General features: G+C 39.8%; 2 protein-coding genes across 3 annotated transcripts in view; one reads left to right on the top strand and one right to left on the bottom strand.

Moving 5' to 3' along the window:
• The window catches only part of arhgdig (Rho GDP dissociation inhibitor (GDI) gamma), a 98,361-nt gene extending 58,721 nt beyond the window's left edge, over positions 1 to 39,640 (bottom strand). Inside the window, exon 1 of one of the 2 annotated variants that reach the window (XM_028814375.2) lies at positions 39,485 to 39,640. The gene's annotated coding sequence lies outside the window, so the exon portion shown is untranslated. Of the gene's footprint in view, positions 1 to 39,286; positions 39,450 to 39,484 lie in introns of those variants that run through there. The other variant, XM_028814373.2, reaches the window with a different exon arrangement.
• Positions 39,641 to 54,088: 14,448 nt separating this feature from the next.
• On the top strand, positions 54,089 to 140,438 carry rgs11 (regulator of G protein signaling 11). Its single transcript, XM_028812598.2, has 19 exons — positions 54,089 to 54,193; positions 67,015 to 67,111; positions 68,081 to 68,131; positions 70,771 to 70,877; positions 76,964 to 77,015; positions 79,260 to 79,318; positions 81,494 to 81,570; positions 84,620 to 84,701; positions 100,918 to 100,986; positions 104,363 to 104,386; positions 108,392 to 108,453; positions 109,523 to 109,636; positions 110,041 to 110,156; positions 112,669 to 112,756; positions 117,112 to 117,250; positions 118,941 to 119,023; positions 119,144 to 119,276; positions 125,524 to 125,684; positions 139,852 to 140,438. Exons 1-19 carry the CDS (start codon positions 54,131 to 54,133, stop codon positions 139,943 to 139,945), a joined length of 1,671 nt encoding a protein of 556 aa, XP_028668431.2. The 5' UTR covers positions 54,089 to 54,130; the 3' UTR covers positions 139,946 to 140,438.
• The last annotated feature ends 3,741 nt before the right edge of the window (positions 140,439 to 144,179 follow it).

Here is a 144,179-nt window from a genome sequence, read left to right as displayed (position 1 = left end):
ACTGGTCTCTATAGCAACTACAGCACTGTACTGGCAGCCCTGCTTACATTTTAATTCTACATATTTACGCGGACTACAGGCAGTGGGGGCTTTACCGGCAGTTCTCATTAGAATTTGGCATCTTTACTGGGACGGCTACTGTCAGTAAATGTTATATAGCACCTTTACACTGCAGGCCTTTCATATAGCTCTGTGGTTGTGTAATAGGATGACAATGCCAAATAAAAAGACGAGAACTGAGTCAGGTCCATGTGCATTGAAAACTAAGCACTAAACTAAGGCACTATACTGCTAGTAATGACTGGAATGAAAAGTAAGTATTAAATGTAGCCAGATATATCTGCATAAAAATATTAACTGTCTTGTTAAGATGATATTTATCGATTTTGCTGTGGCTTTTAATAACATCATTCCATGTAAGCTGATCCCAAAGCACTCTGACCGGAGTATCAGCATCTCCCTCTGAAAATGGATTCTGGACTTTCTTAGGCTATGTCCACACTACTACGTTTTTGTTTAAAAATTACTCTCCATTTTCATCTTTCATCCACAATGGTCAAAAATGGACATTCAGGTAAATGCTGTCCAGAGCTGTATAGTTCTGAAAATGGCAGCTCAGTGTTGCATTGTGGGTGGGTGAAAACGGAGAGCTTTTTAAATGCAGACTCTAATCGCCTTCTGATTGGTTTGTGCTTATTGCGTGTTCTTTTCCCTGCTCATTACATTTTCTCTGCCTCTTTGCTCATCTTATATTTGTGTGTTATTCTCAATAGTGACTTCAATTCATTGTCAGTCCAAACAAAATGTTTTATTTTTGTTTTTCTACATGTGTCAATGAAAGCTGCAAATGGTCAACTAGCATGGAGGACACTTCCACTTCCTGTTTCCGTTGATACGCACATGCCCAGTGTAGGCAAACATATACAGTATAGAGTCCTTGGACCCGTTGTCATATCCTATGCTGGTGCAGTGGGTCCTGGGTTCCTCCTGGTGCACGACAATGCCCGGCCTCATGTGGCGAGAGTATGCAGGCAGTTCCTGGAGGATGAAGGAATGGATACCATTGACTGGCCCCCCACGCTCACTTGCCTGACCTCAATCCAATAGAACACCTCAGGGACATTATGTTTCAGCCCATTCAACGCCTCCAGGTTGCACCTCAGACTCTCCAGGTGCTCCGTGATGCCCTGGTCCACATCTAAGGAGGAGATCCCGGAGGACACCATCCATCGTCTCATTAGGAGCAGGGCCCCCTCGATGTTGTCAGGCATGTATATAAGCACGTGGGGGCCATATAAACTACTGAGTACAATTTGGAGTTGCTGCAAAGAAATTTTGGCAAAATGGACTCGCCTGCCGCATCATTTTTTCACTTTGATTTTCGGGGCGTCTATGAATTCAGCCCTCTATAGGGTGATAATTGTCACTTCCAGCAAACGATGTGGCATCCTTTCATTCCTAACACATTACCCAGTCCATATCAGTAGAGATAGCCGGCAGGATTTTTTTCCCCCCGCCTTTGAGATCTCGTCTTAAGATTTTCTTTCAAATATACATATATAATACAGTGGAACCTCGGTTTGTGAGCATAATTCGTTCCGGAAATGTGCTCGCAGTCCAAAGCACTCGTATATCAAAGTGAATTTCCCCATAAGAAATAATGGAAACTCAGATGATTTGTTCCACAACCCAAAACTATCCATATAAAAATGATTAATACAAAATATAAAGTAAAAATACATAAAACAAATTAACCTGCACTTTACCTTTGAAAAGAATCATGGCTGGTGTGAGTGAGTTTCTAAACTCTTGTGGGATTGCACCCAACGGGACGACACGCGGACGAGCAATCGCAGTCTCCCAGCGCTGTAGCAGTTCGCCGTAAAAGCGAATCCGAAAAGATCGCAGACATGCTATAAGCGCCTGCCGTCGATGGGTGATACAAGGAACATTATAAATGTGCAGGGCCCTGCCTGACTGCTGTGTCTGTGTATAGGAGAGCGGCAGATCCTGCTACAATAACTAACCGTGCTGTTGCTGTTTCAAGCTGAATAAAGCTGGTGTTGCTAAAGTACTGAGACTCAGCTTCGTGTTTTAGGGTGCAAGACAAGGACTCGCATGTCACAGCACACACGCGTACGTGAGCACACAAACATACACACGCGTGCGCACACACAGTCACAATGCTAATGCTGCAGTAAACAGTATACGCTCGTACGGATGTTGACTATATGAGTGAGGCATGCCGACTCAGACGGAGAATAGGAGACGATTGCCCACAATCCAACAGCGAGAGGAGAGAAGACCCATCGGCTCAGTTGTGATCACATGACGCTCAGCAGACAAAGCGTATACATACTACTCGTACTGCAAGACCTCGCTCGTTTATCAAGTCAAAATTTATTAAAATTTTTTGCTCGTCTTGCAAAACACTTGTAAACCAAGTTACTTGCAAACCGAGGTTCCACTGTATATGTATATATACATACATACACACACACACAGTACTAATAAGCACTGATACACACTCCAAATGGGAGTTAAGCCCAACAATGAGCACGATTCTTTTAAACAAAAAATTCTTCACAGCAGTTCTCCTAGCAAAATCACGTTTTGCTCATAAAGCTGTGGAAAAATGCCCTGTAAAAATGACATTCACTCAACTGAACAGGCTATTCCACTCTCGCAATGTTCCTGATCATTGTCCAGTGTCACATGTGGTGTCCCTTTCCGTCCTTCAGTTATCTGCGAGGCTGTACATACAATGCCCTGGGAGACCCCACCAGCCTTCTCAAGCTTGTAAGGAGTAAAGAGAAAGTTCCAGGGATTCCTGGAATGAAGAGCTCAGCACACTTGTGACCATCCTACGGTCAATCACCTGTCCAGCCCCGCTCATCTATAGTGCGAAAATGCTGGCTACTACAATATGTATGTACTGTCCTGCTAATGTTCATTTTGAAACTCTTGATTCATATCTAAATATGCTTCGCGTGAAATGGAAGTTTTATAATCGAAAATACAAATAAAGAAAGGAAAACTCCACTACCTTCAACTCCTTGGCAATGACTAACTGAAATAAAACATCATTAACAAACAGGGCCAAGTTACTCAGAACGTTAAGTCTGAATGAATGCACTCCATTATGCAAAGGCACATGAAAAATGACATTTCTGGATTCTCGCCACCATTAAAGGTTCATGCTGAACTGACGTTTTCTCTTTTCAGTAAACAAAGCTTCAGGTTTGTGTCAAAGATCGAGAGGAGTAAGAGCAACAAAATGCAAGTAAGCCATTTGCCTTCTCCTGCTTTGTTACCACTCAATCATCTCAGACAAGGACAATGAAATAAAAAGGGGAAGCATGAAGTCAGAGTTTGATTGAAAGAAGCACTCCTTCATTTGCACATTTCTATACAGCATCTTTGAAAGGACATGTCATCACCTGCCAAATCTTACAAAGAGATCACAGCTCTAAATAAAATGATAAATAAACCTTTAGGCTACAGATCAAGACACTGCGCTAAAAAGGTGGAAAGCATGGATATAAAATGCACTAAAATAAGCACATAAAAAATACACAACAAGAGCAAAAAGGTAAAAACCAATACTCACATGATAAGAGCAAGGACAGAAGTTATAAATTTATCAAAGAGCCACCAGAAATTTCTGTTTTTATGACAGAGTGTAGTGTGGACCAGCGCTACCATTAAGGCGAATTAGGCATTTGCTTAGGGCGCAGATCACAAGGTGGGGAAAGACCCAGCCACACGGGTTAGCTACCAAACAGTTGGTTGGCACACCAATAAGATTGCCCTAGGGCACAAAATAACCTAGCACCGGCACGGAGTGTAGTATGAAACACCTAAAGCAAGAATTGCAAGCTACATATGGCAGGCCGGGGGCTTTGTGTCTGCAAGGACAGGAAACATCACCAAGAGCAAAAGGCAGAGAAGTCAATAGGCGTGGAAAATATAAAAACATTTTAGTGTTGCTTATGTAGAGCGACGGGTTACATACATTTAGTCAGAATGAGAAACAAAAAGATGAAAGCATTGTGAAGGTCCGCTCCCACCCCTCCCACGGTCTCTTCTTCTTACTTCTATCTAGCAGAAGGTACTGTAGCTTCTGAAACAGTTTTGCCAGGTTCTACGACAACTTCTGCCTCTTGGCTGTCTGGACTAGAGTCGTCAGGTCCTGAAAAATGTATAGCCCAAGGACAGCTTAACAATAGCGAATATGACCCCCCCCCCCCAAAAAACAAAAAATACCCCAATACCTGAGGTAGACAAAAGAAAACACCAGAAGGCAGAGAGAGGGTTAGGTACATGCAATCAAAGCTTGGGAGTTGTCCCTTCAGTTTTATTTGAGAATGACAGAATCAATACATACCATCGCATAACAGGGGATTTGGGGGTACTCTTGTTGAACAATGGAGAGAGAGGTTAGGAGTACACACTAAAACAGCACATTGCTGCACCCACCACATGACGAACCACCTCAGGATCCCAGATTAGGACCCGAGTGCAGCCATGCAATGGGTGACACCTCAGCACCACACACGTTCACATGGGATGGAGGTGTGAGGTTTTTTTATGGTGGCTGGAGTGCCAATTCTGCCACCAACCCCCAGGTTTTTCCTTGCAGGTTGGAGGGCCTACATGCAGGGCTGGATGCAGATTAACATCATAGCCAGGACGGAGCAATTGCAAGTTAAGGGCCTTGCTCAAGGGCCCAACAAAGTAGTGTCACTTTTGGCATTTACGAGATTAGAACCAGCAACCTTCCAATTACCAGTGCAAATCCCTAGCCTCAGAGCCACCACTCCACCCGCTTCACGTTGTTTTTAATAAAAACAAGTCCAAAGAACTGCCACCTACAAAAGCCTTTTTTTTCATGTACAACAATTAAAAATATCCTAATTAGGTGAGAAAACCTCTGACCTGGCAACACTGGTCTGGACTCTCAACTCTGTGCTACCCACCTGTCCCCGGATGTGCTTCTAGTAGCTTACTTACAGTTAGGTCCATAAATATTTGGACAGAGACAACTTTTTTCTAATTTTGGTTCTGTACATTGCCACAATTAATTTTAAATGAAACAACTCAGATGCAGTTGAAGTTCAGACTTTCAGCTTTAATTCAGTGGGGTGAACAAAATAATTGCATAAAAATGTGAGGCAACTAAAGCATTTTGTTTAAACACAATCCCTTCATTTCAGGGGCTCAAAAGTAATTTGACAATTGACTCAAAGGCTATTTCATGGGCAGGTGTGGGCAAGTCTGTCGTTATGTCATTATCAATTAAGCAGATAAAAGGCCTGGAGTTGATTTGAGGTGTGGTGCTTGCATGTGGAAGATTTTGCTGTGAACAGACAACATGCGGTCAAAGGAGCTCTCCATGCAGGTGAAAGAAGCCATCCTTAAGCTGCGAAAACAGAAAAAAAACCATCGGAGAAATTGCTGCAATACAGTAATCCCTCCTCCATCACGGGGGTTGCGTTCCAGAGCCACCCGCGAAATAAGAAAATCCGCGAAGTAGAAACCATATGTTTATATGGTTATTTTTATATTGTCATGCTTGGGTCACAGATTTGCGTAGAAACACAGGAGGTTGTAGAGACCAGGAACGTTATTCAAACACTGCAAACAAACATTTGTCTTTTTTTCAAAAGTTTAAACTGTGCTCCATGACAAGACAGAGATCACAGTTCCGTCTCACAATTAAAAGAATGCAAACATATCTTCCTTTTCAAAGGAGTGCGTGTCAGGAGCAGATCATGTCATAGAGATAGAGAAAAGCAAACAAATCAATAGGGCTGTTTGGCTTTTAAGTATGCGAAGCACCCGTGGCACAAAGCTGTTGAAGGCGGCAGCTCACACCCCCTCCGTCAGGAGCAGACAAAGAGAGAGAGAGAGAGAGAGAGAGACAGAGTTTGTTTTTCAAGCAAAAATCAATACGTGCCCTTCGAGCTTTTAAAGTATGCGAAGCACCGTGCAGCATGTCGTTTCAGGAAGCAGCTGCACAAAAGATAGCAACGTGAAGATAATCTTTCAGCATTTTTAGACAAGCGTCCGTATCGTCTAGGTGTGCGAACAGCCCCCCTGCTCAATCCCCCTACGTCAGGATCAGAGAAAGTCAGCGCAAGAGAAAGAGAAAAGTAAGCTGGGTAGCTTCTCAGCCATCTGCCAATAGCGTCCCTTGTATGAAATCAAATGGGCAAACCAACTGAGGAAGCATGTACCAGAAACTAAAAGACCCATTGTCCGCAGAAACCCGCGAAGCAGCGAAAAATCCGCGATATATATTTAAATATGCTTACATATAAAATTCGCGATGGAGTGAAGCCGCGAAAGGCGAAGCGCGATATAGCGAGGGATTACTGTATTACGAGTGGCAAAATCTACAGTTTGGTACATCCTGAGAAAGAAAGCAAGCACTGGTGAACTCAGCAACGCAAAAAGACCTGGACGTCCATGGAAGACAACAGTGGTGGATGATCGCAGAATCATTTCCGTGGTGAAGAGAAACCCCTTCACAACAGCCAACCAAGTGAACAACACTCTCCAGGGGGTAGGCATATCAATATCCAAGTCTACCATAAAGAGAAGACTACATGAAAGTAAATACAGAGGGTGCACTGCAAGGTGCAAGCCACTCATAAGCCTCAAGAATAGAAAGGCTAGATTGGACTTTGCTAAAGAACATCTAAAAAAGGCAGCACAGTTCTGGAAAAACATTATTTGGACAGATGAAACCAAGATCAACCTCTACCAGAATGATGGCAAGAAAAAAGTATGGAGAAGGCGTGGAACAGCTCATTATCCAAAGCATACCACATCATCTGTAAAACATGGTGGAGGGAGGCAGTGTGATGGCTTGGGTGTGCATGGCTGCCAGTGGCACTGGGACACTCGTGTTTATTGATGATGTGACACAGGACAGAAGCAACCGAATGAATTCTGAGGTGTTCAGAGACATACTGTCTGCTCAGATCCAGCTAAATGCAGTCAAATTGATTGGGCGACGTTTCATGATACAGATGGACAATGACCCAAAACATACAGCCAAAGCAAACCAGGAGTTTATTAAAGCAAAGAAGTGGAAAATTCTTGAATGTCCAAGTCAGTCACCTGATCTTAACCCAACTGAGCAGGCATTTCACTTGTTGAAGACTAAACTTCAGACAGAAAGGCCCACAAACAAACAGCAACTGAAAGCCGCTGCAGTAAAGGCCTGGCAGAGCATTAAAAAGGAGGAAACCCAGCATCTGGTGATGTCCAGGAGTTCAGGACTTCAGGCTGTCATTGCCAACAAAGAGTTTTTAACCAAGTATTAGAAATTAACATTTCCAGTTATTTAATTTGTCCAATTACTTTTGAGCCCCTGAAATGAAGGGATTGTGTTTAAACAAAAGGCTTTAGTTGCCTCACATTTTTATGCAATCGTTTTGTTCACCCCACTGAATTAAAGCTGAAAGTTTGCACTTCAACTGCATCGGAGTTGTTTTATTTAAAATTCATTGTGGTAATGTACAGAACCAAAATTAGAAAAAAGTTGTCTCTGTCCAAATATTTATGGACCTAACTGTATATGCAGTACATTTGTTACTACTGTTGTTAATTCAGTTGTAGTAGATGTTAATATGTATGTATTACTATCCATTTCAAATTATTTCTATCTACTGTTCAATATTTATTAGTCTGTTAATAGTATAGTACAGTTCTTTACCTCTCTTGCTCTTGTCCTGCGTTTCTGTATATGTTGTACCGCGGTCCTGGGGAACTTTATTACCTGCCACTGTATATTGCAATATGGTGTATGGGTGGTTCGGCAATAAAGCCACTTCATTTGACTTGAATTGGCCTATGCTGCCCTTATTCAGGGTGCCAATAAGAAATTTAAATGATTGACTTCATGAGGCAGAAGAACGAAATAAGCAAGAACTGCTTCCTCAAATATTTGAAATATTAAAACGTGGGTTTCAATTTAAAAGTTTCAAGTCCAAATATTCTCATTTGTAGTAGACATTTGTCATTTTAACCTTCTGGGAGTGGTTGTTAGTGGGCTGGGACCACTGGTAAAGAATCAAATGTCAAAAAAACATATATATTCATGATCAGCAACCTCAAAACAGCATAAAATGACACACCACATGCCTAAACGTGTGTAACTTTGATCCTTCCTGTGCGTCTGTTGATGTGGCATGCACAACTTCAAATCCTTCTAAGCATTTTTGCTGAAGACACCTTCTGGTTTACTCTATCATACGAGTGTAATTTCCTGCACAAAATATGGTCCAAAAATGGACACAAAATGAGCTTTTCTGGGGGTCAAGGACAAACACAGAAATCTGAAAAAGCTCAATATCTTGCATAACTACATTGAATGGCATATCATTATGGGGGGGGGGGGGGGTGCTCTCTTAGAGGTGAATCAGGAGGGGAGAGAGAGAGGCTGGGAGCATGCACTGATAGCATGTTGTTGCTGCACTCACCACACGACAAACCACCTGGATGGGGTAGACAGATAAATATCTGGAGTGATTTCAAAGTAATTCTTACAAAACAATATGAAAGGCACAGTCAGCTTGTCTTAGATAATATGTTTCATACCTTAAAAGCATTAAATAAAAAGCACTACAAGACATACAGTTTAAGAAAGGCATATGCTTGTCATATTGTATAGTGCCTTTCATATCCTAGATAAAAAGATAGATGTGAAAGGCAAAAATCAACCTGATTTATGTAGGGCGTTTCATATATTAAACAGATATGAAAGCCAGGGTATGAGGGGAATTAAAACATATATAGATTGATAGGAAATTTAGTTATTTGGCACCACTTATATCTTGCGTAGATAGTGTTTTGTCATTAAATCACCATGTTGCGCATTTTGCACCATAGCAACTTCCGATGGTCAGCTGTAAAAATGTGACATCTGGATAGCAAAGACCCTCAGAAATAGTTCCTTTTGAGCAGGAGCGGACTGGATCTCAAAACCGGCCTGGGCATCCATCAACAAGTGATATGACAAGGTCGACCCACTCTGCCCATTATTCATTCAAGATTCTTTAAATAAGATTCTTTATTTTATTTGTCACATGCATAGTTATACAGGACAACATGCAGTGAAATGCATCCTGATCCGCTTATCAAAACTGTTCAAAGTTAGAAGAATCAGTGAGATTAACAAAAAAGTCCTAGATTGAAAGATAACAGTACAATAGAACATAATTAATAAGTAAAATTAAGTGAATAAAGTAGAATTAAGTGTTAAGGTGCAATAGTGCAGTGATTATTGTGCAAAACCAAAGTCAGACAGGCACATAGTTAAATGACAGGCCAATTCCAAAACAAGGTAAGGGTAGACGGCATAGTACAACTTACAGTCCAGTCTAAGTATGTGGAGGGTCATGGATGAGATGGCATGTTCTGATTAAACAGTCTTATGACTTGAGGGTAGAAACTCCTTCTGAGTCTCTCTGTCCTGGCCAGGATGCTACAAAACCTTTTGGCCGATTTTAACAGATGAAACAGGCTATTGCTGGGATGAGAGGAGTCTTTGATAATCCTGAGAGCTCTGGTCCTGCATCTTCTGGTGTAAATGTCCTGCAGAGATGGTAGAGCTGACCTGCAGCAGCGTTCTGCGGCACGGATCACTCTCTGTAGGGCTTTACGGTCCTGAACACAGCAGTTTCCAAACCAGGATGTAATGTTCCGTGTCAGGATACTTTCCATAGCGCCAGAGTAGAAAGTCTTTAGAATCCCAGAAGAGACCCCAAACTTCCTAAACTGTCTGAGATGGTAGACTCTCCACTTTGCCCTTTTGGTCTGAACTTGGATGTATTCAGACCATGTCAGGTCCTCAGAGATGTAATTGTAATTACATAGATCATTGTAATTTTCTTTACATTTGTGATGAGTACACGGCTCGCTACTTGCTATGAGCCTAGTATTCAAGGTTAGAATAAAAACCTCACATGATTGAAATGTTTCATTAACTTAACAATAAACTATAAATGTTCTGTCCTAATATGAAAAATTCCTATCCTGTGCTTTGTAACTTTATTTCATCATACTAATAATCACAGCTGAAAACCATTAATTATCGCTCACGCCGACGACCAGAGAACAGTAAAATGCATAATACATAATCTAAACTAATTATTAGTACAGAGGAACTTAAATACTAGATATGAGATAATATAAATTGCAATAATGTATATGCTAACCGAAATGTAGCGGTATCAAAACAGAAATCGGCAATAGGCAGTTTTGACCAAATTTTCCGCTGCAACGTTGTGTACGGACAACTAAAACAACTTGATGACGTAATACGGTATATTATATAGAACTATATAAATCGCAGTACCAGACAGATAATGTTTAGTAGTTCAGAAAATTAATTTTAATCTCAAACAGTAACCAGTACATACAATTTATTTCATGAAGCGGCCGGCCCATTACCAGACCAGAGTCTGCAGCCCACCAGGCATTGCCCAAATGCCCTAATGGCCAGTCCGGCCCTGCTTTACAGGAAATCTTATGTTCAGGCACACAGGGACATCCCGTAAGCACTGCCAGTGGGGTGCTTCCTGGCTATGTCAGCAGAGCACGCTCTCTCTCATTCTGCCCCGACCTTCTGTGCAGCACCACCACTACACTCAGTATGGCATAGTTGGCAGGATTTGCACTGTGGATGGTTGGGATTGTAGTGGGAGTACTGAACAGTAGAAGGTGACCGAACAAGAGAGAAAAACAGCTCGGCTGTTTGCAGTGTTTACACGTCCCTGTGCTCACATACATAAATGGTCTTTTATTACTCTTGCAGTGAAGAAACTGCTTCAGAGGGCCCCCTGTAATGAAGACATCACAAGCTAACCACTGGCAGTTACTGCAGTACTAAAATGTGTGACCTTGAATGGATTGCAGTGTGATTCCACAACAAAAAAGATGGATACATAGAATATGCTTTTCACGTACACCTAGGATATAAAAGACACGCTAGAACGTAAAACTGACCATCTTAGGTTGGTTGTACCTTTCATATCCCCTAAGACAGTGATTCCCAAACTCGATCCTGGGGACCCACAGTGGCTGCAGGTTTTTGTTCCAACCAACTTCCGTTTTTCGTTGGACTCTTGGCCCAATTAAGGGAGTCATTATTTCCCAGGTTCTGTGTTTTGGAGTCAATGTAGAAATTACAAATGAAGTTTGGTAGATTTTTATTTAAATGTAATAAGCAGTTATATGAGGAATATGTCATTTTTTTAAAACAGCATTTTCAACCTAATTTTCATTCTGCTTTTCCAGGTGTTCTGGTTATTTAATTGATTATTTACTAATTAGCGAGTCTGACACTGAAGTCGTTGCTGCTTTCATCGTCCCGGGTGTCTGCTGTGCTGCTTGTTAATTGTCACTGTTAGGGTTAAGGGAGTAAACTACATAGGAAAACAACAAAAGAGAGTTAGGTATTTATATATCTTTAGAAAAAAAATATAAATATTTCTAAATATATTAAAAATGTAAAAACCATACTGTTGTGTTTTTCTGAATGCGGAATAAGAGAAGCGTAAAAAAGACCAGCTAATTAAATGAGATCAGTTGTTATCGATTATTATCATCGATTATGAATCTGGTTGGAACAAAAACTTGCAGCCACAGCAAGTCCCCAGGATCGAGTTTGGGAATCACTGCCCTAAGATATGTAAAAGTGCTATGAGATATGCATTATGTAAAACAGACAGAAGGAGGATTGGTTGCCAGACAGACATGCAGATATATATGAAAGGTGCATATCTTTCAATCACAGAGTCTTCAGCATCACCAACATATCTGTCTATCTGAATACAAAATAGAAAACCCACAATGCTAAGCACTGGATTCCTGGTGTGGTTGACATTACAGGTAAGTGACTTTGGCTTCTTACTGTAAGTGTGTTCAGGAGACAGATGGTTAGAAGAATGAGTAATAAATAACCCACATGAAGATGGAAAAGACTACTCACAGGACTTCACAATTCTAAAATGTCACCATATAGCTTGGGTTCCAAAGCAGAATGAACTATGGTTCAATTAACTGCAAATCACTTGGGCCAAGTCTTCTTATCAGAATTTGAAAGAAAAAAAAAATTATTAAAATAGCTGTTAGCTCCCATAGAAACAAACTTAATTTTATTATATGAACTGAAGCTCTTTAATAGCTTGAATCCCCTCTTGCAATTTATTTTGTAATAAAACACAGTAGAAGAGGAACACAATCGTGCGCTTTCTCATCTGAGGGCCCAATTCCCTTTATGAGGATCAGCCGACCACAAAGCAGCGTTCTTCTCCTATTTTCTTGCTGTTAAATATTCTGTTTTTTTTTCCCCCTTTTTCTCTTGCCTAGGAGTTGTCAAAAGGATGACTTCATGTTTTTTCAAGGTGCAGAGATTCCCACATCCTATTCAGTTGATCCTGGTATTTAAAATAACACAACAGACTCTCATGCATATTAACTTGATGTTTTATTTCTTAAGACTTTTTTGCATAATTGTACAAAATGTTTGGATAATAATTAAAAAAAAATAAAGTTTTATCCTTAAGTTTAGCAACGCTGACGGCTAGATGTTATCAGAGGTGTCAGAGATTTGGCATTGCTTATATTTTTGCAAATCTATAAAAGACTGATTTGTGTTTAATGTTTTAGGATCCGTTACCAGGGAAGAAAATGCTTTAATGAAAAATGACTTCAAAAGGCCACTGAAGGCAAATACAGATATGCATGCAAGCGAGTTTTATATAACTGTACTTATATAGATCATGTATTAAGTGCAATAATATTACAGAAAAATAAAAAATACATCCAGAAGTAGTCACTTGCTGGAGTTATTCAAAGCTCAGAAATATCCATCCATCCATCCATTTTCCAACCCGCTAAATCCGAACACAGGGTCACGGGGGTCTGCTGGAGCCAATCCCAGCCAACACAGGGCACAAGGCAGGGAACCAATCCTGGGCAGGGTGCCAACCCACCACAAGCTCAGAAATATTCGGAATAAAATGTAAAATAATAATGTCAGGTCTCAGAGGATAAATAAACTGAAAAAAAATGGATATTTTTCAGAAATTCTGAACCAAGTTTGAACAGATCACCATAACCCCAAGGATGTTGGGATCACAGATTGTTCTGGTGGTGGGCCTCACCCACCCAGATACCTTGTGCCGGTGTCCAGAGGGAAGACCTAAATGAGATTGATCCTCTCAATTCAGAAACTGTTGCCTTCACACATTCTGACATTCAAAGTATCCACATCAAACCTTTCAACAATGGAGAACTTGACTGGATTACATTTAAGATATCATGCACAATTAGACAGAACAAAATATGAAAGTTTCACTAAACCGTTTAAACACAGAGAGGCCGATGCCTGTAGTTGGCTCTGACAAGCCATATATTTGGACGGCAGACAGACTGATTCCCATACCCATCTTCAACTTTGTATTTATCAAAGCTTGAAAGACCAAAAACACAATGGGTTAAGACAATATTCAGACCCCTTTACTTTCTGCACACTTTGTGTTGTAGATTTAATTTTAAGTGGATAAGTTTAACACTTTTGCCCATTAATGTACACTCAAGAACCCATAATGACAACGTAAAAGCTTGTTTTCAGAAAGGTTTTCAAATTTATTAAAAATCAAAAACTGAAATCTCTCATTCATGTAAGTATTCAGACCCTTTGCTCTGGTGCTCCATAATGTGCTTAGGTGCATCCTGTTTGCTTTAATTCTCCTTGAGGTGTGTTGAGAACTTGACCTGGAGACCACCTGTGGCAAACGGAATTGATTGGGCAGTTTAGAAAGGCACAAACGTGTTTGTAAGGTCCCACCATTCACAATGCATGTCAGAACCAGACATGAAGTCCAAGGAACTCCATGATGTCCTCCATGATCAGATTGTGGTGAGGCAGAGATCAGAGTAAAGGGATAAAACTTTTTCTAAAGCTTTGAGTGTTCTCAGGAGCACAGAGGCCACAATAAGTCATAATTCTTTATTAGAACTTCTCATATACAATGAAATTGGATGCAAACCTATCAGTGCAAAGCTAAAAATTATTATAAAAACTAGAAGAACATGCCACATATCATCAAATTGTGCTAATATTCATTCATTCCATAATTTAAGGTTTTACAATATGAGCAGCATTTAGCATAGTTATGGCCTTGGAATAAAAAAACTGCTTTTTAAATCTGTTTGTTCATGTTTTTATTGTCCTAAAATGTCTTCCTGAGGGCAGCAGTTCAAATAGAGAGTGACCAGGATAGAATGGATCCTTAAGTTTGCTCTGGGCCTTTTTAAGGCAATGGGAACAATAAAAATCTTCCAAGGATAGGAGAAGGCATCCAATAATCTTGTGGGCAGTGTTGATGACCCCCTGGAGTGGTTTTCTCTCTGATACTATGAACCTGGCAAACCACACACAGATGCACTAAGTCAACATGCTCTCCACAGAGCAACAACAAAAGGACACATGCAGTTTTTAGGTAAAATTATTCTTCCTGAGGATCCTAAGGAAATGAAGTCTCTGCTGTGCCTTCTTTACCTGCTTTGCGAGGTTAATGCTCCACATCAGGGCTTCCTTTATGTGCACATCCAGGAACCGGAAGTCTGAGACCCTTTCCACACAGTCCCCGCTGATGAGAAGGGGCTGAATATCCATTTTCTTCCACCTAAAGTCAATGTTCAGCTTCTTGGTTTTGGCAAGCATGGAACCATCAGGAGCTGCTTGGCCATTTGGGCAAAGCGAGTCAATGGGAGAGGATAGCTCTGGTCAGAGAGGTGACCACAAACCCAATGGTTACTCTAACAGAGCTTTAGAAGTTCTCTGCTGAGATGGGAGGACCTGTGGGAAGGATGACCATCTCAACAGCACTCCATCTATCACACATTTATGGCATTTTGTGGCTAACTCCAATTTGGAGGGTGCCAAACAGCATTTAAAGGACTTTGAGGAAATAAGATTCTCTGGTCCGATGATACAAAAAAAAAAAACTTGCATAGCATCATTCCTATGGTGAAACATGAATGTGGTTTCACTATCTATTGTGAGCTTTATATAGCTAATTAGATGTTGATGTCATACAAAGTCATAGATAGGTGTATATGATTATCAAGAATTAAACAAGTTATACACAGGCAATAATGTAAGCATAAAAAATTACCAAAAAAAATAATCTTCAACATCATTATGAAGACTGTTTAAGGTAACAGCAAATATCTTTGCATTAGGAAGCATCTCTAGAAAGTTACCATCACATCTGTAATATGGAGTATTCCTAAATCTCTAGTAAGGATGGTTGGGGCCCCTGCTTCTCATGGTTCATCAAAAATTCATTGAACCCTGGACAGCACTTAAAATGGCCACTATTAACTTGTTAACTGCTGACAGACAATATCTCAATAATTTCAGCAGCTAGCTGTAATACCAAACCACTGAGGATAGCCCACTCAAACAGCTAAATAAAATGTAAGCAGATTTCTGACCCAACCTCAGTCTGCCTGCCAGTGACAATGAGTGGTGTTGGCATAACATGGTCGGTGACTTGGGTAAGGAATAGGGACTTGTGGTCAGGGGAGGCAGGTGAGACAGTGCCTCACCTGTCATCATGAAAAGTAAAAAACACTAATAATGGTAATATAAAATAAATATGTCCACCGGTCTGTGCTATAAATTTGTTTTCTGTACGATTCCAATAACTTTGATCATTTTTATAGTCAAAATCACCGAATTGGCGCATTTCCTGTTCAAATACAGGGGAGAAACGTGCTGCAGCGACAAGCCTCACCTCACCTCAGACTGCGCTCTCCTTCACACACCTGGTTGATGCAGGCAATTGGCGCGTGCCTGTTGTAGTCTCTCTGTATGTCACCAATATAATGTTTGCAGACACGTTTATTATACACACCGACTTTCCACAGTCTGTCTAATATCTAATGAATGTGTGCGACATATTTAGTGTTGCTGATCGGACACAAAACCGCAGTAAAAAGGCACAAGGTGTGGCAGACAGTACTGTGCTGCACCAAAGGGGGCACGTGTGAGCCCAACAGGCGCTTGTTGCTGCTGTTTTTCTACACAGAGGCTCTCGGCACCAATAAGTTAGCGATATCAGAAAGTCAAGTGCAATGCAGCGGTCCGTTTGTTTTATATTTTTTGTTCAGATTGACTGCTAAAATGAAAGATTAAGATTTTTAATACTAAAGGAAAATAAAAGAAAGTTACGGAGATTTTCGTGGAGAAGGATAGGGGCATGGACTTCATTTACAAAACAAAGGTAACACCATAAACGGTTTTCAATTTTATAAAAAAAAAAAATGTCTTCAGACTAAGAAAAAAAATCCAATATATAAAAACTAAATTCTGACCTTAAATAAAATATTCTTTTTTCTTGTTATGCTTTAATCAATTTTAATACAGACTGTCCAACAAAAGGATCAGAATTAAAACTAAAATAAACAACTAAATATTTCAATTAAGGTCAAAATTTAAATCTGTTTTTTTTTGTACACCACTCAATACTTTTATTCAGACCCCCATGATCCTGTGTTGGGATATAGCGGACTGGACAATGACTGACTGACTGACTGAGTATGAATTGTGGAATTGCAATGGCAAATTTAGAAAACATGGAGGGTGCAGAGAAAATGCGCTCTCTCTGCTCTTGGTCGCCGCTATAAATGTAACGCTCTTTCTTAGCCAATATGTATCTTATCTATGTGTGTGTAAAGAATGCTGAAGAGATATGAAACATAACTAGTAGGCAATGTGCATACTGCCAACTAGTGAATAAGCTACACTTTTGGGTTCATATATTTGTAATTCTGACTCTGAAGGAGTCCATGCCTCTCCAGCCATGAACCTCACCGAACGTCACTGGTGTGGAAACCCAAAAGCACATGGACAAAACCATGATTCACTTTACATCCCTCGACGGTATCACTTCGGACATTGTGCCTCCAGCTTTCTTCTCCTGTGAACTTCCAGTTGGCAGATAGCTTCGATCGGAGATTAGCACCTTCCTGATAAGAGCCACAGCTCGTTAAGACTTGCAATGCAAAGATATCTGGCGCCAAGCCTAACGGACAAAACTGAACAGCATTGGGACTTTGATACCAGAAAGACAGCCATCCGTAGGTGCCAAGGTGAACACAGGCGCAGCGTTGAGAAAGAGGAACAAAGCTTTCACTCTCACGTATTCCCCTCCATTTATTAACCTGCCAAACACAGTCAATGGTAAATAAATCATACTCTCAAGGACTGCCTATGGAATGGGGGACTTTGGACCGTGGTAATACCAGCCAATGTACATATACATGCCAAGAGAAATGACTCTTATAGCAGACATGTTTCACCGTGAGGTGTGACCAGTATGGTCACCGACTGCTTTTGATAGAGTCCACTGCCAACTCCAAAGAAAAAAGGCAGGTGGGAATAGAAGAGACGATACACTCGAGCACAACATACTATTATGGAGTAATATTTCAAACAAAACTAAATTAAATAAATATGTACATAATTAAAAGTACTGTGAAAAGTGTCAATTAAGAAAAAAGGAAATGAAAGCTGGCGTTCCGGTTTCCTCCCACAGTCCAAAGACATGCAGGGTAGGTGGATTGGCGATTCTAAATTGTCCCTAGTGTGTTTGTGTGTGTCCTGTGGTGGGTTGGCACCCTGCCCAGGATTGGTTCCTGCCTTGCGACCTGTGTTGGCTGGGAATGGCTCCAGCAGACCCCCGTGACCCTGTGTTTGGATTCAGCGGGTTGAAAGATGGATGGTTGGATGGAAATGAAAGCTAAATATGAATAAATAAATGTGTCAGATTTTTTTTTCTGCCTGCAACACAAAGTAGAACTTGAATTTAAAGCTGTCACTTTCACTTGTCAACGATGAGAGGGCGGGTTCTGACGAGTGCTGGTTTTTGATTGGTGAATCGTCCGCAGGGTGGATGTTCGTGTTCTGCTCGGACTTGGGAATCCTGTGGCTCCTGAGCTGGTTTAAAGTTCTGATTGTGCACATCGACTACAAGTGCAAGGAAAACGTTGCCCAACGTTTCCTGTGCAAAGAAGCCACTTTAACTCTATAAACTCTAAATTCATCAGTAGGAGCCTGCGTCTTAAGTGTCGTCTGTAAATGTGACCTTTGATGGCCGAAGGTTTAAGTTCGTATAACAACGATTCACCAATCGACACGCAGCACTTTCTAGAGCCCACCCTCTCAGCGTTGACAAGAGCAAAGGGACAGTTTCAAATGCAAGCGTTTGGAGGAACATTAAGGGCAAAATTAAATAAAAATATAAGCAGAAAAAACATATTCCATTACACATTTATTCATTTACAATCACATTTCCTGCTCTTTTTCTTTGTTTTGTCACATTTCAAAGTACTTGTATTTATTTTGACTGAAACATTCCTCTATATACTATGTTGAAATCCACAACAAAAATAAACAACAAATACATACAATGGATTGCAAAAGTATTTGTTCCCCTTCACTTTCTGCACACTTGATTGTCTTGCTAGTTTAAATTTAAATGGATAAATCTGCCATTTTTGCCCATCAGTCTACACACAACAACCCATAATGACAAAGGTGAAAACGTTTTTAGAAATGTTTACATATTTATTAAAAAATCACAAACTGAAATCTTTCGTTTATCTAAGTATTCAGACTCCTTGTTATGTGTCACTTCAAAAATTGTGCTCGGGTGCCTCCTTGTTTTCTTTAGTTCTCCTTTAGATGCGTCTAAAGAACTTGACTGGTAAGTTCAACTGACTGAATATCATTTACAAAGGAGCACACCTGTGAACACATCCATCCATCCATTTTCCAACCCGCTGAATCCGAACACAGGGTCACGGGGGTCTGCTGGAGCCAATCCCAGCCAACATAGGGCACAAGGCAGGAACCAATCCCGGGCAGGGTGCCAACCCACCGCAGGACACACACAAACACACCCACACACCAAGCACACACTAGGGCCAATTTAGAATCGCCAATCCACCTAACCTGCATGTCTTTGGACTGTGGGAGGAAACCCACGCAGACACGGGGAGAACATGCAAACTCCATGCAGGGAGGACCCGGGAAGCGAACCCGGGTCCCCAGGTCTTCCAACTGCGAGGCAGCAGCGCTACCCACTGCACCACCGTGCCGCCCCTGTGAACACAAGCTCCCACAATTTACAATGCATTTCCATGGGAAAGAAAAAAAGAAAAGCTATGACGTCCAAGGAACTGTAAACCTCCGCGATAAAACTGTGGTGAGGCATAGATCTGGGCAAGAGGATAAAATCAATTTCTAAAGTTTTGAGTTTTGGGTGAGGCAAAGTGGTCTTAATTGTTTTGAAATGGAAAATGTTTAAAACCCCACCAGAAGTTGGTCTGGCCAAATGGAGTAACTGGAGAAGAAAAGTCTTGGTTAGGGAAGTGACAAACAACCCAATGATCACTAACAGAGCTTGAATAAGCTTTCTGCTGTGATAGGAGGCCAGTTGGAAAGAGGACCATCCCAGCAGCAGACTATCAATCAGGTGTTTATGGTAGAGAGACTGGATGGAAGTCACTCTTGAGGAAAAGGCAAATGATAGTTTTAAAGGACTCTGAGAACATGTGGAAAAGGATTTTCTCATCTGATGAGACAAAAAATGAACTCTTTGTGCAAAACTTCAAGCACTACATCTAAAGAAGAGCCTCATCTCATCATCAGCTGAACATAAATCAATACAGTGAAGCATGGTGGTAACCACATCATGCTATCGGGAGGTTCTTCTCAGCAGCAGGAATAGAGAAATGGGTCAGAATTAAGGGAAGGATCATTACAGCCAAACACAAAGAGGTCCTTAACTCTTTCAGGGCTGATGTTGACTTTTGTCAAAAGGAGGAGTTGACGATTGTAATCAACTGTAAACTGTGACAAAACCAATCGTTATGTTTTAGTTGGACTCTCGTTGCTAGAAGGAAAGTTAGCTTTATTGGTTTGACCGAGATTTCCTGTGCTCGTGTGAGTAGCAAGGTGCAAACAACAGCAAAAATGGCACAGACATCCGACGGGAGACCAAAGCGGATGCATAAAGCAAAATACTCAGTGGATGATGTTTTGCCTATTGTCTCTGAACTGGACTATGACTTGTCAAACCACGATTTTGATACAAGTGATCGAAAACGAATGTGAGGTTCCAGCTTCAGCTGAGTAGTCCCCGGCTAATTGTAGTACTGACAGTGTTTGCCATGGAGGACTGCCACTTCACAATGATAAGTGGTAGAAACCAGATTGCAATGCACAGCGACCGTGACTGCTACACGAAGACAGCCTGGCAGAAAGCCTGACGCACATTCTTGGCAAACTGGCTGCCACAGCATGCACTAACAGACGTTTTATGTTGATTTCTGTGTGAAACCATTGCTTTTCAGAAACTATGTTTTTTGGAAAAAATATTCAGCCCTCAAAGAGTTAAAGAAAACCTGCTCCAGAGTGCACACAACCTCAGACTGGGTGACAGTTCCACTATCACCATGAGAATGACCTGAAGCAAACAGCCAAGGAAATGCTGCAGGGGCTTTAGGAAAAGGATGTGACTGTTAGTGAGTGACCCAGCTAAAGCCAAGACTCAAAACCTAAAGAACATCCGTGGAGAGACCTGAAGATGGCAGTTTAGACACTTCCCATCTTATCTAACAGAGTTTTAGAGGAAGAATGGGATAAACTGCCCAAATTCAGGTGTGTAAAGCTTGTAGAGACTTGTCCACGAACACTCAAAGCTGTACTTGCTGCCAAAAGGGCTTCTACAAAGTACTGTATTAGGGGTCTGAATACTTTTATGAATGAGAGAGTATGTGATTTTTTAAAATTCTTTTGCAAACCTTTCCGAATACATGTTTACACTCAATTACCCATAATGACAAAGTAAAAATTGCCTGGTAAACATGGCAAATGTATCCATTTAAAATTAAAACTACAACATTGCATATTGTGCAGAAAGTGAATGGGTCTGAATGCTTTCTGAACCCACTGTATTTTTAACAAATCTCAACATGAATCAGTTACAATATGGTTGCAAGTCACTTCAACATCCTTCTAAAAATTCTTCTGTAAAACCACTGCCTTCTGGACTCTTGAACCAGATATTCCCCTAAGAATTTTCTACTGTGGGAAAACAACAACAAATTGAAAAATGCTAAACTTCAGCTGAAGATGTGATGGGCTGATTCCAAGTGAGTGCTTTTCATGCCATAAACTTGGAAAGAGTGGAAAAGGAGATGGATGCCGAGACCAGCATCCTGCCGTGTGACTTTCTTAGCTTAAGTCCTTAGCTACAAAAAAACAATTCAAATACGGAACCACACACCCAGAATGATCCGATAATCTGTCAAAAGGGAAGCCTTTGAGAATGTTTATTTCCTAGTACAGCTTTAACTTCAAGGAAATCTTGGTTGCCCGGAGATGTGCGCTGTTAACAGCCTGTCACTTCCTAGGTTACTATATCATAGACACCCACTGCCAATACACAAGGCTATACTCCAGATATTTGATACTACTTCTCTGCAGAAGGGCTGAACCCACACAGTCCCCATATGTTATGCTTTCAATTCCAGCATTGCAGGATGGCACTCTCAAAGTCGACTTTATTTACAACAAACATGTTCTGCCATTTTAAAAAGCCATCACACCCAATGTTCCCACACAATACACCCACGCTTCAAGTATTGCTGGCAGGCACTCACTAATGTTTAGGCTGGTACGCCTGCAAGTTCCTCTGCAGTAGGCTAGCACGCCTCTCTTCCAGTACTATAGACCAGCACATCTCAAGGCTTCCCTGCTGCAGACTAGCCTTTTCCCCAAATTCCTATACGGACAGCTCCCAATCCTAATACTTTGGGCTGGCCCTCCATAAGGCTTTTACACAGCAGACTGGTTCTTCCCAGCTTTCTTTTCAATGGGCTTCTTACATACAGTGTGGTTGGCTGAAACCCCTAAAGTTTTCTGTAGGATACTCTTCCATCACCAGAATCATGGACAAGTATTTCAGGGTTTCCTACATGACATTGCCAAAAATACTAGGCTGGCACTATAACATTTATGTATTTTAAAACGGTACTCTCAGCACTTAGAAGACATGTGCATTGTCTGTAAAATAAGCTGATGTTTCCAAGCAGGGATGATCTGCAGCATAGAATTTATAGCCAAATGTCAAGGGTGTACTGTTATGGCACAAGTGCACTGATATGGAACCAACATATGGATACATATTGTGCATAACTCAAAAGGAACCTTCAAGAACAGAAATACAATTAAAATCAGTTTTGATGGTGAAATCTTGAGTGAGGACTTTCTCAACTGACCTAAGAGCTACTGCTCATTCATACTCAACTAAGGTGTTAATGGTTTTATATACATAAAGTGAAAACAAAACTTCCTTTTATTTTTATCTACACCTTAAAACACAAATTCAAAGAATCATTACATTAAATGTATGGTATGTATGAGAGGTATTTTGGATAAATTAGGATAAGAATGAATAGCTTCATAACTATAACAGGGTACTCAGCAAGGCCTACAATGTCCTCTTCTCTTCACTTCACTTGGCATTTGTAGCCAACACCATGGGCATCTCTGGTCACAGTCCAGCAGTGGTCTACAAAATATTGCTGTTCTCAATTTCTCTTGGTATCTATGTGCCATTTCTGAGATTTTTTTGGTTGAAACATTCTCCATCACTTACTGTCCCACAGGTTTCAGGAAGAAGGTCCAAATCGGAATGAGGAAAGAGAATTTTTAAAAATATGTGCTGCAGCCCAACTTGTGATACAATGAAAGCGGCATCACAACAACGTCCTTTTGGTTTTCAGCTATCTTGACTCCCAGGTAAATGGCACAAACTTGTTTAAGAGTCCGAAGCATGCCCTTCTCACTACTTGGAAAATTTCACCAAAGTGATCACCCCTGAGAAGTTCTTGCACCTGTGGTCCAATGAATATCCACTCCTTTATTTTTGTCTCACTCAGCCCCGAAAACTTTACTTGAAGGTAGCAACAGGTCTGTCCTTCTTGATTCAATTCCTTTACAAAATTCTTCATCAACCCTAATTTTATATGCAAAAGGTGAAGCAGGATCTGTTTGGGATCTACAATAGGACCATACTACACACTTTTGACACCTGGTTCAAGAGGCTTTCTTTTAGGCCCTTATGACAAAATCTGAATTGCTTGATTTAGGTGGCACCATACAAAAATAACAGTTTGTTGTGTGATTTAAGGGTTTTTCCCAAATCATTGGCACTACACACGGCATCCTTTTCAATTCAACAATTTGTTATTCAAGTATTACAACAGATATGAGGCACCCGTTGTCTCTGACTCCCAATATATAAAAATTACCTCACCACAAACATTACAAAAACTGTTAACACTATTCACACATCCATGGTATAGTGAACAAATACAGGCAATCCCTGGGTTACATAAAAAAAGATTAAGTCAAATTTGTCTGACAGTCTCAGCAAGTAAATACGGTTCTTCTGTAGCGTCAGCCAGCCAAATGTTTGTCTGAGTATATCTGGCATACAATAAAACAGTAAGTTCTGTGTATCCAATCCCTCAGAGGAATCGGATTGGTCAGTTTGGCTGTGGTGATGTAAAGAAGCAGGAAGCGTGAGGAGGAATAAAGGCACACGCAGAGAGTCAGCTTCAAAGATGGAAAGTAAAAAAAAATTGGACAGGATGCAAGAAAGGTGCCTGAGAAGCAGGCTATATGGGAACACGTTCATACAGAATACAGAGGTAATGCTCTGAAAGTACATGTAGGGCAAAAGATAGCAAATATCATTCAATTATTCTCTTACTGATCTTGAACAGGGGCAGCACGGTGGCTCAGTGGAAGCGCTGCTGCCTCACAGTTAGGAGACCTGGGTTCGCTTCCCGGGTCCTCCCTGCATGGAGTTTGCATGTTCTCTCTGTGTCCGCGTGGGTTTCCTCCCACAGTCCAAAGAGATGCAGGTTAGGTGTATTGGCGATTCCAAATTGTCCCTAGTGGGTGCTTGGTGTGTGTGTGTATGTTTGCGCACCCTGCGGTGGGCTGGCGCCCTGCCCAGGGTTTGTTTCCTGCCTTGCACCCTGTGTTGGCTAAGATTGGCTCCAGCAGACCCCCCCCCCCCGACCCTGTAGTTAGGATATAATGAGTTGGATAATGGCTGGATGGATCGATGATCTTGAACAGGTGCTTTGGTTAATAGTATACATTTTATTTTTCTATCCATATAAAGCACTACCAAAATACATTAAAACATAATACTGTAATACAGCATATAATAACAACAATACACTGAAAGCAACTGCATATGGTACTATACTGTAAAGACAGAGAATCTTTATCCTTTAAAATTGTTCTCATTCCTGACCGACTGTAGCCTAACACTTTTCCAGTGACCGATGGCATTTCACTTCTTTCCGATCAATCGTTGCTCCTTTTCTTTGATGCATCACCAGCTCTTGCATTGGATTTACACTTTGGAGGCACGGTTACAAGGGTAAATAAGAGAAACAACTAAGATAAACATAAAGTTACACACTCAGTTCAGTGTTAATGGCAATGTGATCAGACTGAAGCCGGAATACGGCCAATGTTTTTATGAGCGTCACAAAGTACTGCAATGCATGCATTTGTTTTTTTTTTTTGAACCATTGTATTTAGCTCAAATTAACATAACAGGCTTAATCACAGTATGTTCTGAAGTACAAGTTGTCTGTAAATCGGATGTTCTCTTCTCCCAAGCACTGCAATACATCCTGCGACTTCAGAATCAACTTGCAGTATTAGAGGAGCCGCAGCGCACTGAACCAAGAATGCTCAGACAAGCAGAAGAGTGAGCCATGTCCTCTTGAGTAGCAGTGTTGCCAGTCAAACGAAGAGGGGAAAAATAATATAACTTTCATACTACCAACATTTCCCTCTCAAATGATGTTCTCTGTATCTCAGCTAAAAATCTGTTTTCATGGTCCTATTCATGTTCCTTGACTCGAAATGAGCTATTTTGGACCAGGAATCATTTTGTCTGCTTGAAGGAACCAGAAGTCTCCTAAAGCCTGGCATGGGCCAAGCTTGTACACCATGTAACACAGGTTGGCACTTCCTTTGAGTCCTAATGTAGCCTGATGTTAGGTCAACTAAGACACGTGAAAATTTGCCTGCACCACTGTCTCTTGCTAATATTTGTGGGCACATTTATGATATTATTATTATTATTTTTGGAACATCAGCAATTGGTTTACGTGGTCTGTCATTGTTCAAAGGGAGGACTGAGGAGATCGGCAAGCCGGAAAGGCAAATCAAAGGGGTGAATGATTCATTGGAACAAGTTTCAAAATCTAATTTGGTTACCCTGTTTCTCCATATCTGGGACCTAACAAAACAAAATCAGTTGATCCCTAAAATAAAGAAAGATAAAGAAAGTGTCAGACAGACACCAAGTAAAGAAATGTGAATGGCACATACTAAATTGCCATCTTTCAGGTTTTCTTCCTTTTAACACTTGGGATGCCATCTGCCCTACCAACAGTCTTTGCATTTTGCTTTATGTAGCAGTGCAGCTGGAGCGGAGGAGTGGAACTGCTCACTGCTCATAAAATTACAGACATTTTTTTAAAAAAAAAAATCAAAACATAATCAGCAAAGAATTTGTCTCTGGCTGGCAATGCAGCAAGTAAATGACCCCTTTGAATGAGCAGGCAGCACAACTGACAATAGGAGCCTGCACCACTTCCTCGCTCTCTTCTATTTAAATTTTACATCTGTGATGGGGCTAAAAGAAGGCTGCTGTGTATTCTTATTCATCTTCATATTTATAAGAATCCACCACATTAGGGCCAGCAGACAGATTCTCTCCAGCTGTAACAAACTGTGTGTCTGTAAACTGACATGTCTCATTGGATTTTAGTCTATCTTGCAGTCATTCACAGTGCACAGAATGCTAGGCAGTAGTTTGCAGCAACGTTAATTAAGAATTAGCATGTCACTGTGATTTATGCCTACATTTGTTATGCAAATATGATTTTTTGGCAGTAATTTCAGATTTAACACATGGATTTAGACAGCATACTACACACAGACACATATGTATTCTTGTCTATACTGGGAATATGAAACACAAGAGGAACAAAGTTCATTTGAAAATGGAAAAACATTCACAGAAAAAACAGAAGATCAAAACTGAAGGCCTGAGTGTTGCTCAGACCTCTGATTACAGAAGGAAAGAGCAGGAAAAAGGGACATCATGGTATAATTTATTGGGCAAAGGTCACACATTATACTTCACTAAGGTGATAACCAGACCCGTCTGCGCAGCCCCTGCTCTAGATGCATATAAGTAAGGGGACATCTGAAATACTAGGTGGGCAAGGTGTGGTAAAGTCCAAAAAATCCAACAAGCAATAATGTACCCCACAGCATTCTTAGTCTGGCTAAATGACCCCCCGGTCTACTATTTATCTTCCATGTTTAATGTCCAAGTGCTGCCTTGTTGGAAGTCATTAAGCCATCCACTCTCTGGACTCCACACCCAACCATGACACCTGCACTCTTAAAAATGCTGGTTCTTGAATGGCACTATAACATTCTTTACTGGATTCTGTGGCTCCTCATAGAGCCATTGCCTGATAAAGAACCTTTCCATTCTGGGAAGGGTTCTTTGCATATGCAGCCTGGTCTTTGTGCTTTGAAAAACTTCCTAATGTGCAGAAATAAAAAACAAAATCTTTAAATACACTGTATGGTAGGCTATGTAGCAGGACACTAACAGACTAATAAAACCTGGAGGTAACCTGTGTAAGTATGCAGCAAGAGTCTTTTAAAAATCAGAACACACTGGTATTTCACAACTCTGTTACCATCTACTCATGGTTATTTACTGTATGGAGATCTCAATAAAAAATTACCTTCATGTAGATGGGTCTTGGCGGCACGGTGGCGCAGTGGGTAGCGCTGCTGCCTCGCAGTTGGGAGACCTGGGGACCTGGGTTCGCTTCCCGGGTCCTCCCTGCGTGGAGTTTGCATGTTCTCCCCGTGTCTGCGTGGGTTTCCTCCGGGCACTCCGGTTTCCTCCCACAGTCCAAAGACATGCAGGTTAGGTGGATTGGCGATTCTAAATTGGCCCTAGTGTGTGCTTGGTGTGTGGGTGTGTTTGTGTGTGTCCTGCGGTGGGTTGGCACCCTGCCCGGGATTGGTTCCTGCCTTGTGCCCTGTGTTGGCTGGGATTGGCTCCAGCAGACCCCCGTGACCCTGTGTTCGGATTCAGCGGGTTGGAAAATGGATGGATGGATGGATAGATGGGTCTTTTGGGAACCAAAATTGGTTCCCCTATGGCATTGCTCTGAAGAACCACTCTGGCACCTTAATTTTTAAAAGTGTGTGTATTCTTAAAAATAATGGTTCTTTAATGGCACTTTATGGTTCTTTACTAGGCTTTGAGGTTATTTGTAGAACTATTGCTTGACAAAGCACCATTTCATGATGGGACAGGTTCTTTGCATATGAAACAGATTCTTTCTATTGGAAAACTTTCTAATATGTGGGGGTGACAGTAATCATTAATGTTACTTAGCCTGGACTTGACCAGCTATTCATGGTTATTTACTGTAAAGAGCCTGTTACAGATCTAAATAATTAAAGGTTCTATCTGGAACCTTCATGTGGATGGGCCTTTATGAAACCAAAATCGTTCCCTTATGGCCAGTGCCAGGTTATTTTGTGCCCTAGGCCAAGTTTATTAGTGTGCCAACTGACTGTTTGGTAGCTAACCCATGCAGCTGCCCCACCCCTTACGATCTGCGCCCCTAGGCGAATGACTAATTCACCTTCATGGTGGCAAAAGCCCTGCCTAAGGACACTGAACAACCACTCTGGCACCTTTATTATTAAGAGTATACACTGGCAGATTTAGGTATGTGGCACCCATGGTGGCATCTTATTGTGGGTGACATGGGGCCCCTCTACACCAAAAAAATTCGAAAAGGCGATTACAGCTCGAGTTGGTCAATTCATGACGGTTTATTTTTAAGAATGTGGGCACATCTGGAGAGGCAGAAAGAAAACTCATAGGCAGTGCCAGTCGAAACTCATTTAGAGCCCTAGGCAGGGTGAGGAAACGGCGCCCCTCTGTGTAGTTAGACTTCGATGTCCGGAGCGCAATCTCCCCAAACTGCGTCCACCCGGGCAGTTACCGCGGGATTTACAGGGCGCGCGCACCTTACTTTCCATAAACGTGACGGCGCGCAAACAGTATTGGTAAACTTGATGAGCGAAGGGTCCCCCTTGGTGTCCCGGGCGCGCTCCCTATATGTGTACTTACTTAACACAAATTTTAATGAGCTTTGGGCCACTTGGTGTCGGGAGCGCGCGCCCCTTAACTTTTATAAACTCCGCCCCTAAGGATTGACCTGCTCAGGCTGTAATCAACACAGCGAATCATATGGTGGGGGCGCTACGTGCAGCAGTGTAATGTAGCTGTGGGAGAGCGCCCATGTCACCCACACCTAAATCCGCCTCTGCAGAGGTAGACATGAAACTTGCCCCTGTTATGGAAAGCCACATTAACGAGATGTGAATTAGATATTTAAAGGTATGCAAATCAAGAGATCTCAAAATGACCGCCTGCAAAATTGCTTATGTTTTCAATGGGACCTCTGTCTGCATTAATATATTTTTAAGTGAATCTAAGAAGTCTCGAAAAAATCTGTAAGTGCATTTAAAATGTCCACCGATGTTACATGGTCTGGCTCCCGCATAAGATCGTTCGAAGCATGTCCTAACGAGTAGATCAGATCAAATAGGGCTGGGTGTTGAAATTGATTTAACCAAACGCCCTGCCCCAACCCCACATTTCCCCCGGTTTGATGAACTGAAAAGAAGACGAGAAGATACAAATAATGATCATCATCATCATCTAAGGGTTAATAAATTCGGCTACAAACAAGGGCGGAAATTGCTCGTAAAACAAGAAATGAGAAGAAAAAAAAAAACCACATTTTCTTTTGCAATATAAAAAATCTGACAACGCAGCACAATCTCTCTTCCGATAACAGTAACAGCCGACAGTGAAGTCGCAATTGGCATGCAGTGCAAATTCTAACATGAAAGAACTCAGCCTCGCGCCGCCCACCACAACGAATCCTGAGACTGCCGAGACTTGTGTGCACTTGACTTCAGCCTGAAACACCTGAGAGAAAGAAGAATCTAAGCAGAGGAATGCGCAATCTGCACAGGCGGTACTTCCTTCAGTGCATTTTTAATAAGAGCTCGAGTTTAAAGGCTGACTGCAGAGATGAAAGCGACCCTGCTTTACTGCTCTGCAGTTTACAGCAAAAAGTCTTAACGAGGGTAGACGGGAAGAAATCTGCATGTGTGCGTGTTCGGAATGCAAGAACTGCTAAGCTTTGGAGGGTATCTGTAAGAACAAGCGCCGGTTTAGAGATTACTGAAGTGCATACTTACTAGTCCAGTTACAAATGTAACTATTTTCGGCAGAGGCTTGGGGGAAAATGAACACTGATAGGAGCTCAAGATTGGCTTCTGATCAGTAATCGAGGCAATGCGGCGCCCCATGACCTCAACACCGCCCGCAGATAACACCATTGTGAACCATAATACACAACTGCCAAGAGCGTCTCCGAAGGATTCCCCCCAAAGATGTAGACCGGCCCTGGCGCAGACTGGCACTGCCCACTTTAAACTTCATCGAATGCATATTCGCCGGCACTGAGAACAAAAGCTCTTCAAGTGACACTGGCAGCGGGCACCAATTCTTTCTCTCACACGGCGTTCACAAAACCCATACTATGTTAAATATACCATCACACTAGGTGGGTGTATTTTGATTGCAGCTCAAATTCTGCCCCAGGTAGATTCATATTTTTGTGCTAAATTATAAATGACATATTGACTTAAAGATCATGGCAGGGAGCTGCAAGTACAGTTTGAAACTGTGTATAGTATATACAGTGAATTCATAGAGTACTCTGACCCATTCACGTTCTGAATATAGTGTTATAGAATTTTAAATTGATATCTTATTTTTGCCCATCAATCCACACTCAATAACCCATGACAAAGTGGAAACAGGTTTTCAGAAAGGGTTGCAAATTTATCCATCCATTTCCTAAAATCAGTAGTGCTACAGGGAAGATGGAGGCTATCTCAGCAAGCATAGGGTGTAAGGTAAGAACAATCCCTGGACAGGACACCAGTTAATTGGGGTGAAAACACACACATACTGTACATTTGGGCCAGTTTAACATTGCCAATACACCTAACCAGCATATCATTTGACTATGGGAGAAAACTGGAGCACTCTGAGGAAACCCGCATAGACCTAGGGAGAACATGCAAATGCCACACAGGGAGCATCCAGGAGGTGAACCCTCACCAAACATTTAAGAGTAAGTGAAATCTCTCATTTATATACAGTAAGAATTCAGACTGTTTGTTGTGGTCCCAAACAATGAGGCACATCCTATTTGCTTCAGTTCTCCTTGAGATGTTACCAGAACTTAACTGGAATTTACAAGTGACAAACTGAATTGCTTGGACATCATTTAAAGAAGCACACACCTGAGAACATAAGGTCCAACAGTTCACACTACAAACCAAACCACCGAGCCCAAAGAAATCTCTGTAGCCCTCCATGATCACATTGTGGTGAGGTAAGGCAAAACAACCATTTTTAAAGCTGTGAACATTCCCAAGAGCACACTGGCCTCAATGATTGAGAAATGGAAGAAGTTTGGAACCACCAGAACTCTTCGTAGAGTTGGCCATTTGGCCAAACTGAGTAACAAGGCAAGATGGTGACCAATAGCCCAATAGTTACTCTTACAGAGCTTCTGAAGTCCTCTGCCGAGATGAGAGAATCTGTGAGAAGGAAGACCATCTCAGCAGCACTTCACCAATTAAGTAGTTGCAGCAGAGTGACTAGACAAAGCACTTTTGTAAAATTTCATTTAAAAGACGCAGCGAACATGAGGAGAAAAGATTTTTTTGTCGGATGAGACAAAAATTAACTGAGCAGAAAACCAAGCACTGTGTCTGGTGGAGACCATGTACTGATGATCACCAGCCTAATAAAATCTCTATGATAAAGTATGGTGGTGGTGGCATCATGCTATGCAGGTGCTTCTCAGCAGAAGGGATAAGGAGCCTGGCCAGAACTGAGGGAAGGGCATATTCAGCTCAAATAAAGACAGGTCCTTGAGAGCTGACATGCTCCAGAGTGCACGTCGCCTCAGACTGGGATAATTAGTTCACCTTTTAGCATGGCAATGACCTGAAGCATACTGCCAAGACAGCAATGGAGGGGTCCAGCCAAATCCCAGACTTAAATCCCACAGAACATCTGTGGATAGACCTGAAGATGGCAGTTAACGGACACTTCCCATCCAATTTAATGGATCCTGAGAGGATCTGCCAGGAACAAAAATGGATACACTCCTGAAATCCAGGTGTGCAAAGCTTGTAGAGTCTTTCCCAGAAAGACTCAAAAGATATAATTGTCACCAAAGAAGCTTTTACAACGTGTTGATTTATTGGTTTGAATATTTATATGAAAAAGACAATTCAGTTTTTCATTTTTAATAAACTGGCAAACCTTTTTAAAAACATGTTTTCACTTTGTCATTATGGGTTATTGTGTGTAGATTGATGGGAAAAATGGCAAATTTATCCATCTAAATGAAATCTACAACACAAAGTATGCAGAAAGCGAAGGGGTCTAAATACTGTCTGAATCCACTATATATCCTGACAAATTTAAAACTGTAAACAAATGTAGCAGTAAACAAACATCATAAAATCAACATCTGTTTTTTTTTTTTTTTATTGACCAGCCAAATTGTCTATTTCTGGTCACTTAGCATGTTAGAATTTTTTGTTCCACACAACTACACGCCTATCCATCTATTTCTTAGACTAGTTGGGCTGGTGAAGGTTAAAAAGTGGGCACTCAGACCCAGTAGAAGGAATTTCCCTTTTTCCAGCAACATACATAGTTGTATGTATTTGTGGGAGATACTGAGGCATTCCCAAGCAAGCTGCAAGATATACTCTATTTAGAATTGTCTTGTTTTCCACTCACAGGGCCATGTCCTGTAAACCTCCAGGGGAAAGTGCTTAGGAAACATCCTCACCAGATGTTCACCTCTTCTACTCCGTGATGGCGGAGTTTGAAGATAAGATAAATGGACATAGATTGACCCAAATTTGAATTAGAATACAGTTTCACAAATAAAACGGAGATATCTGCCTGTTACAGGGATACGAATAACAAAGTCTGATGCAGTGTTACTATAAGTAGCAAGACTCATTTTAAAAATCAGGAACCCATTTGCATTTCCCAGATCTGCTAAATTGTGTTCATGGTTATTTATCGTGGCCTGGAACCCCTACAGATTTTATTTTTTTCTCCAGCCTTCTGGAGTTTTTTTTTTTGTTTTTTTCTGTCCACCCTGGCCATCGGACCTTACTCCTTTCTATGTTAACTAATGTTGTCTTATTTTAATTTCTTATTTTGTCTTTTATTTTTATTCTCTTCATTATGTAAAGCACTTTGAGCTACTTTTTGTATGAAAATGTGCCATAGAAATAAATGTTGTTGTTGTTATGGATCTAAACAAATCAAGGATCTTTCTGGAACCTTCATATTGATAATTGTTTTGGAAACCAAAACATGGTTACCCTATGGCACGGATGTCAAACTCCAGGCCTGGAGGGCCGCAGTGGCTGCAGGTTTTCATTCTGACCCTTTTCCTAATCAGTGACCAGGTTTCACTGCTAATTAACTTCTTTTCCCCTTCAGTTTAATAGATCTGTTTTTTTTATGGATTCAGTCCTCTGAATTGATCATTAAATGAAAGCCAAACAGAATCGAGAAATGAAATGAGCTGACAGATAACTAGCAAAGTTGGGGGCTTCAAACTCCAACCAGTTTCACTCCAAGCAGGTTCTTAATTCTTTCAAGGCGGATGTCGACTTTTGTCAACAGAAGGGGTTGAGGCTGGTAATCAGCTGTAAACGGTGACCAAACCTGCCGTTATGTTTTAGTTCGACTCTCTTTGCTAGAAGGAAAGTTAGCTTAGTTGGTTTGACTGAGATTCCCTGCACTTGTGTAAATAACAAAGAGAAAACAACATAAAAAATTGCTTCGACCTCTGGCAAGAGCTCAAAATGAATGCGTAAAGCTAAGTAATGCGTGAACGACGTTTTGCGTATTATCGCTGAATTGGACTCCGACTTGTTAGACTTCGATTTTGATGCAAGTAATCAAAAACGAACATGGAGGGAGCTGGTGGTGGATTTTAGGAGGCCCAGACCCCTCATAGACCCCGTGATCATCAAAGGTGACTGTGTGCAGATGGTGCAGACCTATAAATATCTGGGAGTGCAGCTGGATGATAAATTAGACTGGACTGCCAATACTGATGCGCTGTGCAAGAAAGGACAGAGCCGACTATACTTCCTTAGAAGGCTGGCATCCTTCAACATCTGCAATAAGATGCTGCAGATGTTCTATCAGACAGTTGTGGCGAGCGCCCTCTTCTACGCGGTGGTGTGCTGGGGAGGCAGCATTAAGAGGAAAGACGCCTCACGCCTGGACAAACTGGTGAGGAAGGCAGGCTCTATTATTGGCATGGAGCTGGACAGTTTGACATCTGTGGCAGAGCGAAGGGCACTCAGCAGGCTCCTGTCAATCATGGAGAATCCACTGCATCCACTTAATAGTATCATCTCCAGACAGAAGAGCAGCTTCAGCGACAGACTGCTGTCACTGTCCTGCTCCACTGACAGACTGAGGAGATCGTTCCTCCCCCAAACTATGCGACTCTTCAATTCCACCCGGGGGGGTAAATGTTAACATTTAACATTATACAAAGTTATTGTCTGTTTTTCACCTGCATTATTATCATTCTTTAATTTAAAATTATTTATTGTGTCAGTATGCTGCTGCTGGAGAATGTGAATTTCCCATTGGGATTAATAAAGTATCTATCTATCTATCTATCTAGCATCAGCTGATCAGTCCCAAGCCGATTGTGGTGTTGAACACTTTCCTGTAGCTGATGCGCCTTTGGCAGAGTTCACCTGGGAGGACTGCCACTTACAATGACGAGAGGTACAAAATGAATTGCATTGCACTGTGACTACTGCTGCTGCCCCCACCCCACGAAAACAGCCTGGCAGCCAGCCTGTCATGAATTCCTGCCAGCAGTTATGCCACCCGTGAGCAGCAAGAGACTGTGAACTGGCGGCCACAACATGCAGCAATGGACACTTTTTTTTTGTTGATTTGTGCGTGAAACAATTTGTGCTTTCAGAAAACTGTGTTTTTAGGAAAAAATATTCAGCCCTCAAAGAGTTAATGAGAAGCCGATTCTTACTGTTAATTAAACCCGTTATTTAATTCCACGGCCTGTTGCTGTTCTCATTCTGCTACAGCAGACATTTCCAAAACTATTGATTTTCTGTTTTTTCTAAGAACACCGTCAAAATGTTTTGGTGACCTTGGAAATCAACCTTACTGAGACCTTCACCTTTCTTTATTTCCACATATTGTGTGATGGGCACAGGTTAGCTGGTCATGTGGCAGCTCATTTTATAAATCATTGTTTGGCTGCTAATTAAGCAAAAAGAGACAACAAAAGGAGCCTGAGTCAGTTAATTAAAACTAAAGCAAAAGAAGTTAATTAGCAGCCAAAACTGGTCACTAATTAAGAAGATGGTTAGAATGAAAATTAAAACAGGACCAGAGTTCGACACCACTCTGAAGAACCACTTTGGGACTTTTATTTTGAAGGATGTTATGTGGTGCCATGTGAGGATGCAACTTCTTGTTTTCCACATGCACAAATTATATACACCAATCAGCCAAAAAATTAAAAGCACTGGCAAGTGAAGTAGACAATATTGATTATCTCATTGCAATAGCTCCTGAAATATTAAGCAGCAGGTGAACATCCAGTTTTTGAAGGTGATGTGTGGAAAGTAAGAAAAATGGACAAGCCTAAGTATGTGAGCAACTTTGACGAGGACTGGATTGTGATAGCTAGATGACTGGGTCAAAGCATCTCCAAACCTAGATAAAGTATCTAGGTATCTATCAATCAATCCCAAGGGGAAATTCACATACTCCAGCAGCAGTATGCTGATAAAGAAAATATTAAAGAGTGATAACAAAGCAGGTATACAGACAGACAATAACTTTGAATAATTACTGTTTACCCCCCCGGGTGGAATCGAAGAGTCAAATAGTGTGGGGGAGGATCGATCTCCTCAGTCTGTCAGTGGAGCAGGACAGTGACAGCAGTCTGTCGCTGAAGCTGCTCCTCTGTCTGGAGATAATACTGTTTAGAGGATGCAATGGATTCTCCATGATTGACAGGAGCCTGCTCAGTGCCCGTCGCTCTGCCACAGATGTCAAACTATCCAGTTCCTTGCCTACAATAGAGCCTGCCTTCCTCACCAGTTTGTCCAGGCATGAGCCGTCCCTCTTCTTTATGCTGCCTCCCCAGCACATCACCACGTAGAAGAGGGCGCTCGACCCAACCGTCTGATAGAACATCTGCAGCATCTTATTAGGAACCAGTAGGTCTTATGGGGTGTTCCCAGTATGGAGTGGTCAGTACCTACCAAGACCTGTCCAGAAAAAGATGACCAGTGAACTGGCAACAGGGTCTTGGGTCCCCTAAGGATCATTGATACAAGAGGGGATTGAAGGCTAGCCCATCTGCTCTGATCCCATAGAAGAGCTGCTGTAGCACAAATTGCTGAAAACATTATCTTTGTCATGAGAGGAAGGTGTCAGAACACACAGTGCATCACAGCCTGCTACGTAGCTGTAAACCGGTCAGAGTGCCCATACTGACTCCTGTCCACCACAGAAAGGACCTACAATGGGCATGTCACCATCAGAACATGGAGCAAAGAAGGAAGGTGGCCTGGTCTAATTAATCACGTTGAAGGTCAGGTGCATGTGCATCATTTACCTGGGGAAGTGATGGCAGCAGGATACACTCTGGGAAGAAAGCAAACTGGTGGAGGCAGTCTGATGCTTTGGGCAATGTTCTGCTGGGAAACCTTGGGTCCTGGCATTCATGTGGCATGTACCACATATCAAAATGATTGTTGCATGGCAATGATATTATCTGAGGCAGTGGCCTCTTTCAACCTGATAATGCACCTTGACACACTGAAAAAAAAATGTTTAGCAATGGTTTGAGGAACATAAAGAGTTCAAGGTGTTGATTTGGCTTTCAAATTCCTCAGATCTCAATCCAGTCGAGCATCTGTGCGATATGCTGAACAAAGAACTCTAATCCTTGGAGGTCCCACCTCGTAGCTGTAGATCCTTTAAGTCCTGAAGTTGCATCTTGGTGCCAGCTACTACAGGACAACTTCAGAGGTCTTGTGGAGTCCATGCTTCAACAGGTCAGAGCCGTTTTGCAGGCATGAGGGGGACCAACACAATATTAAGTAAGTGGGTTTAATGTTATGGCTGGTTGGTGTACATGAATACATAACCCCACACACATATTATAAAATACAGATGGACTGGCTTCACATCTGGGTTAGATGGTTCCTTGTCTACCTGAAGGAGCCATATAATTAACTAAAAGACAAAGATGGATGGATATCTTGACCATGATGGATTTGTGTTCCATTACACAGTCCTGTCTGGGAAAGGAAAGAACAGAGGGAAAACTGCTATCAGGTCTGCATACCTCCTCAAGCAGTTAAGTGGCACCATCCTTTGTCTGGATCACCCATGTGCACACTTGCAAGGCGACCTGGGAATTGTAGTCCCATTGGACAGTGTGCCACCAGGGGGAGATGCTTAAAGTGGGTTTCTCTATTCAGAGGGGGTTCCGCTTTGACCCAGAAGCGTTTCCTCAGTATAATGTCATGGCACCTGAAGTACTCCCAGGTCTGTAATAAAAGAAGTCACCTCACTCAGGGAGTTGGAGTCAGGAGAGGAGGAAACAGAATCGTATATTATGTATTGAAAGAAAAGCTACAAAAGGTTTTGGTTCCAAAAATATATCGTTTGAACTCTGATGCGGGCCTTTCCGGTAGTGTCTGGGGTTTGAGAATCTGAGATGCCCCCTGCAGGTTACAAACACACACTTTTGATGCCTGTCGGGCTCACAACTCTGAACAGGACACACCTTTTGTGCAGCACTTCTTCAAAAACAACATATTTTAAAGCCCTATTGATTTTAGCTAAAATAAACTTGAAAGTCATCAACACTCAAAAGCTCCAAAGACCCCTTTGTACAAAGTTTACAAGCTCCTCTCTTTGTTCAGGGTGAAGGTTCCATTAAAGTCTATTCTCATTTTACAAGTTCGGGAAAATTATTTTCCATATTTAAGCTTTAAGACTGGGTGGGTTTGTTGGTTTGCTCAGGGTCCCATCAAACGCCAGTAATGATAAATGGACTTATAAACTTACACATTACTGAAGTCCAGTGAGGGTACTGTGACTGCACAGTCAGGACTGCACACTGCTGCAGGCCATTATTCCACAGCTTCACGGAAAAAAAAAAAAAAAGGTCTTTATTTTATTGAGGCTCATAAAGATAGCGAATGCCACAGTGGGCCATTCATGCAAACCACAGCAAAATGTACTGCTAAAAATATACAACTGGAGTACAAAGAAAGGAAGCAAACGAAATGGAGAAGTGGTGGTTTCATATCCTGCTGCACTGAAACTTGACTGTGAGCGTGAACAGAGTAAAGAGAAATGGTGAAGCAAAGAAACCGAAAGACACCTTTGATTAGCCCCCCAATAGTACTGAAGCATTTAGCAGAGTGAGAGGGTAAATAATTTCATAATCTAATCAATAAATATCAAGCATTGTAGAAGCAAAAACAGAAGACACAGGGTAACCAAACGCTGGAAGTAGAACATTACAGCAAAGGGGGTCAAATCCTTTTAATGCTACACCGCAGTTTGAGAAGGGTAAGCAAGCATTAGAAGGAGTGGCTGCTGGCGCACCAGTCCCAACATTAATTGCTTATATACCTTCCAGTATATGAGTTTAAGGTATGGAGCCTTTTCAACGGACTTAATCAATGCGTTCACACACACATTCCAACACAGCCCCAATAACCTAATGATGGGGTTGTGGCGCCTTAAGACTTAATCAGAGATACCAGAGAAAACGTGCAAACTCCACCCAAATGACACTCTTACAAATAAAGGTTCAATAATGGCACTTTACCAGGGTGTGTGGTTCTTCCTGTATCCACTGCTTGACAAAGAACCATTTCATTCTGAAAAGGGTTCTTTAGGCTTTGAAAGGGTCCCGATATGTGCAGAATACTGAAATCTTTAAAGTGCAGGAGGGTTCCTAATGGGATACTAACAGATCAAAAAGATATGAATTTAACCTGTGTTATTGTATTAAGCCTTTTAAAATTAACCATATATATGACATACATACATACACACACAAAGCTGTTATTACCTAATCATAGTTATTTTTGGAAACTGTTACAGATCTAAATAAAGGGTGGATGGTTATTTCAGGGGCCAATAATGGTTTCCCTTTGGCATCGAAAAAATGAAGAAAAAGGAAAAAAAAAACACTTTAGCACATTAATTTTTCAGATAATGTCAAGGAATCGAAGTAACAGTCGCTGTGAGACAGCGCACACTTGAGGAAGTTTGTCAAAAGAATTTAGTCACTTCCTCAGGCAAAATTATATACTCTGCATACAAGTCTCGCCTATTTGATCCAAGAGGTAAAAGAAATGATTAGTCAGTGTAAAAAAAAAAAAAAACCTAACGAAGCAGCTCATTTCAAAATAACATGAACATCGTTATACAGCTCGACCAGCCACAAACTACAACACAAACGTCCGCACTTTGTGTCACTCACGTACAGTTAAAGACTTTCGCCCAGCCCCTGAAGACCCCGCGATCCAGAGCTGGATTAAACATTTTTAAAATGCTGTTTCCTCAAATTAGAACCAAATTCAACACTGAAGTGATTAACACCACCAAACCTGATTGAATGCACCGCAATCGTCATTCGAGTCCCTGGTAACTTTTTTTTATACTTTTGTTTCTTGTCCCAAATGCCCCGTCAAGTTTAAACCGCGCAAGTTTTGCACTTTGCTGACAAGAACGGGTTCAAAGCTCTCCGCTGTATCGCGTTTTTGTTCCTAGGCGACTCACACGGAGTTGAAAAGATTTTTCTGCAATGTACTCACCGTACAAAGTAGCTCTTGTCCCACCGTAGCCCAATGTCTGCCGATCCCCTCCCCTTTCTCCTTCAGCCTTCAAACTGCGAGGCAATAATGATCAACAGCCTGTTTGTACTTCGTACTAAAATCGCTTCCTGCCTTATTCCTCCCATATAATCAATAAAATAGTTTTCAAAAGGAAATGCGGTGCATATTTTCATTTACCTGTGCTTGTCGTAACTTGCTTCACTTCAGAATTCTTTTCTCTAAAATCAACAGCCGCTTGGGAAGCAAAAATCAGGAACTAGGAAACCAGCCAATCAGAAACGCGGGTAAGGCATTTAAACGTCCCCCGCTTATATATCACAAACAAGGGATGCGCTGTCATTTAAAATTTAGAACCGAGCCTTAGTTTATCTGTCGAGCATTATGACATCAACTAAATCTGTCACTTTAAATAATCCATACTTTCATTTTTCATAAAACAATTTTCATCAGAAGCCGAGCCGTTCGTGTGTACGACGTAAATCACCATGAAAGGCACCTTAACCTTCCCCCCGGGCTCAGTCACGCCCACCTACAAAAGTTCACACTGAATCAATCTAAAACTGGGTGTAAAGCAAAGCCGGATTAACACCCCAAGCGTGCCCCTGGCCCCCTCACCATACTAACCCACTATAGGCAGGGCGAGTCTATAGGGGAACCTTTTTGGGTCCCAAGTGAATCGTGGACAGACATGCAGGTTCCAGAAGTTACCTTTTATTTAAGACTAGCAGTGCCATTCGTTTAAGACGGACTCTACGGCACACCATTTGGTTCAGGTATAGCCGCACCTTCACTATACCAGTATAGGATCCGTTAAAAGCAGTGCCAGCGTTTATGATGCGCCATCTGTTGAATAGCTAAGTCTCTGTTACATACCATTTGGTACAGACATAGGCGGCTCTTCCCAATACCAGAACAAGATCAGTAAAGGTAGTAGTGCTAATGGTTGTGAAGCGCCATCTGTTGGATAGCAGAGACATAACCACCGGACAGGACATAAGTGGGATCAATAACAGCTTCAGAAAATAACCATGAAGAGATAACAACATATTTCTGAAATCCTAACGGGTTCCTGATTTGAACAGGGCTCATTCTACACAATCTAAATTCAGATTTTTATGATCTGTCAGTATTCTGCTAGGTAGCCTTCGGTAAAATATTTGTATTAAAAAAATCACGATGTTAACTTTTTTTAACACTGACTGTACCACATTAGCACCCGAAAGAGTAAAATGATTCTCAGTGCTGATGTTAAAAGTTGAAGTTAAATTGCGTTTAACTTGTGTTTAACAACGTCTGTGACTTTCGAAGCATTGCATATTGTGGGAAATTTTAACATGAGTAATCTGTGTTTGTCGCGATTGATTGTTTGGTTGGAATGTAACAACTTTAACAAGAGAGATTCCTTTTTTATGTCATAATAAATGGTAAACTGTTAGCCGAATCACAAACGTCCAGAGTACTTTACGTAAAATTTAACACCCGGTTGAGCAATATGTACCACTCCGCAATGTATGTGAATTATATGTAAATACTCAGCTGGGTAATGGGTAACACTACAGAATAAAGAAACTGTCAACTTAACACTGTAGTGTAGTACCTGACATATCACATAGTAAGTAAAGTTAAGTTTAACTGTACATGTACCTTGTAGAGTAATACATAACACCCGACATTTGAATCTCGAAGTACATTTGTACTGTGTACGCTTCAGGGAGTTAAAGTAGTGTCAGAGTAATTTAACATTCAAGGGGTTGGATAGTGTCAGTGTGTTATTTTTTTGCACCAATTGATGTAGTGTAGTGTTAGAGTCTAACACAAAGAGGAGTAAAAACAACACTGGAAAATGTAACCTAAGGTTATCTGAGAGACTGTTCCATTTAACATTTAAAGAGTTCATTTCACACTAACAATCAGGGCCGTTTCAGGGCATAGGCGGTCGAGACAAGCGTTTCGAGCGTCTTCTAGTGGTGAAGGTGTGTTACCGCATCCAGATGTAGAGATGCCTAAACTTTATTCTGTTTAGAAAAAAATGACCGGAACACAAAGAAATGTTCATGTCGTGCGCCTCAGCAGCGCCTGCACTGTCTGCACTATGCACAGCGCAATCTGTTGTCCAGAAACGCCCCTGAGTGATGCGACATTTTTTTAAACAATACAGACCTAGGAACACCCGGACTCACAGCGAATGTCCGATTATATTGTTTTACATTATTTTTGCATACTAGCGATGTTCAGTTTTAACGTCTGACGACCTACGCAGCCCAACAATAACGAACAACAACACAAATGATGATTATGCCAATAATAATAATTTTTAAACTGTAGCATAGAAGAGACTGACATGGCGAAACAAAAATAAACAATTAAAACGGCAACAGGACTACAGATCTTGAGTGAATTGCTAAAAGCTAATTTAACCCAAGCTATGATCGTCTCCCAAATGGAAATACATTAAAAATGGTCTGAAAACTTAGCAAATATCGTCTTCTGATGGTCACCACCATTTATGACATTCGCTCCGGGCAAGCTAAAGCAGTTGTGCGTTTTTTTTTTTTTGGATCGGTAGCTTGCATTATTTGCGTAAACGAGCGGTAAATACGAATTGTGGGTAAAGATTCTTATTTAAAGATAATTAGTACGTTCTCAATTTCACTGAATGTTGTAATTATGTTAAATTTTCGGTTTATGTTATTAATCCTAACGGCATGTATACATTATGGTAATATCTTAGTTAGAAATATATATACAGTATATGGTCGTGTGTTCGTGCGTATGTGTAACATCACCTCTATCAAAAGGCATACGTCTAGCTGGTGGTTTAAATACATAACTATAGCACCATGCTGCAGTTTTACCAATACTTTAAGTTTGTTTTCTTTAGAGAAAGTTAAAATCAATAAATAAAGACTACTAATTCAGCCCTATTCCTTCTTGTTTTCTGAAATGGCACACCCATACTTTTTACTTTTTTGAGACAGTCTTGTAAACAGATGTTGCAATAACTCAACATTCTCAAACTGTGAATTCAAGGTCCTAAACAGTTCACTGCCCCAAGTCCTTTCTCCAGGTCTCAATGTACAGGTCTGGCAGTGATGATTCCCCTCAAAGCACAGGGGGATGTCAGGGCACCATTTACAACTTCACCTACTGCAGCAAAAATCCTAGAACCGGCTCTGCTGACAATTTTTAAATCAACTATTTTGGTTTTGTCCACATAATAGGAATCTTCTTTCAGCCAAACATTCCAAAGAGAAAACGGGCATGTTACAGTTTTATTCAGTAAACTATTCTTCATACTGTTCCAGTTACAACAATATAGTAACTGACTATTACAGTAACGTAATACAAGTTTGAAAGACATTTAGGAAGAATTTCACGTAGCACACAGTACACTCTTACGAATCCTGTTTCTGTAATGGGATATTATGGTTCTTTACTGGATTGTGTGGTTCCTTATTGAACTATTGCTTCACAAAGCACCATTCCATTCTGGGATTAATTCTTTGTTCTTTGAAAAAAAAATCCTAATACAGTTTGTAGAAAAAATACTAAAATCTTTAACGTAGGGTGGCACGGTGGCGCAGTGGGTAGCGCTGCTGCCTCGCAGTTGGGAGATCTGGGGACCTGGGTTCGCTTCCCGGGTCCTTCCTGCGTGGAGTTTGCATGTTCTCCCCATGTCTGCGTGGGTTTCCTCCGGGCGCTCCGGTTTCCTCCCACAGTCCAAAGACGTGCAGGTTAGGTGGATTGGCGATTCTACATTGGCCCTAGTGTGTGCTTGGTGTGTGGGTGTGTTTGTGTGTGTCCTGTGGTGGGTTGGCACCCTGCCCGGGATTGGTTCCTGCCTTGTGCCCTGTGTTGGCTGGGATTGGCTCCAGCAGACCCCCGTGACCCTGTGTTCGGATACAGCGGGTTGGAAAATGGATGGATGGATGGATCTTTAACGTATGCAGGACATTAACAGATTAAGAATACCTGAACTTAGCCTGTTATTGCAAGCAAGAGTCTTTTTAAAATCAGGACCCATTGGTATTTCACAAATGTGTTACCATCTGTTCATAGCTATTTACTGTATGGAGCCTGTTACAGAGCAAAATAAATAAGGGATCTTTCTGGAAACTTCATGTGGATGGGCCTTTTGTAAACCCAAAATGGTTACCCTATGACATCACTCTGAAGCACCACTCTGGCACCTTTGTTTTTAAGAGTGTAGAGTAAATACAATTTGTTCAGGGCATGAATTCCAGTGTTTAGGATGAGATGACTACCTCATGCTGGTGGCAGAAGGAAACCTTCTGACACCTCAGCAAGAACAACAAAGCTGCAACATGGTCAGTGGCGGACCTATATTTTTGGCTGTTATGGGGGACCCTTACATTTAGAATACTAGGGGGCTAATTTCCATCTGTTAGCGCTAATGCGATCTTTACTAGCAGTTCTTTGTGACTTTCGAATTTTACTGCTTTCATAATCTCTAACCTGCTCTGCATGAGTATCGCGGTAACATTTTTGAACCTCTTTATGAGGTTCTACTTTGTCTTCTACTCTTTGTCTTTTATTTCCGACCCCGCTTGGACCTGCTAGGTTTTCAGTTCCACTTGCTCTGGGCTGATTATTTCTTTCCTTATTTTCTGAATTTGCACTTAGATAATTATTGTTCTTTTTTGAATTCTTTTCTCTCCAACACTTTTGGACTACTTTTCGATGCGCTGCCCTTTCTTCTTCACTTAGTCATTGTGTCATCTAGAACGTATAAAATGATTGTCCAGAAAAGGACTACATTGAAGGAAATGAATAGATTGTATGTCTAAAAATGGCGTACAGAAAAGCTTCTTTAAAGGCTGAACCTGAGGACTTTTCATAAACGACTTTAAATGAGGAAAACATCAAAATTTATAAGAGCTGAGAGCGCATGAACTGTGGCTGACAAAAGCATTCACACGTATGAGAGCTGCGTGGACCATAGACGTGTTTGAAAATGGTTGCGAGGAGGGCGGGACTTGACAAAATCTCGTGGCAAAAAGTCCTGTCCCAAGATTTCTTTTTATAATAGTGAGATATTGTGACACATAGACACGCGCTTTCGTTAATGTTTTCTTTATTGTACATTCAAGTAATACACACAGTCACTACAAACGGCAATATTCAAATTAAACCTTCAACCTTTAGTCCCGATACTGGGACGCATACACCAGGCAGCATCAGTTGTAGGCAAACTCAAAGTCCCCCACCTCCCCACCCGCTTTAAACTTAATGCTCTCATTTCTCCCATTTCCAAAAGCTACAAATCAACGTTAAACACAACTGTTTGAAACCCAACATGAAAGAAATCATATTAACAGTCTAATTTTAGGTGCAGCGCCACAGAGCCCCCTGGGACGTCAGTGCTGTCCATCATTTAGAATAAAATATCCTTAATTTGAGTGGTTTTTTTAGCTATCCTAAATGATACTTGAATAAGATTATAATTTTCATTTTAAGTATTATTTTGTATTGAACTAAACTATATTATTTTTATTTTTTAAATGCTTCTGGGACCACTCCAGGATTAGGGGCCCTGAAGCTTAAGGTTCATTAGTTTCATAGCAGATCCGCCCTGAACATGTTTATAAAAATAATGTTGTCAGCCTTTAAGGGATCTAAAGTGAAATTTTGGAGGACAAACCCTTCTGCTATTGAAATCAGTGCCCAAATGCCTGAATAATACTCAGTTTAATACACAATGGCTAGAACAATCCACTGTCATACTGACAAAACTTCTAAATATTTTGACTGCCATGCTTCCACGCAATGTGAAAGGAACTTTTCGTTTTTGGTGGCATTGACACAACAATTCAGTTCTGAAGTTAAGAGTTTTGGGTGAAAAATTTGCTTCTGCATGTAGAGCATGGTATTGTACAGTACCCTGTATACTATTTGGACAAATGTATCTGGAGCTATGAGAATCATAACGGTGTTTCAAGAAATTAGCCTAAGCAACTGATAAAAAAAAAACATACTAATATCCAAAAGAGGTGCTCTTACAGTTTTTAAGTAACAGAGTACATAAATCTGTTAAGGTGGAACCACTAATACTTTGTGTGGTATCTGCACTCTTCTCGAGTAAGCATGAAACTGAACCTGAAATTAGCGATTCCGGCTTAAAAGTCGAGAAAAAGATGTTGGATTCGAGATTGTATTAGACACAATAAATTCATGTTTATCATTTTAGCGTTTATTACTCCAGTGCCGTCATTTAAAACGTTTTGTCTTTTGTGTCCATCACCATTAGTGTCCGAGTTTGTTCGTTTCATCCTGAGCTCGCACACGTTTTCAGACTCAAATATCACCCAAAAGTCGATATTGCGGCTCTCATCTTACAATTCAAGCGCACCCGTGAGATCCATTAAGCGAATTTCAAACAGTCTATGACAAATGCGGTGCTGCCATCTATTGGTCTGGAAATTAAGTTATGGAATGTCGCAATTAGCCTGTCGGTCGAAGCGCCAGTTCTCAATTGTGAATATGAATGTATGTGTCGTAGGCGGAAAAGGCTTTGGACTTTAACGCTTTGGGCTTCAAACGTTGAGATTATGGGCTCAAATTCTGCTACTGACACTGCGTGACCATGACCAAGTCACTTCATTTGTCTGTGCTCCGATTGGAAAATAAAAGAAATGTAACCATTTTTTTCTTAGCTGTTGCAGGCAGGGCCGGATTTATATGAAAAGAGGCCCTAGGCTATTCCACTTATGAGGCCCTTTCACCTTCCATTTTTAAGTTTGTAAATTACATGAGAGATAATAAAATACGTAATACGCGTTGATCTTAACCAATACATTTTTATGTTTGTTTATTAGTCATATGCATAGAATTTCTCCTTATTTTCAGTTCAGTGTTTTAGTGTTCCCTGTTTTTAGAATAGTGTAATTTTAATTTTGCTAACAATTTGAATGTAGGCCCCTCTTGATCTTGAGGCCCTAGGCTGAAGCCTAGTTAGCCTATAGGAAAATCCGGCCCTGGTTGCAGGGCACCAATCAAGTCATAGTAATGATGGGTGCAGGGGCTCTATGATGGGCTAGAGACTCGTCCATACCTACTACCAACCTAGTTCTCTGGGCCCTTGTAATTCTGAATTGAATAAAATTGGATGGAAAATATTATAAAAATAATACATTTTATTTATATAGCGCCTTTCCCATAGCTCAAGGTGTTTGCCTTCTTAAACTGCCCAGTTTATGTGAGTGGACCTGAATGAACTCGCACCTTCACCTATGGCTATATGAGGGTGCTAGCTGAGTGCAATGATGGGTTCACCAATGTGCTCAAGGATGCCAGGACAGACAATGCCGCTCCAAGACCCTGGTAAGGATTAAATGGGTTTAATAATAGATTGGCGGACAGCTCCCGAAATGGTTTATAATCAATATACCACACTGATTACCGATCCATGAAACCTGGGTGGCTGTTGAAAAATAAATTGTACTAAGTGGTATTTGTGAACTTTCTATTGTTACACAAGCTCAAGAAATAAATCCACTTGATATTTATGATGTAGTTGATTTTTTTTTTCTTGTTTGATTTTCTCATCTAAAATGTGTCGGTGTGAGTGTGAGTAGGCATTTGGATGAGTGTGCCCTGAGTTGGACTGCCCTAACACTCTAAAAGATAATAGCTCTAAAATGGAACTTTAATGGGTTGTGTGGTTCCTCGCAATTGCTTGACAAAGAACCATGTCATTCTTGAAAGAGTTCTCTGCATATGAAACTGGTTCTTTCGGCTTTGAAAAGGTTCCTAGTACTTGGAAAACACGGAAATCTTTAATGCATAGAAGGCTACCTAGAAGGATAAAAACATATCAAGTAATCCTGAACATAGCATGTATCATTGTACATAGTTGCTCTTAAACTCAAGAATCCACTGGTATTTCCCAAATATTTTATCTCTTTGTGGATTGTTATGAAACCTGTTTTGGATACAAAGAGATAAAAGGTTCTTTCTCAAGTCTTCATTTGGATAGTTTTATTGAGAACCAAAAATTGATCCCCCCCCCCCCCCCCCCCCCCCGCCCATGGCCGGGACTGGAGTGGCTGCAAGTTTTCATTCTAACCATTTTCTTAATTAATTAACCTGTTTTGCTGCTGAGTAACTTATTTTAAATTAATTTTAATTGACTTGCTTTTTAAAGATTTGTTCCCCTGAATTTCTTCATCGTTTCTCTGAATCGCTTCATTTCTTTCCTTAAGTGGCACCCAAACAGAAATGAAATGTGAAGTGAGTGAGCCAACAGCAGACCAACTACGTCAGGGCCTCAAACTCCAACCAATTTCACTCCAACCAGTTGCTCAATTAGGAGAATATTCATATTGTTAAGTAAACCCATTCTTTAATTCCATGGCTTGTTGTTGCTCTCAATGTGCAATCGCAGACATTTCTGAAATTGTTGATTTTCTCTTTTCTGTGTTTTGGGGGCCTGAGCAGATCAACATTCCTGAGACCTTCATCTTTCTTTATTTTCAGATATTGTATGATTGACACAGTTTGCTTGTTGTGTTTTGTTTCTCATTATTGTTTGGCTGCTAAATAAGTCAAAAATAATAATAATTAAGGGGTCTGAGTCTTCAAGAGTGAGTCAATTAAGAAAAAGATTAGAATGAAAACCTGCAGCCAGTGCGACCCTCCAGGACTGGAATAAGGACCCCTGTCCTATGGAAATGCTCTGAAGATCCACTTTGGAACATTTATTTTAGGAGTGCATGTGTAGGGCAGAGTAGTTCTTCAGAGCGATGCCACAGGGAAACCAACTATCCAAATAAAGGGTTCAGAAAGACCCTTTATTTAATTTGATCGGTAACAAACTCCATACAGTAAATAACCACGAGCAGATGGTAACAGATTTCTGAAATCAGAATGGGATCTTGATTTTAAAAGGACTCTTGCCATATACAAGAACACAGGCTAACCTCAGGTTTTCTTAATCTGTTAGTGTCCTGCTAGGTAGCCTGCCATACATGAAAGATAACACATACTGTATTAGGGCATTTTCCAAAGCACAAAGAACCAACTTCATATGCAAAGAACCCTTCCCAGAAGAAAATGGTGCTTTGTGAAGCAGTATTTGTATGAGAAACCACAGAAGCCTACAGTATAGAACTATAAAGTGCCATTAAAGAACCATTATTATAACAGTGTAAGGCAGTGGTTCTCAAACTGTGGGGGGGGGGGGGGTCCCCCTAGGGGGGCGTGAAGTAACAAAAAGGGGGAGCGAAGATGTGAATAAAAGAAAACAAGAATCAAAAATATGAAAAATACATCTATTGAAACTAAAACAAATTAACTTAAACTACATTGTGATACTAGAAAAATAAATATAGAGTTAGATAAATGTCGATAAAAGTTAAGTAGGTATAATAAAACTTTGAATGTGAATTTCCCCTTGGGATTAATAAAGTATCTATCTATCTATCTATCTATCTATCTATCTATCTATCTATCTATCTATCTATCTATCTATCTATCTATCTAAAATATGCATCTATGATATATCATTAATTAAAAAGAACAAATTGGTATTAGTGGGCTCCTTCCAAAAAAACGTTAGGGGGGCCGCAATTAAAACTGTTATGAAAACTCGGGTCAGAAATACTTAAAGGTTGAGAAACGCTGGTGTAAGGTACGGTCTAGTTTTGCACCACACCAAGATGATAAGCAGGAGGAAAGACAACTCAGAAAATGAGAGTAAGGTGGCAGTACCCGTTACATGGAAATTATTTTAGGCAGTGAGCCAGTTGTCCTTTCGAATTTCTTGCAATAATTAATTTTACACTTCAATTAATAAAGATGCTAAAGCAGTAAAATGGCCACTGTGCAAGTGGGCTGTTTATTATGTGAAACAACCACAATAACCTCCTCTTATTTAAAAAAGTACAACCAAATACTATAAAGGAGATGCAAAAGAGAGAAGATAAGTGAGAGAATTTAAGCTTAATATTAATAATTAAAGCAAAAAAAAAATGCAGAGCAACAAATTATATTAACAATTTCATAAACCAACAAATTAACAGACGCTCATATTAGAGAACAGATCAATAGAGTTAAATTACAAACAGTTCCATGTCTTTGTTTTAATTTCTAGGACAATAATCAGAAATAAATAGAAGTCCAGCTCATTATAGCAATCAATCCAGAGATGTTTGATCCTGACCATGAAAGGAACAGCCACTCAGAAAGCCAAGAAAAACTGAGGTGTTTCAAACTTTGGAGCATGTGAAGACGACAGCCACAAAGTGTATGTTTTGGGACCACCATCCCTTCTTCAGAGCCAAGCAGTGTGGTTCTTTCTTGTGGAGAATAGATTATGGATTGATGGGAAATGTCATAAACGAGCAGTGACCAGCTCCGATCCTGGAGAGCCACAGTGGCTGCAGGTTGTTGTTCAAACCCAGTTTCTTAATTAGAAGCCAATTATCACCAGTAACAAATCTTGTTTAATTTCATGGCTTGTTAATGTTTTAACTCTATCATATCAATTCATTTTTAAATCATAGTTTTTTTTTCCTTTGTAATGATACATGCATTATCCACGTGATATGAAGCACACCCAGAATTATTATTTTTTCTCCTATTAAGTTGTTAACTGGAGTTTTCAGTTTTTTTCCTCTGGTTTCATCTTGTAAGGTTTTTCTGCTATGATGACTTCTGTTACATTTTAACATTTAAAATGTATGAATATTTCTGTACCTTCTCCTGGCAGGAGATAAACATGTAAGTGGAGAAACTCAGTAAAGGTGGGATACAATTTAGACTGTTGCAAAAGTGAGACTGAACCTGGACCCAGAAGTGTTACTTGGGACACAGGTTCAGTGATTCTAGAGACTGGGGAGAATAACAGGAATAGAAGTTCAGTAGGTCACATGAAGAGAGGAGCGATTACAGGGAAAGAGAGAGAAACAGGAAGGCAAGGGAGGCAACACTGGACGTCAATGGATATGCAACCTCATCTGACAAATGGGAACGACAGCAAAGAAATTAGAGCTTGTGTTGTTTCATCTTTGCTGCTTTGGTGTTTCCCTGTATACATCCCTTCCTTGAGTTTCATCCTATAACTCCCTTTTGTGTACAATATATCATAACTTATCATTAACCTGAGTAAACGGATTTTAAAGATACTGCTGCCTTTATTACCGGGTCCTCCCTGCGTGGAGTTTGCATGTTCTCCCCGTGTCTGTGTGGGTTTCCTCCGGGTGCTCCAGTTTCCTCCCACAGTCCAAAGACATGCAGGTTAGGTGGATTTGTGATTTTTAATTGGCCCTAGTGTGTGCTTGGCTTGTGGGTGTTTGTGTCCTGCGGTTGGTTGGCGCTCTGCCCGGGATTGGTTCCTGCCTTGTGCCCTGTCTTGGCTGGGATTGGCTCCAGCAGACCCTTGTGACCCTGTGTTCGGATTCAGCAGGTTGGAAAATGGATGGGTGGATGCTGCCTCTATTATATGATTTCCTCACAATGAAGGATTATCATAGGAACCAATTTAAAGTGATCACTATCCTCTCGTGGTGAAACATTTCTGTACTGGAGGGGAATCTTTCAGAATAACATTGCCCCATCCAATAGGGTAAGGAAATTCAGTTAATGTTTTCAAGTACATGGCAATGTAAGCCAAGTCCTGTGGCCTGTCCAGCCACCAAACAGCTCATCTGAGCAATGTGTCCTCAACCATCATCAAAATGTCCACTGGAAAAGTGGTGTCACATCCTTCCTATCCAGATTCAGACACTTGTGGATTATATGGTAAAGTACACTGAAACTCCTCCTTGTGGCTTTTGGTGACATGTCAGTTTATAAAGATTTGCCTGTAGTTGAATGTTTATAAATTTTGCGTACAAGTATAATATAATAATGTATAATGAAATTATATTGAATTTTTGAATATAAAAGTCATTCCTGAAAATGTAAAGTCAGTTCTGAATCAGCTTTATATATTCTTGGACTTTATATATTTAAACTTTGGCATCTCATAATATATACATACTAGTCATTTAGCCCGTTACAATAACGGGCGCTAGAACAGTAGTGCATAAACGTTAGTAGGAACAGTCTTATATTAAATGGCAAGGGACTTTGACCTCATTCTTTTTGTTGGTCGTATTTTTCTTTCTTTCCGCCTTTCTTTTGTTGATGTTTACTTGCTGAGCTGACCGTTCTTCGTGGGCTGCCGCCGTGTATTGTGTGTCTTTAATTTTCTGTGACAGTAATACTGTCTTGTACGGCTCTATTCAATAAGGGCGCGCACAAAAAGGCGAGCTTCAAAAGGGCGACTTCAATTGAGCGCGGCGAATAAAGGCGTTCGTAGATAATTTACTTCAAATGGCTCTGGAATATGTGAAGAGAAACAAAGGTGCAGATCTTAATTTACGCGCGCCTTTATTCGCTGCGCCCAATTGAGGTCGCCCTTTTGAGGCTCGCCTTTTTGTGCACGCCCTTATTGAAGGATACCGTCTTGTACGTCCGCTGGCTTGTACGTCCTTAATATACCTTTAATTTTCTCTGGCGGTAATACAGGCTGCGCGTCGGTAATATGCCTTTAATCTCCTCTGACAGTAATACTGGCTTGTATGTGGCTGTAATATGCGTCACTGTATTGTGTACCTTTAATTTCCTCTCGCAGTAATACTGGTTTGTATTTCCGTAAAACGCCTGTAACTTTCTCTGACAGTAATATCGCGCATCGCACCGTGCCCCGCACATGCGCACTTCACCAGAAGATACCCACACACGGACACCTGGACGCACATAGGGATTTTATATATATAGATTGGCAGACTCCATATTAGATAGATAGATAGATAGATAGATAGATAGATAGATAGATAGATAGATAGATAGATAGATAGATAGATAGATAGATAGATAGATAGATAGATAGATAGATAGGTTTTATTTTAATTATCCAATGCCTCACCCATGCAGGGATGATTCCTGTTTGCTCCAGATACTATTTCCACCCCTTGCGATCATCAATTGCAAGATGTTACGGTGGATAAATGATTGTACTACATAACCTTTGTATGTTTACATATGTGACTCTTCAATTACAAATTCAAAGAACGCATGATTTGCTGAAGCAATGTAACGCATTTCATCGTATTTTATATTAAATATAATCAATAATTTTATGAGAGATGACCATAACTGTCCGGTCACCAGTCAAGAGTAAACCGTTGTGTGGAGCTGCAGGATATTATGGTGTCTTCGAGTACAAATGAAAATCAACACCTGGAAGGGACGCCACTCCATGAAAGATATGTTTACGAGCTCTCGTGTTCGTTATCTGCATATCTTTAGAGTGTAAAAAGAAACTGAAGTATAGGGAGAAAAACTGACATTTTTTTTAATAGTCCTTAACACGAACTATCACATTTGTTATTTTATTAATTTATATTATTTAATTTTGAGATGGAAGACAAAATCTCGGTGGGGCCGCCTCCCCGGTTAATTAATTTTTGGATTTTAAATTATTAGATTGGCCTACCCCAACCACAAATACTAACTTTAAAGTTAGTGCGGGTGGAGCAGAGTTACCTATAGGTCCCTAATGGTAATGTTCTCTTTGGGTACCTATTGCGTCACGATAATAGAAAGTACCAAGGTTTCTTTACTGGGTTGTGTGGTCCCTCAGAACCACTGCGTGACAAAGACTCATTTCATTCTGTGAAGGGTTAATTTGTAAATGACATTGGTTCTTTGACCTCTGAAAAGATTCGATAAAACAGAAATCTTTAATGGATATAACAGGCTAGTAGGAAACTGCAGATTAATAAAACGTTAATTACGTCGATACTAACGTACGCAGCAAGGGTCCTTCCAAAATCATAAACCCATTGTGATTTTACAAGTCTAATATCACATGTTCATGGTAATTTATGAAACATGTTACGGATGTAAATTAATTAAAGTTTCTTTCTGGAACCTTAGAATGGATAACTTCTTTAGGGTGCCAAAAATGATTCCATCGCTGTGAAGAGCCACATCTGGTTGTAATTGGAATGTAAGCTAACGTTTTGGGAGTGTGCCGACTCCATACACACCGAGGTACATCTGGCTGGAAATGTCGAATTCGGCACTCGAGAGTCGCTATGCAGGAAAAGTAACTGCTGCGCCACCATGATAATATGCAGCACATAAACACTGTATAATACAGTTGTGTAAATTTTTAATACTGGATTAGCACTATCCATGATTTAATCCATGTGTTAACTATTTCAGCCGCGTCGATTATTATTACTAAATGCTTTAAAAACGTTTCAAAAAACATTTGAAATGCAAAATTGAATGTCGTAATAAACCAGCAAAAAATAAAGTAGCAAACAGAATCATGTTCGGAAATCTATTTCAAATGCGCAACAACCGAAACGATCGGGTTTCTAACGTTTTATTTTTCCGTTTTGATGTATATATTCAGTCATCATTATTACTGAAATGTAGCAGTTCTTGTGAGAATCCTAAAATACAGTAAATGTCTTAGCACATATTATTACATTTTTCCTAGATAATGCATATCTATCTATCTATCTATCTATCTATCTATCTATCTATCTATCTATCTAATTCAGACTCGAACGTTTTGTGGACTAGTTAACTGTGAAACTGCAGTCCCTTTCATTGCACCGTTTTTACATAGATACGTGAATTGCGGGATAGTCCCTCGAACGGAGTGGATCATATCAGCTCGGGGCCACCAATAGAGGGCGGTGCTATTTGACTTAAATGCAACGGTAGATTGACCCCATTGTTTAGTAAGCCTATCGCGTCCAACCTCTGAAAGCGAGAGCAGGTAGCCTCAGATCTACAAGGATGACCATCAACACATTAAGCCAAGGAAGCAATCGAACAATGCAAATGCCATGTTTAACTAAGGTCAGTTTTTTTCATTTTTCTTGTAATTTGTATACTGAAAATACTTAACGGCTTTAAAAGGACGACTTGTTTTGGTGGTAAATTTAAAGTACAAATTTCATTAAAATATACGTGTTTGGAGATCTTGTAAATATAAGAAAAGTATTTTTTAAATTATGAAAAATAAACTTATAAAGAAAACGCCTTTCTTCTACATTAAACCTAAAACTTTTTATTATTCAAAGTTACCTTAAATAAGTTATTTAATTCGTATTACGCTGTCGGCAGAGGGTTTAGATCAAAATATGCTATTGATATATTAACTAGATATTGACATTCGTAATATCATCCATCATCATAATGTGCTTTTTAATAACAAGAAATAGTACTTAACAATTAGAAAACATCGCAAGAATTCTGAACAAGTACTTTTAAATACCAAATTCAAAAGTTCAACACATTTAGTCCTCTAAGTGTGCGCAAGATGTTAAACTTACTTATTCCCTGTCTGGAGTTTGGCTTTTAATTGGGTCCAGCCCGTTCCTACTGGAATTTACTCCGGCTCTTGGCGATCCTGTAATGGAAAAAGGCGTGCTTAGAAAATTGCTGCGCGACTATTTGAAGTGTTTATTCTGTGTAGTTCTGTCTTTTTGGTTTGCTGATTGTTTTATCATTCTGTCTACTCGACTCTGTCGTATTAGTTGGCCAAGGCTCGTGAAGGGTTTACAAATATTCACCTTAGCGCATCACTCACACCCCGACTCGGGCGGCTGCGGGAAGATTTTAAACGCGCGCCTTGGAAAAGCACAAACAAGCTCGTGTAGAGGACTTTTACGCGATGCGGAGGGCTGCCTCTGAAGGGAGTTCATTTAGGGACCGCTGCATCTTTTTGGGATATAAGCACAGGCACCGATGTTCCTTGGATGAGAGTGTTATCGGAGACCAGGGATAAAACTAATGACTTAGGAGCTGCGGAAGATGTGCAGCGTTATTCGAGCCCGTACTAGTTAAGATTCACCAAAGTGACGAATCTCTGTCTCTTTCTCATATTCATTGATGTGACGGATGTTTTTAATGGACATTTGTTCCAGTGTGACAGGCGCACCATCCTCACTGGGATTTCTGTTCTTCTCCATAAATCACTGACTCTAGCCAAGTATGCTGTGTATAAATGCAAAATGATGACGCGATGTTACATTCAGTTACCTGTAATATTGCTCGAAAAAATACAAAGCCTTGATGTTGCTATTATTATTTTTAGTTAAATTTAATGAGACACATATATTATTATTAATATATGTAATAAAACAACAATAGCGATTATAATGGCATTCAGAAGGGTTTCACTAGGACAGAACTGAAATGTAAATGCGTAATATCACTTCTTATTATTACAAATTTGTTGCTACAGGGTGGTAATTTTTTGTTAGGATTTTGTTGTGCTTTGTCATCCAAAGTACATTTTTGTAAACATTCTTTTCAAGGATAGGGTGGCGGAGAATCGTCAATTAATTTAATAAGAGAATACGAAATGTTTAGTTATGAATGTTTTAAAACTTTTGGGAGATTTATCCATTGCTCACTGTTGAAGAGCTGACGTTATCACAGAAGGACGGAAACTCCTCACTTTAGTGTTAATTCCTGTTAATAATATAAAATGCCGCCAATAAAAATTCGTTTTGTTGCACTGTTTAATGTGATAGAAATGGAAACGTTGACGCCTCGCTATGTATGAGGAACAGCTGAGAGTTTACAAATTTACTAACACTGTAAATATGTAAGTCATCTATTTAGTCGATGCTGATTTTGACGTATTAACTAAATGACTATACGAATCCATTCTCGTCTCGTCTTCTTATTGGATTTTAACTTCATGAGCAGATGAAAAAATATTAAGATTTCTCTTTCACTCATTAATGAACTATTATTGCTGATGATACTTCTTGTTTCTCTGGTTTTTGTTCCCGACGTGTACATCGTATATATAAACACTGATTTATATTATTGCATTGTATAATATTTTAATGCTTTTCATTCTGTCTTGCGTATTAACGAGATTAGGTGCGACTTCGTTAATATATATCCATCCACACGTTTTTCTTACCCATATTATATTATATTATATTATATTATATTATATTATATTATATTATATTATATTATATTATATTATATTATATTATATTACTTCGGGGAGCAGAGAACTGCTATCGGGGCTATTAAACGCATTGACAGAAGTGTCGCTATAGTATTGTTGACAGGACAGCAATCCTTCACAGAGCGCATTGCAACTGACGTCCATACTCAGTCCTGTTGAGTTCTCCATAGATTTACTGGGCCGATTTATAGGACTTAATTAGTGTAATATTCACGTCTCTGCAATTAGCCTATGTAAGGAAAATGAGGCACTTGAAGGAAGCACAAGCACAGAAAAAACGTCCAAAATCCACTGCGATAATGACAGGATGGAGCATTTTAGTAGATCTAATAGTGGTCAGCGATTTAATGAATGGTAACAATGTGCATGAGTATTAAGAGCGAGCAAGAGCGTTTCAGTAGTTATGTTTGGTTATTGTTAATTTAGTTTACCTAAGTCATCCCTAACCTTAAACACTTTGGGACAGCGATGCATTAGATGTGGATGTCAGAATTAGGCTATGGAGTTTTATTTAATAACGTTTATTTCTGACAGCTACTCAATAAGCGCCTATCGCTCGTAATGTAAACGCTCATGGTCATCGTGCTCATTTGTTAAATTGCTGACAAAAGTCTGGTGGGCTCAGTGGTCTGGCTGGCTGGATGGCTGGTTGGCTCATCAGACTAAGGAACGCCGTTTAAGTCTCCTCCATGGAGGGCTATAAAGCAATCTAACAGCTGTATAAAACGTCAGCTAAAATAGCGAAAGTATGAAACGCAAAACGGTGACTCCTAAATTAATGGTAGCAAATATTAACCAGGGTGGCGCAGTGGGTAGTGCTGCTGCCTCGCAGTTGGGAGATCTGGGGACCTGGGTTCGCTTCCCGGGTCCGCCCTGCGTGGAGTTTGCATGTTCTCCCCGTGTCTGCGTGGGTTTCCTCCGGGCGCTCCAGTTTCCTCCCACAGTCCAAAGACATGCAGGTTAGGTGGATTGGCGATTCTAAATTGGCCCTAATGTGTGGGTGTGTTTGTGTGTGTCCTGCGGTGGGTTGGCACCCTGCCCAGGATTGGTTCCCTGCCTTGTGCCCTGGGATTGGCTCCAGCAGACCCCCGTGACCCTGTGTTCGGATTCAGCGGGTTGGAAAAAGGATGGATGGATGGAAGGAAATATTAACCAAGCAGTATTGTACTGATGCCAACAATTTTTTTACATTCACAGTATATAAATCTGTCCACAAGATTGAAAGTGCTTACAGCATTATTTAGAATAAAAAGTCATTAATTTTTACTTTTGAAAAATATTTTTGCAAAGACTGCGGTGAGTGGGCGCCCTGCCCGGGGTTTATTCCTGCCTTGCGCCCTGTGCTGGCTGGGATTGGCTCCAGCAGACCCCATGACCCCGTGTTAGGATATAGCGGGTTGGACAAAGACTGACTGACTGATTTTTGCAAAGATGTGAAATAATGCATATTACATGTCAGTAATGGCACAGCACATTAGATCAAATCCCAGAACCACTCCTTATTCAGGGTGAGTTTGCTAATTTCTCCCATATTTGTATTGGGTTTATGATTATTACTTTTTATATGACTGACACCTTTATCCAAGGCAATTTACAACATTAAAGATACAACTTGTTACATTTTTGTTGTTTTTTTCAGTTAGAGCACAAATAGCTGAAATGACTTGCTTATGGTCAGATGGTGTAAGGAGTGGGATTTGAACCAACAACCCCAGAGTTTACAGTCCAAGGCTTTAACCATTACACCACACTGGGTTTCCCACATCATTTCAACTGACTCTGCATGAATGTGTGCTTAAAAGTGGGCCCTGTGATAAACTGGCACCACATAGTTTCTGCCTTGCACTGCGTGGCTACTTGAGAAAAGCTCTGTTCTGGTAAGGGCATTTTAAGAACGATGGAAAAAAAAGATGTAGAAGGGTTAGTATGAGAACAGAATTAAATTATTGCTTAGACATTCTGTGTTATACAGTGGTTAGATACAATGATTTGTAAATTACAAAGTAAATTAATAAAACTAAGAAAATTACTTCTCAGTAATAGACTTTAAACTCTTAAAAATAAAGGGGCAGAGTGTTTTTTCAGATCAATGCCATAAGGAAATCATTTTTGTTTCCCAAAAGAACATCCATCCATCCATTTTCCAACCCGCTGAATCCGAACACAGGGTCACGGGGGTCTGCTGGAGCCAATCCCAGCCAGCACAGGGCACAAGGCAGGAACCAATCCCAGGCAGGGTGCCAACCTACCGCAAGACACACACAAACACACCCACATACGAAGCACACACTAGGGCCAATTTAGATCCCAAAAGAGCATTCCAGAGGAAAGTTCCAGAGCAAATCTTTATTTATTTAGATCTGTGACAGGCTCCATAAATAACCATGAGCAGATGATAACAGGTTTATGACATACCAGTGGTTCTTGATTTTAAAAGGACTGTTGCTGCATACAATAATACAGGCCGAGTTCAGGTCCCTGTTGTATCCTTATAGGTAGCCTGCGTGCTTAACATTCAGGATTTCTGTTTTGTCAGTGTATTAGGAACCTTTTCAAATTCCAAAGAACCAATGTTATATGCAAAGAAGCTTTCACAGAATGAAACAATTCTTTGTCAAGCAATGGACCAGTTTGGAACCACATAGCCCAGTAAAGTGCCATTGTAGAACCAGTAACTTTAAGAGTGTAGGCAGTGTGACGCAGTGGGTGGCACTGCTGTTTCACAGCTTCCGGAGAACAGGTTTAAATCTTAGCCTGGCTACTTGTGGATTTTGCATGTTTTTGCATGTGTCATTTTTTTCCAGTTTTCCTATCTCATTCCATGAAAATGCATGTTAAGTTGTTATGGTTGATATGATTATACAGCATTTGTTTGAATGGCCTGCACTAGAACTGGCATCCTGTCTAAATTTTCACTCCTGTCTTGCACTTGGTTCTTCTGGGAAAGGCACCATTTTCCTTTTGAACCTGAGTTCAGATTAATGGGAACATTCAGAAATAGATGGATAACATAACATTCCCAAAGCTACTTAGTCTCATTCAGGGTCAGCGGAGCCAGAGTCTATCCTAGAAATGTCAAGTGCAGGACATGAACCAGCACAGAAGGAAACACCATCCACTGCTGGGCATTGTGCAGCTTCTTTAAAAAGTAATATTCTTACATATTTTGGTTCTTGCATCTAATTATAACAACAAGAAGTTACATCCTCTGGCATCCCTTAGACTTAAGTGGTTACAAAAGTGACTGCACATGGGCTCTCCAAGAGTAAGGGTGGGTCCGAGTGCCCTGGGATGGACTGGTGCCCCATCCAGGCTTTTCTTCTGCGTTTGCTCTCATTTTGCTGGGAAATCCCTTAGCCCTTTGTGATTCTAAAGTATACGAAGGGAATTTAGGGAATGGGAGGCTAAAGTAAAAGAAAACAACAGTTTTTATTATTTCTACACAATATATACTGTAGTTGTATATATTGTGCAACTGTTTATGATAAACACTAATATTTTGAGATGTCAGGACTGGAAATTACTATTTTAACATGGCCAGAAAGAATTCCCAGAAACACACCGACAAGACATTTAAAGCATAATTAGAAATTACTTAAAGGACCTTGACATTAAAATCTTAAATTGTCCATCAATTATGAATTAATATGAGCAATAGGTTTGGGACCAATTGAGGGAATTAAATGCTGGTTCTCTAGCTTGGACATTTTATACAAAACCTTTATTATTATTTTTTTATTTTCTTTGATATACATTATCAGAAGTTTTTTTTAATCCATTTTGTTTGTAGAAATTCTTCCCTTTATTTGATTCATGAATATTGCAACTTACAGCAACTCAGTCCATTTGCTCATCCCCAAAAAAAGTGATCAGACATTGCAAACTTGAAAAGATGTGCAGTTTTAAGGTATTTGCCTTACAAAAACTGTTTCTTTGTTTCTCAGTAATCCATCCATCCATTATCCAACCTGCTATATCCTAACTACAGGGTGACGAGGGTCTGCTGGAGCCAATCCCAGCCAACACAGGGCACAAGGCAGGAAACAAACCCAGAGCAGGACGCCAGCCCACCGCAGGACACACACACACACACACATCAAGCACAATTTAGGATCGCCAATGCACCTAACCTGCATGTCTTTGGACTGTGGGAGGAAACTGGAGCACTCGGACGAGACACAGAGAGAACATGCAAACTCCACACAGGGAGGACTCGGAAAGCGAACCCAGGCCTGAAATCAATTATATTTATTAAAATTTCCATCCATCCATCCATTATCCAACCCGCTATATCTTAACTACAGGGTCACGGGGGTCTGCTGGAGCCAATCCCAGTCAACACAGGGCGCAAGGCAGGAAACAAACCCCGGGCAGGGTGCCAACCCACCGTAGGGGACACACACACACACACCCACACACACCAAGCACACACTAGGGACAATTTAGAATCACCAATGCGCCTAACCTGCATGTCTTTGGACTGTGGGAGGAAACCGGAGCAACCGGAGGAAACCTACGTAGACATGGGGAGAACATGCAAACTCCACGCAGGGAGGACCCGGGAAGCGAACCCGGGTCTCCTTACTGCGAGTCAGCAGCGCTACTGTTTCTCAGTAATATTCCACAGATTTTTCTAGGGTCCCTCCTTCATCCATCCTCAGTCAATTGGGAATATTGATTAAATGATGGATCATTCTACTGAAGTCGGCCTCTTATTGTGAAGCTTTCTGATTGCCGATTCTGTGCTTTCTGTTCTTGAATACTGCAATAGCGGAGGCTCAATATGCAAATTATATGAATAAATCAATGGGCATATCTTGTGGTTTAGATTGTCTTTTAATCATTTGCTTTTGAATAACAATTCACTTGGAAGTTGGCTGGTATACGAAAAATGAAAAACCAAGCAAAGCTTTTTATCAAAACTTTCTGTGTTAATAAAAACAAATGAACGTGGTTGCCAGTTGTTCTTGCTTTCGCTGACATGATAATCCTGCCATCTTATCTGCTTTAACACACTCATTTACTTTGTAGAATATATTTTATATATATATATATATATATATATATGAGCACACATTGTGCAGTGCATGTGGGGCTCATGATTAAAAGACCGATGGGGGAGGTGTGCACCTAGTGGGTTACTGCTGTTTCCTGAATCATCAAATTAACGTCATTGACAGTCACTTGTTATGATCATTTTCCATTACCAAGGAGAGAGATGGTTTCGAGTCATTGCCAGTCAGAAGCACAGAAGAAAAAAAAATGAAAGCATGAAGGAGCAGCTTATGCCGCAGTTGGCAGGTTTAGAAATTTGAATTTGTCCAGTTTCCATTAAGTCAGCTAACTTTACATCAATCGCCACTACACTAACGCTCGTAGTTTACTGGAGTAACACTAGAGTAACAATAGCATTATGAGCAATAGTTTCGATATCCAGTGTTTAATAGATATTATCTTATGTTACATTACCGAGTGGTTTATTTATTATAGCCATATAGACCTCAGGACCTACAAACATTGTTGAAGTCTACTAACATTAGTTGACATATGAAGTGCTCTGAGTGTTGCTGCACTGGGGACATTTTTGTAAATTTTACTGACACACAGATGGCTCTCCGGCTCACTAGATAGTTATTGGCTGAATTGTGGGAGACCACCACACAAGCAACTGTGACATTCAAAAAGAGCAAATAGCTCAGATTAAATTCAATTGTTGATTCATTTTATTGGCAACTAACATTACTGGTTTACTTAATGCCTTATTGGTACCTGCTGTCATTGGAAGGACAAAATGAAGTTTAAATAGATTCTTAAGTGTAGGTGATATATTCACATTTTCATTTTTGACCCTGTGTTTATTGCTTTAAGTAAGTTTATTGAGTGTATTCAGTTGTAGTATCAGTAGTTTTTATTTTATTATTATTATTAGTAGTAGTAGTAGTAATAGTTTTTGTATTATATGTTGTTATTGTAATTATTAGTAGTTGTTATTATATTTTATGATCATTATTATGAAATTAGGTAAATATTATTATATAGAACTTTATTTGTCCACAGGGGGAAATTTGGCTTTTTACAGAAGCTCTTTAAACAAACAAATAAATAAATTAACACCCACACTTTGGGCTGAACACACATCATAATGACTATAAAGCAAGAAAACTAAAAAGAAAGATAACCTTCTGACTTGGCAGTCCCAGTCCCAGTGAGACATTATGCAGACATATCACTGTTGGTATAAAGGACCCCCAGTCACATTTCTTGACACACTTCTGCTGAGTAATTCATTGGCTGAAAGTCCTCAGTGTTAGTATGTCAGAGAGAGGATGAGTGGTTTTATTTATAATGGCACTCAGTTTTGTTTTAATATTCTTCTTATTATTTAATTATTCTTTCATTATTATATTATTCTATCATTAGTAGTAGTAGTTGTTGTTGTTGTAGTAGTATTATGGTTGTTGTTTTTGTTGTGGTTGTATCACATGTTGGATATATCAAGGAACAGAGTAACAGCATACCTTGATACCTTAGACTATTATTATTATTATTATTATTATTATTTATTACTAATTAGGCCTTCATTTATAAAGGAAACAAATCAAAAAGTTATAGCTAAGTTTGTGATGTGTGCTTCTTTGTTTATTTATTATTTATTTATACATTTATTTTTCTAATTAAAGTTGTTATAAGAAATACTAAACTAGAAGATTCAGGGAGAGAAATGTTGGGAAGTTTGGGCGGGCCAAAGGAGATGTTGCTTAGGGCCCCAGTGTGTGTATGTATGTACTGTGTGTGTGTGTGTAATATATATATATATATATATATATATATATATATATATATATATATATATATATATATATATATATATATATATATATAATATAATTAAAGTGAAGGTCTGTAATACAGTTTGCATGTTGCAAATGAGTGGGGTGTGTAGGTGTAAGAGGGGTGGATTAGTAAGTTGTGTTCAGAGGGTGTTGGTCATAAAGTCTTTTTTTGTTATTTGAATGTTCTTCTTTTTAAGCCTGCATATGCTGACTTCATGTCCAAGCCAAGTGTCTGTTAATGGCGTTTTCACTTGATAGTCCCAATTCAGCCAGCTCTCTGGCACTCTCAGTATTTGCCCTGAATATTACTTGATCCATGTCCCAGTTAAATGTGTACTCGGTTGACTTGGTATATGTGATTCATTTTCTCCCTTTGCGGATTTCTATATTATAAACATTACCTTCAGAAAATATTCAGACCCCTTAACTTTCTTCATATTTTGTTATGTTGCAGTCTTGTGCTAAAATAGTTTAAATTCGTTTTCCTCCTCATCAAGCAACTCTCGGAATGACAAAGCAAAAACTGTGTTTTAGGAAATTTTTCAAATGTATTAAAAATAAAAAAACTGAAACATCATCTGATTTGTATCAGCCTTAAATGGGACACCAGTAAATCACAGGGTTTGCTTGCTCACACACACACACACACACACACACACACACACACACACACGCACGCACTCTCTCTCTCATTTAGGCTCCATTTAGAGTTAGTGTAACATGCATGTCATTGGGATGTGGGAGGAATCCTGTAATTCCCAAACACACAAGCTGTACAGACATTGAGAAAACGGAGAGAATGCCCATTTGAAACACAGGCCTTTGTTCACAGGAATTCATGGGAGGCCTTCTTTATTTATTTATTTTTTTTAACTGTAATTAGCTTTTATAGCCAATAGTACTTCAATGGAAAAATAAATCAATTGTTTTCAGGAGAAATAATTAAAAAATTGAAAAACAAAAATCTTTCTGTCTTCTACATTGACCCTTTCTAATGGTGATGGTAGAGACGGTGGGGAGTGTGCACTGATGCAGCGCGTTGCCACAGCCACCAAATGACAAACCCTGGTGATGGTAACTTTCTTCATATTTAACCAGTGTAGGCATCAATGAAGTTCAATACATGCTATTCATTATGTCAAAGTGGTCTTTGTATGTAATAAGCTTTGCACCCATACACACATACACACACACACACATATATATATATATAACCTGCTTATGAAATATGCTTTTACATATTTTATTTTCACTTATAATTATCATTGCTAAGTGGTATTACTTGCTTTTCTTTTTATGTGCTTTGTACCATATTATACTATGTGTTACTTATAAGTGTCTATTTTGCAAATTCCATTCATGGACACTACAAGCTGGATCTGCTATATCCAAATATTTATGACTTTAAATATAAATCAGTGGTACAATCTGGGCAGGTTTGACCTCATGTTACTGCTACTGCAAGCCTGTTACTGACAGCAGCACCTCTCAATTATCCAAACCAGAAGTTTTTATGTGTATTTGGTTGGGTGGGGGGGGGTTATTGTTTGTTTTTATTATATGTATTTATTTATTTATTTTGGGAGTTTCTGTAAAGTTTAATTTTCTCCTTGGGAACAAATGACGTGTAATCTAATCTAATTGACTGCGACTGCTTTTTTCTTTCGCTATTATTTTGTATCATTCTTTAAGAAACGTATTTCTTAACATTTGACAGGAGCAAGGCCAGATTAAGACCCCCGCAGGCCCCTGGGTGACTTAGCTCCTTAAGAGTTGAACATACTTTAACCAAAGCAGCACAAGACTTGATTACTTCATCAAGCAGGTTGGGGTGTCCCCCTTGGTCATTTTGGTGGCATGCGGATATTCAATCATTTCGTCAAGTAGGTGCAGAGGATCCCTTTGGTCAATTTGGCATCATTGGGATGCTTGATCATTTAATCAAGCTGGTGGGGATCCTCGTGATAATTCTGGCTCATGGATATTTCATCATTCCATCAAGCAGGGGAGTAGAAAAAAGACCTCTTGCTGTCATAGTCCCCACCTGGAATGTCCTGATGGTAGATCCATCCCTGGACAGGAGAAGAAAATTCTATGTTTCTGGAGATGTCTAGCAAAACGGGACAAAAACTGAAAGCTTTTATGTACCATATTTTCTTAAAGAAATAAAAAGCATTCCCACACCTTGGACCCCAGACACACTGTAGCACCACGACTGCTGACCTGCTCCACCTGGGACATTTGAATTGTGTCCCTTCAAAACCTTCCATTCTCTGGCAGCAGATAAAGAAGATCATGACATGAACACTGAGAGTGCTTCCTCTAAAAGAGAAATGGACCGACAAGAAGTGGCAAGGAGGGCATCCTAACTGCTACAGCTGCCTTCATCCTGCTAAAATTCAATGGGGTTTCCTGGCAGAGCCTAATGCGTATTGTAAAATAAATAATAATTTTATACAATCTACGTATAAAATCATTATTTATGTCCTTATTGGTTTTTGTTGTTGCCATCTTGTTGTTTCTGTGGCTATGATATGGCACTTTAAGTGGATTTCCCTTTCCACTGTGCCTTTCCCAATATTGAACCTGGTCCGTTCTTGGAGTTAATCATTCTCAGCTGGACACATCCAGTCACATTGCAAGCCATGTCCAAACATCATTGGACCCCACTTAAAATCAATTAAAGAGATTCTAATTGAATTCAAATAAAATCTGCTGCTCCTACAAAAAAACATTATTAAGATACAGAGGAAATGTGGGACCATAACATGCTCTCCCAAAACTAAAAGCTGATCGGAGAAGCTACTAGTTGCAACCTTAGAGGAGCTGCAGGAATTTATGGCAGTATTTGGCATGGTGCACATTTATGCCTTCACAACACTGAAATGTGTTAATTTTGTCTTAAAATAATATATAAATAATCCATCCATCCATTTTCCAACCCGCTGAATCCGAACACAGGGTCACAGGGGTCTGCTGGAGCCAATCCCAGCCAACACAGGGCACAAGGCAGGAACCAATCCCGGGCAGGGTGCCAACCCACCGCAGGACACACACACAAACACACCCACACACCAAGCACACACTAGGGCCAATTCAGAATCGCCAATCCACCTAACCTGCATGTCTTTGGACTGTGGGAGGAAACCGGAGCGCCCGGAGGAAACCCACGCAGAGAACAAGCAAACTCCACGCAGGGAGGACCCGAGAAGCGAACCCAGGTCTCCAGGTCTCCCAACTGCGAGGCAGCAGTGCTACCCACTGCACCATCATGGTTCCCCATATAAATAATAATAATTTAATTTAATAATTAACTTGTTTTCACTTCAAATATATTCAATAACGATCTTAGTAGAACTGAAAAAATCTGTCGTTATTTAACCTGATTGCAGTCTTTAAATCATGAAAACCTGAAATTTTTAATAAGGGCGTGCCCACTGTTATCCATTAACCCTTTCGGCCCTGGATTTTCTGTTTTTATGTCAAAAATTATTTCATGAGATATTCTACATTTGGGGTGTCTAGGAAGCTCAAAAATGAAAAAACAAAAAAATTATCACTATTATTATACAATAATAAATACCAAATACTTCAGTACTACTTGTTTCACTTCTGTGTTCCGTGGACTGTGTGCCACTCTCTCCAGTCTGCATTAATAGTAGCACGCCCGGTTCCAATGGCTGCAAACATACCCGTGCTTTACAAAAATGGCTGCATATTTATGTACAAGTAATAGGATGTCACAGCCAAATTTAAATTTGAGGTGCAGACACATACTGTATACCCCATATATTGTAATACCGAATATACATGTTTTGATATATCAAATGGCAATTTTTTTTTTTTTCTAGATGGAGCGGGTTATTTTAGCCATGCAGGACCCTAATGTTGGGATAAAAATGAGAAACCAAAGGCTCCTAATTACAGTAATCCCACATGCTATGACAGGTAAGAGCATATTGTGCATTAATTGGCCCAATGACTTTTATGACTAAACAGACCTCATTTAATAAATCAATTTTAATAAATCAAATAAATGAATTGACCCTTGGGATTAATAAAGTAAATATCTATCTATCTATCTATCTATCTATCTATCTATCTATCTATCTATCTATCTATCTATCTATCTATCTATCTATCTATCTATCTATCTATCTATTAATTACCTGGGAAACCAATTTATAGTAAATATCAAAGTGCCATTCTAGGAAGTCCTTAGATTTTGTCCCCAAAGCCATGCTTAGTCAACATCTTTTATTGTATAATTGAGAGACGTGGGGACACAATTCTTACTCATTTCCCTTACATGAATGAGACATCTTTCTTGCAATGGTTGTGTGAAAAATATGCTGTATGTCAAGTAAGTTGGCAAGATCATAAACCCCACTAGTGTCTAACTTAAAAATTACATTTATGATGGGGTGCCTCAGAAAGACTAGAAAAGTCCATCAGGCAGATGGACACTGAAATAATATGGTGTGAATGCAGACCATTTTGTGCATTATTTCATGGGTGGACAGTGAATAATGCCATCATGGAAAACCCTGCCCAGACCACTGCATTATTTTATAATTTATTTGGTTAGGCGACAGTAAGTCAGTGGTGAGATTTTACCCCAAACATCCTTAACCACAATAAAGTCAAGATTTTTTCCATTTAATCTGTTGACCAAGTTCCACCCAAAGAGCTGCCTCAGGCAATGTTTTCTCATGTTCCCTTGGCATTGAGACTCCTGGGAGCTACTGAGCAGTTTCAGGTTTATATGTCTATGATAATGTAGTTGCATTTCTGGACAACTGAAAAAATGTTTAAAACATGTTATCTTGTGGATGCTACATTAGTTGTTCCTTGTTCCGCGTTTATTGATACACAATTACTTTATGTTGATGAAACTCTCATTCATTTTGTTCCTAGGGAATGACATAGTGGAGTGGCTCATTCAGAGGTTTTCCATCACTGAAGAAGGTAAGTGGAGAGGCAGGACACCTATTATTATAGGTGTGTCCTGATAAGTTTCAGAAAGTCATAATTGCTTGTTTTTCCTATCGGGGGCTGATATACAGGCATTTTTGATTTTTGATGAATCTAAAGCTTTTGCTCCTACCCCAAAGTAAAAATCAAAAATGAACACAAAAGTCATAAAACAGGAATTTGAATTTTGAATTTGTTTCAGTACACTGGCTGAAACATGGTAGGCTATTTTGCCATGTGAAATAAGGTAACTGTGTGCTAATTTTGGTACCAGCGCTGCAGCGCTAGTTAGTTAACTCTTTCAGGGCTGATGTCGACTTTTGTCAAAAGGAGGAGTTGACAATGGTAATTGACTGTAAGCTTTGACAAAATCAACCGTTATGTTTCAGAAAATTAGATTCATTGGTTTGACCGAGATTTCCTGCGCTCATGTGAGTAGCAAGGCGCACACAATGGCAAAAATGGCACTGACATTTGGAGAGAGATCAAAGTGAATGCATAAAGCAAAACACTCCATGGAAGACGTTTTGCCTGTTATCTCTGAACTGGACTCGTCGGACTCAGATTTTGATACAAGTGATTGGAAACAAATGTCAGGTTCCAGCTTCAGCTGATTGGTCCCCAGCTAATCGTTGTACTGACATTGTTCGCCAGGAAGGACTGCCACTTAACAATGATAAGAGGTAGAAACCAGATTGCAATGCATTGAGACTTTGACTCAGCCATGCAAAGACAGCCTGGCAGCAAGCCTGATGCAATTCTTGGCAAACTGGCAGCCACAGCATGCAGCAACAGATGTTTTATGTTGATTTCTGTGTGAAACCATTGCTTTTCAGAAACTATGTTTTTTGGAGAAAATATTCAGCCCTCAAAGAGTTAAGAACATGGAAAACAGAAGCTCACCATTTCAAGGCCAAAGATGGCTAAAATGAAAGGAAACATCATAATAATTACCATTTTCTTTATTCGTACTTGTGCATGTTATAGTGAGCATAAATACAGAAAGACTGGGACGCACAGTGACTAGCCATTCTGCCCTGTAATAGGTTTGTTTCATGACTGGGAAATAAAGAGTCAAAGGGTTAAGCAAAAAAATGGTCAAAAAACTAGGCAAAAATTCAAAACAAGCCAGTGATCAAAGCCATAATGAAAATCAAAAATCAATTATAAGTTGTTGCTGAGGTCCTAACTAAAATAGCCTTTCGCAGTGAACGATCATTGAAGTCTTTTGTTATCCAAACCACATTACAATCTTAAAAGACAGGAGCATGATAATGTCATGCGTAACTATAATACCTGATCATGTGCCTATAAATGATCATCGCTGCCAAAGAAAACACTGAGGCAACCATCCAAAAACACAAAAGATTGATACAAACAAAGGAAAAATCCAGCAATAAATGGTACTAAAACGGTGTCACAAAAAACTGAAAAATGTGCAATGTTAATAAAACAAAATTTATTTGAGCAAAAACTATAAGAAAATGATAGTACAGAATCCTAAACAGATTATGAAACTGTTTTGATATGACATCTGTTAATATTATTCATGCATTTATGGTGATTTCTGTTTAAACTTATACTCATTTTTGGGGATTTTTTGAATCAGAGAATTAATATCTGACATTTATTTGTAGATTTTCCAATTACTTTACCATTTGTATCATTTTTTTTTTTGTACAGATTCTGTCACCATTTTGTTTCGTCAGGGTCCCTGCCATTTTACTCGCTTATTGTTAGGACGGCGTCCCACCTTGTCAGGGGCATGTCCTCACAGTTTGCGACCCACGGATAATCAACACAGCATGTTAAAAGGTCGGCTGAAAGTTCACTTGCTCATCCGAACTGCAAATTCAAAACCTTACTAAATTTTTGTTAAAATTACTTTGGTTTGTCTTTTTCAGTCCTGACCTTTGATTCATCTTTTCTAATAAAATTCTTGCCTCATGCTTTGGCCAATTTGCTCATGTATTTTTGATCTCCCGCTTTTGACCTTCTTTCTGTTTTACGTGTATCTTCTGGTTTTATCATTAAAGACGTCTTGTCACTGTGCTAACAAGACTGACTACTTCATTTTCCCTTTGTCACTGAGCAGACGAGACACCTAAAACCTGTTAATATAATTGAATGTGCTAGCCTGATGCTGTTCCCTTGCTACAGGCCAACTCTTGACAAAATTGTATTGGCAATCACCCTCTTCATAAGATCCTCTGTGGCTTATTAAAGGACACCCTTCCCAACCCTACTAGAAGGCCTACTGTCATTCAAGCATCCAGCCAGGCTAAGCCTGTGACGTCCTCATGGATAGTTGCCTTCCTACGTAGCCTTTTAAGAGCTGTCAGCACTCTGTTGTAATAATTTCTCTCCAACCCAGTAATGGGCACTGAGTGATTTAAAACACCATAACATGTCTATAAAATTTGTTTTCAGTCACCTACCCACAATTTTTTATAGTTAACTGGTGGTCTCAGCCCACCACCCACATTTTGCTCTTTGTTTATACAGCCTCCTCTGAGAATGCAAGAGTTTCAATCATTGTACCAAATTGTGTGGGTGAAACTACTTCACAAATTTGCAAAAATGGATTGCTCTGCAATAGATTTTGTTCATTTTTCTGTTTTCATATCTAACAGAGGCCCTGCATTTAGGAAATCTCATTGTTAAGTATGGCTACATCTATCCACTGAAAGATGCCAAGACCCTTGTTCTTAAGGCAGACGAATCACCATACCGTTTCCAGGTAATGAAGTCTCCAACTATTTCTAACTTGATAACAGGCATAAAAAAAAATATATTATCAAAATGTTGCTTATCTGTTCATTTCCAGGTTTGTAGAGAAAAGTGCATGATGCTGCATGTGACATGTACTTTATGTGCGATCGTGAATTGAATGACCTAAGTCACAATTATCTACAGAGGCTTCACTCTAATAAAACAAGATAATAAAATAGTCCGTGTAAGTAGCACTATGGTGATGTGGTGGTTAGCATTGCCTCTACACAGCTCTTGGCTTCAAATGTTGGGTTGGTCACTCTTTGCGTGGAGTTTGCGTGTTTTTGGTATCTCCATGTGGTTCTCTCAGATTCCTTAGGTGGATTGATAACTCTAAATTACCTTGTGATATCACCACTACGTGTCATCAGATCTCAATCCAGACATTTGTCCCGTGTTATTCTTAGCTGGTGGAGCAAGCTGTCCACCTTCATCTGAATTGCTGACACCATCCCTGTGTTGAAGATTCACTCGTTCAGTGAATATCTTTCAAATTGATGATGGTTTTGATGTGAAGGTATTAGAAAAAAGTGAATAGTCTTATGTTCTGTTTTATTTAGAGCTTTTCACTTGTGATGGTCAGTTTTCTGTGGTAACAATTGTTTCAAGTTCACAGACAGATGTTTATTTGATTATGTTGACCTCTTTGTAAGTCACTTTGGATTAATGCATCTTCAAAGTGAATAAGTGTAAATGTAAATATGCCTTTGAGAACTCTTTAAAATGATGGTGAAAAGAATAATATGATTTTAAACTTTTTAGATTTCCACATTTATTTTGTATTGCATCATTAATTATTATCATTACTGTTTTATGCTTTATGATTGGGTTATTCTCTTTGGCACAACTGTTTCGTTCGGTATTGCATGTCTTTGACTGTATTGTTTATGGTTGCTTTATTATTGCTTGTCACGTGATTATTACATCGTCACTCCCTGCCTATAGAAGTTGGCGATGCGGTACTCTCAGTGTCGAAGTTTCTGGATATTGTGGAAAGCTCTTGTGTGTGTTTAGTTAGTGAAAAAATCTTACTAGGGAGTTGAGGCTTTGCATGAATCCAATGACTTTGATTTTGGGCCGTATATTGGGTTTGGTATTCTTGGTAATCAATAATCTTTATTGTTCTTGCTGTTTGCCTTGCTCCTTTTATGGTGTTCTCATTTTCAAGTCCACATAGTTAAAATCAGTGCTCTGGATGAGCTAACTGCTCACGACATTCAGAGAGTTGATTCCAGATGTTATAATAAATCTGGTCTTCATCAAATTAAGGAGAATATGGAAGTTCTAGTGGGATCTACCTAAGAGATCATTTTGCAGAACTGTTAGTAAATATTTCTTCATACAAAGGACTGTTCATACTTCTTCATACAAAGGACTGTTCATACAACAACGTACCTGTCACTGTACAGTAGGTGAAAGTGGTTCCATGGGGGACTTTAAACAATTTTAGGAGATATTAAGTGAACAAGAATTGGTTAATTGTGTTGTGCTGTCCCAGGCTTAAAGTTAGCATGATGAGGAGTTATCCAGAAAGGAATTGCAGCCATCACAAAGACACATGTATGACATGTAAGACACAATTTGTCTTTGTGATGGCTGGCGCATTCCATTTTTGTTCAAAGACCATTTTCCAAAAGTGGTTGTTTGGGATGTTGTGAGGTTAAAACTGGGTGACTTGACATGTAGATTATACGATTTGAGTAACATGAGATTTTTCTCATGGATTTTTTGAAAGCATTGGCTGTTATGCAGCGTTGGTCACCATATACACCTATTCTTCCTGAAATGTTTTTATATCCTTTCTGAATGAGAACATGAGATTAAAAATCTTTTTTTTCTGTCACTACAAACTAAATATAACATATAAAATTTTCAGTTTTGGGAGGAGCTTTCTTTAAAGTCAAGCTGATACAAAAATTGGCAGGGAAATGAAAATGCACAATGCTGTAATTACCAAACATACTATATTGTCTAAAAATAAAGCCATTTTCGTCAATTATCTTATACCAGTAATGGCGCAATGCACAAATACACTTGACTTATAGTTTTCATCCTCTTTCTCTGTACGTTTAGCATTTGTTTGCTCAGAGGTTGATGCGCTTGCTGATTCCTGAGCAGCTCTTCTGTTCTCCACCCTAGCGGCCCGCTTCTTCTCTTCTTTCGTTGGCATCTTTTCACATTAAAACTGATTAAGTTAGTGTTTGTGTTGCAATTTCTTAGTACGTTTTCCTTAATTTTTCAATTAAGCTGGCACTTAAGTCTTCAATTTGCCTCCAGAATGATTTAAGATATGAAGAAGTAGGGGAAGTGACGGCAAAGGTAGGGAATGAGAACTGTGCACGTACACGTGTGCCGCACGGCCGCCCTGGTGCATGCTGCCAAAAGTTGATTCTACAATAAAATAAAAATAAAAAGAGGATTGCAGGTTAATCATCACCCCAAAATCGGATAGTAGATGTCACATAGTATATGTGTTCTAAATTTCAGGTCAGTAGGTCAAACGGTTTGTGAGCTACAGGTGATTTAACTCTTTCAGGGCTGACGTCAACTTTTGTCAAAATTCAGGAGTAGAGGATGGTAATAGACGGTCAGCTATAAACTGTAACAAAACTCGCCCTTACATTTAGTTCGACTCTCTTTGCTAGAAGGAAAGTTACATAGCTTTGTTGATTTAACCTCAATTCACTACGCATGCTTGAGTAGCGAAGAGCAAACAACCTCTAAAATGGCACCGACATCTGGCGAGAGACCAAAACGAATGTGCAAAGCAAAATACTCCATGGACATTTTACGTAATCTCATTGAATAGGACTCTGACTTATCAGACTCCGAGTTTGATACAAATGATCTGGTGATGGAGATCAAAAACGAAAGTGAGGTACCAGCATCATCTGATCGGTCCCCTGGTGCTGAACACTTTAATGTAGCTGATGTGCCTACAGCAGTGTTTGCCTGGGAGGACCACTACTTATGATGACAAGAGGTACAAACCAGATTGCGTCACACTGCCACCCACCTGCTGTGCAAAGACAGGCAGGCAGCTGCCCACCATGTATTCCTGCTAACCATCAAGGTGCCCCCAACGCAGCCACTGCCATCAGAGTTGTGCAACATGCGTCAATAGAAGCCACAGCACATATCAACTGATGTTTTATGTTGACTTATGTGTGAAACCATTGCTTTGTGTGCTTTTCAGAAAACTTTTTTGGAAAAAATATTCAGCCCTCAAAGAGTTAAAATCCTGGACAGACAAAAAGACAGCCACGGTAGCGTATTATATAAGAAGATTCAAGATTTTTTAACTGTAAAAGTTTCAGCTGAGAATTTTGAGAGAGCATCTTAAAGATGGTTCCATTAACATACAGTGATCCCTCGCTATATCGCGCTTCGCCTTTCGCGGCTTCACTCCATCGCGGATTTTGTATGTAAGCATATTTAAATATATATCGCGGATTTTTTGCTGGTTCGCGGATTTTTGCGGACAATGGGTCTTTTAATTTCTGGTACATGCTTCCTCAGTTGGTTTGCCCAGTTGATTTCATACAAGGGACGCTATTGGCAGATGGCTGAGAAGCTACCCAACTTACTTTTCTCTGTCTCTCTTGCACTGACTTTCTCTGATCCTGACGTAGGGGGATTGAACAGGGGGGCTGTTCGCACACCTAGACGATACGGACGCTCGTCTAAAAATGCTGAAAGATTATCTTCACGTTGCTATCTTTTGTGCAGCTGCTTCCTTGAAACGACATGCTGCACGGTGCTTCACATACTTAAAAGCTCGAAGGGCACGTATTGATTTTGGACTGTTTGTTTTTCTCTCTCTCTCTCTCTCTCTCTCTCTGCTCCTGACAGAGGGGGTGTGAGCTGCCGCCTTCAACAGCTTTGTGCCGCGGTGCTTCGCATACTTAAAAGTCAAACAGCCCTATTGACTTGTTTGCTAGAGATTGTTTTCTCCATCTATGTGACATTCTGTGCTCCTGACGCGCTCTCCTTTGAAGAGGAAGATATGTTTACATTCTTTTAATTGTGAGACAGAACTGTCATCTCTGTCTTGTCATGGAGCACAGTTTAAACTTTTGAAAAAGAGACAAATGTTTGTTTGCAGTGTTTGACTAACATTCCTGTCTCTCTACAACCTCCTGTGTTTCTGCGCAAATCTGTGACCCAAGCATGACAATATAAAAATAACCATATAAACATATGGTTTCTACTTTGCAGATTTTCTTATTTCGCGGGTGGCTCTGGAACACAACCCCCGCGATGGAGGAGGGATTACTGTATTGATTTCATTTTGTTTTTCATTCATATCCCATATAAGGGAAATGAGGAGGCCAGAGCCTATTTTGGTAGCACTGTGCAAACCAGCCCAGGACTGAGTGCCAGTCCACCTCAGAGCCCATTTTTGCACAATCCCACACTCACACAGGGCCATTTTAGAATAGTCAGTCAACTTAATCAACCTGCGTTTGGGGATGTGGCTGGAAAACCAGAGTAATGGGAGGAGAAGCAATGCGGGTACGGATATGCATATCTTCATGATAATATTAAAAGTTATATATCGTTAGGGTCCATTTATGTTGTTCACTTTGAAATCACTTAGTTTTAATATGGGTTTGCCCTACTCTATACTTTCATGAAGGTAGAAGTGCATAGACAAAAAAGCGAAGTACAAAAGTGACTGTCACAAATGTGTGCAGTTAGTGGGTTGCTCTTTACAACTCAGATAGTCACAGTAGAAAAAAGTGCAAAAATGTAATTTTATGGATGCTTATAAAAATAACAAAGTTTTTTGTGCATGTTATAATGATTAAGTTTTGTGCCTTATGATGACGTGCCCATTATGGATACTTTCCTTCCAGAGTTAGAGGTGTCCAGATATCTATGTCAAGTGTAATCTCCCCCTGTAACAGTTAATACTCACATATGAACGGTGACCACTAAGTGTTTTCCATGGGATTGCATATAGTTTGAAAAAAATGCACTGAATAGTTAACCTTTAATTTCCCTGGTTTTGTGTCTTTTCTCACTTTGTGTATTGTTTTTCTTCTCACATTAATTGTTTTCTTTTGCCCCTAAAAAAAAAAATCTTTTCAGTAAAGAAAACTTACAGTTGTAAAATCACAATTCACGTGAGGCTTAACTGTTATAACTGATATTATATTTTTATGTATACCGTATATCTAATGGAGAAATTATTACCAAGGGTAGAAAACTAGTTGTCCCCATTTGTCGCTGTGTTAATTTTTTTACTCTGTAAAGAGCACTATACAAAAATAAATTGAATTGAATTTGGGGGGAACATGCAAACCCGGCAGGGACAGTGATCCAAGGCATGCCAACAACACTTTGATTTGCTCTTCCATTTTGATTACACCCCTACTTCCCATCCAACTCAGAGTTACAGAGGGTAAGACTTGAACTAGCATTGGAGGGAGAGATAGTCTGCCACACTCACAATTGCTCATTCACTCTTATCAATTAAACTTACTCCAGGACTTTAGATGAGTAACACTGTGTTTGGTAACATATGGTGGCTATGCCAGCTTCGTACAGATGGCACTCTATGTAGGGCGTTAACGTTCTCTCACACACACTACCCCTAATCTAGTGGTTGTCGACAAATGTTAGGATTTTTATTAATATTTTTTTGCACTTTATTATTTTTAATACCATCTCCTGTATTCTCTAATATATAAAACTGAATGTGTGTTTGTCTGTCTATGTGTTTGTCCAGCATGCAAATTCACACCTTTGAACCTTTCTCTGCCAAAGTTTGCACAGATTAACCATTTGTACAGTGCTTCATTCCAAAATTTTTCCCCCAGAGAACTTTATTTAGTCACCACAACTGCACTATATTAGGGAAGTGCCCCTAAATGTCATATTTGGGGCTTGGCAGAGGTATGCAAAGTTGGGTTTACTTAGACAGGGGTAAAATATATCCTGTTGGGGCATTTCCTTAGTGACTACACCAGTACTTTACTCCACCCTGGGCAGCACCAGACATCCCTGCTATAACCGTTATGTGCTTCCTTCTGTCCCTGTATTTTTCAGACACCATACTTTTGGACTACAAATAAATGGCCAGCTGTGGAACTTGACTATGGTAAGGAAACTCTCATTTCTTTTTAGTAACAATTTCTGTCTACTGATAGCTTTGACTTTTCTTAGACGTGACTCAGGCCAATCAAGGACGCACTCTTCCTTCCCCTGGAACATTAATCCCAGTGTGATAACTTGAATGAAAAGTATGCATTTTCCATTACTAGGGCGCACAGAGGAATTGTTTAACTTTCCTTAGGAGAAGCCACTTGAGAAATCATAACCTTTTTCTTTCCACCTGTATCCCTTTAATTATTGCAGAGACATCTGTTAAAGTAAATTTCTGTATGTCAGAATCTGTTCAAACACCCAGAAACTAAATAATTAAGTGTTCAGTTAGTTATTTATGAATGTATGTAAACTATAATACAAAGATTTTGGCATAATTGCACAATTGCACATTTTGATATTTACTATGTAGTTACAGCAAGAAAATGTCTTCTTTGTCTTCCGCTCAGTCTGCCCGTTTCACATTATTGTTACTCATTACACTCAGTGAGATTCGACTCAAGCAGTTGGTGCGGTGACGTCACAGACTCTTTAGTTGAAAACAGCAGGGCCTATCGTCAGTCAGTCAGTCAGTCAGTCAGTCAGTCAGTCAGTCAGTCAGTCAGTCAGTCAGTCAGTCATTTTCCAGCCCGCTATATCCTAACAGGGGTCTCACACGCACCAGCCCGCTATATCCTAACAGGGGTCTCACACGCACCCACACACCAAGCACACACTAGATCAGGGGTGGCGAACTCCAGGCCTCGAGTGCCACAGTGGCTGCAGGTTTTCATTCTTACCATCTTCTTAATTAGTGACCAGTTTTTGCTGCTGATTACTTCTTTTAATTAACTTAACTCAGGCCCCATAGTTGTTTCTTTTTCTTTAATTAGCAGCCAAACAATAATGAGACACAAAACAAGCCACCACATGACCTGTGCCCATCACACAATATCTGAAATTAAAGAGAGGTGATGGTCTTGGTAAGGTTGATCTCTCAGGTCACCAAAACATTTTCACACTGCTCTTAGAAAGAACAGAAAAAGAACAGTTTTTGAAATGTGTGCTGTGGCAGAATGAGAGCAGCAACAAGACATGGAATTAAATAATGGGTTTAATTAACAGCAAGAATTGGCTTCTCATTAAGAAAGTGATTGGAGTGAAATTGGTTGGAGTTTGAAGCTCCAGTTTAGTTGGTCATCTGTTGGCTCGTTTCACATCTAATTTCTGCTTGGCTGTCATTTAATGAAGAAAGGAATCGATTCAGAGGGCTGAACTCTTCTAAGAGGGCTATTAAAGTGATGGGGAAAAAGTTAATTAGCAGTGAAAACTGGTCACTGATTAGGAAAAGGGTTAGAATGAAAACCTGTAGCCACTGCGGCACTCCAGGCCTGGAGTTCGCCACCCCTGCACTAGATAATGTTTCTCAAATGTGGCAGGTTCTCACAAATCAAACCGCAATGGTGCCAAAACTGGGGCCCAAGACTACAACTCTGAAATTAAAAACTTTATATCCTGCCAGCTATGAAATTCCATTAGAATTTCTTTCATTAGGAAGGAATTTAGCCTGAAGTGGACACTAATCACCTCTTTAATAACAAAATACACACATAAGCAATTAAAGTCAACCTTCTATTTTATAATGATTACAACATTATGATGACTGGCGGTTTACCATGTGACATGATGTCTTTGCTGTGTTCTCCCACCGTGAGTCTAACCTACTTTACCCTGCCTACAGCACAAGTCCTTACTGAGAATGAGCCAAGCCTTCTGCAAAAGTCCTTCCTTTGCAGTTTCTTTGACAACCAAAGTGTTTTTATGCTGCTGTTAGGTTGGGGGGCGGCACGGTGGCGCAGTGGGTAGCGCTGCTGCCTCGCAGTTGGGTGATCTGGGGACCTGGGTTCGCTTCCCGGGTCCTCCCTGCGTGGAGTTTGCATGTTCTCCCCGTGTCTGCGTGGGTTTCCTCCCACAGTCCAAAGACATGCAGGTTAGGTGGATTGGCGATTCTAAATTGGCCCTAGTGTGTGCTTGGTGTGTGGGTGTGTTTGTGTGTGTCCTGCGGTGGGTTGGCACCCTGCCCAGGATTGTTTCCTGCCTTGTGCCCTGTGTTGGCTGGGATTGGCTCCAGCAGACCCCCGTGACCGTGTGTTCGGATTCAGCGGGTTAGAAAATGGATGGATGGATGGATGTTAGGTTGGGAGCATTAGATGTCCTAAAAACCGAGAACCTAATGCATTGGATCTCTTGTAACTTTCAGCAATTTATCTGGCCAAGAAAAACATTCGGAAGCAAGGTGACTTGATTGACTATGAAAGGGTGAGTATTGTTCATGAATATTATCCTGAAGTGCGTGTGTGGGTGTGGGGGGGCTCCTAGTCTGTTTTGAAAACCACATGATCACAACCTGCCAATGTGCACCTTTAGCACAGTTGTAGCCTTTCCAATGTGGTAAATGCACATGGGGCTGTTTATTATGGTATATAGCATTTGGAAGGTAGGAAGAGGACATTAAATCTAATTTATATTTTGTAGTACATAGATACAGGTATGGAGCACATCCCAGAGGCCACTAGCAATAAATCTCAGTGAGGCATGGTGATGCCCACAGCTGCATTAAAACCTTATACTCAGGTCATCAATAGTCATGAAACTGAGATGGTCTGGGTGATGAGAACACAACACAGCAAGGGCTGATGCAGAAAACCTTAATGCTTTTATTAACAATAAACAAGGCAATGTCCAAAATAAATAAAGTGTAGTGCTTCTCTTTATGAAATAAATAAACACATAAATAATTCATAATAAAAAAGTGTCCAGTGAGGAAGTTAAAATATGCGAGAAATAAATCAATAAATGACCCATTAAAACCAAGGGTAAAATCACAAGTCAGAATAGCCTTTAAAATCTTTATCCAGTGCTCTTTCTCACTCTCATCACACCTTGCTCACCCTTCTTCCAGGTCTGTTCAGTAGAGCTGTGACCCCGGTAAAAGCTGTTCCGCGACTCTCATTCAAGCCACCATCCCTCAGCATCTACCAGGATGTACTGAACACGACTCCATTTTCCCTATCATCCACTGCATCCCTAGAAGCTCTTCCTCAACTCCCATCCCGGTCACCATCCCTCAGCATCCACCATGGTGCGCTGAGCCTGGCTTTGTCTTCCTTATACCCATCTTGGTGTCCGAGGGATCCCTAGGAGCCCTGATCACTTCTGCTTTACTCAGCATGCACCCCTTCATACCGTCGCACCACAGGGTTTCTCCAGACTGCTTTGCCAGTCTCTGTCATCTGTGGTTCCCCAACCACTTCTGCTCTCACTTCTTTTCTTCCCATTACTTCCTCCTATTTTAATTCTTTTCTTTTGAATCATTTTCTAACCAGCCAAAGCTATTTTATGCTCGCGTAGGTGTGGCATCCTAATTACAACCTACAGAGAGAGCCATTGAGGAAACTGGAATTAATTGCATATTCACGTTCAAGCACAATCTCAATGCCCCCATTAAACACCACTTGACCACATGACCATGCACACCCACGGAGCTTGAGCACTCGCACACAGCCATGGAACCCTAACATGCATCACGACAGGTTATCATATAGGCATATTCCCAGTTATATGAAAGAGCTCCACTAATTTGTTTGACACACTTCACCTGAATAATTCATTGGCTGAAAGTCCTCAAGTCCTCAACGCTAATATGTCAAAGAGAGGATGTGGAGCATTGTTTGTTTTGTCTTCATTCTCTCCTCCTAAACTACTGTGCTTCCAGTGGGCACAAAGTGAGTCCCATGAGTGAGCCTTCCTTTTTAATTGACATTTTGGTTCTGTGGACCTCCCTTTAAAGTGATGTTACCCTCCCAGTGCACCACAGTGAAGAAAATCAAGCCATAGAACATGTGAAGGATATCACAACCCACATTGATGGATCAAAGTCTCCTAAGAAAAAACAGTCTGCTCCGCCCTTTCTTCTGTAGTTCCTCTGTGTTAAAGACTGGTCCAGCCAGTCATTGATGTGGACCTCCAAGTAACTGTATTGATGCACCACCTCTACCTCCACTCGCTGAATGGTGACTGGACACAAAGGCTCTTTGGTGCAGTGAAAGTCAATAAGCAGTTCCTTGAATTTGCTTATGTTAAGCCCCAGACAGTGCTTTCTTCACCAAGAAATAAAGTTCTCCATGTCACTCCTATACTCTGTCTCAACTCGTGTCAATACACCCTATAATTATATTTTTGTTAGATTCCAAACTACAGTTTAGCTGCAAAGCATTCATTGGACACAAAAATAGAGGTGAATCACAAGGAAAAATGAAGGAACAGGAGTCAACTAAAATGCAAAAGTCAAGAAAATGCTTCTGAGGGGAAAGTATCTACTGCACTACAGGCCGGAGCATTTAATGATACAGTGCAAAAAAGTGACTACATTTTTTGAAGTGTGTAATGTTTCTAAATGTTTTGAAAATTTCAATATTTTTTATTTCCTCACAGGACGCATATAACCTCCTCCATAAACGAATAAACCACACATGGGACTTTGTGGTGATGCAAGCCCGAGAACAGCTCAGGTAAACAGACATTTGGTGTTGGTGTGGTGAGGGGACAGTGATGTGGAATGGCTGCCTAGTGTCAAATTTGTGTTTCAAATCTTTGGGCAAGAATTGGGGCTACACATTTAAAGGTTTGCATGTCACTCCTGTCTAGAGGTGGTCCTAAGCAATTCACTTACGTTTTTTTCTGGCTATTTTGTTCCCTTCTCTACCATGTATTCCTGATTTTTTCCTCATTAACACTTTCCAACACATGAAATTGGCTAATAGTAATACCTTACTAGCTCTAGCCATGCTGCATTTGCCAAAAACACTGCCTTCCCTCTATTTTCATCAGGACCCTTTTTGTGCGAAATCCAACAGAGGTGCAAGTTGGTGTCAATATTCCCAAAAATACTTTTGTAAATCCCCCAAAATAAGCATTTATTTTTTTATTCTGAGATTGTGAAGTCACATGTGAAATGAAAGTGACGTTCAGTTTTATGAACCGACATGTACCTGTTTGACTTATCATTTGTCAACATTAATGAAAGAGATCCACTTCTGTGTGGACTACAATCAAACATAACTGTTATGAAGAAATTAACCCAGAGAGAAAGCCCCCTGCTGTCCTGAATATGGCTCTGATGTGTACCTTATTTTTGTATATTTTTTATATATCTGTTTTTAATTTTTACTTTCTCGTATACAAAGTATAGGGAAAGTATTGTAATCGTCCAAAGATTCGATGACAAGATTTTGATGAATCTCGATGTTTTAGACCTCCCTGACTTTCTCGTATACGAAGTACAGGGAGAGTATTTGGAATCCTCCAAAAATTCCGTTTCAAGATTCTGATGAATCTCGATGTTTTAGACCTCCCTGAGTCAGAAAATACCATTTTTTGAATTATGTCTGCATGGGTGTGTGTGTGGGTGTGTGTGTGTGTGTGTGTGTGTGTGTGTGTGTGTGTGTGTGTAAACACAATAACTTGAGTAGATAGATAGATAGATAGATAGATAGATAGATAGATAGATAGATAGATAGATACTTTATTAATCCCAAGGGGAAATTCACATACTTACATACATACATACATCGTACTCCTTCACTTAGGTCAACCAAATTATGCATACAAGTATTAGGTGCAAAACATAGATTTCTATCCACTTTTGGGCTATTTCCGCTAAGCAGAAGTGGTACTTTACCTTTTATTTTATATTGTGTTCTTTGACATATTCCTTTTATGTAACAAAGAATCCCGCCAGTCTTAAAATAGCACTGATTCAATGATGTGATAAGTCGTCCACTTGAAGTTTCAAACTCTCACAGCAACTCAGCCAGTGGCTATGGCTCCTGCAATTCAGAACAGGTCATCCACCTGAAGCTAAGAATATTTGGGGCCAACCAGTACCTGGATGGGAGACTAACCAGGAAAGATTGGGTTGCTGCTGGAAGAGGTGTTGGCAAATCCAGCATGGGGTGCTAACCCTGTGGTTTGTGTGTGGGTCCCAACACCTCAGTGAAAGGAAAAAGTTCACTGTGGTGTTAAAATAGTGACATCTTTTGGATGAGACTTAAAACTGAGGTCCTGGATCTCAGTGGTCATAAAAGATCCCTGGGCATCTTTCAAAAAAAGTAGTGAGCATCCCAATGTCCTGACTAAGCTACCCACCATTGTGTTATCCATTATGGCACCCAAATCATCCCCTGTCTCTCATTGGCTAACTATCTTAAACCTTTACCACATAACAGCTAACGAGATGGAAGCTTCACATTGATGGGTACTGAAGTGTTTCCACACTGTCTATGTAAAGCACATTGAGTAGTTACAAAGCACTTTATAAATTTAATTAAGTAGTTATTTATTATTATTTACTACTTGCAGTAGTAATTTTACATACTTTTTACTTGTATCATAACTATGGCCAGTTACCATTTTCACGTCTACCTGTTTATCCACTATCCAGGAGAATACTTGCTGTAAGTTTCTACTTCACTTTCTTTGAACCCTAGCAGCAGGTGACCATTAATGCCTACTCTCAATGTTCCATGTAATTCAGGAACCGCTACAAATAACTACTGGGTAGTCATGACTGCTGTATCCTGCTGACCTCTGAATGCTTATAAGCCTTCATCTCCGGCTTCACCTTTCAAAGAACCTGGCAACATTGCCTGATCTGCAGCATTTATAACATTCAAACTCTGGTCACCTGTGTCATGGCCTACAACATTGTTAGGTTAGTGTTGACCTTGGAAGGCTGCTGGCCTTGATGCCCCTCTGAACTTCTTGTAGTTCACCACCTCTGCTTTAACAGCTACCTAAAATCTAGACCAGTACTTTCTTGTACTTCCAAGCAGTGCCATTGGGGTCCCATTACAGGGCAATATGAACATAATTCAAAAACACAAAAGATTCAACTCACTTCCCAAAAATTCCCGTCATGATCTCTGGAGTTATCTGTTCCACTGTGGGATTTGAACTCCTAGGTCTGCATCAGTTCCTTGGATAGTCATCCTATGATTTGCTGAACGTGTTAACGTGTTAATGCTTTATCATGGAGTTCACCATAACCATGAAAGCAGAAACTAAAGACTGATTACTCTTCTGACATTTGCCATCTTTTGTTTTTTTGTAAGCCAAGCACAACACCAGAGACACTTCTTCATGCATTAATCTCTGTCTGAAGAAATGTACTGCTTAGTCATGCATGAAGGGGCCTAAAATACATTAGAGCAATTGCTCCAGAGAAAATGTTCTAATGAAGGGTACAAGCCGAGTAAAGACCTCAATTATGTGGCCTGTAGGAGTTGTGCTTCTGATTGAGCTTTCATCCTTCAGCTTCTAATTATTCAGGCCAACTTTTATAAACGCCACTGTTATGAACTTCTAGATGATTTTTTTTTGTTGAAATATGAATAGTCAATGATTTTTTTGAATGCTTTTATTTGTATCTTGAGTTTATGTTTGTTCAGAACCAGGTTAGCAATTGTGTTGTTCAGGATTAACCCTAACCCTAACCCAAACCCAATGCTGTATGATGCACCAAAGCGTTACACTAATTTACTTGTATTTGATCTCAAACAGGGCATCAAAGCAGAGGAGAAAAGCTGATCGAATTGTGCTGGATTGCCAGGAGCAGGCATACTGGCTTGTTAACAGACCCCCAGTAAGTGAATCACAATGTTGCAGTAGATTGAATGTTACTCTGAAATTTGCCATTTAACAGGGAGTGGGATGTTGGTTTTTAAAGCCCCTCAATCCTCTCAAGAGTCCTAGTTAGTCCCCCTTTCTGCTTATTATGTGGGATGACTTTTCCAGCAGCATTAATTTATCAAAAAATGAATGTGTTTTGCATGTTGTGAACAAACAACAGGATAACTGACATGAGGAACATGGGCATGATGCCCATTGGTGACATGTATTTTAAAGAAAGTGTGGGATCTTATGTGCCTTCAAAAAGTATTCAAACCTCTTCATGTTTATCACACTTTATGTTGCAGCCTTATGCAAAAAATCATTTGAATTAATTTTTCCCCCTATGAGGCAACATTCAATGCCCCAAATGACAAAGAGAAAACAGGATTTTAGAAGTATCTCTCTATTATATTGGAAAGGTTTTCCGCCATGTCCACGTTATTCAGCCTTGACCACTCTCCTCCACTCTGCTCGCCCAATCATTACTCCTACTGCACACATCCTCTCTCCGTACCAACCCGTGACACTCTTAGTGCTAACTTGCCCTACAACACAGTCGATTATAATAGCAAGGCAGAAAGGCAAATTATTTATTCAAGAACGTCGAATTTTAGATTGCAATAGAAAAAGAGCGGCAAGAACTGAGAATGAACATTGAAAAAAAGAAAATAAAGAAAAAAGAGCTGTATATAATAAAAATCAAGAACAAAGAATTGTGAAATAAACAAAAAAGAGAAAATATCCAGAACAAAATGCGCACAGAAATGTAAATAAGCAATGTTTTATAGAATGTAAATTAGAGGAACAGGTAATTAATAATACTGTTTTTGGAGACATTAATGTAATTTAATTTTATATTTACTTTTTATTACATTTAATTATGTTTTACTTTTCTACTTTTACGTTTATTTTTTACTTTTACTTTTTACTACATTTTATTATTCTTTGGACAGTTGCAGTGAAATACTCAAGTAACTGATTTTATATCTATAATAACTAAAGACCAAACCATCTTCCTGCACCTCGCATACTCTTCCATATACCATCTCTTTAAACACAATCGCTTTCTCTAATAGGGGAGCACCCCGATACGCTTCTGCCCAGGAGGTTGGCGCGTGAATCGAGCAGGGGACAGAGACCCCTAGTTTGTAATAAAAATAAAATAAAAATCTAAAATTTCGCACTGACACAAATATTCTGACCCTTTACTCTGTACTTTATTGAAGCCCCTTTTTCAGCCATTCCAGCCTTGAGTCTTCTTAGATCTGACATGACAAGCTTCACATACCTGGACTTGATGATTTTCTGCCACTCTTCTCTGCAGATCCTCTCAGGCTGTGTCAGGTTTGATGTTGGTGACAGCTACATTTTCAGGTCTCTCCAGAGATGTTCGAATTGTGTTCAAATCTGAGCTCTGGCTAGGCAAGTCAAAGACATTCACAAAGTTGATCCTAACCCACTCCTGTATTTTGCGCTTAGGGTCATTGTCCTGTTGGAAGGTGAATCACCTGGCAGTCTGATGTTTAGAGTCTCTGGATCAGGATTTCAATGAGGATACAGTATCTCTGTGAACCTTCTGCCTAGTATGAGTTCCAGAGTTTCTGAGCACTCTGGATCAGGTTTTATTAAGGACATCTCTTTACTTTGCTCCCAGTCTCCCAGTCCCTGCTGCTGAAAAACAGCCCCACAGCATAAAGCTGCCACCACGGTATTGTGCAGATGAGATGTAGTGCCTGGTTTCCTCCAGATGTGGGGCTTAGAATTGAGATCAAACAGTTCAGTCTTGGTTTCATCAGACCAGAGAATCTTGCTTCTTATAGACTGAGAGTCCTTTAGGTGGCTTTTTGTAAACTCCAAGCGGGCTTTCATGTGTCTTTTACTGAGGAGAGGCATCTGTCTGGCCACTCTGTCATAAATACATGAATCCAAGATTCATGATGCTTATGCTAAATTCTGACACTGCCATATGCATGTTGTTGTAACAGCTGAGATTAATCAGTCAAGACTTCCAATCTTCAGTTTTCCAGTTTTGGCGATCAAATGCCCTTTGGTCAGAGAAGCCCATCTGCACACCACTGGTGTAAAGACCTGTTGTGTGACTGTTTGTGGCCCTTCTGTTATCTTGAATGTGTCTGGTCATTCTCCTCACACCATCTTCATTAACGAAGTTATCACTCAAAACTGCAACTCACTAGTGTTTTTTGATTTACATCACCATTCTTTGCAGAGATAGCAGCATGTGAAAGTCTATTATTTGACTGTCTGTGACCCTTCTGTTATTTTGAATGTGTCTTGAAAGTGGGCCTTCATGTGTTGTCTAGCCACTGTGCCAAAAAGTCCAGTTTAGGGGTGTGTTGCAGTGAAGGTTGTCCTTCTGGAGGTTTGCCCCATCACCACACAGGTTCTCTATAGCTCAGACAGAATGATTGTTTGGTTCTTGGTCACTCTTTCCCCGATTGCTCAGCTTGGCAATGGGACCAGCTCTAGGAAAAGTCAGACCACTTTAGACCACTGGGCTTTTGGGAACCTTCAAAACAGAAAACATTTCTGTAGCCTTCACCAGAACTTTGCCTCAACACAATCTAAGCAATTCCTTCAACATCATAGCTTGCTTTTTTCTCAACTTTGAGACCTCCTATAGAAAGGTGTGTACCATTCAACATCATTTTCCATTCAATTAAACTGACCACTGGTGGATTCCAAATAACATGTAGAAACATCTCAGTGACAATCAATGGAGTGGGATGCACCTGATTGGATTTTTCAGTATTATACTTTTAATAAGTCAGCACAATGTCCTAAAATCCTATTTTAATTTTGTCATTCTAAGGTACTGAGTGATGCTTGATGTGAGGGAAAAACGGCCGCAACATAACAAAATGTGAAAAACTATTATGAATATTTTAGGAAGGCACTATAAGAATAATCACACTGTTGTGAAGAAAGTACCAACTAGAAACTACGAAGGATTCCATGGTAGTTATGTTTAAATTAAGATAACTTTTTCAAATCAACTCAGAAATTCCAGGTTGTGGGGGGCTTTGGGATATCCATCAGAGTATGGCACTAGGCAGGAACCAACCTTAATCGCATCAAAGTTTTTATAGCAACTTCAGCGTTTCTCAACCTTTAAGTATTTGCGACCTGAGTTTTCATAACAGTTTTAATCGCGCCCCCCTAACGTTTTTTTGAAACCCTAATAAAATTTATTCCTATATTTTTTGCTGCTAATACACCACTACAAGTTTAAAATTTCCCTATGAATAGCGAAATTACGCCACATATGGCAACATTCGCGCCCCCTTTTTTGTTACTTCGGCGTGCCCCACAGTTTGAAAACTGCTGAGCTACTCTGTGTTAAATATACTATATTTAGAATATTTTCAGTCACTATAATAACGTAATGACACTTCAATCATGTCACCTGTTAATCTTCTTTTTCTTTCTGTTTGAAGCAAAAGGAGATTAAGCGTTCACAAGATTAAAGTTTTTGAAATTATAGAAGAAATTGGTGCAGTAGATCCACTTTAAAATGAGTTCAGAAAGAACAGAGGGACACAGCTATAAACTTGTTAAGGGTAAATTTTGCACAAACATTAGGAAGTTTTCCTTCACATAGGGACCCGTAGACACCATCACAGAATGATCAAGTAGTGTGGTAGACAGTAGGACTTTAGGGACCTTCAAAACTCGACTTGATGTTATTGTAGAACTATTAAGTGGATAGGACTATAGAGCTTTGTTGGGCTGAATGACCTGTTCTTGTCAAAATTTTTCTAATGTTTTAAAATATATATTTATATACTTTGAAAACTAATATTTATATGAAGAAAATACACATAGATGTGTGGGGAATATGCAGTAATCACTCTGACAATGAACTGGAGCAGTATTTGAACAAAACAAAACTAACCACAATATATACCTTTGTATCTCTCTATTATAAAAAACAATCTTGGAAGGTTGGAAGGAGGCAAGATGTGATTTTCTCAGAGAGACACTTTCATGTCCCACGAGACGAGTCTTTGTGCCAAGAGATTTAACCACGCCTGGGGCCAGAAATAAAACAAAGAGTAGGTGACAAGTAGAACGTCGTAAAGAATTCAAAAATGTTGGTGTGGTACACCTGCAGAGCAGGTTAGAGATAATGGAAGTACAAAAATTCGAAAGTCTCAACAAAAGGATAGTAAAGACTGCATTAGCGCAAACAAATGGAAATTATTACTCTGTGAAATAACAGAACAGTGAAAAGAGATCGAATATATTGTTTGGATTTAAACTTTAAGTTGGAGACGTGTAGATCGTCTAATTCGTTTTGCCATCAGGGGAAAAAAAAGTAGTGTTTCTTGCAAATGAAGCGGCGTATCCGCAAGAATTAAAAGATTTGTTGTTTGGTGAAAGTGAAATCCCGCAAGAGAAATCATTTCTTATTTGTGCGAATGCTTTTGTCAGACACATTTTTTGTAGAGAGAAAGAAATGATATCCACTCATGGGCAGCTATATGTTGCGTTGTCATGATATAATGTCAAACACGGAATCAAAATTCAATGCAATATTGATGAAAGGTAAAAGCGAAAAGAGATCGAATATATGGACATAGGTGATATGACAGAAGTGCGCCGCACGAGATGCAGATCACGTGGCACGGCAGCAGCAGCAGCAAGACAGCAGCTGATCGAGCAAACAGGAGGTAAAAAAACTGTATTTGTTGCCCATTGTATCACCGTTTAAAACGGGGTTTCGAAGGAACGACTACGTCTCTTTGGGGTGCGTTCAGTCCCCCTCTTCACAACACGAGCGGCAGAGACACGAAGTGGCTGGCGAGTATCGCATGCCAGGTGGGTGGCAAGCGAAGCAAGCAGGGGGCAAAAAATAAAAGTGCCAAAGTGACTCATCAGAGCCATGCCATTGAAAATCCATTTTTATTTACGAAAATCACTGTACACACAAAGGTTCCAAAAAAATCCTTTACGTATCTAGGTCTGTAACAGGTTCTATATAAAACCATGAATAGGTGATACAGATTTGTGAAATACCAGTGGGTTCTTGACTTTAAGTAGACTCTCGCTGCATACAATAACACAGCCTGAGTTCAGGTTTTCTTGAACTCTCAGTACACTGCCTACTTTGCCATATGCAAAAGATCCCTTCCCAGAATAGAAAGATTCTTTTTCAAGCAATGATTCTCTGAGGATCCCCACATCTCAATACCATTAAAGTACCATTAAGAACCATTGAAGAACTGTTATTTTTAAGAGCAAAAATACAGTGCAAGGATCTAAACAGAAATATTTAATGAAGATTAATTTACTGATTTCTTTATTTGCATGGTGTGGCCGAGTATTTGAAAATAAGGTTCAGTTATTGCTACTACATCACAGTGCTTGCAATCTGTCTGGACCCCTTTTGTTCTACAAACTGGGATATCCACAACATTTAGGTGTAAAAGCCAAGGCAGTTAGCTGTTTTCTGGTGATCTGATGGACACCACAATAAGAAGTTCAAACTGAGTGCTATCCCAGTGTATTATCATTAACTGGGTAAGACTTACTAAGTTCATTGCTAGATTTGTCTATTCCCACATCTTACAATTAGCGCGCACACAATTACACACATACACGCACGAATACTAGTCACACAGTTATGCAAGAGTAATGCCCTACAACCAGTCACTCTTTAACATCCCACCTGGGATCCCTTCCACATAAGGACTCACTACCACCAGCACTAGCAAACATACAGGTGCCCCTGATACACACAAAGGCTCAACACCCTTGTGATTATAAGCTACTTACCAATCAACAGGGTCTTACTTCTGTCACACTTGTTCTTCTATTGAGGTGTGTCTTCCCAGCCTTGATAACACTGAGGGCAAAAAAGAAGAAATCTTCCCATGTCAGGTACACTAATATTTACTTTAGTTGCTTAAGATACAAAGATAAAGTACTGAAATGTTAAAGTAACAAGGTATTTTATTCAAGGATAATAATACCAGTGAAGGAAAGTATGTTGTATAATAGAAAATAAAATAGTAAAAATCTGGATAGGGTCTTAGAAATACATACAGTATAGAGAAACAGCAGTGTCAAGGGTGAATGTTGTTCTGGGCAGCTTTTTAATTCATCACTGGGCATGATATACAGTATAATTTTGCATTCCCCGACATCTAAACAAAATGGTCTAGTCTTTCTCTCTTTGACGTCACTTCCTATGTCAGTTTGCTCTTTCATTTCTTCCTTTCAGTCCTTCAGACGGGACATTATTTATGCTGAAATTCCACAAGGGGCCTCTAGAATATATGACCTTACACACATTTGACTGGTTAGCCTTGTAATTAATGACTCTGCTTAAATTCCTGGATCCTTTAAGAGCCTGTTTTCCATTTCCAAGTTATAAAATGACTGAAACAGCTGCAGTCCTTTGGTATCCACTCTGTTTTCCGATCCCTCTGCCATTAAGTTATACACTGACTGTAACAGATACATTAAAGTTGTAAATTACTGGTGCAATGCTTTCAATGTAAATTGACAGTGTAGTTAAACTGCCTGAAGAATTTTGTAAATTCAGTTCATCTTGGTTCAGTTGAGCAAAATCAAAATTAAAACTTAATTTAAGCAGTCTGCAGTTTTACAAACTATAGATTTTATACTTCAGGACAATACTGATGACCCTACTGTTGCACCTCACACGGACATTGAATTGTGTGAGGCAGGATCACTAATCATTATTATTTCTAAAATTGCCAAAGACTGAAGATTATCTGTGTTTGCCCACAATAGCAGAACTTTCAAAAGAGAGTTTATTTGTCAATTACCTGAGCTCATTACAGCCGGAATCTGCAAGCTAAAGCCGAGTTGCTTAACCCCAAGGGAAAAGTCAAGTTGGAAAATTAAAGGCTGACTTATATCCCTTAAGTCTGTTTATTTTATGTCAAATGTAAAAACAGGATGCACATACATCAACTCATACATGCTTAACATGAAGCATTATACACACCATCAAAGACAAAGAAAATTATTCATAGGACACTTGCACATTACTATTGTTTTAATAAAATGATCTAGGTGTCACACCATCGTGGTCCAGACTCCTCCAAAACAGACTTCTTTCCCAAAAATGAGAACATTTACTGTATTTGGAACACTTTCAATCTTCTTTGTAGGTGATCAATTATTAAAAAAATTCTTGAAGGAAGCTCTTGTATTTCCTGCATGACTGAAAGTAGTTAATAATTGATATCAAGACAAACTGATAAGAAGGAAGTTGAAATGCGAGGCAAAGACTACTCCAAATGTATTTATTATCTGTTATACTTTATGAATAAAGCAGGCCTCACACAGTGGGGTGGGGTTGGCTGCATTACATTGCAAAAGTGGCAATTTTCTGTAGTTCTCGTAAGAAGCCAGATTAAATTAACATCAATTCATTATTTGAGGAAGCAGCAACATTATTCTTTGATTTGGTTCATTATTTCACTTTAGCTGCAACTTGCAACTGATGACCAACCAAAGCCTTGTGAAATTCTACACACTTCTATTGCTTTTTTCTTAAATAGGCTACATTACAGAGTGTCGTGATTAAGCTACAAAAAATTGTGTACTGACTACAAAATATAACAAAATGTCCTTGCATCTGAATAAGGCAAGACTTACTGTACAGCTTGCTGTAATACTGTAGGGTGGTCATTGTTCTCAAGAAATTCTGGGCAAGTTACTGCTTTTTCTCTTACGGCACTGATTCATGCATTGCTTTCATTTTCTGAATGGTTTTTCACTCCAGGTTAATCCATCCACTTATCCATCTTCCAAATTTGGTTTATCCTGAGCAGGGTTGTGGGGACACTGAAACTCAACCCAGTAAGCATAGGGTGTAAGGCAGGAACAATCTCTGGACAGAGAGCCAATCCATCACAGGATGAACACATAAACAAAAATGCACACACTAAGGCTCCAATGTCAGGGTTTCAATCCCTGGCCTTTGCGTGTTCTCCTTGTGCCAGCATGACTCCTCCTCCAGGTACTCTGGTTTTGTCCAACATCCCCAAGATATGCAGGTTAAGTTGAGTGGTGACTATAAATTGACTGATTGCCAGTGTGTACATGAATAGATCTGTAATGGACTGGAAAGCTGTCCAAAGTTGGTTCCTTGGACCCAATGGAGTGGGGATAGACCAATGATCCTGGATTAGATAGATAGATAGATAGATAGATAGATAGATAGATAGATAGATAGATAGATAGATAGATAGATAGATAGATAGATAGATAGATAGATAGATAGATAGATAGATAGATAGATAGATAGATACTTTATTAATCCCAAGGGGAAATTCACATACTCCAGCAGCAGCATACTGATACAAAAAACAATATTAAATTAAAGAGTAATAAAAATGTAGTTAAAAACAGACAATAACTTTGTATATGTTAACGTTTACCCCCCCAGGTGGAATTGAAGTGTCACATAGTTTGGGGGAGGAACGATCTCCTCATCTGTCAGTGGAGCAGGACAGTGACAGCAGTCTGTCACTGAAGCTGCTCTTCTGTCTGGAGATGATCCTGTTTAGTGGATGCAGTGGATTCTCTATGATTGACAGGAGCCTGCTCAGTGCCCGTCGCTCTGCCACAGATGTCAAGCTGTCCAAGATCATGATGATTCGAAAACAAAATTTGAAAATTAGTCCAAAACTCAAATATTCCCACATATAGGCAATTTCCAATTAAACAAAACAAAGTCTACAAACAATTACACAGAATATTCTTATAAGTACTGTATAATATTTATGTATTATTATATTTAAGACTTTGTTTTAATATGTTAATATAAATTGAAAATAGTCTATGCATTGAGAAGATTTCAGAAATACAGTATGATTGTTAATAGAAGTTCAATTTTATTGCACTCTAGATAGATAGATAGATAGATAGATAGATAGATAGATAGATAGATAGATAGATACTTTATTAATCCCAATGGGAAATTCACATTCTCCAGCAGCAGCATACTGATACAATAAATAATATTAAATTAAAGATTGATAATAATGCAGGTGAAAAACAGACAATAACTTTTTATAATGTTAAATGTTAACGTTTACCCCCCCGGGTGGAATTGAAGAGTCGCATAGTTTGGGGGAGGAACGATCTCCTCAGTCTGTCAGTGGAGCAGAACATTGACAGCAGTCTGTCGCTGAAGCTGCTCTTCTGTCTGGAGATGACACTATTTAGTGGATGCAGTGGATTCTCCATAATTGATACGAGTCTGCTCAGCGCCCGTTGCTCTGCCACAGATGTCAAACTGTCCAGCTCCATGCCAACAATAGAGTCTGCCTTCCTCACCAGTTTGTCCAGGCGTGAGGCGTCTTTCTTCTTAATGCTGCCTCCCCAGCACACCACCGCGTAGAAGAGGGCGCTCGCCACAACTGTTTGATAGAACATCTGCAGCATCTTATTGCAGATGTTGAAGGACGCCAGCCTTCTAAGGAAGTATAGTCGGCTCTGTCCTTTCTTGCACAGCGCATCAGTATTGGCAGTCCAGTCTAATTTATCATCCAGCTGCACTCCCAGATATTTATAGGTCTCCACCATCTGCACACAGTCACTTTTGATGATCACGGGGTCCATGAGGGGTCTGGGCCTCCTAAAATCCACCACCAGCTCCTTGGTTTTGCTGGTGTTCAGTTGTAGGTGGTTTGAGTCGCACCATTTAACAAAGTCATTGATTAGGTCCCTATACTCCTTCTCCAGCCCATTCCTGATGCAGCCCACGATAGCAGTGTCATCAACGAACTTTTACACATGGCAGGACTCCGAGTTGTATTGGAAGTCCAATGTATATAGGCTGAACAGGACCGGAGAAACTACAGTCCCTTGTGGCGCTCCTGTGTTGCTGACCACAATGTCAGACGTGCAGTTCCCATAGCATGCCATAGCATATACGATATCTGCTTTTATATAGATGGAATTAGGCCATGCTCTGTTCAAATGGTGTCCCTATTTTAGGTACCGCACAACTCATACTGTTAAATATAAATACGAGAAATACAATCTTGAGATTAATTAATGTGTGATTTTTTAAATAAGGAGTGCAGACATTTCAAGATAAGGTAGTTCTACTCCCTAATGATGGTCCCAGAGTGGTGAATTTCAGTGGACACATGAACGTGACAATAAGCACCCTATAAACCTATATACAAAATACCCAGCATCATATTAAAAAATGTAGTCTTTTTTATGATTTTGCCTTTTCTTTAATATTTTATGGATTTATCTAGCATTAAAGTAATGATCTTTGTGTCTTTTTGAGTGTTTTGGAATACTGTATAAGGAATTCTTAGTTAGGTTTTAATTTGAGCAAAAGGCAATTAATGTCTTATCGCAACACCATTTTGGTTCTTGGGGGTGCTACCATTTTGGACTGAACCTGCGTTCACATGCTTATGGACTGACAGTAAAAATGAGTTTCTTAGTCAGAAATTGCATATGAATGCTTTACAAACTCAAAGTCAGACAATTCAGAGAAAACAAAGCTACACAATTTCTCCAAGTTGTGATGTAACACTGACCTTTCCATCCATCCATTCATTATCCAACCCACTATATCCTAACACAGGGTCATGGGGGTCTGCTGGAGCCAATCCCAGCCAACACAGGGTGCAAGGCAGGGCACACACACACACACACACACCCATACACTAGGGACAATTCAGGATCGACAATCCACCTAACCTACATGTCTTTGGACTGTGGGAGGAAACCGGACCACCCAGAGGAAACCCACGCAGACACGGGGAGAACATGAAAACTCCACACAGCAAGGACTCGGGAAGCGAACCCAGGTCTCCTTACTGCAAGGCAGCAGCGCTACCCACTGCACCACCATGCCGCCCAACACTGACATTTCGCCTTGGTCAAATGAATAAAATAAAAAGTATAACTTGGTTAGTCAGAAATGCCATTTTTATGATTGAATTGCATTTGGAGCGAAGTGATACACATTTCATTTGTTTAGTTCGCTCTGTATTATCATGAAAAAATGCAATTTATCTTTAATTGTCTTTTTTGCAACAATAAATCAACAGCGACCTCACGTTTCTCTGAATAGTCCGACCAGAAATTCACATGAACGCACTGAAGTGGGAAGGTGAAACATCACAACTTGGCTCTCCAAATAGTCTGATAGCTCTTGAACGCAGCGTTAGCTTGTGTACAGTTGCTAGTTGCTTTGCAGGGCAAACAGTGGTCACGGCCTGTGATGTCACTAAATAGAGGGTATTAAGGTCAGGGGCATGAACTTCTTGATTATCCAACAATGGATAGAAACCTAAAAACTTTGAGTGTCTTTATTAGTTACAGTCATCTTAGTTTCAGAATTTGTGCAATGGTATTTTGATTATGTCTTTGTGTAGTGATTGTAATGTCTGCCTGTGTTGGCAGCAGTTTTAAGTAAGACTAAATCAGAAGACAGAACAAGACAGAAACGATGAACCAAGGTCAAAGTCGTGAGGATATGATAATTGTAAACAATAAACAGGATGTGAGTACTTTTAAAGACACAGCGAGAGAGTCAAAAACCAGAATATTTCACATGACCTAAGCCAAAACGCAGAACATAAATCAAAGTTGAACAATGGACAACAATCCATAGCCATATAGATCTTTCAAACAATGATGCTAGAGTTTGAAGTATTGAATTAGTCACAAACTCAGACAGTAAAGATGAAGTGTACAATGCTGACCTTTATACCGTCACTGTAATCCCGTCAAATGTCGCACACTCACAGACATCTTGCCTAGTAACAGACTGGAAACGCTGCCTTATAAACAGCAAGGGATTGGGCTAGCGCAACAAAATGGCACTTTGGGAACGCATATTTCAAAATTATAGTTGTCAATAACATCCTAAATCAAAAAACACAGCAGCCCATTAATCTCCTTGACCTCTAAAAACCCTAAAATTGTACTTACATTGTTTTTAGAGACCAAGGAAAAAGATGTAAAAAATATATAACTAAAAACAAAAAAAAAAATCAAGATCACGATTTGGCTATTATGGTAGATAAGCAAGATTCATGGTTTTGGACGTAGCTTATTTTGCAACTTATGTTTCATCTAAAGGGCGGCACGGTGGCGCAGTGGTAGCTTCCCGGGTCCTCCCTGCGTGGAATTTGCATATCTCCCCGTGTCTGCGTGGGTTTCCTCCGGGCGCTCCGGTTTCCTCCCACAGTCCAAAGACATGCAGGTTAGGTGGATTGGCGATTCTAAATTGGCCCTAGTGTGTGCTTGGTGTGTGGGTGTGTTTGTGTGTGTCCTGCGGTGGGTTGGCACCCTGCCCAGGATTGGTTCCTGCCTTGTGCCCTGTGTTGGCTGGGATTGGCTCCAGCTGACCCCCGTGACCCTGTAGTTAGGATATAGCGGTTGGATAATGGATGGATGGATGGGCTGGATAATGGATGGATGTTATGAGCCCAAAGGGTGCATTTAACATTTTGGTTTTGCTTTAATATCACAAAGCCAGCATAAGCCAGCTGCATGGTGACCAGTGGCAAGTGTGGCTGCCTCACAGTTCCAGGAGTCTGGGATTCAAATCCCATTCTGTGTGGATTGAACAGAATTGGATCCTGTCCCCAACAGCAAATTCTGGCTTTCCTCTTACATCCCAAGGATGATTAACTCTAAATGGACCTTTAATTAAAACATTACAGCTGTGGTGGACGGCTGGGGCTCATGCCCAGTTGGGACACCTGAAAGATGGAAGGACCGGGAGAGGAGCAGTACCTCCCCTGGAACATGAGAAGTCAGTCACACTGGTGGGTGTTGGGGCCACAGGAACAGAGCTTGGAAGCTCAACCTTGTGGGGACCCATGGCCACCACCAGGGGGCGCCTGGATGGCTCACAGCAGACCCCTGTGACCCTGTGTTCGGATTCAGCGGGTTGGAAAATGGATGGATGGATGTTTCATCTACCAGCCTCTATTTAAAAAGTATCACTGTCTTTTCCCTCTTAAGGCATTACAGTCTTATGGTATCCAATACTGCAGCATGTCTTTAGCTGTTTTTAGGAGCTGCAAGAACTGTTGTGTCCTAAAAGTGGAAATCTGAAAGCTGTTCTGAATCTGGGCCATTGGTTCCTAAACATACTGTATGACTGACCGCAGGTCATTATGATTGGAGCATTAAAACCCATAAGCTGAGGAGCCAACCTTCTAGTGTTGACAGGAATTCTGAGTGCACAGATATGCTCTCACTAGGTCATGTGATCTTTGCCCATAGGTACCCTGATCCTATAAATGTAACTCAGATTGCTCAGGCACGTTGTCTTCAGGTCATGTTACCCCATTGCCATGGACCTAATGAATCTGTAACAGGCATCAAAGTAACCAGACATGTTGTCGTCTGCTTAGATGCTCATCAATACACAGCCATAATTCTTTGAGTTTCCTCTTGGACTTCTGCCAAAACAAATTTAGTTCTTTTGCCAAAATTACATAAGAGTAGGCTTTTATGCTAGAAAAGTCAGAGAGCCCATTAGCACAAAGGCAGACAAGGAAGTTACTGTACCAAAGGTGGAAAAAAAATTCTTTAGGGAGAAATTGCTGTGGAAAGGGCATGGGTTGGAGGGAGGTGGCGGGGGTCTCCTGGGATGAAACAACAAGTAAGCTGCTTGTAAGCTGAAAGCTTAAGCGCTTATTGATCCCAGGAAAACATTAACAATAATGCCAGATCAAGAGAGCATATTTTAAGCCTGCCGTGGACAAATCTGCCATTTAATATCTTGCAAATTGCTTTGTAGAGGGTGAATATGCACTCCCATAATATGATTAGACAAGCCCCACATGCATCAACTCCATGTTTAGAGCAATGAAAACTTCTTAAAATCAGCAGAGCTGCTGACATAAAGTGCTTTAGGCACAGACCACCGTAAGCAGTGGATTTCCATATTAAGTGCACTTCACTTATGATTTCAGTATAATGTCCAAAAACTACAAACATAATAGGAAAAATCAAGCACAGCATATGCACAAAACACTACATTGCAGCATAAAGAGAAAATGCATCATGCAATATATACATATAGTAACAAAAAGAGAGGGCAATGATAAAGAATTGGGGTGCCTAGATGACCTCCCCATATATTTGGAGACAGCAAGATTAAAAAAAAACAAGCAAATATTGCAGCGTCGTCTCCACAGACATGAGTTTGTGACAGAACTGTCCCAAGATGGTAGAGCTTCAAGTTTTGGGCCCTTCTGACAGGAAGAGGCGGGTCCAGGTGGACGAACACCAGAAGTGATGTCAGGGGCATTCTAGCTGTCAATCAACTGGTCTGTAGAGGGAGAAAAGAGAGAGGCATTAAGACACAGTGCCAACCCCTGGAGCAGCAGTAGAATTCCCTTTAGCTGTCCCTTATGCACTTGTCACACATGTGCATCAGTGATCACCCTCTAAGTTCTTCCCAAGTATGTGATACCACCCTGGGCAGAGAGAGGGTGCTGCTACTAACTGTCTTGTCCTTTTCTTCCTCCACATTACAAATAAACCGCCTAGTGAGGGCAACTGACTCTGCTCCTGCTGGTCTTTGGGCCATACGAATTCGACTGGCCAGAAGGAGGCTTCACTTTTATCCCAAACGACCAGAGCTAAGATGCTCCGTGACTTTCAGACAGCACACAAGAAAGCCTGATTAATACCAGCAACATTATCTTCATGGCAATAGTTTTTGTTTCCTTTTTCACCATTGAGTGTTGTTTTGTTTGGACTTAGAAGTAAACTGAGACAACAGGAACAACAAATATATTTATTGTGCGTGCTGCAGGAGATGGGATGCCATAAGAAACAAAAGTAGGACAAGCTCTCTGTCCAGATTGGAAAACCAGGAGAGACACCAGCAACTGGATACTATGTCCCCCAATATGCTAGAGGGCACCCAAACCCCAGGAGCCACCAATGACCCCCAAACCTCAGACAAAATATTACCCAACACAACTCTGGGTTTAAAATAATGAATTTTTATTTTCATAACCTCCTTTTACAGTGCACACAGCCACAAACACCACAATATTATGTTAATAAATGTCTTCCTGTTCTTCTACACCTCCAGTTCAATGTCGACCGTTGCCTCCTGACTCTGACGCCCTGATGTAAGGAGGTGGGCTCATTTTCAAGACAGACCTGGGAATGCTTTCATTGTCACTACCCTGTATGTTGGGAGCATTTCCGGGTCAGTGTTGTCCTTGCCAGGCAGGGCTACATTTCTGCTCTCCAATTCTCATGAAGCCCTGTGGGTGTCCTGACTGGGAACACCCTGGTGGAACACTGCCACATGTGGGTGTGTGAACTATCCTGGCATCCATGTCCACCCAGTCCAATCATTATATATACTTTATTCCATCCTAGTCGGGATGAAGATTACAGGGTGTTCTGGCCAGATTGTGTCTCCATTCCTATAGTTATTCCATTATTGCCCCCTGGCCAGACAAGAAATCAGTCTTCATTCCGGCCAGGATAACCGTCCATCCTCCATGGCCCTTACAGCATGCATTAGAAATAAATGTCATTGTTGTTATTGGACAAAGGTCAGACTTTTTTTTTAAGCATATGGTGCTAACTGGACAAATTGGGCTAAAAACCATAGACCTTGAGCCTGTAAGAAGACAAACAAAATGACTTGTTTGAAGAAGATAGGCCAAAGTTTTTGGAAGTTATCATTGTACATAGGCCTCAGGCCAAATATCTCAAATGGTTTGTGCTAAATTTTAGAATCTTTGCTGGGACATAGTCATCCAAGAGCTCAACACAATGCAAAAAATAACAATAATAATACTTTTCTGACATAAACTGTAATTTAAAAATGTGAAAATCAATTTTGATTTTCCACAGACAGACCATACAAACACACAACACACACACAAAGACACACATAGAGAGACAATGCTAAAGTCAGCTTTTTTCAATGTTTTGAATATGGTAGAATCAAAGGATGAACTGAAATCGGTAGCAAATGTGTGACCCCATTACCAAACTTGCATGTACATGGAAGTAACAAACAAAAATTAAAAAGTATTTCTGCTGGAGTCCGCAGGAGATGCCTTTTTGGGTGTGCCGGTTGTGGACCACTGGTCCAGCTTTGTTTAATGCAATGCTTATTTTTTCCCATTTAAAATGGCTTTGTTTCTTCTTCATTACAGCCAGGAGCCTTTGATGTTTTGGAACGAGGTCCCGAACGAGGAAACTGCCTCAACTCCAGAGTGCAGATGGTTAGATTTTTTCTTTTTATTAGATTTACATTTTTAAAAGTTGTTAGACTGATCACTTGAAATGTTTGTGCACTGCAGTCTAGCTCTTGTGAAGAAATTTGTTTTTGAATTGGCACGTGTAAATCTATAAAACCCTACATTAAAGTATGGGGCTATGAGGGTGATTAAGTGACATTAAATGGGGCGGTGTACACAGCTAGCAAGAGGATGCCAGAGGCATGGACACCACTACTATGGCAGAGGACAGTCCATACATCAAGGGTCACATGTTTCTTAAAGTCCTTGGTATATACACAAAGGGGTGTTCACTCCAGACGCCAAGGGGGACCGTCTCCCACAGGTCAAAGTTTAATAATACTGACTAACCACTATGGACAACAATGTGCGACATCCATTCACCCCACCTAGGCCTCCAATTGGGCTTTGACATGCACTGACCGACAGGAAGAGAGCAATTAAATGTTCCAAAATTACAGCTTCACGTGACTTGGCAACAGGTGGAACATGTACTCATCAAAAGTGGGCAGCACATAATGGCAAGTCAGAAGAAACTGGACAGCGCTGTTCATATTCAGGTCCATCAGGAATGTCAGGACGCAGTCATTGCTATCCACTTCATGGGAGGAGCTGGGGTGTTTTGCTCTTTTATGATAAGCCTCTTCCATGCTGCATCCCTTTTATAGCTCACCAGGGGTTCAGAAAGCTCCCCTAAAGAAAGGGAATGATTTTGGGGGCCTGGCCTGTATGTCATCTCAACCCATAGCTTCCTTCAAGTCTAGAGTCCAAAAGAGAGAAGAGGTGATGGCTTAGGAACAGGAGGAAGAGTTTGAGAGTGAGAAGAGATTTCAGGGAGGTAAAGAAAGGGCTTGATGATGACATGCAGACAACCAATCCCTCCTGGTAGACGTGAATTCATTATTTGTGTAGAAAGGGTCCAAAATCAGGGACTTTTTATCTTTGATGTTGATTTTTGATTTGATGTACTTTATGTATCCCTGAGGGGAAATTGTCTTTTCACATGACCTTTAGTGGTCAGAAAACAGGGTTGGCCATTGTTCAGCATCTCTGAATCAATTTTCAGGTTAAGGGCCTTGCTCAAATGGCTCAAGTGCTTAGTTTTTACTTGAAGATCTCCTTTTGATTCTACCGCATTTGTATTTTGTTATCATAAACCCACCATTTTTTGTATAGACTGTCTGACATTACACTTGATGTGAGGAGACATCACGGGGGAACCTGCTCCTGTTACTTAAGAGATCAGTACATACTGTACTCTAGGCATTTGTGTCAAATGTAACTTGACTTGTAATTCTAGGATTACTTTTATATCTGGATCTTTTAACTTAATGTGTTTGACATATTTAAAATAGTATGGACAATAAAGGACTCTGAACAGAGTGAGAAATGGTAGATTATTGCTTCCAGTTGCAGTGTATTTAGAAAGCTCTCAGACTCCTTCACCTTTTTCACATTTTGCTATGTTCCAGCCTTGAGCTAAAATCATTTTAAAAACAACACTCAATACCTCAGAATGACAAAGCAAAAACAGAATTTTAGACATTATTGCAAATTTATTAAAATAAAAAGCTGAAATATCCCATTGACATCTTAACAACATCATAAGCCTCCGTGCAAAATTTAGTGCACTGGGGCCCCTGTTTTGATAGCAAAACAGAAGCATACAGTACATAGGCATCAGAAACATTATGGGCCCCCCGGCCAGTTCCCATACATTAAGACCGTCTTTCTTGACACAAGTATTCAGAACCCCTACTGGGTGCTTAGTTGAAGCTCTTTTGGCAGACATCACTCCCAGGAGTCTTCTTGGATCTGATATGGCAAGCTTTTCACACCTGAATTTGGGGATTTTCTAACATTGCTCTCTATGAAGCTGGATTGAGACCAACAGGGAACAGTTGTTTTCTGGTCACTCCAGAGAAGATGTTTGACTGAATGTAAGTTTGGGCTGTGGCTGGGGCACTCAAGGACATTCACAAAGTTGTCCCTACACCACTGCTGTGTTGTCTTTGCTTGGTGCTTAGGGTCACCATCCTGTTGGAAGGTGAACCTTCAGCCCAGTCCGAGGTCCAGATTGCTTTGGAGAAGGTTTGCATTGAGGATATCTCCATCCTTTGCTCTATTCAGCTTACCCTCAACCCTGTCTAGTCTCCCAGTCCCTGCCGCTAAGAAACATCCTTACAGCATGATGTGGTCACAACAATGCATCACCATTGAAATGGTATTGCTCAGATGATAAGCAGTGCTTGGTTTCCACCAGTAGTGACAATAATCTTGGTTTCATCAGACCAGAGGATTTTGTTTCTCACTGTCTGAATCCTTTACGCGTCTTTTTGCAAACTTCAAGTGGGCATTCATGTGTCTTTTACTGAGGAGAGGCCTCTGTCTGGTCACTCTGTCATAAATTCATTGATCGATTGATTCATGATGAATATGCTAAATTCATGTGCATGTTGTAGTACAAACTGAGATTCATCAGGCAAGACTTCCAGTCTTCAGTTGTCCAGTTTTTGTGGTCAAATACCCTTTGTTTAGAGATGCCCCTCTGCACGCCACTGGTGTAAAGACCTGTTGTTTGACTGTTTGTGGCCCTTCTGTTATCTTGACTGTCTCTGTCTGGTCATTCTCCTCACACCTCCTTCATTAACAAAGTGTTTTGTCGCCCAGAATTGCAACTCACTAGATGTCTTTTTATTTATGTCACCATTCTTCGCAGAGATAGCAGAATGTGAAAATCAAAGGGGGGAAGCTAGAACCAACAAAGATACAACAGTCAAAGTGGCTTAAAATCATCTTGCGTGTTCCAAAGTTTGGTCAAGCATCAACTAAACCTCTTGACTGTGTCCAGAGGTCACGTGACTTTCTGTTTGAAGGACCAGGCTATTTGCATTAATTAGATGGGGGGACTTAACAAAATGGCCCCTGAGTATAAGTGACATTTAGTGACATAGCCAGAATTATCCCCTGGTAATGGAGCCTTCCTTACTCTGTAAGATCTTTATTGCATTGAATAACACAACTGATATTCAAAGCAGTCCAAATATATTTATTTATATTGTCCATGTCATCCAATATATTTTACACAATAAGGTACAAAGGTGATAGCCTAGTAGTAAATATGCAAAAATAAACAGATGTTATTGTATGAAAAATGCATAGAAAAAAGAATGACAGAATAAAAGACATTTGGTGTTTCATGTTTCTTGTCAGCTTTTACTAACTTTCTGCATTTTTACTTCTTGCTTCATTTAATCTACAAGTAAGTACTGCTTTACCTTTCTATTATGTATGCAAAAGTATAGTAACAGAAATACAAAAAATGATTTTTAACAGTTTTATTTTTCCTTTCTCAGAAAAGAACAGTGAATACTACAAAAAAGAGGTAAGCACTGCATTCTTATAAAAATGTCTTCTGTAGTTGGAATTCCTTTATAAAACCACATAAATAGGGTAAGTAGGGGTCATAATATAATAAACTGTTAGGGTAGGAAAGGCCATTGAGAGTTTACTGTATAGAGAAGAAGCTCTCATTGGCGGTTGAAGAGCTTCTGCACAAACTGGGAAATATGCGGGGCCAGGTGGTATTCCAGAAGGGAAATATTTAGAATCATTAGACAAGGAAGCCAGCATTATCCCTCCAAGATGGCAGCTTGTAAAACCTCACTGGAGACTACTGGGTTTGGGATTGTTATTTGCACTTGCCTCATATTCATACAAAAGGGTTCATGAACATAGCGGTTAAACAGAGGGTACTGTAGCCTGGCAATCCTGGGATTTTGTAAGGTATCCAAGTGTTATAGGTATCCTCAACTGAGTTTTATCATACCATTCATCACTAGTTGCTGAGTAATCCCCAAAAGTAGGTGAAGCACAGGTTTATTGACAGAGAGTCACAAAAAACAATGGATTGAAAGCGATTGTGATGATTGAAAAGATGAGTGAAAGTGATGATTGATAGTGAGAGAAAAAGTTTAAGATCAATCGCCATCTTTGAATGTAGATAAGTTTGCTGGATATCCAGCTGGGGAGAGCAAAAAAGCTTTTAGAAGGAAAGCACAGTGGGGTTTTGCCTTTCTGTTTATTTTGACATTCTGTGTTCTCCCTTTACTCATCTCCCTTGTATTTTGAAATAATAAAAATTCTTCTTTCTGATACAATTGTGTCAAAAAAAAAAAAAAAAATAAGCACCTCAGTTAGCTCCAGGATCCCGGCCCAACTGCTGCTTCGGTGGAGTACATGTATATCATGTTCAGACTGTAAAAGAGTAGATAGATAGATAGATAGATAGATAGATAGATAGATAGATAGATAGATAGATAGATAGATAGATAGATAGATAGATAGATAGATAGATAGATAGATAGATAGATAGATACTTTATTAATCCCAATGGGAAATTCACAGTATTGTGTTTGATTAATTCAGTATGTAAAGCTGGCGACATGATGGCACAGTGTATCACATATCAAGCATCCTTGATTAGACTCTGTCAAGGGTGGATGTCTCTGTGGAGTTTGCATGTTATCCTCATGTCTATACACATTTTACACCTACACACCTAAAGAAGGGCAGGTTATGTTAATGCAGAATTCCCAATTGGCCCTACATGAGGTGGTTATGTGATCAATTGGGGGGCTGGTTCCTTCAATGCATCGATTTTGCATGATAGGCTTCATCCCCCCAAGACAATGAACTTGATGAAGTGGGTTGGAGAATGCTTTGTTAGTAATGCACAGAGGTTGACATTGCTGTCTAACAGCTCCAAGGTTCTGGATTCAACTCCTAGACCTGATCACTATTTGTTGTGATTGTGTTCAGCTTATAGTTTTTTTACTCTTGTTTGGAAGCATATTTCTTAACGATTATTTAAGTGTTATAGTTTTTAGGATGCTGAATCCAATTCTGATGTTAGTTTTCTGTTTCACTTTCTTTTCACATGGTTAGAATTCAGTGGCGAACCGTGCATTTCACACCTAGGCCTTCAGTAGTGCTCCGTCTGAATCAACCAGCCCCTCAAAAACTAATTTATGGTTATAAAAACCATCTTAATATGCAGAAATACAGTAAAAAGAGCCGTTGCATCGCAGATAGATAACTCCTGTAGCCACTATAAATGCCTTTATTGAATAGACAAACCAGGGGTGAACAAGTTCCTTTCTACTGCTGCTACAGCCGTGACACACATAAACATCAATAATAACTCATAAACTTGCAATATTATTTAGGAAAATCGCAACATTTTACTCACCAAAAATTCGGATTATTTGTAAACAAAATCAATCCTCCTCTCTTTCCTCAAAAACAGTTCAATTACTAGCAGATTATCCGTGCGCTTCAGTTCCATCACGAAGTCCCTTTCTGTCGCCATCGAAGCTAATGCTGAAAGTCGAACCTGCCCTGTCGTATTTCTAGCATAAGTTTTAATTCGCTTTAGGGCTGAAAATGTCTGCTCGACAGAAGCAGTGGACACGGGAATGGTCACCGCCAAACATACCAATGTGTACAGCTGCCCCATGCTCCATGCCCCATTTTTCTGATGAAGGAAGTCAAGGAGATCAGTGGGAGATTTTCCTGCAAAATCATCCATGGCATACTTACACCATCCTATCTAATCAATGGGTCTGAATACGGTGAAGTTGCTGTACGCCTGCTAGAGGGCCCTAGTAACACCAACTCAAAATCTGATTGTTGAAGCAACAGTTTAATCAACATTTATATTGTGTTAGAGGGCCTGCAGAACGGATAGTGAAGGCCTCCGGGCAGACTTCATTGACTTTGACCCTGCCTGGCAACAAATGATAGCTGAAATGTGATTGGTTAAATGCTTTAATGCGAAAATATATGTCTGGAAGCAGCACAACCATCGGAAAAGCTATGAAAGGAAGCGGACAGACTATTTGGAATTATTTAATCAGGCCCGGTCTTAGGTATTATGGGGCCCTAGGCGAAAGGGGGGTCCCTGGAAGCTCTATGAAATGCGTGAAAATTAGACCAAGGAGTCGATCCGGGACACCCGGACGCCGGGGCCCTAGGCGGTCGCCTACTTCGCCTATGCCTAAGGCTGGGCCTGATTGGGACAAATAATGCTGTAGTATATTTAAGTATATATGACAATTGCTCACTCGGACAATATGTTTTGGGGGCCCCTAAGAAGGCGGGGGCCCTAAGCTATAGCTTGTGTAGCTTATACGTAAATCCTGCACTGTATTTAATAAGTAATCATGGACAAAATATAATTAACATCAGTTTGTGATTCAGATATTTTTTTAGGCCAGCAGAGAAGGCCTTGCAGGCCCTGATGGTCCGCCACTGTTAGAATTTATACGTGTCTTTTTCTACCAGCATTTTCTGGTGCACTCATTACAGTGCCACTATGGTAGTCGGGTCAGAGACAGCAACTCGTGACGTGCACAGCATGACAACATAAAGGTCATGCTGCGCACTTCCTCCTCGTTTCCTTTGACATTTACCATTCTGTTTTTCAGCTTTAGTCATTCTGGCATTCTGTTCTTTGGCTTTCTGATTTAAGATTTTGTTTTGACTTGACGAAAGATCGGTCTGATTACCTGGTTAAGAACTTGCCGTATTTCTGTCAGGTTTCATCTCCTGATCTTCAATTCAAATACTGTACATTCTGGTATTTTTTAATAGAAGACAATTGGAGTGGAGTTTTCATGTTCTCCTTGTGTCAGCGAGGTTTTTCTAGGCATTCCAGCTTTATCCCAAAGATGAACACATCAAGGTGGTTGCTGTCAATACGATGTTCCTGTTTGGGTGTGTGAGTGAGTGTGTCTTCTTCACTACCACTCATGCACCAATGGTGGCCAACATTCGACAAACCTACATTGTAATAAAAAGGTAGACAGAATGACTGGATGTGTACGTGTATCTGGTTTCATGAATAAAGTAGAGTAAAGTAAGCAAGACTGTCATGAGACTCATTTCTCTCATTTATTACTTTATCACCTGCATGCATATGTCAGTCAGTCAGTCATTATCCAACCCACTATATCCTAACACAGGGTCACGGCGGTTTGCTGGGGCCAATCCCAGCCAGCACAGGGCGCAAGGCAGGAGCAAATCCCGGGCAGGGCACACACACACACACACACACCAAGCACACACTAGGGACAATTTAGGATTGCCAATGCACCTAGCCAGCATGTCTTTGGACTGTGGGAGGAAACCCATGCAGACACGGGGAGAACACGCAGGGAGGACCTGGGAAGCGAACACAGGTCTCCTTATTGCGAGGCAGTAGCACTACTCACTGTGCCAACGTGCAACCCACATGCATGCATATGTTCAGCCTTTAAAAATCATACAATGCATACAACAGATATGTGTATAAACTCATGCATTGCATTTCTTTGTGTTTGTAAACTAGATTGAACAAACGAAGAAAGCCTTGCTGCGATCACGCGTGAAGTCTTCGATATGCCTGGAAGGGTAAGTAAGTCAGCATTTCATCCATTAATGCTAATGTTACCATTTAGATTACTTTCAAAGTGGCCTTATATAATGAGACACAAAGGGGTCCTGCCTATAAAGAAGAGATGAGATCCTTTGACTTCTTTGAGTATTAATAATGGTCATTTCGTTTGGGTACAGTCTTTTTTATATACTTATTTCCACTGGTCTCCTTTTAGACATGCTTTTCATCTATAGATAAGTGCTTCTGCTTAAAAGAATTCCAAGAAGCATCTTAAATGTATGCTGGAGGAGCTAGCTTTAAGGCAGAGAGTGCTTTATTAATTTTTTCTATGATGTTTGCCCTTATCTGCCCCCCTGCAGCCTTTCCACGTATACTGTTATAACAGCCTCCTCCCAAATGCAACAGTTTACGCTTGAAATAATTTTTGTCTTCATCCCACGTTTTTTTATCACAGTTAAAAATAAAGAACTTCTGTTACATTGAAATTGCGATGGTCTTTGTTATTCTCAGCCTTTTTGCCAATGGACTGGCTGGCACAGGGTGTTCATGCCAACAGAAGAGGCTTTGGTGCATAAAAGCATTTCTCGTTTCCTTTATTGTCTTTCTTTATTGGCAGAGGAGAATTGGTGTTTTTTTTTTTTTTTTAACAGCTTTCCATGTTCGTTTTGTCTTTGTTAGCTTAAAATGCATTGGTAGGCATTGTGCCATTTAGCAGCAGAGTTGCTTCTCTACAGTACATTAGGAATGTACTGAGATTTATAAAGTCCCTCAGCTTGTGACTTGGTGCCCTGTTACTAAGTAATGACGGAAGTAACTAGTGTTTTAAAACTGAGACAAATTGATTAGTATCCCCTTTAGCCCTGTCGTTACCTCATCCTGCGTGAAGCATCTACACACTTGACAAGCCCCTAGCACATTTTACTGCCTTTAATTCACTGCCTTAAAATTAAAAACAAAGATCTTGAACGGAGACCCAGACTCCATGCATATGGCACCAGTGAGGGACGCTAGGAGATGGTGTCTTTAGAGGGGGCCCTCAGTTGCATACATTTTTAACAATGAGACCTTTGCATTTTCTGGCAGCTTTTTTAAACATTGTGAGCAGTACCAGGTGCACGATCCCATCATGTCAGGATGCCTGCCCAGTAACCCTTGGATAACTGATGACACAATGTACTGGACCATGAACGCTGACTTGTAAGTCACCCTTTATTGATCACATTTTATACTTTTATACTTAATGTATACAAGTCATCTGTTATTAGTACTTTGACTCTCAACTCTAGGGAGCCATGTTCAAATTGTCGTCCAGTTTGTATCTTCTAATATCCAGGAGGGCTTTCTCCCTCAAGACATATTGTAATTAGTAGCCAGTAAAAGCAAATGTGGAGATGTGAGAGCATGCCCGCTGTCAAACTGATACTGCATCCAAGGCGAGTCCTGATATTACATTCAGTATTTTTGGGAAGTGCTCCCCAGAATGCCATAATTGAAATAGCAAGTTAAAAAAATGAATGGGTGGATGATGTCATTTTTTTTGTTTTTGTCCATTTGAAAACTAAAAATGAATGGATACCTTATTCTCTGTTTACTCTGGTAAGGGTGGCAACGCCAACTAAAATGCGAGTAGAGCGCTGGGCCTTCAGTTTCATGGAACTCATTCGGGACCCACTTGGACACAATGAGTTTGTACATTTCTTGGAAAAAGAATTCAGTGGTATGTAGTTGTGACATTTAAGTATTATTTGTATTATTATATCTAGTGCTACACTAAAAATGAGATTCTACCCTGGAATTAGTTAAGTCTTATGAATGATTGCTTTATTCTGTTATTCGCTAAATTAATCCTAAACCAAAAAGTAATAAAGTAGTACTGTACCACTTCTGATACTTTCCGCTCTCTTGACTTGTTTCTCGTCTGATTCCCCATGTTGGCACCCATCTGTTCCAAGGTGTGAATAAAGCACTTAATGGATCTGCTCATACAATCATATGAAAAAGTTTGGGAACCCCTCTCAACCTGCATAATAATTGACTCTCCTTTCAGCAAAAAAGATAACAGTGGTATGTTTTTCATTTCCTAGAATATCTGAGTACTGCGGTGTTTTCCGAACAAAGATTTTTAGTGACGCAGTATTTAGTTGTATGAAATTAAATCAAATGTGAAAAACTGGCTGTGCACAAATGTGGGTGCCCTTGTCATTTTGCTGATTTGAATGCCTGTCACTGATCAATGCTGATTACTTGTAACACCAAATTGGTTGATTAGCTTGTTAAGCCTTGAAGTTCATAAACAGGTGTGTCCAATCATGAGATTTAAAGTTATTTAAGGTGGTCAATTGCAAGTTGTGGTTCCTTCCCTTTGACTCTCCTCTGAAGAGTGACAGCATGGGATCCTCAAAGCAACTCTCCAAAGATCCGAAAACAAAGATTGTTCAGTCTCATGGTTTAGGGGCAGGCTACAAAAAGCCATCTCAGAGGTTTAAACTGTCAGTTTCAACTGTAAGGAATGTGATCAGGAAATGGAAGGCCACAGGCACAGTTGCTGTTAAACCCAGCAGGTCTTGGCAGGCCAAGAAAAATACAGGAGCAGCATATGAGCAGGATTGTGAGAATGGTTACAGACAACCCACAGATCACCTCCAAAGACCTGCAAGAACTTCTTGCTGCAGATGGTGTATCAGTACATCGTTCTACAATTCAGCGCAATTTGCACAAACATCTGTATGGCAGGGTGATGAGAAAGAAGCCCTTTCTGCAATCACGCCACAAACAGAGCCACTTGTTGTATTCAAATGCTCATTTAGACAAGCCAGATTCACTTTGGAACAAAGTGCTTTGGACTGATGAGACAAAAATTAAGTTATTTGGTCATAACATGGCGGAAGAAGAACACAGCATTCCAAGAAAAACACCTGCTACCTACTGTCAAATTTGGTGGAGGTTCCATCAGGCTGTGGGGCTAGTTCAGGGACTGGGGCCCTTGTTAAAGTCGAAGGTTGGATGAATTCAACCCAATATCAAGAAATTCTTCAGGATAATGTTCAAGCATCAGTCACAAAGTTGAAGTTACGCAGGGGTTGGATATTCCAACAAGACAATGACCCAAAACAGTTCGAAATCTACAAAGGCATTCATGCAGAGGGAGAATTTCAATGTTCTGGAATGGCCGTCACAGTCCCCTGACTTGAATATCATTGAAAATCTATGGGATGATTTGAAGCAGGCTGTCCATGCTCGGCAGCCATCAAATTTAAATGAGCTGGAGAGATTTTATATGGAAGAATGGTCACAAATACCTCCATCCAGAATCCAGACACTTATCAGAGGCTATAGGAGGACAGCGTCTAGAGGCTGTTATATTTGCAAAAGGAGACTCAACTAAGTATTGATGGAATATCTCTGTTGGGGTGGCCAAATGTATGCACCTGTCTAATTTTGTTATGATGTATATTGCATATTTTCTATTAATTCAATAAACAATGTCACTGCTGAAAGACTACTGTCTCCATAAGCCATGTCATATATTAAAAGGAAGTTGCTACTTTGAAAGCTCAGCCAATGATAAACAAAAATCCAAAGAATTAAGAGGGGCTCCCAAACCTTTTCATATGACTGTATTTGCATGTGAATGTGCAATCAGCCAAGCACCCCAATAAACCACAGAGCGGAGTCTGCACATTCCCACGTGCACCTGCGACTTCATGGGACCTGCACACTCCAAACGATTTCCTTAATTGAAACCGCCTAACACCACAAACCTCTCTCATCTCACTCTTGACTTAAGACAAAATCACTTTTGTCAGGATGAGTTGCAGGCTGGTTGGACTGAGTAACTGGGGATGTCAAATTATAGAATTGAGGGTCACAGGATTGCACCAACTTGCTATGAATATATAAATGAAGTTTATGACTGAAAATCACTGGGAAAATTATATAATGTGACAAGGCCCTTAGATTCACCAGTGTCCTATCCAGGGTTTTTCCTCCCTTGTGCCCATTGTTGCCCTCAATGACCACATAATGAAAATAACAAATTTAGAAAAAAGGAGAGCGACTACAGAATGGTGGACCCAACGAATGAGAATTACAATATTCTTAAGGGTTTGCTTAATTTCTAAGGACATCCGTTGAAATATAATAGGATATTCAAATCTGAGCCTTTATTTCATTGTTTGTTTATCAACCTTGAAAATGAACAGAAATTAATCTTTCTCTTATTTCATTAGCTGAGAACCTAAGCTTTTGGGAGGCATGTGAAGATGTCCGCTACGGAGAATATTCAAAAATCCCAGAGAAACTGGAGAATATCTACCAGTAAGTGTTGATCACATGACCATCATTCACAAAGGGTTGTTTTTTCCATTTAAACAACTTTTGGTTGCTTGCTGATCCTTCCATTGGTTAGTTGCAAACAGCTTAACAGGAGAGCTCTCTAGTAAGGTCACCTCATACCTGGAATAGCACATGCAAGTGAGAATTTCACTGCATTCTGCACATGTGACAACACAGACACTATGAATCACGGCGAGGCACAGATTCATTTAAAAACTGAGCACAGACAGGTAGGGATAAATGTAATAACTCCAAAATGACACAAAGCTTTACCCGTCACTCTGAACATAGCTACCCTAGGCCTTCAACACCTGCCTACAAGTGGGGTGGCCTGTCCACTCGCCCATCACACAACAAAGCATACCAAATCAAAACACACCTCCTGCCTCAATCTGTCCACTCTGGCCTTTCTTCCTCCTGCCTTTGTCTTTGTTGCCCTCTTTCTTCCAGATCTAAACTTAATAGATATCTGCTGTGATGTAGCTTCATACCATCCCAAGACCACTTCCAGACAAGCCTGATATTTAAGGTGGCCTATCTTTGGCATCATGAACACTATATTAGCACTCTGACCATGGTTCCTCTTCTTCTTACACCCCTGAGCCTTTTGTAGCTGTATAGAGTTTCGTGTTTCAGGAAGCAGTCAGGTATGGGAAAAGTAAGAGGATTGTCCTCCTTCACGTCTTCCCAAATATCACATTAAGGGTAATATGGTTCAAACATGGGTGTTCATGCATAAATCACATCTGGGTTAGCCCGTGCAACTTCAAAGTTAGCTGCTTGCTGGTGGCAACCTTTTCTCCATACTGACTTCTGAAAGTAAAGTTCAAGTGGCAATGTTGGTTTTCCTCCATCTTTGACTTGCCATGTTTTGCTTTACCACCAGTTTCACCTTTGCCATCACTTATAGATTCATCAACCATCCCCAACAGCTACATATGTTGAAAAGACATTTTGCACATAAATCACATTTATTTAAATAGTTCATTATTGTCCAAAGAGATGTGTGTACTGAAAATTGTTCTCATCTATATTCAGTATGACTGCCCTGGCAATGGAAATGGCTTATTCAAGATTACTTGATAGGGACGGAGACTAAACTGGGCAATACAGCCCACTAGAGGGTCATTTTATCCATCCATGTCTCATTTTATTTAGTGTAGGTTAATGTAAAAGATTAATATTTGAAAACTTGACAATACATCTAATTTATGTTATTCAAGTCTATTTACATATTATATATACACTATATAGATATACAGTATATAGACAATATATACACATTTTATATATATATATATATATATATATATATATATGGCAGATTCAGTCGTGGAGGGCCGCAGTGGTTGCAGGTTTTTGTTCCAACCCAGTTGCTTAATTAAAAACCAATCCTTGTCAATTATTTAATTGCATGGCTTGCTAGTGCTTTAACTCTGCCATGTCAGGTCATTCTCGTATCCTAGATTTATTTTCCTTTCTAAGGATATCATCCAAATGATTTGAAGTCTAAAACAGATGAGTAATTCTCAGTGCTTCACTTTTTTCTCTTCACTTTCCTTCCAAGTATTTAATTAAACCAAATAGTGCATGATAAATACACACAGGTGTAAATGAAAACAAACTAAATGGAGAAATGCTGGTCTCTTTTGTCATTTGCATGGTATTGCTAATTAGGAGCAATTAAAAAACAAGAATGCAGCTGTTTAAGACTAAAATAAGCAATAAGGGTTCAAAATCTTAATGAGCGAGACAACTAAAGTGAAGCTGAAGTGTTACTTGAGCAATAAGTGCTTCTTATTAAGCAAGTGGGTTGGAGCAAAAACCTGCAGCCACTGCGGTCCTCCAGGACTGAATCTGCCCATCCTTGGATTAGATGAAACTTTATTAATCCCATGGGGAAATTCAAACAGAGTATATATATTTACCTTAACAAAAGATAAGTGTCTGTATGTCTGTCTTTGTGTCCATCTGGTTGCTGTATCTTTGTTATTCCAACAGATGTCACATCACAACCATTAACACTGCTTTTACAAATTCCATAACAAATGGCATATAACAGAGGCATATGCACTGAATGGTGCACTGAAAACGTAAACGGTCTACATTGTTCACTTAGATTTCAACCCATCTTGGAAGGGGAGTATGGCTAGTATATGCATATATACATATATACACACACACACACACACACACACACACACACGCACACAGACTGATGTATTTCAAATGTTTATTTCTTTTAATTTTGATGATTATAACTGACAACTAATGAAAGTCCCAAATTCAGTATCTCGGAAAATTAGAATATTGTGAAAAGGTTCAATATTGAAGACACCTGGTGCCACACTCTAATCAGCTACTTAACTCAAAACACCTGCAAAAGCCTTTAAATGGTCTCTCAGTCAAGTTCTGTAGGCTACACAATCATGGGGAAGACTGCTGACTTGACAGTTGTCCAAAAGACGACCATTGACACCTTGCACAAGGAGGGCAAGACACAAAAGGTCATTGCTAAAGAGGCTGGCTGTTCACAGAGCTCTGTGTCCAAGCACATCAACAGAGAGGCAAAGGGAAGGACAAGATGTGGTAGAAAAAAGTGTACAAGCAATAGAGATAACCGCAACCTGGAGAGGATTGTGAAACAAAACCCATTCAAAAATGTGGGGGAGATTCACAAAGAGTGGACTGCAGCTGGAGTCAGTGCTTCAAGAACCACCAGGCACAGACGTATGCAAGACATGGGTTTCAGCTGTCGCATTCCTTGTGTCAAGCCACTCTTGAACAAGAGACAGCGTCAGAAGTATCTCGCCTGGGCTAAAGACAAAAAGGACTGGACTGCTGCTTTCTGATGAAAGTAAATTTTGCATTTCCTTTGGAAATCAAGGTCCCAGAGTCTGGAGGAAGAGAGGAGAGGCACAGAATCCACGTTGCGTGAGGTCCAGTGTAAAGTTTCCACAGTCAGTGATGGTTTGGGGTGCCATGTCATCTGCTGGTGTTGGTCCATTGTGTTTTCTGAGGTCCAAGGTCAACGCAGCCGTCTACCAGGAAGTTTTAGAGCACTTCATGCTTCCTGCTGCTGACGAACTTTATGGAGATGCAGATTTCATTTTCCAACAGGACCTGGCACCTGCACAGAGTGCCAAAGCTACCAGTACCTGGTTTAAGGACCATGGTATCTCTGTTCTTGATTGGCCAGCAAACTCGCCTGACCTTAACTCCATAGAAAATCTCTGGGGTATTGTGAAGAGGAAGATGCAATACGCCAGACCCAACAATTCAGAAGAGCTGAAGGCCACTATCAGAGCAACATGGGCTCTCATAACACCTGAGCAGTGCCACAGACTGATCGACTCCATGCCACGCCGCATTGCTGCAGTAATCCAGGCCAAAGGAGCCCCAGCTAAATATTGAGTGCTGTACATGCTCAAACTTTTTATGTTCATACCTTTCAGTTGGCCAACATTTCTAAAAATCCTTTTTTTGCATTGGTCTTAATTGATATTCTAATTTTCCGAGATACTGAATTTGGGACTTTCATTAGTTGTCAGTTATAATCATCAACATTAAAAGAAATAAACATTTGAAATACCTCAGTCTGTGTGTAATGAATGAATCTAATATACAAGTTTCACTTTTTGAATGGAATTACTGAAATAAATCAACTTTGTCATGATATTCTAATTTTATGACCAGCACCTGTGTATATATATATATGTGTGTGTGTAAATATATAAATATGTATGTGTGTGTATATGTGATCCATTATTATATTTATCAACTATTATAGATATAGTTATACATTAGCTGTGCTGCCAATCTATTATGTGTTGAAAGTCAATGTGGACCTCAGCATATTCGGCATTAATGTTTGATGTGAACCTTCTACTGGAATGTACTTTTTAATGAATGTGGTAATAAAATGTATTGCATTTTTCATTCCAGTAGATGGCACATCACAAACATTCACCGTGCTTTTACAAATCTCATACCAAATGGCACATAACATAGCATATAGGCATATAAGGCATAGCAAACAGATGGACAGACAGATACACTGACAAATACACATACACTTGTCCTTTCGTTAAGATGGATGTTTCATTTTCATTTTCTCTTTCTGCAATTGCTCCCCCATACGGATTGGTTCATTATTTACAGTATGATTAAACAACTGAGCCAAGCATTCTGAACAAATTCCTTTTTTCATTTAATAGACATTCCTTTTTTTAGCGATATCAAGTTGGCAATAGTTCCAGATTGTTTAGTCAACAACAGTCCTCCATCTCTGTTATTCTTGTTTCTCCTAAAACTTGTCATTTCATTTTCTTCTCCAGGCAGTTTCTTGTCCCAGGAGCAAGTAAGTGGGTGAATATTGACAGTAAAACCATGGATCGTACTCTGCAAGGAATCAAAGCTCCACATCGCTATGTAATGGACGATGCTCAAATGCATATTTATTTTCTGATGAAAAAAGTAAGGAGAAAAAAAATCATTTTTACTTTTAATATTGCATCTATTATAGTTGGAGTTGTAGGTGGAACCCTTGTGTAACTGTCCAATATTAATGTGTATTTACAATTTAACTTTAGTAACGCTACACTTAAAAACCCATTGCTCATTCTTCCCCCCATATTTGACTGTGTATTTAACCTAATAATAATAAATAATAATAATAATATGTTTTACTTATTTATCACCTTTTCCATGCTTAAGCACCAAAGTGAGCCCACTGTAATAATGCTTACCTGCAGTGTAGTTAGGCAGGTAAATAAATGGGTAATTAGGGTATAAATACACTGTAATAAGAGATACTTAATTGATGGTGCTGCCAGTAAAAGGATATCTGATTAGTTTATATTATATTACATAAAGGATAAGTTTGGTATTTTTTAAGTAGCAGTTATTTCTTCACAAACATGGTATATATGCATTTGTCATGCAGAATTGTGTTCTGAAGTTAAGTGTTTTCTGTATATTTTAAAAAATTCTTAAAAAATACAAATGCTTAAAATCTTACCAATTTAGGAGCAAAAGTTTTGCTAAATGAAAATATGCCTTCTGCGTTTCTGATGCATGTTTGTGACAACAATGGGATCTGGAAATAATCATTTTGCTGCATGTTCCTGGTACTGTTTTTCTCGTAATAAGGATACGTTTTCTATTTAATTGTGTATGTTCTCATAAAAATACAGAAGTGGATCAAAACAAAAGCAACCACGTGTCTCAAAAACTTTTGTGAGGAAACCAGGCCTTGGCTGGGGTGAAAGATTATTGAGAAAGAAGACAAATGCTGAAGTGGTGTGCAGAGCTGGCTTCTTTTAAAATGGCTGAATCTCATAATACTGTTTTTTGGTGAAAATTAACACATATAAACTAATTTACAATTGTCATGTAACTGAAAATTGCAGATTAATAATTGACAACTGTCTTGGCATGGGAAATGGACATATTTTTTAAGTTTTTAAGCTTTTCCGCCCAGTGCCCTATATTCTCCATTGTAAAGCATTAATACAGACAAGGAATGTTTTTTAATTTATAGGAAATGCTTAATTTTAGAACACAATTTTGTGCAGCAAATGCATATATACTGTGTTTGTGAAGAAATAATTTCAACTTAAATGCCAAACCTATCCATTAACAGTCTCTGAACGGCCCTCTAAACCTTAAATGCATTTCCAGTTTTTTGTTCCAACAGGGAGATTTAGCTTGCCAGTCATTTTCTTTTCATTTGAAAGACCAAGAAATCACATTAAAAATGTGGCAAACGACACCATTGTCATGAAATATATCTTTGCACAAATATATAAAATGTAATGAACATAATACTTATGATATGACATCTAGAGTGTTTGAACAGTTTGTTTTTAATCCTTGGAAACTTGAACCAGTGACCTGACAGGAACAACAGTGGATGAGTTTTGTGTAAGAGAATCCACTTTGCTTTCCAGCAGGCCTGCTTTATTAAATGGGTTTGTCAGATTTGTCTGTTAAATTTTGCTCCATTTTATTATTTGATGTATCCTACTTTTGAGAGTAATATGTCCTAGAATGCCTGCAAATCATATGGTGAAATAATTAGAGCTGCAAAGCATTAGAAATCTCCATCTCGGCCATGCTCAGTTCTTGGCCTGCAGTCAGTGATACGGCTTTTTTGTTTTTTTAGGATTCTTATCCAAGGTACCTCAAATCTGATCTGTATAAGAATATGCTCGCCAAAGCAATTGTACCACAGGAAACGAAAAAAAGGTACGCAATTCAAATATGTCTGGTCAGAAGAGCTAGCCAAGTACCTGAGCCAAGTGACAGCCCATTGCTCACACACCATCCCTGCTTCTCTGTTCCCCCTTTTCTCTTCCTCTCACCCAGTGTGTTTCCCTTTATGAGGAGACAACGGCACTCTAGTCCGAGTCCTGCTTTGACGGCACATTCTGGAGAGGATGATGGAAAGAGTAAATCAGCTGGATCGCCAGGGGGTGCCGTAGCGGCCACCATCACTCAGGTCGAAGAATAAACCCTGGCTTGTGACGTGGCAGAATTCTACTCTTTTTTTTGTTGTTGTTTTTTTAAACTATTGCTTTGTATCTATTTGTTGCCCTGAGCCTAAACTCTATACAGCAGGCTTCTCCACCCCCTGGTCCATAAGCTGTAGGTGACCCTGAATAAGCTGTTCCTTTATTCAGTCCCATAAATAATAAATGGGAGTGCTTATGATTAAGGACCTTAAGATTAAGGTTATTTTTAGTTTACAAAATTTTTTATATCTTTAGGGGGGATTTGCACACATCTCAAGTTTTTTTTCCAAATCCTGGTTCTTATAACCCGCTATGACTGCTAGTTTTCATTGCAGCATGCCACTACTCAGTAAATTAGGCGCTGCTTTGTAATAAATTAGTTGTTTTTGGGGATCCTCCGACATACAGAAGAGAAGCAGGGAGCGGCCTTTTAGTGGGGAGACTGCTTGCCATATCTATGAGAAAATGCAGAAACCTTCTACCCAGGCAGGAGATTCTCAGCTCAAAGGCAGTCCATTTTGTTTAGACGTGTAGAAGCTCCACTTGCATGGAAATTGTATCACACTCCCCCCCACCCCAAAGGTGTTTATGAAGGGTCACCTATAAGACTACTTGGAGTTGCCTGCCTGCTCTGCCACCTTTCATTAGCCAGTATTCCCGTGACCAAGCTGCCACAAAATGGTATTTAGTGAAGTATTGTCTCTAAGTGACTGCAAAAGATGGCAGTTTTAACTTGTCAGTTTATAAAAAGCCATGTATAACAGTGTATACTGAGGAAGGAAAATTATTTAACATCTGTGCAGCATTAGAGAAATATCAAGCAGCCAGATGCGGCACTGCCCCCTTGGCACATAAGAGGATGATAAATTATTCAAAATGCAGATCAGCAGATTTTTCCTGAGACTCCCAAATGGACGCCGGCAGCCTTATGATTGTCACGAACCCTCCTTTCAGCCATGCATTATACAAAGTGCACACCGCTGAAGTCAGTTTAAAGAATAAAGAGACTGACTGACCATCCTCAAGGCAAACTGCTGCATAAGCAGCTCTGTGGTCCTGAAGTTCAAGGTCAGCAGGACAGCAGCAATTAATCAACAGACTTCTTACAATATGAGCACCTTGGTTGCGGGAACTACTTTACTTTCGCTGTCTGTAGCCATATTACCAGATTTCACCCTCTGTGCCTCTGTATATTATATTAACCTGGGCTTCATATATGTCATTCATTTTTACTTTTGTTAACTTAATTTAATTCTGTTAACTGAATTTTTTAAATTTAGAGCACCTTATCCAATAGCATTATATCAGCATACAAGTATTTCTCAATAAATTCTGTTAGGCTTTCCTGTCTGACACTCTGCATGTACACTATCCATAATGACATTTTTATACTCCCTGCCTGCTACATGAGAGGTGCTGCTTGCTTGAGATAGAAGTGTTTCCTATCAGCTGTGTTTTCTGATAATCACATGTAGCAAAATTTATATCAAAGGTAATAAATGTAGGGCACGGTAACTCATTCATTTTCAGAAAAACCTTTTTAGCTCTTACTGTCATGAAATTCCACACAAACCACAGCGGAAAGAGTGAACGTCTCTAAATATCCAAGAGCTCACCTGATACGGAACCCAAAAAGATGCCTCACTCCAAGTTAGCCTAGCCCAAAATTTAAAAAGCAGGCTTCAGCATGCAACCCCCCAATATCGGTCTAGGCTTATAAATGTAAAAAAATCTCAAAATTATCTAAAAGTGCCTTTTGGAGAACGGGATGACCATGAACCCCAAGTCGGGGCAAAAATTATACTCGGCTTCTTTATTTTTCAAAAATGTGTTAGACCATTACAATGTAGAACCAAATAATTAAAAATGGTGTGTCTACAAAGGCACCCCAAAAGAAACAAATCCAGTCTGTAATCCAATTCCGAAGTCCAAAAAAACAGCACAAATCAGAAAACAGAAAATCAAACAATATTCACAAATGGTATGAACTCTACAAGTCATTATTTCATTCTGGAAGGTCTGGCTCTCTGCATCATATAAATAAGCAGGGTGCGGTCCTCCGGCTGATCATCATGGTGGCCTTTCCCCCTGACACACACTGTCTTGAGGGGACAGAGCACTTAACTAAATATAAATGCATTACCACAAACATTATATACTTAACAAATAATTAATTAACAAATGAATATGCAAAATATAACACACCAAAAGACTAAACATGTTTCCAATAACAAAAGATGCAACATAATATACAATAAACAACAAAAATTATAAATGAAAGGAAACTATACATGAGCCAGAGACAAAACCCTAGCCACACCATGACATTTACTTGCTTTTGTTTATTCCACATATGCGCAAAATTGACTTAACTGTTTCAGGGCTGATTTCGACTTTTGTCGAAATTCAGGGGGTAGAGGACGGTAATCGGCTGTGAACTGCGACAAAACTCGCCCTTGTGTTTTAGTTCGACTCTCTTTGCTAGAAGGAAAGTTAAGTAGCTTTGTTGATTTGACCGAGATTCCCTGCGTGATTAACGAAGAGCAAACAATTTCTAAAATGGCATCGATATCTGGCGAGAGACTAAAGCGAATGTGCAAATTAAAATACCCCATGGACGTTTTACGCATTATCGCTGAATGGGACTCTGACTTGTCAGACTTGAAATTTGATACAAGTAATCAGGAGATGGAGATCGAAAATGAAAGTGCAGTACCAGCATCAGCCGATCAGTTCCCAGGTGATCTCGTGATGCTGAACGTGTTTGGGTAGCTGATGCGCCTATGGCAGCATTCGCCTGAATGGACCACCACTTATGATGATGACAAGAGGTACAAACTATATTGCATGACACTGCGACTGCCACCGCTGCTGACCTGCTGTGCGAAGACAGCCAAGGCAACCGGCCCACCGTGCATTCCTGCTGGCCATCGAGGTGCCCCCGTGCAGCCACAGAGATGCCAAACATGCGCCAACAGCAGCCATAGCACATAGCAACAGACGTTTTAGGTTGATTTATGTGTGAAACCATTGCTTTGTGTGCTTTTCAGAAAACTGAGTTTTTTGGAAAAAATATTCAGCCCTCAAAGAGTTAGAAAAAATTATTAAATATTTAAATTGTTTAGGCTATACAATCTTACAGAAGCTCTCTCTTCATAGATTTCCCTAGTGGCTACTGGCATCTGACACTCAAATAAGCTGGACTACTTCTACTGCCAGTGTGGTCGTCTTGCTCCTCCTCAAATCTCCTGTCCTAGTAACAGTAAAATATAAAATGGCATCAAAAATGATCCAAAAATTGGATCTGGAAAGTAAACGGTAAAAGGAAAATAAACGTTATAAACGGATTCTTTGACTCAAAAAACAAAAAAAGAAAAAATAAGATTGTTCAAAACTATTAAAATAAATGCACAAAAAATTCTTAATAAACACCTAACTATAAAAGATAAAAATTGTTTTCTTCTCACAATGCGTCGTCTCAGTGATCCCACTGTAAACACCATTTGGCCCTTCAGTTAGAACGGCCTTCTAAAAGACCGGTAGTTTTAGTAAAACTACTTTTATAAACATTTTAGTTAGTTAGTAAATAAATTAAACCCTCAGCTTTGTGTGTTTCAACAAATATGTTTTGTTAGTTATGATACATTTTCAAATCTAGTCACATTTGGAGTTGAATTATAGTTTGTCCAGAAAATTGTCATTTTTCATTACTAAATGAGTAACTGCGATCTTCTCTAGACTTTTGTCATATTCTGTATTCTATAAACACATGAAAGCATTTGATTCTTAAGGCTGTGACCCTGTCAGAGGCCCGATTAAGATGTGTCATTTTGCAGTGCGCCAACACTTAGTAACCGCCTTATGTAAAATGATGATGTAGCACTTTTATATGGCCTGGTAATTCTCAGCATCACTACTGACATTCCACAAATGTTCATATTACCAGAATTGACATCTTTGTTGCACATTTACATTAAAAGAGTGAATTAAATAGCTATGAGAGAAGCACAAAATGGGAAACAGTGCAGTCTTAAGCATGTCTGCATCAATAGGGTAGGTTGGGGACTCTGGCAAGTAAGCATTATATGGAAGGTGTAACCAAGGCTGTGTCATACCCTGTCATATAAAGTATGACATTTAGGGGACATCCCACACCCTAAACCTAGAACACAACTGCCTGATTTGCAAGATCTGATCCATCTTGCCTGAAGAAGGGGCCTGAGTTTCCTCGAAAGCTTGCATATTGTAATCTTTTTAGTTAGCCAATAAAAGGTGTCATTTTGCTTGACTTTTCTCTAAGATCTGATCCAGAAAGAGTCTTTTATTAGGCACACTACCTTTTCTCAGGTTTCACATCACACACTAAACCTGGTATAAACAGTAGGCTTTCCCCTCCGGGCAAATGATGCCCTCCTACGCTCTCAATGTCATCTCACCTGGTTAAGATGGTGGAACTCCATGTACTTCCAGTATAGTAGTACTTTTGTTGCACCCAGGAATCACTTCTGGCTGCACAAAATGGAGGAACCTCCTCCTGGCAGCTCCCACCAGTGACACACAAGGATCTCAACAGGGCTGCCCTTTGGAACCACCACTCCCAAGCAGCCTGAGGGTGTCCCAGTCTTCACTAGAGGGAGGGAACACATGGTCCCAGAAGGCCATGTCTCCAAAGTACACCTATTGTATTGGCTTCCAGGTTGGGTAAGGGAATGCCCATCCATACTGCCCCAGTACAAATAGTTATTTTATTTATTCATGTTTACATTCATTCTAAAAGTTCTGTATTATTGCACTAATATAATAAAATATATAACAAAGCACTGTTAAATGTAATATGATGTACATATACAATATGTGGATGTACATTTTATTTTGGTTCTTCCATGCATCTATCCATCCATCCATCTTTCTAACCAGCTTATCCAGGGCATGTTCCCATTAATAATTGGCACAAGGCCGAAACAACATCTCTGCAGGGTGCCAGTCCATCACAGATTTTTGTTCTTAAGGTTGCTTATAATATAATTAAATAAATTCATCCATCCATCCAGCTCTTTGGACTTGTGAGGGCCAGAGACGTGACCCTGGATTGGCCTCCAGTCCATCACAAGACATGTTCACAGGGTCCAATGTAGGATCACCAGTTAACTGAACACACACATCTTTAAGGATGTAGGAGGAAAATTAAAGGAACTGAAGAAAATCTAATGTAGGGAGAACATACAAACTCAACATGGTTTCTGGCAGGACCTCGAAGCTGTGAGGCAGCAGCGCTGCTTACTGCTCCACCATGCTGCACAATATCAATTCATGGTGATGTAATTTTGCACTATGTCTAGAAAGCCAGATTTCCACCTTTGAGCCTCAAACAGAGCGAATCCAAGTGTCAGATGTTTGCCTGACCACACAATGTAATGCAATTAACTGGAAAGCAGAACAAGCTCCCTAAATTATTGTAAAAGCCATTCCATTTGATCACCTCTGTGCAGGGTAATCCTCATCTTCTGGAATATGTGGGGGAAATCCTCTTATAAAATCATGTCCACCTCTTCCGATATGCCATTTTTAGAAACAAAAACCTGATGTAATGATTTCTTCTTTTGAGTCATAAAGGCCACTCTGCTCTGAAAGCACTCTGTTGTCTCAATAAATGCCTTTTAATAAAACTTTGGAAATAAAATGAGTTTGACATTTTCTCCTCGTTTTTTTGTGCTTGTTATGAATAATAGAGATATTGTGGATATCTTTGGACTTTAGAACTGTTAAATGGTCTGTGTAAAGCCATTAGTACTTATTTTTTATTATTCTTATAATTAGCCTGTGACACTCAGTTTATTACTTTATGATGTGTTTGTCGCAAGAAAGGCCACTCACCTTGAGGACACCTGATGACCAGTAACCCACTTCCAAACGACTAAGTTGATGTTTAATGTCCTGCAGCTAATGGCTTCCATAACACATGTTTCCTCTGATGAGCAAACAAGACATCTCAACTGTATGGACCTCTTCAGATAAGTCTAGCAGGCATTTCTGCTCTCTGCAGTATGGCAGGATATGACCAGAGCATAATGCCTGGAAGTTCTTGGTCAGGTGAACCACTAGGGTACTTGCTGCTGAAACGAAGTCCACCCGTAACATTTCCTGTGTTATCGATTCTGTGAACTAATGAAAGGAATGTTAATAAATGATCTGCACTGACTTCTCCCTGCTCTGTTTTTTCTTTTATCCCTACAGCTGTGTCGCTTTTCCCACCCGTTGGCTGTGCTATCCAGTCCAACACTTGCTGCCCGGCCGATCCAGATGCAGAACCAGGCTGTGTCAGGGGCTGTGCCTTTGTGCCCCGGAGACCTTCCCACTTCCACCCACCCTTCTCCCAACCTGGCTGACTCTAAGAGGTTCTGTCTGTTCTTCAGTTGCCTTTTCCCACCTCCTTTGTGGCCGTTTTCTCTTTGTGTGTGTATCTTCTTTGACACCTGTGTGGTACATCCATCTTACCTAAGTGATTACTCTGAATTTCTTGAGGTTTTCATTTTAACCTTAATGACTCCTTAATAAGAAGCAAAATTGTCACATTTACTGCTGTCAATCAGGACTAGGCCAGGCTGCGCTCCAAACTGAAGTGAGAAATCAGAATTTCCGTGTTCCTAGTCGGATTTTGAATTGGAACCTCCCCTTAAGTATCAGGGCTGGCCTTTAGAGTCCGAGTTTGTCCAACTTCAGATCATGACGTCAATCCAAAATGATGGCATTCATCGCACACTTTAGTGAGTGCTGTAGTATTATACTGTTTATTAGCACTTCTGTTAATTTGTGTCTCAATAAATCAGCCGTACATACAGTACTGTCCAGCTTCAGCCATGCTGCCACAGTGTTTAGATACACAAAATATCATGTAATGTGTTATCAACTGTTATTTATTCCGATGGAGCAAGCACAACAAGGATTTTCCTGGGCACATCCATATTGGGTTTCCGAATATTTCATTGGAATGCGATCAACTCTGGTTTGACGTCATTCCCAGCTCTGACATCCGACTTCCGGGGTAAATACAATGCAGCAATAGTGTGCCTTATCTACATGGTGCTTCCTTCAAAATTACAAGGGGGAGGACAAAAAGTTCCTGGAACTGTTAAAAAAAAAATCTTTATTATAAAACTTACAGCAATTCTCTTTTAGTTACCTTCATAATACCTTGCGATAACTAAGTCACCTTGAGATGCAATACACTTGTCCCAACACTTTCTTCATTCCTGTTAAAATTTCCTGTCAGGCAGTCATTTTCCAACCCGCTATATCCTAACACAGGGTCACGGGGGTCTGCTGAAGCCAATCCTAGCTAGCACAGAGCGCAAGGCAGAAACAAACCCCGGGCAGAGTGGCAGCCCTCCGCCGATGTCTAAAGTCCGCCACACATTTTTCCCAGATGTCTTCCATAGTAGCAAATCTTTTTCCCTTTAGTCTCAATTTTAATTTCAAGAACAAAAAGTAATCATAGGGAGCAAGATATGGCAAATACAGATGGTGCGAAACAAAAATTATATTGCTCTTGATCAACACAGTGTGTGCAGGTACTGTACATTATCATGGTGTAAACTCCAGTTTTGGATGCACAACTTCTGCTGGACGTTTCCAGATGCTTTACTATAGACACCTCAGCACTTTAGTGTAATGTCCATAATTAACAGTCTGTCCATGGGGAACAAACTCTTCATGAACAAGTCCATCAATGTCAAAAAAACACAATCATTGTGGTCTCTTGAAAATCTGTCATGGTGGCTTGGAGGAAAAAAAAACAATCACCCAATTCACATACATAATTGTAGAATAAATGCAAGAGATTCACACTCAATGAACTCAGTATGATGCCACTTGGCGGACTGATTAACAAGACGTCAAAGATGCCAAACGATATCTAGGTGCATATTCAAGCTCTACAATCTGCTCCCATACTAGTTACCGATTCCGTGAATTTTTGGGTGCCACTTCAAACATAAAAGCTAAACGTAAGCATTGGAAAATGGAGTGAGCTAAATAAAGCCACACATGTGAAATATATAGTGTATCATCATCTGCACCCTAATTAAGTACACAGTGCTGAAGTAGATGGTCATAAGGATGTTACTTTCATAGTGTAAAATGAGATCATGATGAAGTCTTTGATATTAAACCTACAACTCCAAAGAGTCACAGCCAAATAGTTTTGAATGTAGACTGCAAAGCACAATGACACAAGTTGTGGGTCTACATCTACTTTACTTTGTGTCCCCAAGCAAAGCACTTCACCAACTGGGAATACCTTTGTAGTATTGGCGTAAAAGTTGTGTTTTAATATGTTTTCGGGTGATGTCTGCCAGGAAAGGGTGGTGTATGGAAAGATGAATTATACAAAAGGCACACACATTAGTGTTAAGTAATACACCAACACTGCCATTTGAACCCGAGACCTCTCTGAATTTAACTTTAATTTAGCTACAAGACTGCATGACTTCTTTCTCTCTCTCTGTTAAAATCAGTGAGACAATCCAATGTTTTGCCAAGCCAGAAATACGAGATACAAAAGTCAGAATCGTAAGCTGGAAAGCAAGTCAAAATGGTGAGAACAAAAATATCGGAAATAGCACGTCAAGTCTTCAGTTTTATCCAAACACGGATTTTGAAACAGCGCATAATATGATCCTTTGGAGGGTCATGCTGATGATGTCACACAAGCACGCTCTTTGTGACTTCTGGGAGGTCACCTCAGCAACAGTCAACACAAAAATCGCCAAGATGGTGCCACCCGTCAGTATTTAAAATGGACATTGTGAAACCTCATAAGTGGCTGTTGATTTGGACGTACTGTAAGTGAAACCTCATAATAGCCCAAAAAAAAAAAAAATCCCAAAAAATTCCTCAGGAAAGCCAAAAAAAATTAACAAATAATAATTTGTTAATTTAATCATTGCAATGATTTAAATATTACAAACTATGAGTACCATAAACTACTGTGATAACAAGAAAAAAATGAATGTAAAGATGTAGTTAAATAAACCATATACAGTATGCATGGGAGATGTGCATATGTTTATCTGTGCACCCATTTTCTTTGACTGTTACGCCTCTTCATGGATTTTTACAAGTAACCCTGTAGTAGTTAAAACTGAGGACCGGCACTCACAACATGAGCTTACTTGCCTTCGATTGCTTGTATGAGAATGAGTCAGCCTCTTCCCTCATGGGGCCACTTATGAACTGCTCCTCAAGACTCTTATTTCCTCGGCGCACTGTCAGTTTCAGGATGTGTGGTCAGTGACATCATTTCTGTGTAGCTTCACAAAATGTAAGATTACTGTCCTGTTCTGTAATGCAGCTCGAGACTCTTGTCATAATAACCACATTGCTATTCCTCCAACAAGCCGCAGTGACATTTAGCCTTATTCCCAGTCCCTCCAGGTGCCATTTAAATCAGGCTTCACTGTATAGAAAAACTGAGATGGTAGCACCACAAAAATGCATGCTGTGTTCTTTTCCCTTCAGATTAGAATGCTTCAGAGGAGCCGATTTAATTGACTAGAGTGAATGCATTTGATTTTGCAAATGAAAAATAATTTTTAAAATTGCATGATTTAGAGTGGGAGTTTTAGTTTAAAAATATACGTGTTATAATCCTTGTAGAGCTCTAGGAGACAGGTGGATTTGGTAATTTAACAAATACACTGATGGAGAGCACATCTTAAGCTTTATTTTTAATGATGATTAAAAAAATCTCAACTGTAAACTCCAAAAAGCATTATACCATGTGTGATACTTTATATACAGTATATTGACAGTATATGCTCTCACATCCTCAGAATTACATACACACATCCACTGGAAGCAATATATGCACACATGCCACACTTGAATAATAAACAACCCCACATGCATAAACACATATATACTGTATACCTACAACAGAAATAAACATATGTACATCACTTATGAATACATATCCACTGATGTGCATTATTCAATAAAAGCACAAAGAAACATACATCCATCCATCCATCCATCCTCTTCCGCTTATCCGAGGTCGGGTCGCGGGGGCAGCAGCTTGAGCAGAGATGCCCAGACTTCCCTCTCCCCGGCCACTTCTTCTAGCTCTTTTGGGAGAATCCCAAGGTGTTCCCAGGTCAGCCGAGAGACATAGTCCCTCCAGTGTGTTCTGGGTCTTCCCCGGGGCCTCCTCCCGATTAGACGTGCCCGGAACACCTCACCAGGGAGGCGTCCAGGAGGCATCCTGATTAGATGCCCAAGCCACCTCATCTGACTCCTCTCGATGCGGAGGAGCAGCGGCTCTACTCTGAGCCCCTCCCGGATGACTGAGCTTCTCACCCTATCTTTAAGGGAAAGCCCAGACACCCTGCGGAGGAAACTCATTTCAGGCGCTTGTATTCGCGATCTCGTTCTTTCGGTCACTACCCATAGCTCATGACCATAGGTGAGGGTAGGAACATAGATCGACTGGTAAATTGAGAGCTTCACCTTGCGGCTCAGGAAACATATACATATATATCTATATATATATATATATATATATATATATATATATATATATATATATATCTATATATATATATATATATATATATATATATATATATATATATATATATATATATATATATATATATATATATATATATATATCCAGTATTATGCATACATACATCAACTTGCATATACAGTACATATACTCTAATATGCATATACACACCTAAAGCACAAATAAACACATACACACTTCACATGCATGTCCACTAATTTTCATATATATTACTAGAGCAAAGATAAACATGTACACACTTCACATGCATATACACATCCACAAATATTCATACACATACCTACAGCACAAAGAAATATATACCCTCTTCATATGCATATACACATTCACCAATATACATTTACACATCTACAGCATGAAGAAACATATACACACTTCACATGCATATGCATATCCAGCAATAAAAATATGCACACCAACTATACAAATCAACATATACACACTTCACATGCATATACTGTACATAGGCGGAGTGGTGGCTCTGAGGTTAGGGATCTGCACTGGCAATCGGAAGGTTGCCGGTTCAAATCCTGTAAATGCCAAAAGGGACTCTGCGACTAGGCCAATTCCGGGGCTACAGGGGTTGAATTATGAGGAAAGATTAAAAGAGCTGAGTCTTTCGGTTTAAGCAAAAGAAGATTAAGAGGTGACATGATTGAAGTGTTTAAAATTATGAAGGGAATTAGTCCAGTGGATCAAGACTGTGACTTTAAAATGAGTTCATCAAGAACACAGGTACATAGTTGGAAATTTGTTAAGGGTAAATTTCACACAAACATTAGGAAGTTTTTCTTTACACAAAGAACAATAGATACTTGGAATAAGAGACCAAGTAGTGTGGTAGACAGACTTTAGTGACTTTCAAAACTCGACTTGATGTTTTTTTTTAAAGAAATAAGTGGATAGGACTGGCGAGCTTTGTTGGGTTGAATGGCCTGTTCTCATCTAGAGTGTTCTAATCACAGGGACCCAGTCCACCATACAAACACAGCCATGCTGAAATGATCGAATGTCACCAATCAATGGATGAATAACATAACATCAAGTTTCTCAAACCTGTATTAGGGGTTTGGAGAACCACATTGGACACAAGGCAGCTCCCAACCCTGAACGTGCTGCCCGTTTATCACAGAGCCCACCCATCCACACACGGCCAATACAGAGTAACCAATCACTGCATAAATTGATTTAACACTTCATTCAAATAATGAATGGATGGACATTATGTGTTGTGACTGCAATGGAGGAAGTAGAAGTGATTTTACAGTACAAGACCAAAAGATGAAATAAAATGAAAAACGGACAAAATTCATAACCAGAAAAGTCAGTCAAAGCACCAAAGCAAAAACAAAACTCTAATTTGTAGTCAAGAAGATCCCGAATAAAAGTCTAAAGCTTGGAAGCCAAACAACAAAGAAAGTATGAGAGAAACATTTAGTTTTCACAATCTTGAACAACCAGAAACTTGCTGACCTGTAAACTTGTGACCCAGTAATGTCACATGTCACACACTTCCTGTTGACCCTACTTAGCAATAGAATACTAATGCTGTGTTCACATGGTCGCTGATGATTTGGAGCTCTGATTTGTGATGTTTTACCATCCAACTTCATTGCATTCATGCCGGATTGCAGTCAGACTATTTGGAGAAACGCAAGGTCACTGTGTTGTGAACTAGAAGTTCCAAAGCAAGTAAGTCCCTAAAGTTCTAAAAAGTACTTCCGTTAATGTCCACTGGGGTGAAAATCCCTGTCAAAATTCCCAGCTAGATATACAAAGGGCCTTGAAGAATCTCTCTATTATATAAAAAAATCTCTCGATGCGATGAGACTTTTAGGAGACAAGACTTTTTGGAAGAGAGATTTTTTCAAGTCCACGAGACGAGACTTTTGCCTTATTTTTTCAAGCCATGCCCTCCTCTCAAACATTTTCAAACATGACCACGATCCTCTCAACTCTCATTCGTGTGAATGCTTTTGTCAGACACACTTCCTGCGCTCTCAGCTCTTATACATTTTAATGTTTTCTTCACTTTAAGTTCCCAATTAAAGGAGAAGTATTATGTCCAAATCTTATTGAAGAATTTCATCACGAAGGGTTATCAACATAAAAAATGAGTACACATGCAATCCTAGCACCGAGAAACGAGGAAGTCAGACGAATTAACAGCAAAAATGTCGATCTGCTACACATCAAATTGGTTGCGTCCAAAAATGTTGAACGGTTATACGGCAAATTGGTTAAATGCATATCGATAGACTATGCTGAAACAGTTGGTGGTAATCGTGTGGAAGATGAAAACAACAACTTAAAATATCACAAAGAATATCTACAACCGTTAACAACGTCCAGTCTTCCAATGCACGAATTACTGTAGAAAGAAAGGTGTATCCAAGAAAGGTAATGTAGTACATCTTCAGGGGATAACATTACACAACAATGGAGATAGTAATATGCCATTCGTATTAAAATGTTAACAGTTTCCAGTTAGAATAGCTTTTACAAAGACAATTAACAAATCTCAGAGCCAAATATTTGAAAAAGTCATTTTATTTAATAGAGAGAAAAAAATTCAGTCACGGGCAGTTATACGTTGCAATGATGCATACGTAACAATTCCCATGAAAAAAATTAACAAAGACGACATACAACATGAATTTGAATCCCTGCCAGGGGAGGAATACTGGCTGAGATATAATAGGCTGTTGATTTGTTACTTGGCCTGCAAAAAAGAAATTAAAGATAAATAGCATTTTTCTGGAAATAAAGAGTAAAATAAATGGATTAAATATATATCACTTCACTCCAAATGCAATTCAACCACAAAAAGACATTTCTGCCTGACTAAGTTATATGTTTTATTTTATACAACTGGCTAACGTGAAAGGTCAGCATTGTGCCACAACTCCAAGGATTTGGGTTCCTTTGTTTTCTCTTAATTGTCCGACTTGTAGATCAGAGTTCATAATGAGTTCACTTGGAATTTCCAGCTCAGAAACTTATCTTTACTGTACATCCGATAGCATATGAACACAGCATTTCAAAAAACAAATAATCCAAAAATGGCAATGCCCTTTAAAAAACAACAGGGTGTCACGGGAGAACATGATTAAGTTTTTAACATTGTTAAAAATAACTCAAAATGAAATATAAATATGAGTTCTTTAGGGCTTAAAACTGAATTTTTTTATTTAAAGCCAAAGAGCAGCTGATCATAGCATTATGAATGTTTTGTATTTTTCTGAACCAAAAATGTTGACTTTGGATGTCTCTTAGCCTAACGGAAACTAACCATTTTGTGCTCCCGTATGTCCAGGGTCCAGCAGTTGTAGGGCTTTCAAGTGCCTGAGTGTGGTGGGGTGCCAGTCCATCACAGGGGACACTTGCTCAGATTGATGCGGGCTGACCACACACTGACTCTGCACACGTAATGGCTACGATTTGAACCCCAGGAGTCCGGAAAAAAACACAATAGTAGTATACTATAAAGCCACCAGTTTAGTCTCAGACCAGGTCTTGTAATTTCTATATATGGCTGTTATTATATTTTAACCTTCCGTCAACAAATCTGAATTATTGAATTTCTGCTGAACTAAGTGAATATTGGAAAATGTGTACTTAAAAAATGGGAGTTCCCATTAAGACCGTGTAGGGCTGAGTTAGTAGCATTTCACTTCAAGATGCATTTGGATATGCAAAGCAATCACTTTGTTATGCATCTTTGGCTATTTTACAGATTACTTTTATATAACCCTTTCCAATATCAGACTAATAGCTCCATCATAGTGGTGAGATATTGATCTTGTTTTCTTCCGATAGCTCATTTATGTCCATTACAGTAAAGGAATAATGATGGTCCATAATGACGGACAAATTATAACAGACTGCAGTGACACTGGGGCTGTCAGCGTTAAATATGCATGGCATATGTCTTCCTAATTCAGGTCAGTCATATAAGTTCAATCAATTCTAACATTATTATTATGAATTATAAACGGAATAATATTTCACATGAATTAAAGTATGCTTCAGTGTAATAATTACTGACCATCTAGTACCCTAGCCTACTGGACATTTCCAATAAACTGCAAAGCTAAAACCATTTATAACAGTGCAGATGGTGACACCAGTGCAATAGGTAAGAGGTTCACTCTCCAGGGGCCTCATGTATAAACGGTGCGCACACACAGAAATGTTGCGTACGAACGTTTCCACGCTCAAATCACAATGTATAAAACCTAAACTTGGCGAAAAGCCACGCACATTTCCACGGTACCTCATACCCTGGCGTACGCAATTTCTCCGCTCGGTTTTGCAGACTGGCGGCACCCAGCGTCAAAGCAGTGCTACTGTTCCTGTGTGGTTACCCTTTCTTTCTTAGCTCCACATTCCTGACGCGGCTTTATAAATACACTGAAACTAACTGCATATTGTTTATTAGTGTAATGCATCTGATTGTAATTAACCTGTAGCAATATAATGGTCCAGGGAATAGCCATAATATTCCAAATACCATAACTGCTTTAGCGTTGTTACTCTCACTGCACCTTCTTTTTCTTTCAGCTGCTCCCGTTAAGGGTTGCCACAGCGGATCATCTTTTTCCATATTACTCTCACTGCACCACTCGGAGTATTTATATCACTGTATCTGAGTGGGGAATCACAGCAGCAGCTGATCGGAAACAGAATTATCGGTATACAGCATCAAGCAAATGCTTCAAAGCCTTTCCTGTACGGACCTCGCGGTTCACAAACAGTTTAATTCCAAGAACTATAAACACACTCAATCAAGTGCTCCTTGTAGAACTGTTTGTACTTATAAGTATAATTACCTCACTGTAAACTTGCACTACAGTTATAATATTGCACAACCTGCGCCACTTTATAAAGCGTGTATGATGACGATATCATTTTTAAGATGAAATGCAGCAAAATATGTTGATTATATTATACAGATAAAACTTTAACTTCATTTAAATAATCTGTATTGTTAATAATTAAACAAGTGAGGACACGGTGCCGCAGCGCTAGCTAGTTCACGGATTGCTCCTGCCTTGCGCTGTATTCTTGCTGGTGCTGACGCGACACTGGAAGGATAGATGGATAGAATAATTAAACATGTACTACGAAGATATTTCAATGTTCCTTAAAAGTTTTGAAGAATCGCCGTTCTAAGCTTACAGATGGCTTCACATCTATTACAGAGCTGATTGTGTGGCGATTGGGTATTTGGAGAAAGAAAAGTAAGGACAGGAATTGGAGGTTAGTACGTTTGAAAGAGACAGTACTTCTGTAATAAATTATTTCATCGAAGGTCGCGCATTGGCGCAGCATGCCTTTTGCGTGAGATATGAACAATCACTGCGCCACCGTGTTCCCATGTTTAATAACATGCTTTCATTCCTATCATCATGAAAAAAATATCACATATACATCTCACTATTTTAATTATTCAGAGAGCTGTAATATCACGAATGTAATGGATTCTGTGTCCTGTCGGAGAAAGAGAAAGAACAGAAGCACGTAGTGATTCACACACACAGAGCATAGAAGATCAAATACAGAACAAAGCATTTAACATGCTACTTTAGTTACAATGGGATTTGAGAAACTAGTAAAATAAACGATTTTAAGATGAAGTTTATGATGTTCTACTTTAATGACAAAATAAACTATGTGATAAAGTGGAAATTTCGAGATTAAAGTTGACATTTTGTGTTTTTTTCCCCACTGTGTGGCTATTTTTTTCTCTGTACCCTAATAAGCTTTCATACGACACTCAGACAGTGGGCTACAAATCGCCTTTTCATGGAGACTTTGATATGTGACAACTTCTTTTTTATTTTGGGCACTGTGTGACTTTGTGAACTTGAGCTTTTGAGTTTCTCCGACACTAGGTCACTCGATCAACTTCCTTTTGTTGATTATACCACTGTTTAAACCAACAAATAGTACGTTTTTCCTTTGCCTCCACTTGGTATTCGCTGAAATTCTTATATTTTCCCCCATGCTTTTCCCATTGTCTTTTCACAGAAGGCTATTTATATTGATTTGCATATTCAAAGAGGCGTAATTCTGGGAGGAGTTGGGGGTGGGGCAGAAGGCGCGTGCACGTGCGTTACTTTTCACGCTAATCGGGATTTATGTAGTGGAAGAACGTGTAAGTTTGCGTATGCACAGATTCCTGCATCTGGATTTTTCTGTGCGTACACACATTCCCGCTTTTGTGCTTACGCCATGTTATAGTGTGAGTTCTACGCACGGCGTTATACATGAGGCCCCAGGTCTGTTAAATCACAGATGATAATGGGTATGCAAATAGGAGACCCCCAATTGGAAAAGATTCACCTGATGCAGTGTATGACAATACAAATTCCACTGTATGTGTGTCTGGGGTCAGGAACTGCAGAGAGTGTGTCCCCCTGTCATTATGACATTAAAAGTAATGACACCTACGTGACAAGGGCAAATAATGTTTGTCTGCTGTCAAATCAGATATTCATGGACTTGGATTTTTTTTTTTTTTTTTTTTTACAATTTAGGATTCCTTCCAAATAATCTATCAGCCCATCTTTAATTTACTTACTGTATTAGAAAGAGCTTTACAAAGTTACTACAATATTCAAGTAGAACCAAATACAAATTAAAAGTTAAAAATGAATAGTCCTCGCTAAAGGTCGTGATTATTATTTACAAATATCTGCAATTTTGTATTAAAACTTGTAATATATCTATATTTTCTTGTAAATGCTTAATTTAGCAGTGACTAATATTATTATTACTACTATTGCTAATAATAATAATAATGTTACTACTAATAATATGTAATTTCTGTTAGTAGTAAAACTTGTAGAAGTAGTACAGTAGCAATGATAGTAGCATACATTGAAACAGTAATTTCTGCTATTACGGATTGTAATGGAACCGGGCTGTCAGCTAGCCTCAAACCCCAAAATACGAACACACAAAGAGTCCTGGGTTCAAATAATGTAAGGTTTTAACCAAGTACCTCCAAAAATAGCATATGCACAAGTCTTCCTTCCAGTTCCTTTATCTCCACAATACTCTTTCCACTCATTACCGCACTGCCCTCCTCCAGTCAAGTGTTGCACCATGTCCTCCCAGCTCCGACTCGCCTGGATAAGGGAATGTAGTTCCTTTTTGTAAGGACCCACGAGTACTTCTGGTACCAGGGCCACTGCCCGATGGAAGCACTTCCAGGTCATACGGAAGTCCCACTAATTAGGGAAAACATCTCTCTGCAGCACCCCTTTGCAGCATCCATGGTCCCCAGTAGGGCTTTGTTGCTGAACTACATTTCCCAGCATTCCCTGCTGGTTCCCAAATGGGCGCCAATACAGAGGGCTGCTGCCATCTCTTGTCCTAGGGGAATAGTGTGTCCCCTGTAATGTCCTTCATTTCTGATGGGCTGTCCGTCCATCCCCCTCCAGCCGTCTGTCTGTCCGTCCATCCCATCTGCCTGCTCAGAGCCTCCCACCCAGGTAAGGAACCATTCCCACCTCTGGTCGGGATGCCCGTCTAACCCATGTAGCATTTACAGGATATTACTAGTACTTTTCTTTCTGTTAGTATTATTATTAGTGGTAATAGTAGTAGTAGTAAGCAGTAAGAGAAAATAGTAGTAATATTTTTACAAGTACTATTTCTTCTATAATGAGTATTTATTATACTACTATTATTATATTATGATGATGATGATGATTATTAGTAGTAGTAGTGAATGTAGTACTACTATTTTTCCACTTATTACTTTTATAACTAATATTTGTATTTTCACATTAGTAGTAGCAGTAGTGCTAGTAATAGGAAATGTAGTAGTAGTAGTAATATTTTTCCAACTATTACTTCAATAACTAGTCTTTATTCTTACTCATTAGTAGTAGTAGTAGTAGTAGTAGTAGTAGTAATAGTAATAGGAAATACAGTATAGAAGTCACAGAATTTTTCAAACGGATACAACTTTTATAAGTAGTGTTTTCTCTTACTTTTTATTACTAGCAGTACCAGTACTAGTAAAAGTACTAGTAGTGATAGTAGTAATAGTAGATTTAGTCACAATATTTTAAAGCTTTTACAACTATAAGTAGTATTTATTATTACTCATTATTATTACTAATAGATTTAGAAATACAAAATGTAATAGTAGTAATATTTTTCCAGCTTTTAATTCTATAACTACTATTTGTTCTTATTATTATTACTAGTAGTAGTTGTAGTAGTAGTATTAATAGAAAATGTAATATTTTTCTGACTACTATTACTTCTTTAACTAGTATTTATTCATACTAATTATTATTATTATTAATCATCATCATAATAAGTAGTAGTAGTAGAAAATATAGTAGTAGTAATATTTTGCAACTATCATTACTACTATTATTAGTAATGTATTTAGTATTTATTCTTACTCACTTGTTATTGGTAATAGTGAGTAACATTAGTAATAGTTATAGTAGAAGTAGTTGTGTATATTCTAGTAGTATCAGTAGTGATGGTCATTTATATCACCATCACTTCTGCTAGTATGACTATGGCTTCTAATTATTAATTGTATTATTATTATTATTATTATCATTAATAATAATAATATTTTATGACTATTATTATTATTTCAAGATACACTAATAGAAATATTATTTCAGGTGCTCTTCTACTATTATTATTACTAGTACAGAACTATAGACAATAATAGCATAATAATAATTCATTATTAGTTATCATTTTCTTGTTATGTTATTAGTATGAGTAATTGTGTTAATTTTATTATTACTATCACTACTTATATTACTACTATGGCTTTGAACTATTCATTCTAATAAAACTATTATTGATTATTATCATCTGTACTACTAAAAATTTTATTTCAAGTGCAATTTGTAATTATCATTGCTAGTACTTAATTATATATGCAACAGTAGTAGAGATAGCAAATATAATAATCATAATAACATTATCTCTACTATCCTTTCATCCATCCACCTTCCAAACCCGCTTATCCTGAGCAGGATCACAGGATCCCAGGGAAGCTGAAGCTTATCTAGGACTGTGATTGTATCTGATTTTGTCTTTGACTTTCTCTTTTATAATTTGAATCTCCTCCTCTGTCAACTGGCCATAGTTCATCAATGAATTAATTGACAGATATCATTGTCTTCCATTTATGTTAATCAGTTTCTATTTTGTTTTAACAAATCTGTATGTTAATATGTACTAATTCTGTATTTAGTAATTAGTTTAATCTATACTTCACAGAGCTCTTTTTTCCCATCTTTTAAAAAAAATAAGTTGTGTCGTATCAAGTCAAGTCAACTTTATTTATAAAGCACAAAGCAAGTATAGGACACAAAGCAGCAACAGCCCCCAGACAGGGCACCAGCCAATCGCAAGATGAACACACACAATAGGGCCAGGTTAACAACAGCAATCCCCCAAATGCACGTCTTTGGACTGTGGCAGGAAAGCCATGTGGACACGGGGATAACATGCATCCTCCATGAAGGGAAGACCCAGGACTTGATCCCTGGTTTCCTTGTTGCAAGGCAGCATTTCTCCCCCTGCACCACCTCTATATCAACTACTAATAATAGTGGCAACATTACGGTTAATAATACTACTACTAACAATAATAACAAGATGTAGAATATGATAGCTAATAAAGTAATAATAGTAACTGTAATATCTGTTATTAGAACTAATCATATTGATAATAATTATTTGGTTACACAGCCTTTTGTTTTTTGTGTTCAATAAATGCCTCCTTTGGACCTCTCTGACTCTAACTGGCTTCCTTCCATCTTAAAGGGGACGCCTTCACTGGCTGCTGAATGTCACTCCTGCTTATTCTCTCCTCTGCTCTTCTCCTTTCATTTCCTCTGGACTGACCTTGCTGAGCAGCATTTACTCACACACCCTTGTGATTGCCCTGTTATTAATCTTATTAAAATGCTTTCCTTCAGCCTTAACAAGCCTAGGGTCACCCTGGAGTATCAGATTTACCTGAAGGACCCCGAAGAAGGCACACAAAATGAGACAGACACAGCGTACACCTGAACCAGACAAGACGGGACTAGTCCGGGATCCCCGGGGGACTTGCAGGCACAGAGGCGAACCCCTGACTACGTCAACTGGCTTTCAGAGGAAGAAGGCAGACTGCATATTATTAGGCATTTCTTTACATTAGGGTGTACAAATGCTTCACCGTGTTATTTATTATTAATCTGCTTACATTGGTTGTTTCCTAGAAGAGCTCACCACCTTGATACTGTTGTCTTTCTGAAATATGACGCATTGGCAGCTTCTGTGCCGTTGTTATTTACAGCAAACATTTTGGTGCCACAGAGATTTGTTTTTCAATTAGTTTTAAAGGCTTTGATTTTTGCAATTACGCTGATCTGTATTTGGGCGGAAGCACAGTCTAGTGTTAAATGCCATTTAAGTGACCTATTCTTTAATGTATAAAAATACATAAAGATAATCCACCTTGCAGCTTTTGAAAAGCCCTGTCATTCCCAGTTTGCCCAATAATCACCAGCACAAACACACACACGCACACACACACACACACATTTCCTATCACATGATTAGCAGACTCATCTCATAAAAAAGTATTATAGGAATTAGGAGGAGACAGAAAAAGCAGGTCAGCCGGCCTCCTGTGCAGGTTTCTGGGTAGAAGCAGGAGGATGACAGGACATTAATACAGCAACAGCCAAGTCTAACCCAAGAAAGCGGTGGAAGGGACTGTGTGCAGTGGGGCAGCATTAAGGTTTAGTTCTGTCAGTACGAAGGGCTGGAAGAAATGAGAAATACCCAGCATTTCAATCCATGAATAATTAATTTACCTTGGAAAGAAAGAGCCATTGAGCCATTGCAGACTTACTTTTATAAATATGTAATGCATGTGTTTTCTACATGGAGCCGGATATTTGGTTAACCTCATTTATTATGACATCTTCAAAAGTCACTGTTGTAAGATATTTAGTTTTAATGATGACAAACCAGGGTGGTCTTATACTGTACATATACACAAAATAAAAGCATCTTCAACCTTGAACGTAACAGTTGCTAGGAATTTATCTTGGGGTTGCAATGGACAGTGTCATATGAAAAAGGTGACATCTTCACACCATTGTATTCAGGAGCAGCAAACAACGCTGCAGGTTTGTATTTGTCTATTGTCACGCGTACAGAGAACAGTGAAATTTCTACTTGCATGACTAATTAACATACAACACCTCCCCACGATCAGTGAGCATCACAAGTCAGACATGGGCTCCACCTTGAGGCCTCTGAACTCCTCCTTATCCAAAAGGGATTTGGTCAGAACATAAGCTGACATAATTTATCTTAGAAATTCTAAACATGCTGTAAAGCACACCATGCAGAATGGCACACACACACACCATACAACATACAGCACATCTTTAACATAACTTGGGCTGAGTGAACGTGCCTGGAGATCTGGGGAATCAGCAGTGAATCATACGTGGTGACTGACCACAGTGACTGCATTTGGGAAGATGTCTGTGGTTGTTCAGAGTGACCCATAATACTTTTGTGATAGTAATGATTGAAATTGATGGTCACCTGATCAGTGTGGGCCTGCGTATATTACCTGTGTGCTCCCTGACGTGAAACATATACACTGAACATGTAGGTCCTCGATGGAGTCCACAAGCCAACAACTATTCTGATTGTATGTGGGCGAGGAGACATTCTGACAAACCAGACCGTTACAGAGTTGATGAAGACAGGGTTAGCCATCTCATTCAATGACATTCATATAAAACTGGGCCAGAACTGCATGGAACATGTTAAAGATGGAGGAAAAAAAAAAACACGTGTGTGAGTAACAGTGGCACCAAGAAATATACGGACTGCACTCCATTTATAACCATTGCGATAGATAGATAGATAGATAGATAGATAGATAGATAGATAGATAGATAGATAGATAGATAGATAGATAGATAGATAGATAGATAGATAGATAGATAGATAGATAGATATGAAAGGCATTATACGATAGATAGATAGATAGATAGATAGATAGATAGATAGATAGATAGATAGATAGATAGATAGATAGATAGATAGATAGATAGATAGATAGATAGATAGATAGATCATGAAATCTACCATTTCTGAGTATTTTGAGAAGTCACTTTGATTATCTTCTTTTCCGCTGTGTTGAGATAGAAAGTAACGATCAGACTTTTTCTCCCTTTGCCTGCCATCATTTTCCTTGAAAGGATTTTGCCTGTCAGGCCTGACTTCACACATTGGAAGGACAGTTTAAAATGTATCATCGCAATGTATCATCTGTGACAGTCCAGGATAGCTCCATCCATCTTGACAGCTTCTGGTAGCCACTTGAACCCAGGACTGTTCATTAAGTACCCAACGATAAGCCATGAAAATGAGGACACACCCAGGCAGCACATGCCTAAGTGCTTTTATTTACATTTAAGATATAGGTTCAAAAACCCAAAAGGTGCAAAACTTCAGTACTCCAATAAATGAATAAATAACTAAATAATCCTTGCTATAGGACGACTGTGTCCTCAAATCCATAGCCATTCCCACTGCTTTTAGTGTATCTTTGTCCAGCTAGTTGCAGGGCAACTAATTGCCAGCCAATCCACCGCCATCTGATATGATACCTTATCCCCCACTGTGATTATCTTAATGGCACCTCCTTTACCCTTCTACTCACACATACTTACACTGATGAGCCAAACATTATGAGCACCTGCCTAATATACTGTGGCTCCTCCGAGATGTTGAGGCATGGACTCTACAAGACCTCTCAAGGTGCCCCGCGGTATCTGGCACCAAGACATTAGCAGCAGATCCTCTACCTTTTGTAAATTGTGAATTGGATTTGTTGTTTACATGCCACATCCCACAGATGCACAATTGGATTGAGATCTGAGGAATCTGGTGGTCAGGGCAACAAGTTCCTCAAACCATTCCTAGACAATTTGTGCAGTGTGGCAGTGTACCTTACTCTGCTGAAAGATGCCATTTACTTCAAGGAAATACAATTGTGGTGTACCTGGTCTGCAACAATCTTTAAGCAGGTGGTATGCATCGAGTTAAAGTCCACATGAATGTTCACTCCCAGGATTTCTCAACTGAACATTGCTGAAAGCATCACAACCCCTTCCACCAGCTTGTCTTCTTTTCACTGGTACATCCTGGTGCCATTTCTTCACCAGGTAAATGATATACATGCACCAGGCCATCTACATGATGCAACAGAAAACAGGATTCATTAGACAAGGCAACCTTCTTCCACTGATCTAATACCTAGTTCTGACACTCGTGTTCCCATTGTAGGCACTTTCGGTGGTAGACAACAGTTAGCATGAGCACTCTGATTCTCCATTTGGACACCCGGACTCCATGTACTGCACTGTGTGTCATGACACATTACTCCTGTAACCATCATTGAAACTGTTGGTGATTTGTGCCACAGCGGCTACCCGATGAGATAGCCTTTATTGACTTCTTGCATTGATGAGTCTTGGCTGTCCAACAACCTGTTAGTGGTTTGTGTTTATTTTCCCCTCCTTGAACCACTGTGGTGAGCTCCTCACAACGGCCAAAAGTCTGCCACACAGGCCTTGATGCTGCAGAAACTTTTTGATGCAGTCATCTTGCTGTATCAAGATGGACTTTATCAAAACCATATAGGTCTTTACACCTGCCCTTATCTTCTGTATTGAACACATTGATTGTGAGCACCTAATGTCAGATTGCTGTCTAATATACAGTATCCCTGGCCTTGACATGCACCGTTGTTACAAGGTAATCAAAGTCATTTGCTTCATATGGGACGGTTCTGAATGTTTTGGCTCATCTGTGCATATAATTTATAAGACTAGGGGGCTCCGCCCCCCTGCTCACTTCGCTCGCCCACCCCCAGGTTTGGTTTACCAGATATACAATTTAAAGAGATTGTTATTTTCATGGGAATTGTTACATATGCATTATTTTCACCTTTACTTTAAAACTTTTGTAAAAACAATACTTATTCTTTATTTCCGGCCCCGGGCGTGATTAAATCTCTTTCTCGCAGGACGTATAACGCTGCTTGCGTTGTGAAGGGGGTGGGGGTGGGGGGCGGTGACTGAATGCACGCTAAGGAGTAGCGGTTGGATCATCTGCTGGCTTGCTGCTGCTGGCGAGCTGCATGTTCTGCTTGTTGCTTGTGGTTGTTTTAAGAGCTGGAACCACATGAAGTGTGTCTGCCAAAAGCATTCCAACAACTGCTAGATTA

The sequence above is a fragment of the Erpetoichthys calabaricus genome, chromosome 11 (assembly GCF_900747795.2).
Source record: "Erpetoichthys calabaricus chromosome 11, fErpCal1.3, whole genome shotgun sequence".
Taxonomy (NCBI): Eukaryota; Metazoa; Chordata; class Cladistia; order Polypteriformes; family Polypteridae; genus Erpetoichthys; species Erpetoichthys calabaricus.
This window is presented reverse-complemented; position numbering and strand designations above follow the sequence as displayed.

Excerpts from the sequence above, each read along its gene's own strand:
- rgs11 (XM_028812598.2), top strand. The coding sequence starts at position 54,131 with ATGACCATCAACACATTAAGCCAAGGAAGCAATCGAACAATGCAAATG. Across the intron at positions 110,157-112,668 it reads CTTGGAAAAAGAATTCAGTG|CTGAGAACCTAAGCTTTTGG; the intron begins GTATGTAGTTGT and ends TTATTTCATTAG. Across the intron at positions 119,277-125,523 it reads TAGCGGCCACCATCACTCAG|CTGTGTCGCTTTTCCCACCC; the intron begins GTCGAAGAATAA and ends TTATCCCTACAG.